Genomic DNA, 115,125 nt, shown 5'->3' with positions numbered 1-115,125 from the left:
TTCATTTTTCTTTATATAAATTGTAATATTTGTTTTGTTCTTTTCTAGGAGCTGGTGGTGGAGTCAAGTGGTGGTGGTGGTGGATTCCCCCTGGTGGTGGTCGTCCCGTTTAGTTTGTGGTGCACTTCCTTCTTTTGGTTTGCTGTGTTGAGTCTTTGTGTTTTTTTCCCTTAGTTTAAGGTTTCTACCCCCCTTTGGTTCTCCCCCTTCCCAGTCACGGTTGAGCCCCAGCTCCTAGTTCCCTTTTTCACCGTAAGTGTGTGTGTGTGTGTGTGTGTGATAAGAAGCTTCATTATTTTAGATTCTTGGCCTTTTAAAAAGAGACTGTTATAATAAAGTATGGTCATACATATTTTTTTCTTTCTGTAAATAAAATTTCTCAAAACCAACTGACTAGTCTCCGCCTCTCAGTAAAGTTCCGAACCTGTGTGCCCTAAGTTAATTCTCCAGGTGCAATTCCTGGGGTGGCGTTGTTGGCTTTGTTTAGATAGAGGAATCGACAAACTCCATTACCACTCCGTGTCACAAAAGCATAAACTGGAAGTGAAAATAACAGGGAGGCGAGACCTTTCATGGCCGTGCCCACATGTGCAGCTCAAACATAATTATACAACGTTGTAAATAGAGACAAAGAAACATGTTTTTTAAGAGTCCTTAGATCATATTCACCCCCCTCATTTGCCCAATAGGAATAAACTACTCTCTTCAACATCCACAAAGCGAAACAACGGCCACTCTGTTTTAGTAATGGTGAACAAAGCCGACCCAAAACAAAGGATTTTTCTTTAGTTGCTCCACTAAACAGAATAAAAGTCTTTTAAAACAATATAACTTTTGTGAAAGCAGAATTTATGGCAGGGCTGTTGTTCTGAATGATATTTGAGAAAACAGAAACTAAGTGAATTACTATGGAGGTATCTGTTTACAAGATGAATGTTGTCAATGTAATATTTTCATTTTCCATCCACCATCATGATTTTCCAGAAAAGAATTCCTTCTACTCTTTGTGTTGTCAGCTTGTAAGAGCCGTAACATATACTTTGGTGCACAATAAAAGATCTTCAAGTCTGTAAAAGGCAGTAAACTTGTTTTTGTGAGTTGTCATGCCATTGGAAATTAAATTATTTTCATCTTTGCTCAAAGACTGAGGGTGCATCCATTGATTGTGCTTCAACAAAAAGTAAAAATGGAGCAAACGGCTAAAAAAAAAAAAAAAAAAAAATTACATTCTTTAATGGCACCTGGAACACAGTAATCGGAGGTCATGTTCTGTTCATAATGTTGCAATAATTGTTAGTTCAGTGTCATTCATCAGTCGCAGCAGGACATCCACTTTCATGAAAGTTTGGTGTAAATCACTGCAGAGGAAAGTGCTGGGGCTAATCTTGAACTTTTTGTCACTGATTTAAGAAAAGATTCAACTTCAGACTTTGCTCGTTCATATTTCCACTAATTATATGCATTTGATTAGTTTTAGAAACATTTGCTACCGTTTAGTCATGCTGGCATTCTGCGTCTGTGTCTTTCCAGCCCTACAAACATTTAAGGTTATAAAGTTCATTTCTTCCAAAAGACTTCAATGAGTTAAACATCTGGGCAGTAAGGGGATACAGAGAACACGTCCATGGGCATTTTGATTTGGGTCCAAAGTCTTTCCAAAGCAACTTTTACCTTCTATCGGTTGTGATAAAGCGCCTTGCCGCCTTACGGATTTCAACTCGCACATCAAACACTCGAAGAATGCAACGTGGCTGTGATGTGGTTATTAGTGGGACGATAATGTGCATGTTCTGGAGTGTCAGGATATGCCCAGAGATACAAAACTCTGACTTGGTCATCCTGCAGCTGCTGCAAATCAAACACACTCATTGAAAACACGCCGATCTCAGTGATTCACACTTTGACCCGTCTTTGAAAATCACTGCGGCTTTTTTTTTCCCTCAATGCAAATTACACGATCAATAAAACTAGACATGCATCTGGCTTTGGTTAGAGATTCCTACATTTTATGACTGTAAAACAATTTGAACTCGCCCGTTTGATGCAGCTTCAACATAAAGTCTACAGCGGAGCATTAACCCTTGAACGGTATGTCACATGTGACAGGGGTGAGAGTTTGAGACGTTCACATCTTCAGTGTGACTTTTTTCTTTTCTTTTTAACCTGAATTATCTGCAATTTCATTTCCCAGCACTGGAAGCCCAGCAAAGACTTATGCAATGAACATGCTATGAATTTACCCACTTCTTCCGAGGCTTCTTGAAGTGCACAATTTTCCAGATTCAACCTCTTATCGACTCAATCTCGGTTTGGGGATTGAAGGAGAAAATGTGGAGGGATTGTGCAGGTATGTGATGATTACCGTCTGTGACCAGCTGCAGGGTAGGAAACCCCTGCGCTGATGTTACACCTGAGAGACATCAGCAAAGCTCAGATGATCCCCTCAATCTGCCCACCTTTAGTCACCGGCCATCTGCTATGTACATTTAGTAGAAAAAAGAAAAAAAAAAAAAAAACATCTGTTGGCCATCATGAGCCACACTACTTCCCACAGATAAAGAATAAAACAACACTTTGTTGTTAAAATTTATTAGAACAGAAAAATAAAACACTGTATAAAAGTCATCTCAATGAAAAAGTCCAGTTTGATAAATCTTGTAAAACCAAAAAACAGCTGTCACCAGATGTGACGACGTAAAGTGCAACAAAAATCCACGTTGAAGAACACGGTTCACGCTCCTCAGTCCGATCGCAGAAATCCTCAGTGAGTGAAAATGCTCCCGATGAATCGGCGCGACACGCGAAGCTCAACATATCCCAACTGACACTATGAAACGGTTACGATCACAACTTGATCCCGACATGAACGCTCTTTGGATTATTAAATATGTTGCCCCCTCGTGTAAAACAACCAATTCAAATCCCAAAGTGTAAAAGTGTACATCTGAAAATTGCTTCCATTAAAAAAAAACAAAACAAAAAAAAAAAAAAACAGAACAAATCTGATAATCAGCAAAAAAAAACAAAAAAAAAAAACAAAAACATGAGTTACTTCACTGCCCTCGCTTTAAAGAACTCAGTTACAGTTAAATCTGATGATCGACGCAGATGTGTGTTTTTACTTGGTCTTATTAGCACCACGTAACTAAAACTAGTGCAACCAAAATGTAGAAAGTGGAGAAGTGATAATATTATATCTCACCAATTTTTGCTTTATTTAGACCCCCATGAAAAACTCAGTGATGATCTTCTAGATGTAAGATAATTGATTAAGATTCGGAAAATGTGTCCCAATAGCTATTTCTTAAATTTAAAACCCACAAAGTTTGTCAGTAATGACCGATTGTGTAAAGTTGACATATCATGGAGTTGTGATTGATGAAGAAAAGTGACTCTTACTTAAAACATAAAAAAAAAAAAAACTCACCTATAAATGAATTAGCAGTAACATTTAGGCCGATTCGCTGTTATTTGGGAGCTTCTCCCGCTCCTCCTGGACGTTCTCACCACTGGTCAAACACCATAAAGGCTGATCAACGAATCCTCATGGGGGGCTAAATGATTCATGCATGCCAATGTGTCCAAATAGCGTGAAACTAACACTTCTCTCACATTTAATTTTAATCTAAATCATTTTTCTCAGAACTTGTTGGAGGATTTCGATAAATCAGCTGTTTGGCGTATTTGTGTGTGTGTGTGGTCAGTTTTGCTGAGCCGCAGCGGCGGCGGGCTCGGCGGCGGTTTCATCGTCTCTGTCCGTCACCTGCAAGACTTCCTGAAACATGGAGAAGACGCGGCCGAAGTGCGAGCCCTCCCAGAACACCTTGCCGCATCTGGTGCAGACGTAAAACAGCGGGATCCTGGGCAGCAGTCCGGGGGGCACGGTGTGGAGCTGGATGGGCGCCCCACCCGGGAAGGACAGCGTGTCGGGGTCCAGCTCCAAGAGGGAGGCCCAGCGGCACCGAAGGGCGTACCTGGGGAGGGCGGGGCTAACGGAGGGGCCGAGGTTCTCGTCCTCCTGCTGGTCGGACTCCCGCAGCGTGTCGTCCTGCTCCGGCAGAAACCCTACAAGGCAAACATCACTGCTTTAGCAGAAAGAAGCATTTTGTGGCGTGTGGATAAATCTTGAAACACAGCTTCGTATCATGAGGTGTGAACCACATAAAGACAAATCGACAACAAAAAAGATGTGAATGCACCTTTCTCTTTGAGCATCCTGGTCATGTGTTCTTGTGGAATAGAAACGTACTCGTCGCTGTTACATGCCTGCAGAGAGCAGAACACAGCAGATGAATCAGAAGAAGTGCAGTCGTTCATCAAAAGTGCTGGAAGAGAGAAATAATCTCACTGCTCTAACATTTTCAGATACATGACAGTCTAACTTGACACTGGGCTTTGCCACATCACTGCATGTCACTTAGCGCCGGCAGTGATCAGGCCTCACTGTACAAACTAGTTAAGACAGATAAAAGTGGGGCTGCTTCAGCCCGGCAGCTGGTGTGACCCATTCACACCGACAGCAGAGGCACATTTTTCCCAGGTTGCTGCTTTGGTGTGAAAAGGGCCCGAGTGTCACGGAGGGATGGGATTGGTGTGAGCGAGCGTTCAGACGGCGTCGACGCCTCGGTAATGTTCACATGTCCGTGCTGCCTTGTCCTCCTCCGTGGTGAAGGTCTCTCCGCTGAGGACATTAGTGAGCTCTTGTTTGCCGGCCCCTAACGTGAGCACACACACTTGTCTGTGAGCCGTCCTGACGGCGCGTCGGTGCTAAAAACCCCGTCAATACACCTGAGCTCCACCCAGCAAACGGCATTCCACTTTAAAGGTGCACAGTAAATCAAGTCCCAGATCCTTGGCTAGCGTGAGGTTCGTCTCCACTTTGGGGGGGGGGGACAAAAATCAAAAAATAAATTGGGAGGATTAATGCAGCTGACAGAAAAGTGAGCGTTCTCCTCTGTGTGTTCATGCAGAGCAGCGGCGTCCGTCTCTGTGGTGACGGAGGTCAAGACTGGGGAAAGTGGCGACAGAGACGGCGGAGGTGTGGGAATAGCAGAGGTGTAATCTCCTGCCTCGACTGTGGGAATGAAGCTCATCTCTCCTTCAGCACATTGACATGGTTGTCCTCAAACAAACACGCACAGAAAAAAAAAAACCACAGGGAGAAAATACTTTACAATTTGCACAGGGCTACACAACACTGTGCATAAACCACAAGCATACAATCGCACACAGGCTCGTACACATGGCTCACACATACGAGCGCGGCCGCCGCCAGGAAAACACAGCGAGCTATTTGCTCAGCTCAAAGTTTCCCAGAGTTGAGCAAGCCAGAACCTGCTCTGAACTTTCAGGGCTAAGCCACGGACAGGCGGGCACACACGCAACCTGCATGGAAATAACTCCACAATTAATCCAAACACTTAGGTACAAGAGCAATGATCCAGCAGAAATCCACCAGGCAGCAAGCGAAAGGAGGGTGACTGATGTAAATTAAACACACACGCGCAGATATTAGCAGATCTGCACACAGGCGATGTCTGTGAGCGGCCGGCGCTTGTTTTTCTACTTAAGTGCAGGATTTCAGGGGCATGTTTCTGTCACAGGGAAGGTAATAAACAAAGCTGCCTCCCGCGGAGCTTTAAAGCACCACTGACCCAATTCCAGGACAGAAATCAACCTGGTGCGCGTCCGAGTTCCTCAAGCGGCTCCAATTACGTGCACGCCGGTCACCTGCTTTGACATTTCTTGAGAATCGACGCCGACGTCACGTTTGCTGCACCGCTCTCCTCTCGGTGCAAAGCCACAAAACTTCCCCGAGTGAGACAAACGGTGCCTGTTTTACACATTTGTAGAAGTGAAAAATAAAAAGGGGAGCTTCAAGAAGGTGTTCAACCGTCCCGTCCCCCCCCCCCCCCCCCCAACGACAATTCAGAGCTTGCAGGAGGGCCTCAACACCCAATTCAAACCAGCCCAACGTCCCAAAGCATTTCACAGTGTTGGCATTTTTTCTTTTTTTTTTTTTAATCTAACTCTGCAAAGTTTCAGGCGGTTGCCGCATTGTCTCGCTCGCTCTGTCCTTTTGCTCTCTCGGAGTTTCCTTCAGGGAACCTCCTGCGTTCTCACACTCTGAACGCTCCTTGCCGTGACAACAAAAGCTATCTAAAGTGTGATACTGTGTTTCAAAGGATGGGAGATGGTGGAAAAAAAAAAAAAAAGAGGGGGGGATAGTGAGGAGGAGGTAGGAAAGTGAGGGGGGTGAGAAAAAAGGAGGTGGGGGAGAGCGGGGGATTTTTTTTTTTTTCCCCCCCTAACGTGCTCAAACACACTGCGCTGGCTCTGTGGGCAGCTCCCATGGGAAAATCCTAAACTGATCTCAGAAGGCGGTGCTTTTATGGCCGATGTAGGTCACATGGTCGGACCAGCCAATTGGGCACTGCTGATTTGATTCAAATCGTGGTAAGTCAGGTAAGGGGGCAGCGTGGGAAATGGAGAGAAGAAGAGTGCGAGGGAAGCATGAACGGATCTTTTGCTTACCGTTTGGAAAAAAAACAAAAACAAAACAAAAAAGGTTCCTTTTCCATCGCGATGTAAATTTCATGATCAAACATATTTTGATAAACTTCACGGTCCACTGTCTGAAGACATCTGTGTCTAAATCTAGAGCATCCCATCTAAGAAAAACAATAAACAAAAATACGTTTCTTTTTTTACTTGTGGAAAAACAATGTGAACCATTCTGACAGTGCATCTCTGTAAATCGATGCCCGCTCAGTGGAAGAGGGACGACACGACTAACTGGAGGAATGAGAAAACGAGGAGATCTGAAGAGCAGTGGCTTCCCATGCTGTTCTTCAGGCTATGTTCAGCGATTCAGATGCCCTCTTTCAGAAAGACACGTGACACAAAACTGCAGTAAAGTTCAGTGTTTTCATTCTGTCTTTCCCAGAATGATAGAAGGAAACAGAATACTTTCAGCTCACTAACCAAAAAGGCATCCTTTCGGTATCAATCCTTGAATTGCGCCCTCCGATTAAAAAATAAATTCTGGTGATCAACAGTTTAATTTCTACCCATTCTGTAGATAAAGATAATTTTCACAAACTGAAACCATCTTTTTAATAATTGGGCTAAATTACAATCAACCAAAGTTACCTACTGTTGATGTAAAAACAAACTAAGTCCCTGCAGCGTTCCCACAGCTCGGTTTAGCTCATTCACCTCTTAGCCAGACAGTGTTATGATTAAATCTTTGTCCTGATATATCTACACGATGATAGCTTGAGCCGGGACATTTAGAAAGAGTGAAAATATCTGCTCAACATGGTTGTAAAAGCAGACAAAGTCTGACGACACGGGTGGAAATTATGAGGGGATTGGTTTCCGGACTCCCTTGTATTTTTGGAAAAACTGATATTTTTCTCCCAATCATCCTTTTAGACATAAAACACTTTAGACATTTGATGCCGCGAGCCCAAATGAAGTGTGAAACCACACGACTTATCAAAATGTACTGAAAAAAGTGGGTTAACCAAGAGTAAAAAACATGTCACTGCAAAGTATTTAGGAGTCAAATCAGATCCTCTGCTGCATTGTCATCCTCTAATTACAGCAATTAACTCAAAAGTAGAGACACTTTCTCTTGCCACAAAAATCTTGTTTTTCTGACCACAATCTCACAAACTGACACATTCTGCAGGCACTGCCACACCGGCTGTGTCTTTGGCGATGTGCTGCTATCTTAATACGCTTCACATCGGCCTGGTGGACGCTGTCATCATAAATTCTTGACGTGCACAGAGTGTTTAAACACCTGGAGTAAAAGGTCACTTTTCAGCTCTTAGATGAGCGTGTGTGTGTGTGTGTGTGTGTGTGTGTGTGTGTGGTGTGTGTGTGTGTGTGTGTGTGTGTGTGTGTGTGTGTGGGGGGGGGGGGGGGGGGGGGGGGGCTGTGCTGACCTACTAAATGTACTTTCCCACAGTATCCTGAGGGTATCTGGCCAGCGTCTCAGGCCGACAGTCTGAGGTAATTACCAGCTCTGCTAACTAACCACTACCACCTGACGGCAACCTGAACTTGGACCACGGCAGAGCCTGTCTGAACTTGACATCACACACACCTTCCTCTGACTCACCGCGCACGCACGCACGCACACACACAAATGCGAAGTGGCACACACCGCAGAGGCATGCGAAAGATGTAAAAACTCACATGAAAGCCTTGCCCATCCCTGACTCATGATGCACCCAATCATTTTACCTGCATGGAGTGCAAATTACAAAAGTCCCATCGTGTTGTTCCTGATTTTCCCAGGAGCGCACTTCACCGACTACTGCATATCCTGGCAATTAGTACGATGTTCTCAGACACCTTTTTAACTAAACAGGAAGCAAATGGGAACTGAGGAGGGCAGCGTCTGTCATTTTCTCAGTGAAATGTTTTCCTTTTGTTGCGTGGTGCTACAGTAGCTTGCCAGTTCTGGTAATGTGAGAAAGGTCTGAGCATCCAGAAGACTCTTACTATAGAGTGCTGTTGCTGTAGAACATGGAGAGTGGGGTTTGGAATATTTTCCATTAAAAAAAAATTAAAAGACAGTGCACAAAGCAGCCTACATTCAAACAAAACTTGAAAATATTAAGCAGCATTGACGTTGCAATGAGTTTAAAATAAAGCTATACCATTGTAGATGGAGGCTTTTAAACTGTGCTGGACGCAGCCATGATTTCTTAAAAGTATGTTCACAGTTTCCAGCAGAAACTCATTTCGTGCTTTAAAATTAAAATATTTCCTGTCCTATAAAGACTATGTATGCATGAATATTAATTTAGTGGCTGTGATTAATTGAAAACTCACAAGAAAAGTCAAACCCTGTGCTCTCTGTCATTCACGGCCTTGGCGTGGTTTGGTTTAAGATGTAATCTCCCTCATTCTGTGTAATTCCTGCTCAATCAGCTTGCTTCTTTCTTGTCAACACCGTTTCACACTTTTGACCAGTTTCTCATCCACCTCCTCCTGCCCTCAACATTTCTGCCTTTTCTCCCCTCCCCTCCTCCTTCGGCCTGCCTTTATTTGTGCCCACTAAAAGGGGTAATGAAGAAGATAATAGTCTGGAGTCGAGCAGATAACAGTCTCGCCGTCACACAAATAGCCCTAATGCTTTCTCCTGGCTTGGCACAGCTCGTCCATTCTGTTTTTTACACACTCAACCTTCAACCTCGACCTCCATCGCTCCCTCCCTGTGCAGTTCAGCTGATGTCTTCTCTCCTCCAAGCGCCATCAACCCCCTTCCAGTCTCTACTTATATTTCCCTGCATTTTTTTTTCCTCCTCTGGTTGTCTATCACCTCTAACCCATTTCTTTCTCTCCTTCCCCAAGTGCTTCTTTTCCTTCTTTCTCTCTCTCTTCAGACGCCAGATAGCTGGGGCCGGCCTAAGCCAAACAGCTCAGGAAAACAAGGAGCTGAAAAGGTCGGTTAACAATGCTGCTCACTGGGCAATGAGTTTTGAAGAGGGATGAAAACACCATCTTAAAAACATAAAGCTGGATTAAACCCTTCAGCCGGTCTCTATTCAGATGTTCCTTCTTTAGAGGCCTTGAAATTAAAACGCTAAATATTTGAAGTCGCAGCTGAAAGTTGCTGCAAATGTTCAACAAACTTATTGCACACATTTTACAGGTCGCAGCTTCTCAATTACTAAATAATTGCAGGTTTCGCGTGTCGCAGCGTTTCCCCTTTAATTACCGAGATTGTGGTGGCAAACCATTGTCTACGTCGTCTCGCCGCAGTTCTTAATGAATTTAAAGTGTCTTTGTAATTCTAAAAATAACAGAAACTTCATTGTGTTTGTTAAACCCAGCCTGTGCATCAGAGCACCAGACTGACGCATTTAAATTTAAATCAAACAAGGCATTTACCATTTTCTTGGACACCCTCAGGGGCCCCAAGAGAGGTACACATTACACAGACTTACAAACTAGCAGCCATTAAATACAACTGGCTTAGAAGCATAACGGCAACACCAGAAAAGGCTAATTAACAATGAAAGACTGACCAGTTTTCCCATTAACTGTCCTGATTGAAGCAGCCTACAATACGTCCCAACACAATATTTCTACTAACAGAGAGTGCACGTGGATTGTACAGCATGCGACGGCCACATGTTCAAGCCCAAGTGACGTCCAGCCACCACACACACACTCACGAAATCCTGTGGGAATCGCAGTGCGTCCTTTGACACATTTTGGGTTTCTGCTTGTTTTCCTTTGATTGTTGCACAATTGCCCAGGTCCCACAAATGGAGGCTTTTGTGGTCCCATCATGTGGGCAATAAAGTCACTTGGTTCTCTCAAATGAAGAAGAAGGGAAAAAAAAAAAAAAAAAAAAGGCAACCACACAACAGTCGGCTGACATTTGGCTTTCTGGACCAGATTTGGAGCTTCAAATGTCCTCCTGCTCTCTTTAACATTTGTCTCAGATGGGACATTTGTGTTTTCTTTCCCCCCCCAAGATCAAAACTGTCAAATCCGCTTATTTGGCTCATGCCCTCATTGCACTCAGGCGACCTGACGTTACGACATCCGCAGCTTTCCTCGACATGCGCGAACAGTTCTCAAACTGTCACTACACCCACACACACTCAAACTGAAATTCCACCCACCGGATCCATCAAACCTGAGCTACATCTGCACACATACAATGCCTCGTCATGGGAGAGCCACCGGCAGATTCCTTTGGTCAACGTTTATCGCTGCTGGCGCATATTTCACCTTCCCACCCCCCACCCCCCAGCCTCCTCTCACTTTTCCTTTTTTTCTAATCTCTTCCTGATGCCGAGGCACGCAGGGAATGTTATTGTAATGCAGAGTGATTCATCTAGGACTGTAAATATTGACAGTGGTGGCTGCTGCTGGTCTGGTCCGCTCTCTCATCGCGAGCTGTGAGGGAACGGCGGGTCTCGGACTCTCTCACATGGCTCTTTGACAGAAGGAGGTGTGAATGTCAGAGTGAGGTCCCAGCAAAATGACTTCACATGCCGGCCCACTGATTTCAGAGGGGAACCTTGCGTAATCCGACGTGAGAGCCTGACAGCAAAGACATGACAGAAGCCCATAAGTCAAGATTAAATTCTCATTCTGCGTGTTTTTCTCATTTCTTCAAAGAGTTCTGCATGGGTGAAACTTGCAGACTGAATATACACAAACGTGTGCATGCACCGATTTGGAGTGGAGGCCGTGTGCCAGGATTTGTCACCCCACACCTTAATGATTCATCACTGAAAGACTACCAAGAAACACAGAGGGCATTAAAATACTGAGAAATCATCCTTGAAAACAACAACAAAACACAATCAACACCAATCACATAAAAGCCGTGACTGATGAAGAGCAGATTCCTACTAATTTGAAGCAGGTTTTGACTGATGCTGCCCAAATACAGCAAGACAACATGACGTGTTTTCTAGTTTGTACAGCAAATACAATCAAACATCTTTTTTCCCAAGTCACTCAGGTGTTTGTTTTTTTTTTTTTTTGGGGGGGGGGGGCACGAAAGTAAAATGAATTCAAGTTTTCCCCTTTTTTTCCAAATTAACTAACTTTTCAAAATTGGGCTGTTAGCCAATGTACCCGTCTGTGGTTTTCACAGCGCAGACAGTCTCACATTAAACATGTGCAAAATTCAGCAGAATTTTGTCTGGTTGGCCAATCAACCGCAGAAGACCCGGGGGCCATAAATCAACAGTATTGCGACACAAACCCTGTGAATCGCTGTTAATCTTCCCCGCAGAGCCTGACATGCATATCCACAAATTTGTAACTACATGTCGAAGCAGTGCAGACTGCAGAGGCTGCGATTCGTCTGCTCCACTACACCATTCCCCCATACCGGGCTTTTCCAGTGTGATCTCTATACACACGAGATAAAACTTGATTTGCTTGGAAACTGTTGGATGTTCGTTTCCATCACTGTCGAAGTGTGCCCCTGGGTGAAGTGGATTATACGGCGTCCTCCCAAACGGACATGCACACAAAGTCTCACGGAAACCCGACTGAAACCTGTAGTCCTTCTAGCGAACGTTGGTTATCTACAGTTACAATGCATTTATAAGTTTGGAGTCTTTTGTGAGTCCTACTTTAACATCTGCTGTTACCAGCATGTATTTACAGAAATCCATCACTCGTTAACATGGGAACCAGTTAATCCAAAACACCGTACCGGCATGGAGCGGATTATCGATCGGCGCAGACTACCTCGTGCAATCGGATCCGAAATCTAATCCGCTCCAAGTGAAGCGGAGCCACTCAGGTGTTTATATGACACATTTACAATCCAATTATACAGAGGGTTTTTGGGCCCATGTAAACGTGGTCATTGATGCCGAACTTCGAAAGGTCCACGATGGCGTCGGAGTAACTCACTGCCATTTGCCCCATATCGACGCCAAGGGACACCTCAGCCAAGCCAGCTAGCACATAATTACTGTTTCAAACTCTGCAGGGCTTGCAGGCCAAAGCAGACCGATTCACACATCAATCAGGGTCATCATATGGATATTATCAGGACACACACAGCTCGCAGTGGACAGGCTATGGGAGAGTGAGATAAAGGCAAATAAAAGAGGGAAAGGGCTTGAGGTTAAGTGGCAATAATGATACGGGATAAGACGCCAGTGCGTGTGTGGGTCTGTGAATTCAAACTCACTTCAAAGTGTCTCTGGGAGCCTTGTTCATGTCAACAGGACACACAGGAGAGGCACACAGCATTGGAAAGCAGAGAGGTGGAGAGGGGGAGGTTAAAAAAAGAGGGTGTGGGGGTAAAAAAGGAAGCGGTACACGATGGTGAACAAAGGCCAAAGGGAAAGAGTGGACTGATGTGGAGGAGGGTAAGGAAGGGTTAAGCAGAAGTGGGTCGGAGGTGAGAGGTTGGGGCATGTGGTTAGTAAAGGAGGGGTGAGGAGCGCTGGCGGTGAAGGGGTTCACCTCTGGTGTGAAGGCAGTGAGGTAAGACCAAAGAGAAAGGAGGATGGAGAGAGTTCCCGGGTTGTGCAGTCTTCTTGTAATTTCACCATTCCTTCCCTTTCCCCCACTCCCCTGTTCCCCCCCTTCCCTCCCTCCTCCACTGCACCCTCTCTGCGACCGGCCCCGGCAAATTCCCTAGGGCCAGGGGCAGTCCCCTTTCAGTCTCCAGTGACACAGTAATTAGAAGTGTGGGAACTGAATCCGTCCCTCTTTCTGAGCCCCGCGCTCCCCTCTCCCCCCCCTCCTGCGCTACCATGCTCGCTTGCTCTCTCTCCTTTCGCTGGCCCTTGTCACCCCCCCAAACCATCTCCCAGTTCCTAACCCCCTTCCCCTTTTACTTCCTTTACCACCTCTATTTTTGCACCCCACCTCAAATTCACGATTACAGGAGGAAGCATCCAAACATGTCACACCTAGCAGTGGGGTAGGTTTATAAATAGTTCACATCAAAGCCTGTGGAAGGTCTGCTTCATCCGTGTCCAGTGTGGCCATACGCTCTCATACACACAAATAATCTCCTTAATTAGAAATTTTGCGGATATATCAGATAATCCCATTCTGACAAGTTCATATGGGCTGAATCCACACTGGCCACCTGTGATGTTGATGAGAGCTACGCATCTCGCACTCTCACACACACACACTCAACCCCATACTCTTCATCCAGCCCCCCCACCGCCACCCTGACCCCAACCCCAAACCACCCCGCCTCACTCCCTCCTCCCCTGCTACAGCCACATAGTCCCCTATCTCTTCGAACAGAGCAACGCTGTCTCTCTCCCCCTCTGTCAAGCCCACCACCGCCGCCGCCGCCCCAACCCCCATTCGCTATCTCCGCGGCGATAACCATGGGAACAGCAGCACTGTGGGAACGGGCCACCAGTTGACCAAAATAGACAGCAGGAAAATGGAGGGAAAGAAAGAAAAGAAAGGACTCCCTGCGTCCAAGGAGGCCTTCCGAGAGAGAGAGAGTGTGTGTGTGTGTGTTCGTAGTGGGTCCATGGGATCACTCAGACAGACAGGTACTCAAGCACTCACCTCACCCCAACAAAGGGGGGTGCTGGGCAGCTCGACTTGTGACATTAATGAATTAACAGAGAGGCAGATTTGGTTTGAGGTGATGGGACACGCTGGTGGCGCTTCTTCTCACACACACACACACTCGCATACGCGGACAATGTTAACGGTGCGACAGTCAAAAGCAGAGTCCCACGCAACAATGGCTGAGCCCAAACCACAAATACACACACCCAAACAGATCAGTGACATTGCACCATCACACACCCAGGCACACCCACAGTCACACACACACGTGCAAAGGCCAGCACTCTGCCTTATGAATGAACGAGGCGTCTGGAATGGTTGGTATCCAAGAGCTTTAAATAAGCAACGAGTGAAAGTTACTGTATTCATATAAAGCAAAAGTATTGGAGTACTCAAATGAACTGAAGCACTTAAAGGGAAAGGCTAAGTTATTCAGGGATCTTACATCAAGTTCTAAAGTGTCACAACGTTCCTCAATGCAAGACGATGATGACAGAAAACCATGTTTTATTCTGATATAGTGATGAAATCAAGTGTTATGTTGCTGCACTTTCAGACAAAACCCTGCATCTCTACGTCAGACATACTGAGAATCAGTTGGATTTTTTTGTCCAAAGACAAAGCTTGATGTTCCCAAAAGTACACACACAAACAGAGAAAAGCAAACAAAGTCCTCGGCCTGCGTGGTTTCAGCTAAAAGGCTGGGATGCGTTTCCGATGAGAAACAGGGCTTTTCCTTGTCCTTCCAGGGGAGGTGAAGGAATTGGGGAAAGACGCAAGCAGTGCATCATCATTTTTTTTTTTTTTTTTTTTTAAACCGAGCACGGGTCAAATTTTCCATTCCATTTATAATCACCAAGGCTTCAAGACATCCTAAAGTCTAAGATATCTGACCCACGTGTCTAATTTTCATTCTCTCTTTGCAGATGACCCTGTCAGTTTGTTTTCCATCTGTAATTCCCACCTTTTTGATTGGCCCACACATCAACATGTAGCTCTTTCTCTTGATTATTATATTTATATCAATCCATCTATCTATGCACATCCATTTATCCATCAACCACCAGTTGCTTTTTCAGGCCTCTCCCAGGCCAAGCAGCCTGACCTCTCCAGTCCTCTACCTCCTTGCTCCCAGGGGGTTAGGGGGTGTGTGCCTCTGACCATTCCCATCCCGCTAGGACTTTCACTTTAATCTGACTCCGCGAGCAGCAGTGGAGAAAGAGAGAACAAAACGAGAGAAAATGTGTGCATGTGTGCACCCGCCAAGCCTGGAGCTCCCAAAGCAAACAAACTTCTAACCTCCCGATAACATCACATCACGCAAACGGCGGGCTTTCCAAAGAAGCCGCTGCAAGACACAGCTGAAGGTTTTCAGGCCGATCTGAGCTCGAATTCCAGGGGCGCACAAGTGCAGGTTACAAGCAGCGAACATGCTGCACTTATTCAAACAACGCTCAGAGACGGCATAGACCTCTACGAAGAACTGTGAAAACAAACAGTTGCAATGATGCCATTCCAGGTTTTTGCCCATGAGAGACAAAGTAAGAACAAAACAGCAATATATCACTGAAGCATGAATTTCCTACAAAACACAGTTAAGTTCACAAACCACAGACTGTTGGGTGGGGTGGCGGGGGGTTAGCTTTGATTAACTCTGTCTCCATGAGGTTTAAATTCAATTGTTGACACAACTACTTCTCGGAAACTGCAAGCACACACACACACACACACGAGCTTGATCTGACACAGCATCAATCTACACACAGATGGTCGACAGACGGTTAGCATTGTAAAGAGATACAGGACAGTGAACTCCGGTCTTGGAGGTTCTCTATGCCTATAAATTCACATGCCAGTGAAAGTGCGAGCCATTTCCCCCCCCCCCCCAAACAGAATTTAAAAGTAGAAGTCAAATGCAGACCAGGTGAACGTACGACCCAGCTTGTTCGAATAGAATACAGACATTCTTAGTAGCGCTGCTACACAGAAAAAAACAGAATAAATAAAGTTAATTTATTCTGTGGGATTAATATCAATGTAAATAGAAACCGACAAACCCACCCTTTCATAACTCTACGATTCTGAGATTGTTTTATTTGTCAAACCCATTAAGAGCAGACAGGAAGACCCATACAATCACAGAACTTCAATGCCCTCACGCCTGTGTTACTGTAAAGCACTGACAACAGACCACACACATTCACCATGCATGGAGATAGCAATCATAAGCTGAACAGTAGCTAAAATTACGCATCTGGTAACCTAGCATTAAGGAGACATCAAGGAGAAAAGGAGCATCATTTGCTTGAAAAACGTATTCAATGACAATGTGTCAATCCTTCTCCTGTCTTGCTAAATACCTGTCAACCACAAACTGTTTCCTACACTGATGGGGGGGAATCATATTCACGCAGTCGTGTGGAAGGATTAAATCACATACATCTCATTTAGCTAAGTTGAACTGTGTGGAGAAAACTTCCTATATGGAATTATTCCGACTTGGGTCAGTAGATCCCAGCTGAGAATAGAGAAAAGCAAGTAGGGAGGGGGGCACCGTGGACTGACTGCCTGTCTGTCACAGAGCCACTACTGTGTAAGAAAAACGGTTCTCAAACAGTTGCTGAACGGAACACAGCCTCTGTCTTCAGCCTGTGATGTTGTTGGCCTCTTCAGAAACTTGTGCAATTCACATCATTTTTCTTCAAACAGTCAAATTATCCTCATATCTTGAAGTCATGGCAAGCAGATCAAAGTCCCCCCCCCCAAAAAAAAAAAAGAGCTGAGGGAGCTCATTTGTCATATCACAGGCGAGCAAGTGTGGCCAGCTTGTAAGCCGGGCCTGCATGCGGAGGAGTCGCTCATGCCACTAAAGTGGACCCGTGTGCCTCGGAGTTGTGATAATAACAACCTTAAACCTCTCAGCTATTTCTCACTGGCAGGTATTAGCACGGCTGACAAGAGTTCTTTATCACTGCCGGTTGTGTGCGGCAGCGCGGGCTGAACGCGCTGGGATGGCTTGCTCTGTTGTGGTGCACGCAGAGTGTGGGAGAATGATCTATGATTCACTAAGCTGCAAAGACCAAAGATCACATTTCACTATCGCAAGGGAAACCATTAAACCATGACCACAGACACAAAGACGATCATACCAGCAGTATCTGGGAGAGCGAAGCATGACTGCTAGAGCTGGTTCTCATAACATTTTTCTTAAGTTACCTACTTGATTTCAATTTCACTGATCGAGACTGAATTTAGGATTAATCTAGATTACATAATTGCACACACACTTTGAAAGGTGAAATAAAAGCATTCCAACCACACTCGAAAGTTCTCAATGCTGCTGCGAACAAATATTTGACCTACTTCCACAAGTAGTTTAATGTACTTCAGATCTCATGAGGCCTGAAGCATGCTGTAGGTCTGACTCATTAACCTAAGAAATGCACATTTAATGTTACACAACACAGCATGTCTGAATGCAGTTTTAATGGCATAAGATCAGTTCCCTGCGTCGCGCTGTGGTCATTAGCTGACCCGGGGGTTTGTTATTACACTGCAAAGAATTTCGCCTCCCTTAGGAGACTATTTGGAAGCAGAGGGCAATCACTCACAGCGGCGCAGTCTGGCCGTGCGGCTACTGTGCTCTGCAAAACATGAGAAACTTCCTCTTTCTCTGTGTATGTTTGAGAGGAAGGCATCAGTAAGTGGTTCCCTCTCCCCGAGCGGCAGGGGAAAGTAGACCCTCTCGAGTGCCTCTTGGCTTCCCCACCTCCCCCATGAGCCAATAACGCAGTCAGACACAGACACACACACATGCACACACACACACACACAGTGTGGTTTCTCCTCTGGAGGGGAACATAAACAGGGCTGTCTGTCTGCAAGTGGAGAGCTAGTTCTCATGACATCACCACCCAGCAGGAATGCTCCGCTCTGCCACGTCAAAGCTCTCCACACCAACCGGCAAGCCCGCGCGCACACACATGCACGCACAAAAACATGCTAGGTGATTTATGCACGTCCACATTTTCACAGGGAAACGCAGCACATACACAATGTGCAATTCATTGGAATCTGGAACTGGTTTTTTTCCTTTTCTTTCATATCTTCTCTGACATTTTCTTAATTGGCAGTCGTGTTTGATTTGTCAGACTTCCTCTTCCTCCGCATCTCCTCCTCTTATCTTTATCTCTCTGTTTACTAGTTCTTCCTGAATGATTCCCCATCCTTTATATCAGCGTGGTCCACGGTGTCAGGACCACACACGGACCACACATGAGAAAAGACCAACATGTATAGCATGTCGAACGCGGCGAGGAGGAGAGCTGTATCACCTATGAGAATCTCGGTGTGTATTTGCGTGTGTGTTGGGGTGGAGGGGGGACATGGGAAATTACGCACTACTTCATTGTATTGGTGTTTGGAGGAAAAGCCCTATTGAAGCTCTCTCTCCTTCCTTCTCACCTCTCTTCCTCCCTCGCCAACTCTCTCCTCCCATTTCCATCCCTCCATCTCTTCCTGCCTCATATTTCTCTCTTCCTGGTTATCTCCACCTTTTTGCTATTTTCACCTCCTTACTTCACTTTCTTTCCTCTCTCCATCGCTGCCCGTCACCTTGTCCTGTTTTCTCACCATTTCTCTCTCCCGCTTTCTTTTTCATCCTCCGTGTTTCTCTCAGGCTTTTTTTGAGGGTGGGGGTGGAGGGGGGGGGGGGGGGGGGTGGGTGCAGAGGCAGGAAGCAGCTTGGCTCTTAGACAATGGAACACATCAAAATAAAAAAACAGCACCAGCCTCACCAACTTCACACTCACACATGCAGTCACACACACAAACAGAGCAAGACAAACAGGACATTCCAGCTGCCGGCTGCACCGGATTCCTCGCCTTGGCTAATCTGAAACGGAGAGTGAGACTGGGAGTGGAGCGGAGCGGGGAGGCAGGGTGAGAACTTTGGAAGAGCAGGGGAGATGGAAAATCAGCAGGCCAAACGGGGGGCTAAGCAGGACAAACTGACATTGCTGAGTATAGCAGGGAACGCATCAAAAACCTGCCAGGGTGCCGTGGCAATGACGCATGCTATTACGGCAATTTTTAATTGGGTGATTTGACACCAGCTCCTAGGTTGGATTTTGGGATCTACGACGTTGGGGCAGGGTGGGTGTGAACACGAAACTTCCCCAAAACAGACACACAGAACAGCACTTAAGCAACGGTCTCAGATGAAGTTCAGTACAGCGTGAGTGCAACGTGGACGCAACTACATCACAACGTCCGTTTGTTTCACTTATTAAGGCTTGTGTGAATATTGTACCTGTGAAACATAGTGAAAGACGATGTCAAAAGCTCCCGTAAATCTTCATTTACAAGGATCGAGCAAAGACTTCAAAAAGAGATTGGCACACACTGCAGGATATATCAGAGTTCGCAATGCCAGTATTAAAGCGGGATGGAGCAGTAAAAGGAAAAGGTGGTCCAAAAAGCTCCACCAAGTATTTAGGAGGAGATGGGTCAGAGCCACTTGAGCATGCCCTCCTCAGATCGTCATGGTAACGTCTAGTAACGTCTAGTTTGGCATCTGCATGAGAGAGTTCAAAGTGACCATGAGCAAAACCAACTACAACTATTCAATTTTTCTTTTGGTCACCATCAGAAGCACATCCTCGTCCATGGTAACAGGAGTGAAAACAGTTTAAAACGATATTAATTCCGTTTGTGTGACTCTACTTCTAAACATGCACATAGGTATTCATAAGAGTTCTGACACACATATCCAAAAATGGGCTATTTCTGATGCAATGTAATTGCAATGTAAGACATTGCAGGTACACATAGCTCGTAACAGATTTTTAATCCCTGGACTGACTACAGATATAACACGACATGTTGCAGAGTAATCCAGCCTTCCAGTAGTTACAAGGAAAACGAGAGGCCACGAGGAAACAAGATATTCTCACACAGTCATGCAAACAGACATTCACACAGATACACATCGTGTATGCACCCGCACACACAGGTGTCACTGCGCTGCTATGCTATCCTGGGGCCAACTTCACTGTGGGAAAAGGGAGCAGGCCTGATTTCTGAAATGCTTGCTGAGTGATGGCTCATCGTGTCTCTTATCTAGCCGAGCATATGTGTATCTGCTATTGTGTCTGCCCAAACAGCTGTGGGCTTTTCTTGGGATTTTCACACTATTTCCGGAAAAAAAAAAAAAAACTGGCTCTTTCACAAGAGTTGAACACTTGCCAGCAACTATAGAACACTTATTTGCTACCATCATTAAAGGTGCTGTAGGCAGGATTTTGCTAGTCAATGCTAATTTTTCTGTGTTTTCTTTGGATTAAATGTTAGAGTACCCATTGATAATCCTTTAGGAGTGTAGCATAACTGCACTACCGCGAGGGCGCAGCGTTTCCATCTGTCTCTGTTCTGAGCTGAAAAGGAATCTCGACAGCTCCAGGTATCTTTGACCAATCAGAAGAGCCCATGAGGCTCTAACCGTGATTGGTCGAGGGGCATTCGTCACACGTTCTTGTGGGAGGGGCTTAACTTGTGTAAGGACGTGATGTCAGAGAAAACAGGACAGGATTGGCTGTGCTGGGTTTCAAATCGCCATCTTGCTTAGGTAAACCTAAGCAAGATGGCGGAGATGCAGAATCCTACCTACAGCACCTTTAATTACGCAACTGCAAATATATTAGAGTATTGACAATGAAGTTTTGTAAGGTACATTTTTGTATTTAGCATGTAAAGACAGTCTAGCTAAAAATGGAAGCTTTACCTGCAGAGAAAAACCGAATGAGCAACATTTCTATGTACTGATGTAGAAAACCATTTCAGATAAATCTAGAAACTTCAATGACAAAACCTATATTTCCACACTAATGTTTCTAGCAATACTTTTTTTTTTTTTCGAAAAAAATATATATATTCATAATTAAGGTACTTTATAAAATCATGGAAAGATTGAATATTGTATCTGAAATGCGTCTGCAGAACCCTGCCTCTATGAATTTGGAGTGATGCTAGTTATTTATATTTTTACAGAACTAATTACTATGAGGAACTGCTTCCCTTTGCAGTAACAGCTTTTGAAATTCCAGTTAAGTAAGCTGCTATACTTTTGCTTTGAACACCGCTCTTCGGCATGTTCATATCTCTAGTAAAGACGTCACAACCATAATTAAAGCTTTGAGTCAGGAACTTCAAGCAATATAATCAGAAATTGTCACACTTGTTTGCACATTCATAGAGGATATATTAGAATGGCAACAATTCCAATACCTTTCCTGATAACACTTCACCCCACTGTTCATTTGTGTAGCGCATTCTCATACTGTGTGTGTGTGTGTGTGTGTGTGTGTGTGTGTGTGTGTGTGTAACAGGAGATGCGAAGCCCTCACCACACACAGTGGGAAATATTTGGGATGGTTTCCCTCGGAATGTCTTGGCGTGCCTATGGAACGCTGCCCCCCTCCTCCTGCTCCTGTCTACTGTCTCCTTCTCCTCCCGGTCTCTCCCTCTCGTCTCCCGGGAGAGAGAGAGAAGTTGGGGGGGGAGTGGGAAAATGACAGGACACGCAAACATGCCTGTCACCACACTGTATATGCACCAAGGTAGCTCACAAAGAAAGTCAAGGTTTTTTTATCATTATTCTGACAGCTTATATATGTATCCATATGTATATATGCCTGCTTGTATGAATCATTTGCTTGAACTCTGGCGCAAACGAGCAAGTGAGTTCATTATATATGGCTGCTCCAACTTGCTCTATTCCATTTCTTAAGAAATATGTAATAATACGGGATAATAAATGGTTTGCAAAATTGCGAGACTGTTTTCTCTTGGTTTCACAGTGAAATAGATACGACAAAGTGCATATTTGTGGCTCTGTCCAAATGTTGTATTTGAAAATGTAAACATGAATCAACACGTGAGACAACAATGAAAAAATTAATCGTGGAATATGATACATACATGTCCGGACATTGAATTCAGCAATTCATTCACACGTTTGCGAGCGCACACACACACACACACACACTGTGAAGGTTAACGTTAGACGTGTCTCAACCTCTCACATTCCTCCTGTCTCTCAGCCTGCGGCTCTCTTTGTAGATCAAAAGGACAGACAAGTCTTTCTATCGCCTTGCTCTCCTCCGCCTCCTCCCCTCCTCTTCCTTCACTCTCTCTTCCGCACCCCACAAACACCTCACTTGCACACAAGCTGAATTTTTCATGCCCTTACCCACTCCCTTTTTGTAAACTTCAGTTTTTGTCTCTCTCGCTGACTCACCTGTCCTTACTCAACTCATTCCATTGTGCAGATTTTCTCATCTTTATACTTGCATGTCATCACCCCTTTTCCCCACTTCTTTCTCATCTTCCCTCCTTCCTCTCTCTCCCCCCCCCTCCTCTCCATGTCTCTCACCCCTCCCTCTGACAGTGTGGCGGTTCCTGTTGCTCTTGTTTTCACTTCCCCAGCAGTCTGCTGCGTGGGAACCAGCATTTCTGCCGCTAAAGAGACTGTGTGCCCCCTCCGACGTGTTTCAAGGTGATGATGTGAACACTTCTACAGTGGTGACTTTCCTCCTTTTCCATAGATTAGTTCTGAGTGTGTATCCAAATCAGAGTGTGTGTGTATGTGTGTGTGCTGTCTGTGGGAAGGACTTGACAATCTCTCAGGAAATCTCTGCTATCTCAACATGTCTATAAAAGGCCAGTGTGGCACATCTGATAGATCTGCACAACCCAGCGGAAGAGTGTGTGTGTGTGTGTGTAGGCGCAGCAGGCATTAGTGATGTGCAACTGGAATAGACCAACTCCACCCTCCAAACAAACCCTATGCTGGAATCTGTGCAGATTAACTGAGGATTAAGAACTACTGTAGTTAAATAACAGAGCTGCTGACGCGTGCTTGACCCGTTAACACCTAGAAAGGTTCTTTGAGGTTACAAAAACTTAGTCAGAATGAAGATAAGGCAACGATGCACTTCATACCACGCAAGTATGAGATTTATAGCAACAAAACATGGGAAAAAAACCTTCCATGGCCAAATTGTGTATGAAATCAGGTCAAGTAGTAAGTACAATATGACTGTTTTTTTCTAAGTCTTTAAAAGAGATTTAAATTAAACTGAGCCGATAAATCCAAAAATCACAAGAATAGCTTATAATCTACAGTACATGTGCGCTCCAGAACAGCCAGCATTTGGCTCATCTGGCTTTGAGAGGTATGGCCACTGGCTGTGGTAGTCCAGTCCTGTGAGCAGGATTGAGCACACTTCTTACGTTTCCTAAACGGTCCATATAAAGGAATATCGAATGCTACCAGACAGCTGGGAGAGAGTTTTCCATCAATATAAGTCACTATAGAGTCCACAAGGACGTCTGTATGATCATCCAATCACCAGTGAGGTTTACAGGGTGTCATACAAAATAATGCATTTTGGGTTTGTTTTTTTAATTTGCTTATGTTACAAATGCATAACTAGCAGATATTGAATGTTGTCTTTCATAGAAGGGGCAGAAGCATTCATTCAATCCATATTTTAGACAGACAAATTTAAAAAATAAAAGTACACTACAACTAGATGAAAGACCCCATGATGTTTGAAACGGAATTCCTGATAATGCTTATGGGTACAGATTGTTGAATTATATTTTGATTGATTCCAAATAGTCAAAAAAAAAAAAGTTTGAGTTCATTTTTCTTTTGAAATGGCTTTATCACCGAGCTTCCAGTGAAATTCATCATTTCTCTGAACAACTTAGGAAGTTGCGGTCTGCTGCTGAGCTATCATGTCATCATAACCCCGTCAAAAACTGTTCCAACAACAAGAGTTAGAATGTGCTAATGCAGGAAGCAAGATGATTCAAACTGTATTTAAAGTGGTGCTGTAAAGACTAAGTTACTGAAAAAGAAAAAAGTGCTTTACGATACCACCGTCTGTGTGGTCCACCTGTCTGACCTCTAGACTGACGCACAAAAACAACACAGCGCAAACCTGCTTTCCAAAAAACTGGATGAAACGCATTTTTAAAAGGGGAAAACAGATTGTCTTTTGACCAATCTGTTGATTGAAAATTTTGTTAAATATTTTCACAATTTTACGTGACATTTCAAATTAAAGAAAGGTAATTCAGTGTTTATTATCCAGCGTTGCAAGATACACACAAGAGTTCTTGAAGTCTCCATGGCGGACACACCGTTCCTAATTTCTGTGTAAACCGCTGACAGACCTGCACAAACCCTGCGGCATATCCACAGTGTACAGGTTTGCGGTTGATCTCTTTGGAGGCTGTTTCAGTCTTTTTGTAAACTTGTCTTTTCTCGAGACACTCATCAGTGGTGTTTGTGAATGAGGAAGAAGCGGAGAGACAAAGGGAGTGAAACTAACCCATCCACTGCCATTCAGAGAGCTTTATAATCAGATAACAAAAGGGTTAACTTTGCCTGGGTGGGCTGTAGAGCAGCCTGCAGGGTGAAACTCGCACTCAGAAACAGCCACAGATTGGTCTTATGCCTCAGGATAACCGGTAACCATTTAAATGCCAACAGACTAATTTTAATATCATCAAAGAAACTTTCAGTATTATCAAAATGAACATGCTTTTCTGTCCTTTGTTTTAAACTTCACAAGAAAAATATTTTGATTAATTGTTAAAAAATTAATTGAAGCTATAAAATATGGACAATTACAGAGAATAACCAAAGTCATTCACTTTAGATAGACTGTGGTTCAGGGAGAGGTACCTTCTCCCATGTAGACGGAGGATATTTCCCACGCTGGAAGGACAAAAGCTTTCTCAGGTTGCTCCTGATCTTAAAGAAGGATCTGTACCACAGCAGTAACTAGTGGCATGAAACACTTAATTATTTTAAAGGTCACATTTGGCCCGAGTTCAGAGTGACTTCCCCCTGATGCTGCGGTCTGGGGCCGATAGCCGGGACCCCATTTGGCTACCGGTTGTTCAGAGAGAGGTTTTTTTTTTGGGAGGTTTTTCTAAGCGAGCATGTGTTTGTGTCATCATATCATCAAGACAGGAGGCAGCGACAAGGTGGTCCAGGATTGTAGCATTTTGTGTCGGAAAGAAAAGCAGCTGGTGGTGTATCCTGACACATTTGGGACCCCCTCCTACTTGGAGCAAGGGAGAACACCCAAGTTTAGAAACTATCCTGCAAAGAACCCCCTCACAGTCACCCCACACACACACACACACACACACACACACACACACACACACACAAACACAAACACCGTCAAGCACACAGTCTTCCTAAACAGCCACCCACTGAGATATGTACGGGTCAGGTACCGTAACTCACACCGTTATTGATAGAAACTGCTCAGCGAAGGCTGCACAAACAAGATAAACAGGGAATTGATTAACAAAGGTGCAAGGCTCTACAGCAGGATGCAGGCACCGTTATTTTAAGAAGTGACAAAATGTTGCTGAAATGGTTTCTGCAAAAAAAAAAAACAAAAAAAACACACGCATTCAAATATATAAAGTTTCATTTCCCCTGCAGGTTATACTTCTTCCTGTTTTGGTTTCCTGGTTGCCAAATCAAACTCTCATCCTCCAGCTCTCAATCATGCCAATATCCCGTCACTTCCTCAATTTTTAGCTCGCCCGTCACTGCAGCCTTCAGCTAAAACACTCAGGTTGAGGTTGTGGTGGCGGAATTGGATGTAGCCGAGACATTCTTCTCCCCAGCCACATCCTCCGGCTCCTGCTGGGGGACCCCAGGCATTCCCAGGCCAGATGGGATATGCAATCCCTTTCAGAGTCCCACGGGCCTGCCCAGGGCACCCCCAACCCCCCACACCCCCCTACATGGGCATGCTCAAAATACCTCCACAGGGAGGCAACCAGGAGGGGGACTAATTAGATACTCTGAGCATGAAAGTACAGTGCTTCAACTTCAAGCTCCTCATCCTTTGACTCAAGGTGAAACACGAGATACTGCGACGGAAATTCAATTTTGCCTCGTCTTCTCAGTTGCTACCAACAAAATTGGACTCTCCACATGGATTTTTTCCCCCCAATCTGCCTGTAAAACCCTCACCCTGTCTTCATCCTACAACCCTTAAAAGATACAGAAAGGAAGCGATTAAAACCATAACTTCATATCCACACACACACACGGATACCTGACAGCGGCTGAATATGTCATTTGGAGTGGGCCGGATGTTGAAGTGCTTGAGGATTCGCATGGCCTGGTCTCTGGCCTTCTCCGACGAGTCCAGGGACAAACAGCGACCCTCACCCACTTGGGAACGTAACTATACGGGAAGACAGAGACAAAAAAAGCTGGATATACTTGCAAATGGGCGAAGACAGTGCTGTGATTCCTGCATTTGTGAATGGAGTTCATGTTGCGCTTACGGTCTGGAACGGCTGTCCACATGTGAGGATGACCCGGCCTTCAGCTTGTGCCAACTGACATAAAAAAGAAAGAAAGAAAAAAAAAATCACATGAATGCATTCAGATCACGTAAAAATAACAAGTATGTTTTGAAGTATTTTGTGAACAAAAAAAACTATGCAAATGTGAGAGTGACATTGTGCCGACAGTGATAATAACAGTCATGAGTTGTTTTCACACAGATCCAGCTGTCCACCAACTCCAACCCCCCAGTGAGGGGGCCAGGTAGCCCGTGTGAGGAAGAGGGTCGGCCGAGCTTCCAAACTTTGTGACAGCTGCAGTTCTCTGACTAAGTAAGTGTTCATGCATTAGGCTCGTCATGGGAAAAACATCTGTCGGTGACTAACCTTTGCCGCGACTCTGTGGTCGTCGGTGCCCTCTATCATGACCACATCGACTCCTAAACAGCGTAGGTATCTCCCGAGTCCCTGCAGCATGCTGTCGCACACCACACGGAACTGCTGGGGGGGCAGAGGGGGGAAACCTTCCAAGGGCTTCTTGCCACACAGGAGGCCTTTCTCTGTGTCAGAAGGAGTGGAACTGACCCCTTGAGCCCCCTGACATTCCTAAATGGACAGAGACAATAATGTGATACTTAACCGATCCCCACAGGGGGATTTTCTTTTCACTTGCACCACAGTTCAGGGGGGTCAGAGCACAGGGTGACTTATACAACTGCACCCCTGGAGCTGATAGGAACTGCTGAAGTGTCTTAGTCAAACACGTATTGTCCCTCCCTGCAGGCTGGATGCTCAAACTCTGCTTCGTCAGTCAAGGCTTCTCTGTATTCGCTCACATGTCATGTGAGAGGTCACATGTTATCACGGGAAAATAAGAACAATAGCTCCAAAACAATCCCGGTTACAGTTCATAAATAAAAGCAAAGTAATGCCATTAACTTCTTTTTTTTAAATTGAAATCTTGTGCACCCGTTAGCTTCCAAAAAACTCTTTTTGAATCTTTTCTTCTGCGTAAAACAGAAAAGAGGAAAATCAATTTTTGCAATCTGTTACCTATTGTTTATTGACTTTTCTGGAAACCAATTACTATTATTTATTTGCCTCCACGTTTAACTGAACCAAACGGAAAGAAGTCAGCAATGTCAAAAGCAACCTTAGCGCAACAGAAAATGACCTCTGACCTCTTCGCCAGAAGCCTGGTTCGTGGGCTTGCCCTGCTTCTCTTTGCGCTTCTTGTCTGCGCTCGCCTCCGATTGGCTCGAGGAAATGCTGTGCAGGTCAGCTGGCAGCCCGAACTGCTCCGGCTTGCTGGAGAGAACAGAGTACACGTCCAGCAAACAGTAGGCATCTGCCACTGGGAGAAGGTTTAAGAAGCGAGAAAAAGGGGAGAAGAACAGGGGGTCAATTTATGAGCTTGCAGTTCGTCAGGGGATAACAAAATAATCTCTGATTACTCTATAGAGAGGAGGACAGCGGCCATCTGTCTCCGTGTCATTGTCTGTCTGTGCATGCATAATATCTTACCTGCATATCTAATTTGGGTGATGCGCAGCGGTCGCTTCTCCCAGTTGGACATCTGCTCTGTCTTGTCCAGAGGCCTTCCCAGGACCTGCTGCACCAGCAGACTGAGGCCTTTCTCCGCGCTGTCTTCTCCTACGAGAACCTCGCTGGGACCGTTTTGAGGTTTGACTTTGCTCCGCTGAATCTGTGCGAGATCAGTCAAGAAAAACTTTTTTTTGATGCAGGTTTTGTGCAAGACGGTACGACTCCAAAGATTCAGGAAGACTGATCAAAATGGTCAAAACGTGAAACGACAAGGAAACAGTCAATACAAGAACGAGAATGGAGAGAGGCATAATGGCAAAACTGACAAAAATTAATTTAATCTAAAGTGGATGAAATAGGATGAAGAAACCCAGGTAAAACAAGCTTTGATTAAAAGACAGATATAGAATATAATTAAGTTAGTAGAAACACTAATATTGGTAAAAATATATATAAGATAAAAATATAAAGAATTGTGGTGCAATGATAAATTTTAAATCATGTCATATTGTTGAAACTTGACAATAACCAGACAGTATGAGTTTGATCTAATGTCCTGCTTCAACCAGATACCTCTGATAATTTTGAGAGACAGATTATATGACTCATGTGGAAATCTACTTCAAGAAAAATAAAGAGCTTATCGTTTGCTGACCCTTGTTGCAACAGTCACACTAATTCACACCAAAGATGCTCGCGAAGATAAATACTGAAGATTTTTAGTTTATCAAATCAAAAACTTGCTTTAAATACTGAACAAAATTATGTGAAAGAGTAAACCTGATTAAATTAGAGAAACCTGACGGCCTCAGACCAACTGCTGGATTTAATTCAGAACCATTTGAACTGAGTTATGTGAAAACGGGGATATAGTTACTTTTTGGTGTACATTCAGAAGATCAAGCATCCCGGCTAACTTCAGCGGCTCCTCCAGTAACTTGTGCCAGGTGGCTGAGAGACACTTGAGATCCCCGACTGCCATACCGTAACCTGAAGAGGAAACAAAAGGGAAACATGTGAGAGAATAAAGGAGAGGGGAAAAAGAAAAAAAAAAACAAAAAAAACCTGCTCACACGAATCTGATTAAGCCATTTCAAAGTCTCACTCACCCAGTTTAAGAATTTTTTGCTCAGCAAACAAGCTCCTGATGAAGTTAATCGTTTCTGGGTGATGACTGAATCCACGAGCACAAAGGTCTAACAGGAACACTTGGTCAGAAACTGCGAGCTGTATCAAGGCCACTTGCTGGGTTGAGGCACAGCCAAACGTAGGTTGCCACTCCATATCCACACCGACTATAACGCCGTCCTAGGATAAAACACAGAGGACGACTCAGTCGGAACGGTAAGCATTTCAACTGACTTTTTTCCATTTATTAACCGTTACATAACAAGTGAAATTTTATCGAGTGTACTAGCAGCATTTAAAAGCAGAGTTATAAACACAAAACTCTGTCTTGTATTTAAATCAATGCAGTATATCAAGTAAAACGTACAAATAGATTCACTATTTCATAATCTTTTAAAATGATATCGCAGTAACATTCAAAGGCAGTTAAATTCGTCTGACAGCACAACTAATTGAAAACATTTTCTGTAAAGCTCACAATAGATTACAGGTTTCCATTTTGAAAATTGAGATAACATCATCAGCAAGGCAGTGTTCATGACCTTGTACCTTGAGTAGAGTGTTTCGACAGGTCTGGAGAGCTTCTAGTGTGTCCACCAAATGAACCTTGTCTTGGGGGATCAGCAATTGGTAGAACTTCTGTTGGTGTGCCTGAGAGGGAACCCACTCCTCGGGCTGGGCCGATTGGCTCAGAGGCATCTGTCTGAGCAGAGGACAGACGTGTGCTTTTTGATGAGCGATTTAGATTTGTGAGAAAACTATAATCGGTTATCTACAGGGCAAAGTAATACGTTTTATTGAGAGTGTTACGACCACCATGTCACTTTATGAGCAACTAATAGAAGCGGAGCAGAAAATGATCAGAGGGACACTCGTGCTGCATAAAAACAACTTAAAGCCACTCTAAAAATTAAATCAGAGGGAAAGTACAAAATCTTAAAAATACTCTAACAGCTGTTGCCAGTGGTGGGTACATCAGACCAACGTACATCTGCGAAAGGGGATGTGGGAAAAAATATACACCATCGACTTCATGTCGGGGATATAAAGAAAAAAAAAGGCTGTGGTTTCAGTTCTTCCTCTTTTATAAAAGTGTTGCATAATAGTACTTGTTTATTCTTATTATTTTGGCCGACTCACTGTAGATCAGATGGTAGACTCTGCTGCATTTCCCATACACCAAGGGGAAGTCGATCCTTGGGAATATTGTATCTCAGCGACCACTGACAGGCTTTCTGCAGGCCGCAGTACTGCTCCAACTTCGTCACCAAATGGACTTGCAGCTCCAGGTCGTCTCCTACGACATACTATGCATGCGCAGCACATAAGTACACTTTACAGTCAGACATGCTGCTGATTTTATTGACAACACAGAGTCTGTGGGTTCAAATAAAACCTACCTGCACATGGTCACACCAGTTCTCTTCAGTCATGCTTTTCTACAAGAGAAATAAACTGATGATCAATTATTGGATTCAAAATATGTTTATATTAAAATGGAACTATTTAAAGGTGAATCTCAAATCAACGGAACAATACTTGAAATATGGTAATTAACAGTTCGCTCAAAAACGTATGTCTGGCATGGAAACACACTGCTTGGACAGATTCATTAAACCTTTTGAACTGTAAGTGACATGCTAGCATCTGCTGGGGAAATAAGTAGCATATCGATTTCAATGTAAAGGGTTTCACTTGAAAATGCAAAAAGAGCTGCCAAAAAAATAAGACAATAGAAATTGTCCAAGTGGCATTTTGGTACATGGTTCACTATTCACTAACCTATTGGAGAAATGTGTCTTTTTATCCCCCACCAGATGTTTACACTGCTCTCACTTGGCTCATGTGTTTCCTGATACATTAAAATGCTTTTTTTTTTTAAAGTATTCATAAACCTTGAACTGTTGAAATCCCAACAAGTGGACATCAAACTGCTTCTTTTTTCTTTTTTGGGTGCATCAGTGTCATCTGTAAAGGCCATTTTCAATCAACTTAGTGTGTTAAACACACTGCATACGTATATCGCTCTACAAAATCTCAAGTACAGACAATCTTATTTCACAAGTCCCGTGCTAAGTGCGTAGGGCGGCGCCTATCTCCGAGTCGTAACCCCAGGCCACACAGCTACTGTGAGTAGTAGTGGAAGCTACAGTGGGGGAGTTAGACCTCTGGTAGCTCTGTGTGTTCGACTCCCTACCCCATTCTATATATGCCGAGCACCTGGCTAGAAGGCAGTAGGTACCATTTTTAAGGTCTTTGGTATGACCCGGCCAGGGCGCGAACCTGTGACCTCCCGGTTGTGAGGCGGATGCTCTACCACTAGGCCATCACTCCGGTTCTTATTTCACAGCAAAACAAAAAAAAAAAAAAAAGCTATGTTTTGGGATACATGTGTTTTCGTAGCTGTATGAGGCAGCCTTCCTGACATTTCAACATCAAACATGTATTAAAGTTCAACACATTGCTGATTCTCCATCAGCCCTTGGTGACACTGCAAGTCTCTGTCTGCCCTGTGATGGAGTAAAGCATCCAAAGCTTGCCTCGCCTTTGCCCACAGTGAGCTGGGATCGGCTTCAGCACCGAGCAACCTTGAGGTGGTGAAGGAAACGGATGGATGGCAGTGACACAGGATTAATAGAAAACGTACAGTGTCATTTACCTCAACAAACGTTTTATACATGAGGAACCGCAGCGAGTCCAGTCTCCTGTTGTGCAGAGCATTGGGACACAGTCCTGAATAAAAAAACAAAAAAAAAGATGAGGTTGTCATGACTTCTGCCTGAGAACCACAACTCCAATCTTTAAAAACAATTCCATCTGCCTACCTTTGTCAAGCTTGAATTTGTCCACAAGTCGTAGGACGTGTCTGGTGAGCAGTTTGGAGTTGAGCTGGTTTGTCGAGGGTTTGGAACGAGAGACATGAGGGAACTGTCTGTGGAAGCAGGAGTGCACACGATAATGGATACATTTCTAAAAAAACAACAAAAAAAGGCACACCGCATGTAGGGATTACACACAACAGACACGTGCGCACACACTTTCTTATCTCCTCCATGCTGCAGGTGGGGTGGCACCAAGAGTCCAGCAGCGCGACGAGTTGTTGCTCTAAATGGCTCTGGCCCGCAACAAAGGACTCCGCCAAGGCAAGCTTGTCCCCCAAGACTAGCGGGACGCAAATCTATAGAAGAATAAGACGAAAAAAAAGTTATTTGAATTACTTGGAAAATGCAAAAACTGTTTTTTTTTAGTGTATAAAATGGATTTACGTTTTTGTCTGTCCAACTGTATGTATCGTTATATACTGTATGTGTTATTTTATTGTATAAACCTGTGTGTGCTAATTTCATACTGTTTTATTTTCAGTGTCTTGATCAGTCTTTCTGAAAATTGTGCACACAGTATATAAATTCGTAAATTCAAGTGTTACTTAATTATATTTACAAGTATTTTGGTGCCATTATAGGGAATTTCCTTGTAATTATGTTCGTATTTGCAATGTATTCGTTAGTGTCTTCCTGTAACCTATGGAATTTTAGACTGCCATTGCTTTAGTTATTCAGTCTTATTTGTGATTATAATTTCATGTAGATGTTTCCTCTTAAATCTATAAAGTGTCTGACATGAAGATGATTCATCTCACCTCCTCCATGCTCAGTTCATTCTGTAAATTCAGCTTTATGCTGAGCCCCGTCGCCTGTAGAGACGATTCACGTCAAAGTCAAAACAATTCTTGTGCCGGCAGTAATCTCACTTTAGAAATGACTTAGACATTAAGTAAATACTTCCCAGTCAGGTACCCACCTCTTTGTAGTTGTGGAGAGCCAGTAAATTCAGTACGTGTTGTTTGAGTGTGGCTCGATCACAGGAATTCAGCTGGTAGATGTTTATAAGGTTGTCTGCAAAGCTGGGATGCGTGTCTGTTAAAAGACCCAGAGCGCGATGCTGGAGTGCCGTTGCTTTGTCTTCTGGTAAAGAGCTGAGGTTCACCTTGTTTGAGGGATACAAATGAGGGGGAAAAAAAAGAAAATGAATGACATCTTTTACAATTTTAAAAACGAGGAGAAATATCCTTGACAGCTACGATTGACCACAGGTTATGATTAGCTTTACATCAAATCAAGGCAGTTATTCAGAAGTCTTTCACAGTTACTAAAAGTGCATCCAGTTTATCCTGCCCAAGGTTACTTAATTCATTCATCTACCTGAGGATGTTCCTTCATCCATGTGTGAAACTCTAAGAGGATGTGACTGCTGACGGTTTGACTCCGGCCCTTCTGTTTTCCTGGACATCTCTCCAGGACTGTCAGTAGATCCTTCAGAGGCTCAGAAAGCTTTGAGAAGCTGTGCTGTGCGACAATATGTAACTGGCGCCCAAAAAAAAAAAAAGAAGAGGAATGAGAAGTGAAGCAGTAACATCGAAGAGAAAAAGGTGAACGTATACAACACAACAAATGAAAAGGAAAATTCATTTAATGAAGTAAACCAAGTGGAACATTCAGAATGTGTTGCTGAAATACATCTTAAAAAGTTAAGCTGTCCTACAGTGTTATGTAAAGTCACACAATGAACTAAATTGGATTTTGAAAAACATGAGAAAGGGTGTTGGATGCAATTTGCCACATACAGTAGGTGAACTGGTGATCATACTGAGGGATTAACTCACTACAGTTGCTGGATGTTATGACATTTTACGGCTTCATAACGCTGCATCTCAATACTCTGGCTGTTGGAGAGGATGGCAAACTACTGAAGGAACGGGCAGAGATGCATGGTGCATGAAAGCAGCTATGGACAATATATTGGCAAATTTATTTATTTAAACCAATACAGAATATGAAAAATAAAGCACAAATTTGGACAGAAATCTGTTTTTCAAAAAAGAATCATCCGTTTTCTCAACATGTTTGGTCAAATTATGCAACCAGTGATCGTTTCTCAGAAACCCCCAAAACACAGCCGATGACAAGAAATCAGCCAGAGTCACTTCCCTCTCTGGCCCTGGCAGAGGGAACACAGGCTCGCCGCTCATTTTTAGCCCCCGCTTAAGAATGCTGAAGACGGCATTATAAACTTCCTACAGGCGAAAATAATATCTGTGTGAGAATGGCCTCGCGCCGCATCTCAATTTGCAAAACAGATGTCATCCACTCAATATCCTCCTCGCACTGATCTCAAGTTCATTCAGAACAACTCAAATTCCTCCCTTCTGACAGACAGTCTGGTTTCCTCATTAACACACTCCAGTCGCACTCTGCCGGGCTTCGCTTAAAGTAACAGGGATCTTGCACCCTTCCCTCTGCTCTATTCTTTAGCTAAAAGACTTCATGAAGGCGCAAAAAAGCCTCCATCCTGCCACTTTGGTAAATGCACTCAATCGGGGATGTGCGGGTGAGAAATGACTCTTACCGTCTGCAGATCTTTGAAGCTCCAGAGCTGCAAGAGTTCCTCTGTCAGCACGGTGGGGTCGAGACCTGGGAGGATCAAACACATTCGATGAGGTTCCACACCAACCTTTGACATGACAAGGACTTGAAGAATTTTTATTTATGTTTGGCTCTTTGTGGCACTTGACAGTGATGTCTGAAGTGGTCTGTTGATGCTCTGATTGTGAAAACTGCGCAAGTTGTAGAAATCAGGTCCAAGTATGCTTCTTTAAAATTATGTTTCATTGTATTTTTTTTTCTTAAATACACATTAAGTTTAAAAACTTTGTTTAAAGTCTGTTACTTTCCAGAGGAAGAATTTGGGACTACAGTGGCAACATATTTATTTAATATAAACATCAGCAGGTGGCTGCTTATAATGATGAAAGTTTCTTTTCTTTTGTGTCCCACCTAAATCTTAGCTCAGCTCAGGATGTCATATCCTGTAAATAATATTTGCTAAAACAGGCATAACTGACTAGCCATAACGTCAAATATTATTTCTTTAACAGGCGTGACAGAGCAGCCATAACATCGGATTAACAGCTGAGGCTGGTTGGACAGCAGAGGAACCCAGCATTAGCTCTGCATTCCAGCCAAATCTGCAGCCAAAATACTCTTGAGAAGACTCCGGGCGCATTTTAGGAAACCCGCGGCGGGCAGCGGGCTCGGAAACAGGGGGAGATGCGAGTGTTCGTTTCACTTGATTTCTTTTTATTGTCCGTCTGTGCGTGGGTCCCACTTGGTTTTCCCCAAAAAGCTCCAGCTTCACCGGTTGCTCATGCTGTGTGGCCTCCAACGTACCTGCCCCCCCTCACCACCACCACCATCACCCCCCCTCCATGTCTTCCCCTTCCCACCACCCTCCCTCCCTCGTTCCTTCCTAAGGCTACTTTTCCTGTTCTGCTCTCCCTCCCAGCACCAGGCTCTCTTGATTTTGTCTCGGATTTCCCCAGGAAAAGGCTATGCGCTGGTCATGGTGTAAAAAAATACTGCCTTCCTGATGCATAGCCTGGGAAAACAGACCAAAAGGTCTCCCTCTCTCTCCCCCTCATTATATTTAAACATCACAATTTCAAAGCAATAACTTATCTGCTCAAATTTAATTCAGCTACATTACATTAAAACAAGTTTAATGCTTTATAGCTTCTAAGATTGAAAATAAGTACTTTTATTTCTGTAAACAAACACTGAAACGCTGCAGGGTAATGCAGCTGTCTTTTCAAATTAACCTCTTTAGAGTTTTCTTGGAAACCATAGTTTCCAACACATTGAGTTATGGGAAAAATATAAAGCTGGGTAAAGACAATGAAAAATATTCTGAAGTTTACGTTAAAAAAAATCCTTGAAATAAAACATTTGATTGGCTGCAGGGCGTCCTGAGCACTTTCCTGTGATTCCCGTTACAGACGCCACTCCAGCCCATTCATCCCACCAACGAAAACGCATATAGCTTGTGCGTGGGGACTCACACAAACACAAACAGCACAACCCACTTCAGGCTCCTTGTTTGTATGGGGAGAGTCGAGGAATGTTGAGCACATAGCTTCTTTACAGTGTTGGCTAGTGGGCGAATGACAGGGCTAGAGGCTCCCCATTCATTACAACATAATAACCCTATCACCGCATACAATCACACGGACACACACATTGAGCACATGCACTCGTTCACCTCTGGGAAGGTGATTTTTTTTCCCCATCTCTCACCCATCCCATATACAACACTTTTAGAAATCTGAAGGAAAAAAAAAAAAAAAAAAAAAAAAAAAAGCATTTTGTGTCACGCAAAACTTTTTCTTTTGCTCTCACAAATCAATATCAGTAAAATGAGAAATGTTTAAATCCACAGACAAGTCCGACTGCATGTTGCCAGGCAGCTGCCAAAATAAAGGAAACACAAAGATCAAGTGTCTAAATGGGGCATTTGGTGTCACTAGAGCCACCAGAACGGCTTCAGTGCGACTTGGCAGTGGCTGCTGCAAGTGGCTGGGCTCCACTGGAAGGATGCCACAACATTCTTCTACAAGCACTTCTCTTCTTTTGTATTTTGTTGTAGGTGCTAGAAGGCTTTTCACAGGATACTAGCACTTTGGGAATATGATGCTTATTAAAGAGGCGTTTGCATGTTAATTGCCTCTCTATAACTGACCGGCCACAACCTACTTTGCAGAATTGTGGAGTGGTACATACCTACACTGAAAAAGAATGGCAATTTTGATATGATTAAACACCTCTTGACCTAATCGGACAGTGTTCAGCAAACCAATGTTGCCAAGGAACTCAAAACAAGCCTTTAATTCAGGGATGAGTTCCCGAATTATGGATATTACAGAAGGAACACAACAGAAAGAGTCTTAATGCTGTAGAAGTAGTTTTAATGAGTATTGAAACAGTTTTAAAGAACCTGAACCTAACGTGGAACTGTTAAATAAAGACATAAAACAAGAGTATAACAATATTTACAAAGGCACATTGCCAATTGTATAATCTGCTACTGCTTGTTAAGTTAAAAAGCCTCAAGGAAAACATGAGCTTATAAATCACCAATCCAACGGGGTTGAAGCGATCAAAATTTGTTAGTGACAGTGAGTTCAAAGTAACCTTTATATAATACAATTAAAAAAATTGAACAGACTGATTGCATTTGGACATTGGTATTCTTAATTCGTCATCTTCAGAGGTTTGCACTATAGAGCTGCACTATAGCTTCCTAGAGGTAAAGGTGCAACCAAAGAAAAGCAAATCGTAATCGTTTTATCTCATATTCATTGTGGTAGGTGCAGAGCCAAATGTCTTGTCACACTTGGGTGTATACTGGAACGAGGGGTGTCAACATTTAATTTTATTTCCCCCACACGTGTAAACCGGACTTCTAACCCACGTGTAACCAATTACACGTGACGTCATAGATTTAGCTTTGTCTATTGCAGTTGCGCTACATGACCACCAGATGGCTCCCTCTCTACTGAAATACACTACCTCATTATCCCATTAAATCAAAGACAAAAGGGCCACCATTGCAGCTATTAAGCTGATGATGTGTTCACCAAGTGCATTTTAACATTTCTTTGATTTGCTGTGAATAAAATGCGTCATGCTAGCTTGTGAACCGCTAGCGGTAGCTCGCTAGCTAGCGTTAGCATCGATGCTAGCATCTCTCGCTTCCATGGCGGCTGATCCCTCGTAGATCCCGTACTGCTGTTGTAAACCAGCTTTGCCCGACACAGCCTACACCCAACAATATTCCCACAGTTTGTTAGAAAAGCTGCCACCCAGCGATGACGCGATGGCATCTCGTTGTTAGCTGCCATCGCCTTAACACCGGCGTGGCTGGGTTTTTAATCAGTGTATTGCGCCGCACGTGGGAACATTTAGTTAATGTTATCTGAAGCATTCAGGTAACAAAATCGCTCCAAAAAATATTACTTATAGGTGAAAAAATAACGACGAGGAGGAGGAAAATGACGTGTACACGGTTATTGATTATCCTAAACACTTTTATTATCCATGTAAGAAAATGCTTATTGTGTTAAGTTTTTTTTTTTTTTAATGATTTGAAGAGATACATGCAAGTAAAATACAAATACAAACCCATTGCCTGGTGAGGACTATGGCTCATTTCTAGTCACAGGAGGTGAGGGGGTATCACTCTGTGGAGGTAGAAAAACAGAACAGGGTGGTGTAAAAGTATGTACAGACTTCAGTTATCCAAACATATCCAATTGTTAAGATAAAAAATGTTTTAAGTATGCACTTGTTGCTAAAATAAGCTAGATTTGATTCTGTGGGCACAGATATACTGTTCCATATTCACCACGCGAATGCACTCACGTTTAACTAGTAACAATAGCACAAACTTGATTGGTCAGTGTTACAAAAATAAAATGAGAGAAAAATCAAACCTAAACAGAGACAGTTTCATACATCCAGTAGTTTAAAACGGCAACAAAGAAAAGCTGTGGGAACAGCAGCCTGAGAAAGGGCAGAGTGCCAGCTGGCTATGAGACCTGATTTCAGGCTGAGGATGTTTTTTTAGGCCTCAAGTCTGGTTGTTTCTCCCTGTCTGAATGTCTGCAGGCTCGGGAGGCGGGTTTTGGCATCCAGCAGTGATGCTGGGCCAGAAGGACGGTGGAGGACCCAGGCTCGGAAACAACACCCTGTTCTTTAACGGCGGACTCCATCTAGCGGCGGTAGAGCAAAACCTCACTTCCTCAAGCAGCCGAGTTCTCATTATCTCCCAAACATTTTCCTCTGTGGCCGGGTCAAACCACGAGCTCCCCGCTATGACACCCATCAATCCACACGTAAAACCTCACCGGGCTCAGCGTCTCCAAAAGAACGGCCATGAAAGTGTTGAAACCAGAGATTATTTTGTGTAAGAACTCGCTGTGAGATAGCACATAACAGGAGCTACCTTTGATATTAATCTTCACAGAGCCCTGCTTGTTGTGTCAAAAGGTAAAACCACGTATAAATAGTCATGCAACGTTAGACTAAAGATATAAAAGCACTCACCATTAAAAAAGCGGACTGTCGGGGGGTAAACTTCAATCATTGCTTCTGGCCGACTCCACTTCCACTTTAAATGTTCCGTCTCATTCTAATGACTCACGGAGGAAACACAAACGTGCTTCACCGCTGCGCAGCGCCCCCTGCTGTACCGGAGGGGAACGACACATTCCACAGTCACAACCTGCGGTCACAACATGTGGCAGTTGAGCCCAACCTTTTTCTTTAGGGTCCCATAATTTTTCCTTTGGAAACCAAGGGTCTTTCTGTGGGAACTATACATGTTCTTACTGTGTCCGTGTGTTTGAGGAATGTTGAATAAAATTAGAGGGTGATAACACCTAAAAAATGTGTAAGTACCAATAAAATTCAGACTGAGTACAAGTGATTTCACCGGCTTCGGTGGGGTTGCAACAGTGGATCTCGGTGAGAACATCCTTCCTCTAGCAGACCGTCACAAGGGGGACAGGCTCAGACATAGTCCTTAAAAAGACACTTTCCAAGCTGGCAGCATATTAAGAATAGTTGACTAGTGGTCTCCAGTGAACCTGTCAGATGAACCTCTGAGTGAGAACTTGATCTTCTCAGTTTCAGAAGAGATAGAATGTCATGTAGCCAGACTGTGATAGATCGCTGCTGGAGAATTTTAAAATTAAAATGATTATTTTTCAAGCAATAAGAGAGGCGAAAGCTATAACATTATTTTGAATGGTGTCAATGGAGTACAAAGGATGGCAGGGGTCAGTTGAAAATAGCGATGCATGGGGCCGGGATTAGATTTATGCCCAATGCGTCTGAATTTTTTTTTTACAAACAGTTGCCAGAATTCAAACAACTTAGGACCACATCAAAACATGTGGGTAAGATTGCATGAAGTGTGCAAGTGTCTTATATATTTCTCTCAAAAATAAATTTTTTAAACACATGTCCCCAAACTCAGGAGCCTGGGTGGAGGCAGCCAATTTAAAGAGCACGCAGCAGGTCATCCTTGCCACTGGGGTCCGAGGTAAAGAGAGAGACAGAAGTCATACCACTACATTTACAGTATTACAGGAAGACATTGAATTCCTAAGGGGCTCCATAAGCATCTGTCTTCCAAATCCATAAGCATTTAGGGGGGAACACAGCCCAACTTCATCTTAAGAGTGCCAGACCTTCAAATCAGTGCCACAATAATCTTAAAATTTTAACTTTTAAGTTTTTCTTTGTTGTGGAAGAGTATACGGGATGAAAATGTCTGTATTTTCACAAAAAAAAAAAAATCTTAATTTATAGCCGCTTGAAATCAAACCTTGTGGTGCAACATACAGTGAAATTTCCAAAAAACTTTGAATTCAGTTGTTGCATTATGCATGTTTAACAAACTCACCTGAACACAGCATAATTTTGCATCTAATGCTAGTTTGCTGGCAACAGGGACCTTGTTTCAAGGTCTGTCGTGGCAGCATGGTTTTACAATTTGCTAGAGTTTGGCACCTCATGGGGGCCGGTTTTGGACCACAGACCTTATGTTTAACACTCTTCCTCAACCCCAGCAGTGAGCACTGGGGCACCCCAGGGCTGTATGCTCAGTCCAGTGCTGTACACCTTGTACGCCCATGACTGCGCACCAATTCACAGCAGCAACATCTTCGTGACATTTGCGGATGTGGTGGGGCAACAATGATGAGACGGCCTACAGGGAGGAGGTCCTGAACTTCACTACCTGGTGCTCCCTCAATAATATAGCACTCAACTCCTCAAAAATTAAGGAGTTGGTGCTGGACTTTAGGAGGAAGAAGGAGGGAACCCACCCCCCCTACAGGTGTTCTGTAGAGAGCATCCTCACCCGCAGCATCTTGGTGTGGTTCATAAGGAAGCTCTCAGGCTGACACAGAGCATCATCATTGGAGTGCAGCTGTCCTTTCTGTCAGGCATCTACAACACCAGATGTTTGCGCAGGGCCACAAGTATCGCCTGTGACAGTTCACACCCCAGACACAGCCTGTTCTCACTGCTGCCCTCAGGGAGGAGGTACAGGTCCATCAAGGCCCACAGCACCAGATTCATCAGGTTTTACTCTGTTAAACTGTCCACTGTAAATTGTCCTATTGCTGCTACCGGGCTCCCTGCTGTACATCTGTACATTTCTTCTTTTAATATTCCTACGCCCCTTGTATTTTTTGTGCTCTTATGTAGGCTTTATATTTTATTATTGCTATTCTTTCTTTATTCTTTTCCTATTTTATCCTCTATTCGCACCAAAGAGTTGTGTTTTTAAATTTCGCTGTACATGCATGATGACAATAAACGCATTCTATTCTATTCTATTCTATTCTATTCTATTCTATTCTACTCTATTCCTGGCTGTAGGTACATGCAAAACAATGGAGAAGGTAAAACCGGAACACATTTTATAAGCTTGCAGAAGTTTTTTGCATGTCCATTTAGGTTCTTCGTACAACCTAAAAACTTTTTTCTTCATAAACATATCTTGAAATTAATTTTCAATAAGAATTAAAATTGTTCCGCGAGGTGTCACGTGGTCAAAGTTGGCTACCACGTGCTCAGCGCGTCAACACTTGGTAACACACTGCTGATGTTATTGTAGCCTGCACAGTGAGTTAGGGGAGTAGGAGTGTTCGATCGAATGTCCTCTCCTCTTCTGGAGACTTCTGGAGACTGGATTAAACACCAGACATCGCGGTGGCAGACAGCTGAGCACCGGGAATAACACTGTTTACCATTTTCTCGGAGCGGCTTGCTTTAGCTAGCTGGTCCCACGGCGCAGCTAGCCCTCTAGTTTAGCAGTTATGGAGTGGTTGGGTAACGGAGCTTCACTTCAGCCCGACGAGGAGTTCAGCAACGACCCAGCTTCGGCAGCAGCCCAGGGTTTCAGCGGGCTTCATCCTCGCCAGCAGGTAGTTCTCTCGTGCCAAGTGGCCTGGTCAATACCGGGAGGTTTTCCTCGGTAACATGCGGATAAACCTGGCGGTATTAAAAGCATGCTAACAAGCTAAGCTTGCTTGGGGCTCTGTGGAGTGACTCCACGCCAAGTTACATAGCGTGATGCTTCGTGACATGTTGTCAGATTTCATACTTTGCTTTGTCGCCGTGTTCCCATCCTTAATACCAGACAGTCATCTCATCTGTTGGGTCATTTCCAGTCTGCATGCCATGCCTAATGCTAACCTCATACGAACCCATGTCTCTGTATGCTAACCAGCTGACCCGTCGTGTCCTCGTCCTGTCAGAGGGAAATTGTCCATAAATAGGAAGGACAGTCGGATCAGAGGCCACAAAAGGCAGCAGCTCACGTCTACAGTCCCCCAGGTCTTTGATATTCCCAGACACTGACAGCTGGGTGTGATGACTGTTGTTGACCAGCCAGGGCATTTGCCTGTTTGGTCACCCCCGTTAGCACGAATGTAATAGAAAGAAGCGTTTATCTATGTTAAGCTCCCCGCTGGACTCTCCCTGCACCAAATGCGACGCGTGTGGTCATCAAAGATTAAAAGCAAGCGGCCTACTTTTAGTTTGCGATTCATGCTGAGCCAAAACTTTACAGGTGTCAACTTCTAAAGGAAACATATTTGCAAAGCTTGTGTGGACAAATGGATGATATATATCAAGTTAATTTCTCTCAAGGGGATGTGGTGGTATTGGCTTTTACGTATGTAATCAAAATATTGCATTGATACAAAATGTTACTCTGAAATACCTCATTCCAAGCACCGCTTAATAATGTCTTCTCCCTCCTATTTTACTTTACTCATCCCTTGTTAATCTGAATCCCACCTCATGGACAGAAGCACCATTCTTTTCTTGTTGAACACACAAGTGAAGAGTCATAATGTTTGCAGTATTTTCAACTTTGGTGAGTCAGTGGGGCAGTGCCATGTGAGAGTTCAGCTTCCTGACGCCCTGGTGGATGAGACTGTTTCCCAGTCTGGGAAGCTACAGTTCTAACGATTAAACTCTACTCTAAAAAAAAACAAAAAATTTGGTTTGTGGTTTATAAAGTAACACTCTACTCTAAAGATTGAAAGAAAAGTCTTGATATATTTCAGTTTGTGTCAACAATATGAAGAACTATGCGGACTCCTCAAGCAGTGTAGGAAATATTCTGAGGAAATATTGGCGACACCCTTTGTTGACAACATTTTATTCTTGTGACGCTTCTGTTTGAGTAGGTTAGATAAACATTTCAAAACGACAAGAAATCAGTGATTGACTTCGGAACATGATTTGACCTTTTCTCCATCGTAAGTTAAACCTTTATGGGCTCACTTCTGTTCCTTTGTGTCTCTTTACATCACACAAGACGCCATCGTTGCCGCTCTGTGACTGTGCCATGGCGTCACTCTGCCAGAGTCAGCAGCGCTGCGTCAAGGCCTCCATCGTGTCGAGCTGGAGGCTGGCCGAGGCGCAGGACCAGCTTTGCTCTTTAGGGGTCCACAGCTCGGAGTCGCTGGAGCAGGAGCGTGCTCGGACTCTGGCCTGCCCCTCAGAACTCACACACACAGAGGAAGAGTGGCGTCGGAAGGAGAGCATGCTGGGAGGTCAGGAACCAAGCCGCAGCTCCGTGCTCGGCGCTGTTGGAAGTTGGGACGTCTTCGATAAGGCAAGGCATACACTGAAGTGGAAAAGTGAAAATACTAAATGTCTTGACACATAGGTTGGAAAGCATCAAGTCTTTTATGTATTACTTTTTATTTAAAAAAGAATTAGGTTGTATTCCAAAATACTAAATACTGTGATATGATTTTAGAAATAAGTAATTGCTTAATTATATGTTCCTTTTACATTTATGAAGTATCTTGTGTGTTTTCTAGAGTATTATCAATATCCAGAATCAACCCGTAGAACAGGATCAAGACAAATGCAAGTCGTTTCTTCAGAAGCATGAACAAGAGCTTCGGCATTTTGGTAAGCATTATGAAATCACCGTTTTATGCCTCAATCACAAATAAAGAGTTAAAAGACAGCATGCTCCTGTTATTTATCAGAAGGTAAAACTGTGGTTCAACAAATGTTGCACTTATTGTTTCACAGCATGTTTCAGACTCTTGTGCACGAAAATATAAGCTTAAAGGTTTTTGGTGTTTTTTGGCGTGGTGCTGGGCGTGTTGAAGTTACAACTTAAATCTCTGACTTGTACCACAACAAGAATTTTAAATGCTCAGAGCAAAATATTGGTTAAATCAAAATATACTGCAATGTTTGGTTAAAATTGTCTGCAAGATTATAAAATATCTGGAGCATTGCTCTTGTGGAAACGATGCCGAGTTTGGTCAATTGTGTCCGAAAAGAAAGCATCCGAATAGCTACTGGTCGTGAGAAAACCTGACATTAGATACTGTACTGAAGTTTTAGACAGGTGCAGTACAATGCTCCATGTTCTGCAGATACTGATTTCCTCTATTTTTGCATTAATTGAAATATTAAGCTACTGACACACACATTTTTCAAAGCGTTTTACAGATTTTTTTTCCACCCACACCAACCTCAAACTTGTCCATGTTCATTAAATGAATGTCGGCATATCTCCTCTGTTCTTTTGCCCAGAAAGTTTCAGTTTCAGTGAGCACATTGTGTTCGTCCCTTTATGTATTACCATCAGTTTTCTGTCAGAACACCAGCAGCATGTGTCGATGTTGGTGTTTTTAATGTGTGAGAAGTGAGTCGATCGTGGTCTTATTAAACCGATGTTTCGTGTTTCCGATGTCAGGTATGTTGAGGAGATGGGACGACAGCCAGCGGTTCCTTGCGGAGATGCCTCAGCTGATTTGCGAGGAAACGGCCAATTATTTAATCCTGTGGTGCATGAGACTACAGGAAGAAGGGGTAAATATTGAGTGTTTTGGCTTCACCCTCCAGGGGATGAAATGGCAGATCTATTTGTATATGAGGAAAGAGCTCAGTTTGTTTTATTGAGTGTGCTTTAAGTTACAGGACTAAAACGTTTCTTTTTACTTTGCATTATCTGCACAATGTGTGGAGTGTTGGTGTAACTTGTTTCACATTTCGAAATGTGCCTGTGAGAAGTGTTCACTGTGTTGCCAAAGTTTTGACATATGGCCAAGAATATGTATGAAAACCTGCAGTAACTGTTTTGTGTTATGTTGTGTAGAAAGAAGCGCTGATGGAGCAGGTGGCACACCAAGCTGTAGTTATGCAGTTCATCCTGGAGATGGCCTCAAACTCTCAGCAGGATCCTCGAGGCTGCTTCAGACAGTTCTTCCACAAAGCCAAAGTAGGATGTCTATTTGCTCTTTTTACTGAAAACTGTGAAAGTCCTTTACCTTATTTAGCTTAATTGCCTTTGATCCTTGATAAAATAAATTACCATAACACAGACTGTTATATAAGGGTGTTTAAGTGTTTTAAAGTGAGCTTAAAAGACACTATTGTGCAATTTACATGATGAAATATGTTAAAGCAGCACACTTAGCATATTTCAAACAGAAAACTATAACATGTACTGTCCATGCTACTGAGCAACGCACCCTATTTACTTTCCTTTTGTGTTATATCTAACTAATTATATATTTTTTAATTCTTTTGTAGGAGGGACAAGACGTCTATTTAGAGGTCTTCCACACAGAACTTGAGGCCTTCAAACAGAGAGTCAAAGAACACACGGTGAAATGTAGAAGTGAAGCGCCCACTGTTGAACAGCAGAATACTGGCACAAACTGCAGAGACGCCCCCAAAGCCGTAACAGACTCTTTACCTTTAGTAAGTACTAAATGCTCCTCTCAGTGTGGCTGTGATTTAGAGCCTACTGCATATACCCCATCCAGCTGTCAGATGCTGCAATTGAGATGTTTTATTGTCGTCTTAATTCTCCGTACTTCCATCTCTCTTCTAAACCCGGAAGTGACCCCTGCTTGCCGTGCAGCGTGCGTCTGGCACAGGCCGCCCATACATCACAGGGCTAACACACATTTCCAGTCACATTAATTCATACAGGCAATCTTATTGTAACTGATCCAACTGGAAGGCATGTCTTTGGACTGTGATAAGCAATGCTCGCTGCGCACAGAACGGAAACAGACTCAAACTGACAAATTTGTGAAAACACCAAAAGTTCAATCTTTAATGAAATTTTTTTACTTGGAAAGAGAGTAATTGCGTGTCACGTGAGTTTTCCTCTTCATGTTAAAAGATTGCGTTTTCTTGGTATTTAAAATACATTCACCTTCATGCAAAACAACAAGAAACCCTGTCATTTCATTTGAGAGCCGACCATAAGCTGCTGGTTGGAATGTAAACAGTTTTGATGCCAGTCAGAATCGGAGCAGGGTTAGTTGGAAAGTGTGAACCAAGTGTGAACCCCCCCCCCCCCCCCCCCCCCCCCCCCCCAACTCTTAAAAACTCATTGTCTTACAGGAGCTTGTTTTGAAACCATTGATTTTAAATCTACTTCAACCACTGTGTTTCCACAGAAACGAGGTCTGAATGAATCTTCTGAGACATGTCCTGTTCTTCAGTTTCTTTGTCCATTGCAGATTTTATCAGCTGACATACCTTTTTATAAATGAGCCCTTTCTGTCAGCTCAGCTGAGCCCTGATCCTTTGAGATGAGTCATATGACCAAACGTAGCCCCAAGTTGTCTGTTGCATACAAATTAAGTCTTTGTTGTATTTACCATTGTACACTATTAACAGACATAAAACACATTAAATTTTCAGTGAAGAATTTCTCCGCTGACGAATGAAGTCTTGTTTATGAATACCACCGGACATCTGCAGCTTCATCATGTAAATGAGGGGAAATAGGACTTCCTCCCTCTGCTGGCCCCATGGGTGGGCTGGCTGCCAAACATCCACACTGAAAAGAAGAAGAAATATTTCAAACCAAATGGTCACATTGATAAAGGTCCAGATTTTGCTTTCATTTCTGATCAGGATGAGAAAATTGATTTAAACGGGGGAAAAAAAGCACTTACATGAAGCACTGTTGTATCATCTTGTCAGTCTGCTTATTATGCTTGTGCAGGACAATAATCGCCTGCTCTCCTCCACCAGGTGGCAGAGTATCCCATGAAGCGTTGCATAGAGACTGGACTTTGGACAAGCACAGGGTGTTGGACAAAGGAGGACACTTCAGAGACAGATGACATGCGAATGATGGAGACCTCTTAGGAAACGTACGACCAGCTGCTGCTTCTCTTCCATCGCCGCCATTTACCCAATTAAGGAACAAGCTGAGCTGGAAGCTCTCCTCTCACACTGAACCCGGCTGAAAAATGTTGCAGCAGAGAAAGAATTAAGAGAGATGCACTCGGTCTTCTGTGCTCCAGCGTTCAGCAAACTGGAGTAAATCATGTTTTTCGAATGACGGTTAGATCTCAGTGCTGCTTTTAGTCGGTTGCTGTGGTTGTCCTCTTGCAGGTAGGTTGCTGCTGGATCTTTTGGTGGCTATAAAGCTTGTTGTGCCATAATCACCTTTTTACCAGATGGGCTTCTTGCATTCTAATCATTGTTATGGTTCACTTGTCTCTGTAAAAGTAGAACTGATAAAGTGTGAGCGATGTTTTCCAGACAACACAAAAGATACTTAACCAAAAAAAAGCATTTGAGCAAAAACTGGTATAAACAGCTGGAGTTGGACTCAGGGTGGTGGAGGACGTGAAGGAGATCATGTTAGGTCTGCGAGGGAAGAGTGTGTTGTATAAATGGCCTTTTTACTTTCCTGCTTGAACAGACGCGACAGTTCACTCACTCATGAACAGTAATTGTTGCCGTAGAAGAATCTGGGGTTCACCATGCGAGATGTCGTGTGGGTACTGAGCTAAAGCTGCTAGCATGAACCGTGTACTGCAGTACATTTGACCTACATGCACAATTTTACTTGATCTGGCTCGAAGCTGGTGTGTTTTTTGACTGATCAGCCTCGTGTGAACAGTTTATTTGTGACACAGCAGTTGTCCTCAGTTCCAGGTGCTCGGGTTCTCTCCATGGAGCTGTTTATGGAAATCAAATCCATCATCAGAAGACCAATGCACCGAAGTAAAAGTGCTTCGTAGAAAGAAGGGAGAAAGGTGTTCTGATTGCTTTATGTCAAAATCAAAAGTTATGTTTTTAGAATAAATACAACCGGTTTAGATTGTTAAAATTAAAATGCCTAATTTGGCTAAAATGGTGTAGCATACTTTTGCACAATCAGTTTAAAAAGAAAATGCTTTGGAGTCATTTGTAATTTGTGCTGTAATGCAAATTATATTTTATGGAGTTTACAGACAATCTTGTGTGGATTTACAAAGTGTGCTGGACCCTGCTCATCCAAGACGCATTTCTTTTAAGTTCATTACTTGATCTTTATACCAAGTCCAGACAAGAAAAGAGGGTTTATAGTTTCTAATGCATCTTGTTGGTCTTAGTTTTCACTAACATGGTTAATGGGATATTGTCTGAGTGTTTAATGTGTCTAAAAAGTGTTCCTGTATTTGTTATGGTGTTGATAGGCAGGGTTTTAATTATACCTAAATACAAAGACCTTTTTTTATTTTTTTTTCCTTTTTGGTCACATTGTTCTAAGTTCCCACAGCTTTCACATGACCTGCATACAAAGGAGTTTCACATAGTTTACCAAGACTCTTAGGCTGGTTTTATGGCAGGAGGTGAAGGGGCTGAGCAAGCAGATGTAATAAATAGCATTTCTCACTTGAAAGATATCAAAAGTAAACGCGCCATGGTCAGGAAGCGAACAGCATTCGGATTGTCAGTTGTTTGAAGCTGCGCAGTTCATTATAGATTCATAGAGATCAGCTGAGGCAGTTTGAGCATTGGGGTGTTTTGGATTTTGTTTTGTAGCGAGTATTCCTTTGTGTTGTCTGGACAGACTTTAAAGCTTAAAGTTCAACCGTAACCAAGCATAGAACTCCCTTTTTCCATTCATCAGCACATTCTACTGCGGGCAGACAAATGGGTTTGTATTTCCAGCCAATGCCAAAACTGCAGAAAATTACAAAATACAATGTTCTCATACATTTTATGTGCATTTGACAAGAGCGCTTACTGGAAAAAAAAAAAAATCACAAATGTTTCAAGAACCTAGTTTTCCACCACCTTAAATGCCTATAAGAAAACAATGAGCAATGATACGGTGCATGCTTTAATGTATGTGAGACGACCTAAAATAAGATATTCAAATTTCCTACATAGTGTTTAGGTTGAGTCTAGTTTGAGAGCATGCATATGGAGTCCGATGGAAATGTTAGAGCGTGCTGTGTTTGTTGCTCATGGGTCTATTAAATCGTTCTTGTTTTTTGGTTTTCGTTTAAACACTAGGGTGACATCGGTTCACATCATGCCAAATATGTCATTTGGTTAGTTTATTTTTGTTTCTTTTTATTTTAGTCAGTGATGTTCTCGAATAGAATCAACTCCTTGTTTCTCGCACCTGAAGCCAAGTTAAAACCACCAGTTTCCTTCCATAAGTGCTCTGTTCAGGCTGTTCTGTGTTCCGTGTTGGTTCCACGTCCAGACTCTGACCCGAATTCAAGTTAAAGAAGAAAAAAAAAAAAAGACGGTATGGAGGAAAAGGGCTGAGCTCTGCAAGAAAAAATCCTTTTACTTTTATACTGTGTTTGCAGAATTGAGCTCTCTGCATCTGAATGTGTTCTGCACTTTATTTTTTCAAAATAGAAATAGCTTTGTTTAATGAGGTCAAAAAGTATATGATTTTTTTTTTACTTTATTCTTCCTCATCCTGTTTTTTTTGTGTTGTGTTCACAATTACACAGAATTGAATCTGACAGTAATTATTTCACAAAAAAGTGTGACATTTATTGTTTCGTTGATTGTTTTGTATTCTGAACTTCTTTTTTGTCACATGAGTTTTTACCAGATCTTTTTTCAGACTTGAAGTTAATTGATCTCTTTTGCTGTTGGTGGTCTTTCTGCTGCTTTATGTGAATTGCTGACCCTCTTTCTGACACCACCACCTCCGCTCACTGCTCTCGGCTCTGGGCCAACACTGCTCCTTACTGTTGACAAATGGTGTAAAAAAAAATCCAATGAGAGAGGAGATCAGTCACAATTTCACTGCAGTGTGAGGAATTAGAAGCACCATATCGTAAATTTCCTGACAGTGTTAACTATTTTCATCTCGCCATTGACTCATTTGGCTCATTTTCAACTACTGTGCAAAGCACAGACTGTATTAGCAGGGAACCTACATGGAATTTATTTTATTTCATTTTATTTTTAATTTTCGGTCCACAAACAAAAGTCAACTATGCAAAGCAAATGTTGGAATATCTTGACTGAACCTGCAGCCATCTTCCCGGTGTCCTGCCTCCCTGAAGCGTGCATGTTTTTGAAGTGTTGACACTCGGCAGAGCAGTTTGTGTAACCAAGCAACGAGCTTAAAGTAAATTACACTTCACATTCACAGCAGGCCACAGTGAGATTTGTTTCTCTCTTGCTCCTTGGCGAATGTCGCATACAAAACCAGAGCTGAATGCTTGTGTCTTCTCATCAGTGCTTTGTCGACCTGCAGCGACAGTGGGAACCTTTGACGTTAAAATATAACAACTTGGAAAAAAAGGCTTTGTCATTATATCCCCTGGAGGTAACTCCACCAGTAAAGCCTGTTTATCCCGAGTAGTACTACTGCATATGTAAAATCTCTCTCTACAAAGGACTTTTGTGGCTCCATCAAGAGTTTTAGAAGGTTGTGTGAAATGTATAAAGGATCACAAAACTGCAAGGAGTCATCCGACGAGCGACACTGAATTCTCCGATCAATGTGAAGGTCGGGCTGTTCTGCAGGGAATGTAGACACTGAACTCTGGCAATAAAGATTGTGCAGAATGAAACAGTGCTTGTGGTTCTGCTGCTTTGAACACTTTTTAAACTGTCGGAGGATAATTTGGTATCAGTTGTGAAATCAGTGGAGAAAGTGACTTCACCAGAGAAAGTTGTGATTTGCGAAATAAGAATAAAATGAACAGAAAACATTGGAACTCTATTTAAAGTACAATAATCCATATTGCAATAGGAGATTTTAAGAAAAGTTAAATTTAGGTAACCTTGAGAAGATAAAACATACAGGTGAATCTGAAAGTATAGAATATTACCAAAAATGAATTGTTTCAACACGTGAATAAAAAAATGTTTTTGTTTATTTTTGTGTGATTTTTATTCTCTTTGATCAAATAAATATGAAAATGATCTGATCTTAAACAATATGTTTTTAATATGCTGTATTTTTTAAAATCATGAGTTGGAAACTATAATTGAAACCTGAACAAAAAGGCAGGAAATGTGTGCATATGCATAATAAAAAAAATGTTTTACAGTTGTGATTACATTAACATCTATTTCAAAATATTAGTTAGATCATCCTGTATTACTTCTAATTTGAACTTTTACACCTCAGAGAATATTGGAACCTGTTCGTTTCTTTTCCATTTGAGTAAAATATCTTCTGAGTGAATGAGAAAAGAAAGATTTTGTTTTTGGTATTGAAGCTTTGCCTCCTCAGTTCCTGCCTGACATCTTGTTAGTCACATTCACTGCTGCACTCCAGAGCCTTGCAGAGACAGTTTTCTTTTTTTCTGATCAACTGAACTTCTGGAGTCGATCAATTTAATGTTGATTAAATTATCAATTTTAGCTTTGCTTCATTTCATATTGTTGTCTGTTCTCGAGCTTTCTTTGCTTCTGTTTGAAATTATTGTTTAATTATTCATTATTCAGTGTGATATGAGCGTGCTGACCATTACAACAACATCCAGTTTTCACAGTTTTCTGGTTTTGAAACAATGACTCAATCCTGATTCCGTCACTTTCATTTAAAAGAAAATATATTTATTGTGTTCAGACACAGTTGCTTACAAAAAAAAAAAAAGATGTGCTTTCAAAACACCACATTCAAGTGTTTAAGGAGTACACAGTGGAGAAACGTTGGCAGTACCAGTCTATATCAGAGGTGGACACTCCTGCACGTTTTCCAACGTCTTCTGCAGAAAGCCTGATAACGGGCCGCTCCTCTCGATGGGCCAAACCCTCCAGGACCAGGAGTGCCCACCCACGAAGTATACAGCACATAGCAAGGCAGGAGAGCAAAGTGCAAAAGGCAGCACATCAATCCTAGACGCCGTGATATCTTCTAACAAGGTGGCAGCCCTGTACAAATGGTTTTAATGCTTACATGGATTTCAATCAGAAGTTAAGATTGTCGGATCACATTAGATGGTGGACTTGGTCTCGGATCGGAGGGAATGTTTCAAAGTGACACGATGCAGCCACTTTTATAAGGCTGCATCTGTAAGACTTGAGGTGAATGGAGGGAAATACACAATACTGATTTCTTAGGACGATTCAAAATACTAGATATAAAAACTGGAAATCTAATCGATTATGTGATCATAAAAACATTAATTTGTGAAGTACAATCACTGAGCTACATGTTATATTGCCAAAAGCAGCAGAAGGCACTTGAGTGCGGACGTGAATTTACAGTCATTTAAAACACACATTTCCCTTTCAGGTAATTACATTAAATTAAAAAAAGAAATCATCCCCACTAAGTCAGTTATAAAAGCAACCCCCTACATCATTTTTAAAAGAAGCATTAAAGATATAACTAAAAATGGAGTCATGAGTCCTTTTTTTCCCCTAGAGTTATTGAAATTAGCGAATAAACCTCATGAGAGCATTCTAAAACACAACTGATTAGACAAGATTAACTATTTAAGGCTGAACTTACGAGGAAATGGAGTCACAGTATTCATCTCCATCTATTTCGCCATCAAAGGCACATTATGGAATGAAGATGCAATCTTTCTGAAACTAATGTCGGGAGTATTTTTGCACCCTGGGAGTTCAGAGCCACAGTGGGGGCTATACAGTCAGCATCTGAAATATGGAGTCTTGCACTTCCTATATGGCATCAACAATCTGAACTTAATGCTTTTTTTTTTTTTTTTTTTTTTTGGAACACTTGGAATGTATTATTTTAAGCATGGCTCTCTTTTTCCGGCGGAGTGGAGCAATAGGACGGTGCAGGCGGAGTGGTTGCTGCTGGGAAACCTCCAGCCTCCCTGAGCCTCGGCTGTTGGGGAGTCTTTTTAAGCTGCCTTCTGACGGAGTGAGGAGAATTTGGACTGGAGGAATGCCTCGACGTGAGGCCAAATCTTATTGGTTTCTGTCCCGGTGAAGGTCTCAAGTATACCTTTACTCCTGGGGGGAAAAAAAAAAAAAAAACACAGACACACCTACGTTGGACTTGTTCATCTAAATTTCACAATTACTGGTAAACCTTTAACCTTCCTATAATTGTATTCAGGCCACCAAATGTCAAAAACCATGCAATGTGTGATTCTCTGCAACAATGCAACACAAATGGTTAAAACAATCCAAACAATGCACTGTGTGTATCTAGATAAGTGTATAGTAATGGTGTACCTGTAGTACTCCAAGACGGGCTCTGTCTGGTTTTCATAAGACTTCAGTCTCCTTGTGACTGTCTCTGGTTTGTCGTCATCCCTCTGGACCAGGGCCTCCCCTGTTTCATCATCAATGCCCTGCAGCAATGAAACAAACAAAAAAAAAACAAAAAAATCAAACATATGGATGATAAATCTGCAACGGCACCTTTTCAATGCAAAATACATATAAAATACTTGTTGCTTCTACAGAACACTGCTATAAGCAATGTGTTGTAACAAAGCTGCTAATGTCAAAAAGAAATGCAAATATATCTACAAACTGCATGCGCACGGTTTTGCCGGATAACATCTGGCTGTGTAAGGTTGAGTTAAATACAATAGCGCTAAGAAAAATGGAGGGAATCATCAGTGATAAAGGTAAATGATTTACAGGGCGCTTAGGTGGGTTGAAGTCTATGTTGTAGACGCGGCCACTTGGAAGGTGGGTCCAGCGGGAGGTCAGCCTCTGTTTGATGGTCTCGAAAGGTACGTTGAGGTTGATGACTGTGTCCACGGTGTAGGCGTCATCCAGAGCCTCCGCCTGAGTGACGGTGCGAGGAAATCCTGGCAGAGAGATGAAGGCACGCAGTGAACAGTGTGTTTGAACAGTGCTGTGATCAGTGGAAGAGCAATCAGCCGAGGTCGTAGGAAGCATTCCTTTAAGTCGTTCATCATTTTTTTTGAGTGATGAACTCAGATTGCATTGACCGATCCCACAAGCGTTGAGCAACTTCTCCCAAACAATGCTGATAAAGCGCTCGATCGGCAACGATTGCCGGCTGGCACAGACGGGTGAGCTCGTACCGTCAAGCAGCCAGCTGCTCTGGTCTATTGTTCTCAGGTGACTCAGGATGAGACGAGACATGACGTCGTCGGGTACCAGCTGACCCTGGTCGATGCAAGACTTCATGAGGAGGCCGAGTTCTGACGCACACAGAGAGAGAGAGAGAGAGAGAGAGAGAGAGAGAGAGAGAGAGAGAGAGAGAGAGAGAGAGAGAGAGAGAGAGAGAGAGAGAGGTTTAGACACTTTGCAAAAGAAAGTCTGAATTTTGAATCATTGCACTTTTTCACTAAGAAAACCTGCTTCCTTCACAAATATTGAAAGAAAATCATGAGAGGTTATGCCCACTTTTTGAGGTGGAAATATATTTTTTTTAAAAAAACTAAAATGCTAATAGTGTGGATGTAGATTTTTCAATTTTCCTTCCCACGTAAAATCACTCACCCACACAAATCTCAAAATTTCTGCCTGCAGACCATTTTTTGAGGCTGTCGAGCCTGTGCTTCCAAAAGACCAGAATTATTACCAAAATCCTTCTTTATCGCTCTTTACTCATTTTGTAATATGAATGTGTAATATACCATGCTACTTAACAACATTTGTCTTAAACAAACCTCTTTTCAACATATTAAAGTAACTTAATGGAAAATTGACAGAGGCACTGCTGGAGTTGAAGCATTAGTTGGTAGTTTGGTTTTTTTTGAGAGAGAGAGTTATTTGGACAGAGTCAAGATAAAGAAAAGAATTTCCTGGCGGGCCTTGCGAGATGTGACTGTGCCAACATAGTACTTATCTGCAATTCAGCAAATAGTAAAACTTACACTGTAAATAAGTCACAAGCACTGGAAGCACTGGAAGCCTTCTGGGCCTGCAGAATAAACTCTGTGTAGTAATCTAACACATGCCGCATAACTTCCACTTCAGCAGGAAATAGTGGGAAAGTGACAACTGGAACAGATTAACTGTGAGGAAATGCACAAAGCAACTCATAAGATTTAAAGCTCAGAAATGCAACATGTAAGCTTTTCTCTGTGACAGTGAATGTAAATCATTCAAAACAAGTTGGACTTTCAGAATTAGACTAGTCTGTGCTCAGCCCAACAACAGAAAAAAGTAGCAGCGGGAGCTAAAGATGTGAGATAAGACGGAGCAGTAAATATGACGGAACATACAGTTCTTCTTCGCTTATCTATTCATTTTCCACCGTCACGTCATCAACATATCAGTCTGTCTTCTTATAGTCTTTGCTGTCTTCTTTTTGCCTTCGCTTTCAGAACGTTAATGCATTCATCTCTGGCTAAAGGTCACTGTGGTTCCTGTTTCCCACCTGTTGATTGTCTCTCAGGATCCTTAATCTCCTTATTATCCCAGACCACAACTACTCACACCAGATGGTCTCCCACCTCTGAGTGTGATTCTGTTGCATCTTTCTTCTCATTAAAAGAGAATTTCTATTTTTCACGGTTTACTGAATCAATGAAAAGCAGATCAAATAAAAAATCATTTAAAATAAAATTGAAGTTATAAGGACTAAGGACTCATATACGGCAGTTTTCAGTGTTGTTTTACCAGTTCATTTCACTAAATAACCCAGAAATGACTTCTGTTCCAACTGAAATACAATCAGGTGACTTAAAAAAGACAGGAAGACAAAATGAGGAACTCGTCTTTGGAGAAAAGGACATATAGAAGCAGATATTGTGCACACATGGCACATTCCTAATAGCTTTAAAAATACTTCTTTGGACTTTTCCAAGTCGGAGCTTTTCTCTCATGCAGCTGTAAAAACATTCTCCATTCTGCTGTCTTTGCTCACAAGGAGCAAAAGTTCACTGCTCCAATTACATTTATTGTCTTTCTTTATCTCTGCCCAAGGTGATACTGAGGAGCAAGGGGCCTCCTTCCAAGGTCCAGGTAATGTTCAATCAATGTTTGCAGTATAAACATAAATCAGCCACTTCTTCACTCACCCTGCAAACCACTGTGACCTTGGCAGGAAGGAAAATGTGAAGGTGTTTTTTGTTTTTTGTTTTTTTTTAGATTACTAAGACATGCATCAGCAAGAAGAGAAATCCAACTCCTGTCAGTGTGGTGACCTTGTTATAATAATGCAGTGCAGAGAGATGTCATGTCCTCTGCTGCTGCAGAATGGTCTCTTTATGTTTTATGAGTATACACTGCACTCAATCATTATTCATCATTCCAAATGATACATAGAGGAAAAAACACCAACACAGACTAAAAGGATCAGCATTGCATCACCGTGGCTTACGACTGAGATCTTGCCTTACCAGTTTTTGCGTTGATGTTGGCTCTTAAAATGTCCCCACTCGAGAGGTGACTGAGTCCAAAAGTTTTGGTGATGCGCCCGGACACGGTTCCTTTCCCGGATCCCGGGGGACCCATGATGACAGCACGCACGACTCTCTGCAGGACCATTTCCACGCGAGCACAGGTTCAGTTTTGGAGTTTCTCCCCTCTGTAGGTGCAGATGCAGCCCGTCTCATGAAAGCCAGTCTCCGGATGCTCCGGGTCGGCGATCGCGGCAGGTACCGACGGACCGACCGCTTCCACTTTGAGCGCGCAAATAAACAACGTGGAGGCGCGTCTTCGCGGAGCGAGCTTCGAGTCTGTCTGGACCAGAAGATTATTTTTTTACGTCAGTCTGGAGAAGGAGGAGGAGGAGGAGGAGGAAGAGAAGCATGAGGAGGAGGAGCAGAAACGAGATGTGAGTTACGTGCAGCAGGAGGTTGTTCCAGTCCGGTGCCAGCCCCGGCAGGGGGAAAATGAGGACGCCGGGGAGGAGCGCCTCTCTCCGGCGTGCTGTGGAAACTTCGATTCGCCTCTGTTTACGCTTTATTGAAGATGCATTTATTGTATAACGCGGTTATGTAATCGGTGTGCTGGCGGGGAAAAAGCTTGCTGGCAAGGTTTAGGTGATTAATCCCTTCCGAGCCGCAATCCCATGAGAGGGGCTCGAGCGAATAACAACCAATCTGCGCACTAAGCCGCAGCATGTTAAAGTGCTGCGGCCGCGGCGAAACGCATGTTTGCGCACATGTCGACCATTATGTCGACATGCACAAATAGTGCAAAACGCACCTTTTTTTCGCGGTGTAAAGTAAGAAAACACTGAGGCAACTTAAAATCATGAATGGTAGTGTTGGTTGAAATGCAGAAAATTATTATTACCTATTTAAATAAAGAAATATGCGCATTTCAGCGCCAAAATAAACCCAAGAATAACATTGATATTTACTGTAATTACTGCTGCTTTAATTCTTTCAAACAGAATCAATAACATCAGTATAAATGATGCAAGTGGTGGTACAGTGGTTAGCACAACAAATTCATAGCAAGACGTCTCTGGGTTTGAATCTTTTGTATTCTATTCTCCCTGTGCAAATATGCTACTTCCCAAAGTCCCAAAACTAGGCGAGTTCCCTTCCTCCACCCACAAACGCCTGACCTACTGACCCCAAGTCGTGGTGTAAAAGGCAAGGCAAAGAAAAGCAGAGCAAAAGTATTTTTCTCGCACCATTCAGACACAAGTCAATTCACAGTGCTTTTCAAGTAAATAAAAGTGATACATGAAAACAAGGTGATTAAGAAGCTTAATCTTAAATAATTAACGATGATAAGAATTACAAACAAAACAAAACAAAAGGGAACAGGATAAAACGGAGACGAAATAAAGTAAAGCCTTAAAGGTAATTAAATACGTGGAAACTAATGTTTAACTGAGCAAAAAAGAGTGTTTTAAAGACAAGACGATGCTCCTGTTGTCAAGTTAAAACATGACTAGTCAAAATTGAATTAATATAATGTTGTATTTTGATTATATTCATTAAAAGCAGAATTGACGTTGATTAAAAAAGGCAGTCCTGACTTGTACGGGCAGGCATGTTTACATTTTGGCCTGAGCTGTGGCTTTAAGACGAGCTCCATCCACGCCCTCTCTGTTTTAATGAATGGCCGTGGTGCCCTCTAGTACCTAAAAGGAGCGCTGCACCCTCCGAAGCGCCTTTTGGTCCCTCGCGGGTTCCCGTCCCCTCCCCTCCCACTACACGGCTTCCTGTGCAAACACACGTGGATTCCACTGACGCCAGCCACAAACAACAATAACATGGCAAGCCACGGCCTGACCTACGACGGCTGCAATTTCTTCAGACAGCGGCTGGTGCTGTCCACGTTGACCGGGAAGCGCGTGAAGATAAGAAACATCCGCTCCAAGGAGGACGAGCCGGGGCTCCGCGGTCAGTCGTGGCGTCGCAGTTAGCTCGGAGGCTAACGAGCGGCTAGCTGCTACGCAGTTGGGAGTGTGTTTAATCTGGGCGGCATCTGAGGGGAAACGACCGGACAGGAGTAATAAAACAAGATCAAAACAGCCTCGTCTCACTGTAAAAACTGTGCAGACGACTCACTTATTTGTAGCCTTGAAGTTTTAAGTCATTTCATAAGTTTATTTACTTGTTTTTAAACATTTTTGTGGATTGTTTCGTCTTCTTTTAGTCGACTGAAATACCTGCCATCAATACTGGATTGGATGAAATTGTAACTTAAATCGTGTTTGACAGATTTGTTTATAATAATTATGTGTCTCTCTGAATCTTTTTCCAGATTTTGAGGCCAGCTTCATCAGACTGTTAGACAAAGTGACCAATGGCTCCAGGATAGAGATAAACCAAACAGGTAAGTGTACCAATAAGCCTGGTTATGGATGTATCTAACTTCTGTGTTCTGGCATTTCTGGTTTATCTGGAACATTAGCACAGTGGCACAAGGCGTGGAAGATATTGGATTGTTTAAAGCGTTTTTTGTTTTGTTTATATGAGAAAATTTACATTACATATAATGCTGCCACTGGTTCTGTTTATACCAGGGCGATTTCCTTAGAGGTGAATAATTTAGCCAAGGTGGTCACACCCTAGAATGATATGCCTTTTATATGTCAGCTAAAAGAGACCAAACTTGCTGGACTCCTGTTTTGCTTTAGTCACGTATTCAAGTCATCATTTTTATAATCCTTCATTGAATTTACGAGTTTGTACAGATTTTGAGTTCAGTTTTTTGCAGCCGTGTATGATGTTTAATTGGAGCATTTGCATACTGCAAGTAATTGTAAATCAAGTTCAGTCATCTATTAAGAAATGCTCTAAGGCATCCTAAGTATGATTGACAGTGTGTCGAAAGCAATTCCAAACAATTACCTCATGTTTTCAGTCGAAGATAAAATTGAAGTTACAATGCGTCTCCTGGAACATGCTGTAGTTTTTTAAGCTCTTTAGCTATTTCTTTGTTGTGTTTCTTAGTTGTTTTATCAGGAGTTTCCATTGTGGGTATTTTTTTTTATACACCCACATTGACCCATTTATGTTTGATTTAGTGAATGATTTGGTTCAGTTTACATTCAAACAATAATATGCAATGGCATCAATAGTTTTGAGAATCCCTGTGGATCATTAAAAATGTACTATACATATATTTATAGAGCTTTTAGTGGATTATGTCCTGCATTATTAAAGTTTTTGTCTTCCCGGCTACGTCTTGCCGGTTGTATCATCTTTTCTTATGGCGCAGTCTCAGTCACCATCTTCACTCACTTGACTCTTCCAGGTACTGTGCTGTTCTACCAGCCCGGCCTGTTGTACGGAGGCTCCGTGGAACATGACTGTAATCCGCAGCGGTCCATTGGATATTACCTGGAGGCGCTGCTCATGCTGGCTCCGTTCATGAAGACGTCTCTGAAAGCAACTTTGAGAGGAGTCACCAATGACCCCACAGACCCAACGGTGAGCGCACACTCATACACAATCACCTTTTTTCCCCCGAATGGTTGTCCCTCGTTTTGTCCTCTTGGTGCATTTTTGTGCATTCAGTGAAACCACACTTGGTTACATTCAGTGCTACTGAGTCATGTTTTTGTTTTTCAAAAAATGGTAAACTACCCCCGGTGGTTAAATCCACACTGCCCACGTGGATGGTGTGTTTAGAGTTTGCATCTGTAAACTCTGAAGTTGTTTTTCTGCTTCAGTTAACTTATGCTGACTTGAGAATGTGTTTGGGAGTCTGTTCTGATCGGCTTGTTTCGCTCTTCTCTTTTTTTTCCTCATTCTTGGTCTCAGAGTTTATGTTTTACTTGTTTGCTAGGTAAGTTAATAACAGACTCTGCACCGTCTGGTTTTGGTATGACGCGTATTGTTTGACCCTCTTAAGACTATAATTGTATTTACCCCGCCATCGATTTATTTTGATTTTATGTCTGTAACTTTGTCAGAGGTGCCTCTGACCTTTCCAAGCTGACTTCAGCTTTAAAGGTCTCTGTTATTCGGTCTTACTGTGCGCTTTTTGACAATATGTTACAAATGTGTGGCACATTGATCGTACTGCAGAAGACCTGAGAGTGCAAAGATCTAATTTTCTTTTTTTGTTGTCAGCTTTATGGTGTTGAAATATACACATGCCAAAGCTTGTCACTGTATGAGTAAAAATGTTAATAGTAGGTAACGGTCATGAAACAAGCTGAAGGAAGCAGTAATCATTATAAATAGAGATGTTGGAGAGCAGTGTTCTCATGGAAACGGTCTCTTTTTGAAGCTTTTTGTCTACCGAAGGCTCACGCTTTGTTATTCTTTTTTTATGGTTGTTGGCATTTTTTAAACCCTGGAGACACTGTAAGATTCGAAGATTACACAGCTCTTTTCCTTGCAGGTAGACCTGCTGAAATCCACTGCCCTCCCTCTTTTGAAGAAGTTTGGGATTGATGGAGAGGGGCTGGATCTCAAGGTGAGCACACTGTATCTTTAGGAAAGCAGGATGGTTTCATTTATTTGCTGGGAAATACAATTACTGTGTTGGAAAAGTGAAACGAATCATGTTTTCCAATGCTGCTGCTCCCTCAGGTGGTGAAGAGAGGAATGGCACCTGGTGGGGGTGGAGAAGTGGCTTTCACATGTCCTGTCCGCAGGACGATCAACCCCATCCAACTGACTGATCCAGGCAAGATCAAGAGGATCAGGGGCGTGGCGTATCCTTCTCAGGCGTGCAGTTATTGGTAGTGAAATCACATAACGACTGGAAAGCCCCATTCCCGCCCATCTTGTCTTGTTCTTCTTGAAATGTGAGGTTTCCAGCTGACAGTCATTGTAATTATTGAATAGTAGATAACCTATGCATTGAGAATATTGCAGTGCCTCAAGAAAATTGTCATCGTTGAGAAAATACTCTTCAATAAAAGATGCTGTAATGTTTTTCAAGTGGGGTTCTAATTGTTCCTAATTTATTTGTTCGACCTTTCGTCAATCTCATCCTACAGTTTTCATTTTTGAAGCTCCTTGACGTTCTAAACGCAGATATTCTGCTCGAGTTTCCCCTCAGATGGCCAACAGGATCGTGGACTCAGCCAGAGGGATCCTCAACCAGTTACTCCCCGACATATACATCTATACAGACCACATGAAGGGAGCCAACTCTGGAAAGTGGGTGTCTCTGTTTCATGTCTCTCTTCTATTTACACATTAATGGATGGACAGTTGATAATATTTGTTGTTACCCTCAGGTCTCCAGGTTTCGGCCTGACTCTGGTAGCAGAGACGCTGAACGGCTGCTTCCTCAGTGCAGAGATGTCGTCCACCCCGCAGGGACAAGGGGAACCCATGCTGCCAGAGGACCTCGGCGCCAACTGTGCCAAGCTGCTTTTGCAGGAGATACATCGGGTAAAACCTCAAGACACACACACACTTCCCTTCTAGTCAAATCTCCTGGGTGAGATGCATCTTCTTCTGTATTACCTTCTTCTGCTTTAAACCTAAACTTTCCTTTTAATCTCACACAGAAAGGATTGACCACATATATATTTTGAGAGGAAGGAGACTAAATCAAATAAGTCTGGCTTTGCAAACCAGAAGTCCTAGCTCAAACAAAGGTTTTTGCCCGTTGTCCTCTGCGCTTGTTTATGCTTTAGTGGCTGCAATACTGCAGCCTGCTTAAGGGCCTTTTCATCAGCTAACCTATCTAAAAATCAGCTGGCAGTCAGAGCACCTGTCAACAAGCCTGTCTGGTCTTATTTGCAAAAGTCAAACAGGCAGAGTGTCTTTCAGCCTGTGTTTTTCCCAACACCAGTAAGTTACAATGAAAATTATGTATATCAAACTTAAACAGTGTGAAATCTTGTGTACTTCTCCAGTAGTATGTGTCAAACATCCACCGCTCGAAGCATGAGGGAGGGAGGAGGCCGTCTTCAGTGTGAGCTGGTGCTCTCTATTTACAGGTCTTCATGTGAGGTTTTTTTTTTTCCTCAGCCAAAAAATAAAGTAAGACAAAAGGGAATCTGGCTACAGAAAGTTTGCACAAAGCCCCATTCAGACTGAACGTGATAAGACCACTCACCTTGCATTACCCCTGACTTAAGCACAAGGTTCAGTGGAACTGTGCATTCCTTCAAAAGTTGGATATTTGCTCCAGAACTTGCTCCATGGTACAGGCGTTGTGTGCAACTGCCATCTGCAAGAAATTAGCAATTTTCAAAAGCATTCTTTGGATACTCACAGAGAACTGCCAATAAAAGCACATTAGTGAGATCTGAACTGATCTCAGTTTGTGTCCTATATCTCATTTTTTCAGGTTTTTTTGAGCAACCAACATTAATTCTAAAATGTTTGGTTGCCAGTCTTCCTGTGGATTTAAAGTGAGAGAATAGTCTTTGTGGCACTGTCTCCTCACACCCCTTAACAGTTGTAAGTGTTTGTACATACAGTAACGGAGTGTGGCAGACCACAGGAACATCGCAGAGTATATAATTAGGCATGTAACATAGTGTGAACACACTGAGTGTAAAAAGAAAAAAAAAAAAAGTTGAAGTTACTGAAAAGCTAAGCAAATGTACGATCATAAACATCTTGTGACCATCGCTCCAACACACCTGAATTTAATGAATGGCTCAGGCCTAATCTGCAGAAAGCCTGATAACGAGCCATTCATTGCTTTCAGGCGTGTGGCCCTCCAGGTCCAGGACTGCCTGACGCCGGTCTGTACACTGTTGTCATTTTCATAAAATGTAATGATTTTCAAAGCAGAAAACTAGTGCTGTCAATTTTAATCGCGATTAATCCATCGAGGTCTGCCAATTGGGTCAAAGAAAAGAACTAGAGGATAGTAGTGTTTTTTCCTGACATTGGGACTGATTTATGAGGATTAGATTCTTCATTGCAATTAATCTCAACTTTAAAAAAGTTAATTGTTGACAGTTCTCCATGAATTAATCACGATTAATTGCGATCAATGCGATTAAAATGCGATCAATGCGATTAAAACTGACAGCACTACAGAAAACAAAATATGAAACAAGTGTTTGCGTATTTAAAACACAGTTACATGTCCACAATGCTTTGTGTTCAGTGCTCAGATGCCTGCAGTCCACTGGAGTGGATGTTTATGTAATTTTATGGACAAGTCAGATTTTTGGAGAAGAAGTTGAACATGATTTTTCATTTCCTGAGAAAACTAAAAACACTGTTTAAAAAAAAATCTTCACCAAGATTTTCATAATTCATGCAGCAGAGGCCTTGAGTATGTGACAAAATTATCAAAAAATAACCACATTTTCTTAATCTGTGACATATTTACCAATCATAAGACTCTGGGAAGGATTTGGAATCTTATTTGGTTAGATTTTAATCTCTTAGTCATCTGCTGGAACCAATTCTGTCACTGAGAGTCAATACATAAACTGTGCTGCCTGTTGCTGGAAGAGGGAGGGGGGGAAAAAAGTTGAATTCTTGGGAAATACCTGACATACATCCCCGGGATGCGCTCGAGCTCATCTTGTTTACTCACATTCCCTGGTAATGAGTTTGTCTGCAGTTCAGCTCAGAATCTGTTAGTGGTCAGAGCTACAGTTTAGGAAGGAGTTATTGGGTATTTCCATTCAGATTCAGGTAGATTTATCAGATTACATAGTGTATTTTCGTTGATGCCGCCACATTGTGGACAGCTGCAGGTCAGTGAGGCCTTTGGATCATTTGGAAAATGATCTGCAGAGGGTTTTTTCGGGAGAGATGCTAACCTTTGACACATTAAAATAAAACCTCATCACTGAATGCTTTGAAGTTTTCTTTCGTTCTTGACTTGTCCCCAAGGTTGCATCTGAAATTTAGAGGTTGATAATAAAGGCCACATCTGAAGCATGAATTTATAGAAGACGGAACGACTCGTGCCGTCACGGTGAGGAATTAATGATCCAGCACAAAACGTGCTGAAAGGGAGAGTTCTTCCGTTTGAGCACATTTTCTGCTGGAGCCTCAAAGGAACTCATGAAAGATATAAGCTAAAAGAAATGAGGAAACACTGTCTGAAACGTCTGTGCCGTAATGAAGAGAAATTGAGTGATCAGTGGCGTGTGTTTCGATTGTCCGATGAATTAATCTTGTATAATCTTGCGCAAAGTTGCACATTAATTAATCTTTTCTTTTAACACAGTGGAACACATGACAAATGTATAGTATCAAAACATTCTAAGACTGAGATTCTAAGTCAGTGTTTTTTCTGTTTTTTCAACATGAGCGATGAAGCAGATGAACCAGGTTTGCTCAAACAAGCTTGGTAAATTAGGAATTCTCTAGTGAATATATTGGTGCCCACAGGGACGGGGAGGAAAAACCAAAAATCCCGATATTTTATGTGTCTGCGTCTTTTCCAGCTGTGTGCTGCGACCAGAGGGAACGTTAAAGCCACCGAGTCGGCCGTTTCAGTGCATGCGAAGCCACTTGGAACAGAATATGTATGCAATGCGATTGTGTGACTCGTGTTCGCCTCCACACGGCCCTGCCTCTCGGCCCCCCTCTCCCAGGAGCCATGTGAGTCCAGTTAGCTGGTCAGGGTAGTGCTGATTAACTCTGAAAGACCAATATTGTCGGACGCTTCCTCTTAACTCGCGAGCAGCGGAGCACAGAGCGAATGTTAATTTTTTTTTGCCACTTCGACGGTCGATGGTTTGAAATGGTTTTTGCTCCTGGTTCGAGTAGCTGAAGCTGCTGGAAGAGCGAGGAGAAGAAAACGAGCAGGAAAACTGAAGATCTGAATTATGTTGGATTTCATTTGGAACGCAGAGCAGAGGGACTGGAGGAATACTGGAGAAGATAAGTCAAGAGTGGCGTGGATGTGCAGCTCCTGTCAAGGAATGGCTTCATTCTGTAAATCTGTTGGATTGACATTAAAGAGCTCGGGTGCTGTGTATCTGCACGTCTGTTTGCTTTATGGTTAATCAGTACAGTCGTCAAGTAGTAAACCGAAGCCACGCCATGGTCATGCTGTATTTGGGGGCAACGTCAACAGGGGAACAGGGGACAGGATGCGAGTGCTCAAGTTTGTTTTTTTTGTTGTGTTGCTTGTTTGATGAAATGGTGTTTAAAGGTGTGTTTTGGTCAATAGATCAGCAGATCGGCGTAGTTTACCTTTCAGTGGCGTCAGACTGCAGTATTGTGCGGAACTGCGTTAAACCAGGATATCAACTGTTTTTACAGAGGAGAATTAAGTTTGCGCGTGCTTTGCAATGAATTTTTTTCCCAGTTTCTTCCCCCCCAATCCAGTCCTCATCATGAAATTTCAGATAGGTTTTTTTTTTTTTTCCTCCTTCAGTTTTTGTTAAATGATTGAAGGGACTTTTCCGTCAGGCCTCGTGCTCGTCAGCCTGCCTCAGGGGATCGTCTTTCAGAGACAGGATGTAAAACCAGCAGTTAGAAAGTGGGGTTAATGTGTCGTATTTCTTAGTTTATTCTTCAGTGAAGTGGAACAATTTGGTCTCTTCTTTTTTTCTTTTTTTTTTCTTCACATCGACGTCTTCATGAGGTAAGCTACTCCATTTACAAAACAAGTAAATGAAATTTATCTTAAGTATTTGAATCCGTTTTGGACTCGTGATGAGAACGGGTGAGTTTGAGGCCGACGGCGTTGGTTTACTGGCATAAAGTTAAACAGATACTTAAATAATCTAAATGTTGAAAATAGGATGTTTTTAAGCCATAAAACCACCTTGACACATTTCTATCATCCAAAGTTTTTGTCCCCCCCCACCCCATATCAATTTCCAAAATTTTTAGCAATTAAAATTTGAATCTAGATTCATTTATAGAATCAACGCAGTCTCCATCTTTTCCTCAACAAATACAATGCGTCCACAGTGTGAGTGATACGATTATGTAATTGAATCATAATTCTGCTGACAGGCTGCATGACTGAGCCACATGAGCGCTCGGCCGAACAGGACGGGCTTGTTGCATTGTGCAGCTCCTCTTCACGCGTCTCCTCTGACAGCTCCTTTTGTCGCCGCATGTCAGAAAGTCCCACCGAGTTGTTGTGGAGCGATTTGAGCTCACGAAATCCTCCTGGGTGGATCCAGCCGTGCATCAGATCCTTCGTATGTTGCTGGGGAGTCGCACTCGGTTCATGTGGCGTAATGGCTGTGGTATGCCGTTACTGGATGCAGAGTGTGGATCATCTGTCTTCTAAATGTCTGTTTTGTTGAGAAAACCGGGGAGCAGATAGTCTTGAGAAATTCAGGCGGAGCAGGGAAAAGGAGCATCTGGAAGATTTAGTCATAAATTGGACATTTACAACCCTGGACTGAATAACTGACGCCTGCTTTGTCCATTGAGATTTGAAAACAAGGTTTATCAGTAGTCAGAATGTAAAGGTACACGGCTGGAATCGCGATCGGATGTGCTCCTGCGGGCTTTGTTTGTCTTTAAGTTGGATCGGGATCAAAGGCTGTCGGTGTTTGACCTGAAGCGGTCAATACCTGGTCACCGGGTTGACATCCCCAAAATCGCCACCTCTGACGTATTTCAGTGTTGTTTTTGTTTCTCATGAGCACAACCTCCTCTGGTTTTAGGGCGGCTGCGTGGATTCGACCAATCAGAGCCTGGCACTCCTCCTGATGACCCTTGGCCAGCAGGATGTGTCGAAGGTTTTGCTCGGACCCCTTTCCCCTTACACGTAAGTCACCGCCGCACATGCATCACAAGCTAACGGACCAATGACCAAAGTAGACCTGAACAACAGAGAATTTTATGATTCTGTCAGTTTTTTTGCTGACGATGAGTCAAAGTTCTCGCTCTGCTGTTCTTGAAACTGCTCACTAATACACACACATGCACACACACACACACAGAGGTGTTGATTCACTCGGTCAGAGGTGAGCACTTCATGCATGATCAAACTGTCCCGGCTCCAAAACACCTAAATTGGCAAAAAAAAAAGTTTTCTACAGAACTTCAGTTTGACATTTTCACCAGATTCTGTCTTTTTTTTTTCTTTTTTTTTTACAGCATAACTTTTTGGAGAAACTCTAAATATTCAAACAGTTTTGGCTGTTTATTTACAAGTGTTTAGAGATGGCTGACACAGTGCAATGTTCTCCAGAAGCCTCCACCTCTGCACCCGTTCACAAGTGAAAAAATATAATTTCTGAAGTTATCAAGATTTTCAAGTCAAGTAACAAGCATAATATGATTGTGGTATGTGAGATATCAGTCAATATTGGAGGTTTCTTCCCAGTACTCTTCATGCATACTTTTTAATCTGGTTTATTTTGCTCTTTTACACCACTTATGTCATATTTTTAGTTAAGTAAACAGAAGTAAGACTCACATGTGAGTGAAAAACAAAAGGCAGGTTACATAAGAAGACCCCCTTCTAAAGTGAGATGGAGTTTTTGTCAGATTAAATGAAAACATGACTGTTACCTGGACAAAGCTAATGTTTTCAAAACAGCAGGAAGTTTATGCACTTGTGTATGTTCATACTCCTAAACATTAACAGTGAGAATAAAGGTGTACTGAGGTGAATGTGGACACTTTAAAGCAGGAACCTTCCAATAAACTCTGCAGCTACAATCATGACTTGCAAGGAAGCATTTTTAATGTCTGGTGGGGGCTCGAGGTTGTATTTGTCGTCACACGTGTCGGATCGTCATGTGGAGCATGTTTGTGTCGACGAACCAGGAGCGAACTATGAACTGTCCATTTTCAGTTATCATGGTACCGGTGCTGTGTCCCTCTCAAGTACAGTACTATGATAACTGAAGATTGGCAGTGCCATCTCAGTGCACTCTCCACCGTGCGCAGGTACTGTGACACACACCAGATAATCAACAGCCGCTCTTATTTTCCAGACAGTGCTGTGTGTCTGGGTTCTCAGGACAGTGATGAAAGCTAACAGACAAGCAAATGATTGTTTTCTAGGCAGTAATCACATACTAGTCCTTAAAAAAATAAAAAATAAAAAAAAATATGGCGACATCTGCTGGATAACACGAGTATTGCAAACCTTTGTTAGCTGTGAATTTTTCATGCAATAAAATGAAAAAATAACACATCTCTCCGACTGTCTTTGCAGGATCGAGTTCCTGAGACACATTCGAGACTTTTTCCAGATTATGTTTAAGCTTGAGGTCCAGAAGCCTCTAGAAGACGAGAGGAAAGGAGGAGACAAAGTTCTGGTGACCTGTGTCGGAGCTGGATACAGCAACATCAACAAGACTCTGAAATAAAGTTTTTATATGTATGTTGTGGGCTCTGTGGTGTTTTACACCGTTCGTACCATATGTGTGAATGCATACTAAAGTCGTAACAATACTGAAGGAAGTTTAAATAAAATACCTGTGCACCATGTGTAAATATAGAATAGTTTAAGAGTTTATCTTCATTTATAAGGTGATATGAGGACGGGCAAGACTTGAAATTTCATTGCAGTGTTATTAAAGGACAGATTGTGACATGTCAAACCCAAGCAAATTGAACTTGATACTGACTTATCTGGTTTTGTAGCTGGAGTCAGTACCAGTTAAGTCAAAGGGTGAACCAGAAACAAGTTGCAGAACCATCTCACAGGTCAGATACCAACACACTGAAACGTAGAATCGATGAACCACTAACCAGCCAGCAGAGCATGTATAGGCATCTGGAGATGTTGCAAACCAGTTCATGTCACTGCAGTTTATTCATGTTGCATTCACTGGATTCATATGAAGACAGTAAAGTTTTATTTTTTGAACCAATTCAGTACCTTCAGGGACAATGCTTGAAAATATGAAGGGAAGTTGCAGTCACAGAGGTGAGCGAATGTCAGAAATCAACTCACTTCCAGAAAGGTGTGTGTTACATTAGTTATCTCATATCCAAACTTAACCAAAGTGTCTCGGAAAAGAAAGTACATGTAGTAAAAAAAAAAAAAGTTACAAAATCCGTCACAGAGTGGAAAGAATTGATGCAATTAGACATTTCAACATTTTGAGTCCTGTTAAGACTGAAATAAGCTGCGATTACAAACTTCAAAATGTTTTAGGTGGTCGACCCCACCCACTATTACAGTTAATTAAACATTAATTATTCGTACATATGGCACTGTAGAAGTGTTTGTCTTTGGTCGTCAGAAGTTATTCTAGTCACGGGTTGAAGCTGCGTTTCACGGCACACGATCGGTGAGGAGTTAGTCATCTTGGCCACATAGAGTCTTCAGAGCTTCGCCATAGTTGCCCGACACTTCAGACTGAACGGCAGAGAGAGGCAGGAAATCAGGATGAACAGTCACACAGATAATAATATGATAAACAGACCCTGCTCAAAATTACATAAATGAAAATCAGTTATGCATTAAAAAAAGAATTATAGCCTCTACTTAAAAAAAAAATCTGGGAAAAACTGCTGATCTGATATTTTCTGAGTCTTGATTTTTGATTTTTGATTGCAATAAATCTAAAATACATAGGAGTCTGAGTTTCTGAGGTGAGCGTGCGCAGCGGCTTGAAAGGTGCGGTGTTGACTGTAAACCTTGGGTGTGTGTACAGACCTCTAACTGGGAGTAGAGTGTGTATCCAAACAGCTTCTTGTACTCGGCTCTGACGTCCAACAAGTCGATCTCTGAGCGACTGACGATGATCCTGGTCAGAGTGGACTCGGTGGTGCCTGCTCCCTGGACAAAGAGCAGGTTGACACAAATACCCACAAAAATCACACACATTCTGCTGGAATGGCCTTTTCTGCACTTGCACAATTTGCTTTGTTTGTTGTTTTTTTCTCTCCCCATCTATTGACACATTTCAACCACTGCAGCTCATTTCAGCAGCAATAAAACATGGCTTAACATTCCCTTCCACACCGCTGGTGATTTATACAGTGTGCTGTGGATAAAGAGGATGCAGTGCAAGCAAACAAGACGCCAACTGTTTAGAGCAACTCTGGGCTGCGACAGTCTGCCACAACAATGTGGAAAAAAATTGACAAATTAGTGTTAAGATGACATTTATTTCTGTGAACTGTATTGTTTTCATCTGTTGATTATTTTGAATTATATAGCTCAGTAATAACTACAATTTAAAGCTTGATAATAAAGATGCACGACGAACACAAAGGAGAGTTCAGCCCAGGCAGATATAAATTCATGACGGATGTTTCTGGTGAATCTGGTGAATTACCTTCATGCTCTTGAAAAGCCTCTCAGCCATATACGCAGGAACACTCTTCACACACTTCACTGCACACATAAAAAGGGCGAAATGGATCACGAATGTACAGGAGGTAATTTGTTCCATCAGATCATGAATTTGAAACAGCAATAAAAACAAACTGTGGCATGTTTATTTACTTCCTTACCAACAGCCACAAGTAGCTCCTCCAGGTCTCCAGACATCTCGCTCTCGATGCTCTCCTGTAGAGTCTTCTTGCTGATATTTTTATACTCAATCAGGGCTGTGAGACAGAATACAGATGCAGAGAAAATTACATTTTTAGCACTTAAATCACTGAAAGAAAAAAAGAGTGTTTTTTTTTTTTTTTACTTCTTTTGATTAAATTTACATGTCAGAGGTCAACCCACTTTGTCGAAGCTGGGGAACGCTCCGATGGCACAGGATGTCGATAAACTTGGCCTCGTCGGTCCCCCACTTCTTCTCTCCTGCCTCATACAGAGTCTGTGTGGAATGATGACAGGGGAGATTAATACACACAGCAAACAATTCACCACAGAACATTTTGAAGTTAACATGTGCTCCGACTGACAGAAAGCTGCATCTGACGTCAAGGACATGAGCAGTGAAACAAGCCCAGACTTGCATTGGTGCCAGTGTCTTAACTGAGGTGAGATCTACAGTTTTCACTTCATTAACCCTTCACTGGACAAGTGGTGTCCCATGTTCAGGGAATTCTGTGTTTCCCCTTCTTTGCCTTTCATGTTAACCATGTTTGACTTATAGTGGTCACAACGTACTTGATAAAATAAATGTGCTAAACATTGAGATTCTCCCAATCAATGCACCAAACTTTATAGATCGTAGTCAGTTTGGGTGCTTTTTGCCATAAGAATCCAAAAAATGGATCTCAATTATTCATGTTTTAACTGTATATATATATATATATATATATATATATATATATATATATATATATATATATATATATATATATATATATATGTATGTATATATAGATATAGATATATTTTTTTTTTAATAAAACATTTAAAATACAGATCTTTAAGTGCCATCTCTGAAAAGTCACAAAAGTAAAAATGTTTCTTCACTGACACAGACTAAATTAATTTATAAAGAGTTACAGTGTGACACCCAGAAGTGTGAAGAGGTGTTTCACTGCACTGGTTTTAAAGCCCTTACATACAACACAAAGAGTTTTTCAAATGTCAGAGTCTTGTGTACCTTAGCATCAGCTTTAGCTTTGGCATTGTCCACATGGGTGCTCTCATCTCTTTTCCCCTGTAACAATAAAAATGAAAACATATAATTTGATATAAAATGTAAAAAAAAAAAAGAGAGAGAGACATTTGTTGCTCAGGAGCAGAAGATCTGGGTTAAAAATTCTGGTTACAGTAGAAAATTTCACTGATATCTCTTAAACTGATTTGGTCAGATTTACATCTGCATGGTTTTCTGCTTTTCTTGCTTCCAGAAATATGGAACTTTTATTTGGACACTGAATCAAGGCTTGAATCTGCATTTTTCAGATCAGTTAGGAATGTTCACTCCTGTCAAACAATAAGACTTACAGTACTAAGTGCCTGGATTTCATTTGTTGGGAATGTACAGTATCTCACAGAGCATCGCTGTTTTCATTAAGACGCGATACCTCGGCCAAGATGAGGAGAGCTTTGCCATAATCTCCCGACACCTCCGACTGCAGATCCTTAATCAGCGCTCGTCCCGTCTCTGACACGAAACGGCAAAATGCACATCATTTCACAGCAACATGAACAACGAACATCCTTAACAGCTGCTGACGGGTTTAAACCGGAGCTTTATCAGCAGAGAGAGGATAAATACATAAAGCTGGAGTTACCCACCAGCCAGGTATGTTTCAGACAGGGCCTTAATCTGTCGGTTAGATCTGGAGGCGAAGATTTCTGTCAGCGTACTCTCAGTGGTTCCTGCTCCCTGAACATGAAAATATGAAATATATTCACACACACACACGTGAATAATAATGAAATGGTAATACTATGGAACACAACTACATTGAAGTCTGACTATGAAGTATTAAATATGCAAATACTATACATATAAATGTACAGAAAAAAACAGCAATCAGGCCACATTCTATGACTAATTCATGCAGGTAGCTGGGACATTGTGTGAAATGGATTGAGGCATTTATTTCAAGTCTTTCACAAACCTTGATGGCTTTAATGACTTCATGGCAGTCGTGGACCGCTGGATCCTTCACCAGGGCCACTAACAGGTCTTCAAAGTCTCCATGGGTGTCGCCCTCCAGGTCATCGATTAATTTCTGAATACAGGAAACACAAATCTTTACTTCTAAAACAACAATCTCCACGTTAGAGTCTCTGTTAATGGCGGCAACAATCAACATTTTACAATGTGAATGGTTTTTACCCTTCCTGTGGTTTTCTCATAAGCCCGAGCTATAAGCTGACGCTGAGCATTGCTGCTCTTCGTCAACACCTCGATCAGACTCTTTTCTGTTGTACCTACGGAAAATGACAACAAACAGTCACAACGTGCAATGATTCAGTTCCATTATACCCCAGCTGAAAGGTACATGATGTGCCTGATCAGTTAAACAGGACTGAATTGCTTGGCATATTTGATTAATATAGAATCCAAACTGCTGTGCTGATGATAGGAGCTCATTTTCTTACCAAGACCTTCCATCGCTTTCCTGAGAGTAGCCACATCCTCCTCCACCTTGAAGTTTGGCCTGTCCCTCACAGTTCCTCTGGTGTTGGACTGATCAACACATGAGCACACAAAAGTCACACATCTTGTCAAACAGCAACACAATCCCTTATTTACACAGTGTGTAGTATATTATTGGATGCCCCACACTCCCCCTTTTTATTTATATTACAGCCATAAAGCATCAAAAGCCCCAATAAAACCATGTCCTGTTTCATGAACACATCCTGCATCAAAGTAATATCCAGCTTACATTCACAGTCAGGGAAGAGGGAGAGTCTAAGAGCAGGTCCAAGTCATCCTGCAATAACAACAACAAATATTGTCAAATGATCTGCTGGTGTTTGAGGTATGATGAATGATGAGCCTTAAAATACAAAGAAATATATCACTTTGACAGATTTCACTCACCCACACAGACATGGCTTTGGTTGAAGAGAAGAGTGTTGAGCTAGAAAAAAGAATATAAATATTCACAGTTAAACTGTGTCTTAAACTCCTGCCTGTGTTTGTTCTTCTTTAGTTTTGGCTCTCTGTCCCGTTATTAAATAGTTTGGTATAAGTGAAAGAGTTTTGGACATCATCCCCACAGGAATCCTTCAACTGTCATCGTCTGGGAAACTTATTCAAATCCGACTCCTAGTAGTCAAATGGAAACATGTGATCTCCAGGAAAGCCGAAGCTTTTCACGCCTGTGTCGTCGACAGAAGTCTGACTTGTAGTTTTTAGCCAAATGAGAAGCATGGAACAGGAAATAGACGCTTACGCGCGCAAAGATCGCAATTAAACATTGGAACTGATGTTTCTTTAGTGTGAGAATCTTACCTCTGTGGAACGAAAGGGCTGATGCCAGGGCAGGAATTTCACAAGAGACAGTCGGGGTCGCCGCACCTTTGAGAAAAGCAGAGAGGGAAACGCCCATCGGAGCTGCGGGAAGTTGAATCATGAGTTCATCCACAAACTCCTCCTCATCGTCTCCATGGCGCACAGCGCAGCTCCGGTTCTGTTTTACCCCAGACAGACACTGTTACCCCGCTCCTCCTCTGCGGAACGGCCAGCAGCTTTAAACAAGATGAAGTAACTAAACATTTCAACAATGTGAAAATCACAAAGTGAGGGGTGGGAGCGTCCTCCAGTGTCATGTGTTCTCAAGTTTGCGTCAGTAAATGAACAACTGTATAAGCACCACGTCTATCTATCATCTGTCACTATAATCATATATCCTTCTTCATACAGTATAAAGCTAAATATAAAAACTTTCGGGCTCTATGTGGTATAATAATAATAATAATAATAATAATAATAATAATAATAATAATAATAATAATAATAACAATAATAATAATAATAATAATAATAATAATAATAATAATCACAAGAAGAAGAAACTCGCATAAAGTATAAGTTGCCTATTTGAATAAAAGGCAGAATGTGACAGGATCTGAGAGGTCAAAGTCATGTTTGCTCTGAGGGCAGGTGCAGATGTGACACATTAGAGGAAGGAAACTGAGAAACAGGAAATTTGTTTTTGTTCTGTCGATCTTATCGTCTAAATCAGGTGTCACCAACGTGTTACCCGCGGGGACCCAGGTGCCCTTTGGCCCAAAGGCTTTGGGGCTTGCCCAGTAGCCCTTGAGGGTATTTTCTAGCAAATGAAATAGTTTCTCTTTAATATGAAGATTTAAAGACAGTTGTTTCTGTCTTTGTGGCATAATATTGGCTTAAAAACATGAAATTTTGAAATGTTGTTATTAACATTTTACAATAAAATAGTTAAATATGAAGTCTTGAATATTTAATTTATGCTGGTAGCCCCCGAACAACTGAATACTGACAAAAATAGGCCTTGGCTCCCAAAAGGTTGGTGAGCCCTGGTCTAAATTCATCATTGTGTAATTAAGATCGCAGTGTTCTTCTTGGACATTTACAGCAACACCATATATTACACTGAAATAATACCAAATAACACAGCTCTTATAAATGATTTACAGTCTACATACCATATCATACTATCCATCATGTTTCCAGTTTGGCAGATCTGAAGACACGCGTTTAGGCCTCAGATAGTTGACAATAGTGACACCTAGTGGCATAATTCTGGTAGTACAGCCCTGACCCCAATTTACCAGACATGCTGATCACAGCTGTGTGGCCCAGAGTGTGACCTTATAGCATCACTAACAAACATCGCAAGATTTGTATTTTGACCTTTGAACACCAATAAAATAATAATTTAAACAGCTTTCTTTAAAGAAAAAGCTTTCTTTTCTGTGATGGATTACTTGTTTATTTCAAATAGTGACTTGAATCTAACAAATGAAGCTCAGTTTTGATGACATACCACCAACCACTCTAAATCATCATTACATATTCTAAAAACGTGACTTTTGGCTCCACTTGCTGACCCATTTGAATATGAAGTGAGAAGATTAATTATTATTATTATTACTTTTTGTGTGATGTTCGACTGGAAAAAATGTATGTTGCTCACAAAATCTGAGCACGAGACTCACATCATAAATAATTTCAGACCCTTACATTAAAGTGAAGGGGAAAAAAATCATTTGTAAAGTTGTGTCATGAGAGATATTTACACCCCCCACCCCTTTTTATGCTTTATTGTCTTAGATGAACATTTTTCACTGTAGGAAAAACACAACAAAAGAAGAAATAGGCAGGAAATATCTTGATTCAACAAGGTGTACTTGTTACTTAGGCCATCCATCCATCTGTTTATGTTCTGTTCTATATCCAGCTGATCATGGTAAGGGAAAACACAGAGAGTCAGGCCCCCGCTCACATACTTGTTTTTGGTCTGGACTGTACCCATGAGAAAACCCACACAGCATAAGAACATACAAAGTCCAATCAGGTTTATTTGAGAAAGCCACCCATGTCAAAAGAGGATGTTAAAAAGAAGGTGATAATTCTATCACCCAAATTAACTGTACATAATTATTATGTTGTGAGTCGAAGAATTTGTATGAAGCATGTTATGTTTTCATTGGTTACGGTACATTCTTTTCAACATAGGGATTAGATGAATTATGCTTGCTGTTGCTGTGTTTGCAAAAATGATATTTAATAACCACACAAATACAAAAATGGCAAAATATGAAAAAAACACACTGAAAGCGTCAGCTGATGCTACAACTCTGTGACGTATGGATCTGTTATTTATTTTTGACCCGAGTGTTGTCTGTAAGGAAGCCACCCTAAGTTAAAAAAATATTAGCAATAATAAAGAAACACAATTTCTCTTTTTTACGCGCCTGGAACTTGAAACATAACTTTAATCTAACGTTTCCGTAAAATTAATAACCACTGGAGGAGTTAATCGAGGTGTTGAGCAGAGGATTTATCCGGACTCAAATTTGGGCCGTGCCTTACGTGGCATGAAACGTTCCTGTCAGAAGAGATTGAGGGCGAATTCTGCCCTTGTATCAGCCGGTTCTCAACAAAGCCTGTCCCCGCTGACAGCTCGCTGCTGCACCGCACGGAACTGCACCGACACCCGGCGACGTGTCAGCGACCTTCTTACTTTATCAGTGTAAGCTCACACGTGAAGTGACTTTGGCCTTTGACTTGGCTTACTGTCTTTTTATAGCTGATAAGCCTGGTAGCTAACTAACTAGCCAGCCTCGGTAACGGACGGCGGAACAACTTGATAGCGGGTTAGCCACCGGGACCCTCCCAGCACCGGGAGCGTTAGCTACTCCACTCTCTCGGATGTCAACCTGGTAAATACTGACTTTATTATTATTATTATTGCTATTATTGAACAATTAAACATACGTCCGTGTTTATCCTCTTCCGGTTTTCTCGTGCCAGTCGGCGCTGAGTGTCAAGTTTTGTTTTGTTTTCGCAGAAAGCTAACAGTGCTGCTATTGTTTACATGGACGGCAGCGACCTGAGGCTGCTGTCTGCGGGCACGAGGTGGTCCTAACGGGGCTGCACGACCCACACCAACAACATAGGAATGGAACTAGGAGGTAGCTAACCACAATCCACCTGCGCTGAAATGAGGACGAGCTGGTCTCTGGAGGAGGACGGCTGTGCCTGTAGGACTGTTTGATTTTTGCGTGGGCGCTGGGCAAAGAACAGGGGTCTGTTTACCCTTATTGATCTGATGTAAGAACACACCAGGAGAGACGGGGCTTACGAGTTTATGGGAAGATGGACCCCCCCTCTGGAGTAGGGATGATGCTGAAGTCACTCGTGATGATCAGCGTTTTTGGCTGGGCGGCATGTCAGGAGAGTCAGACCATGACTAAAGAGGAGAAGACTGTCATCAGGTGACGACTGTCTGCACACGCATAAACACTGTTTACATTGAGCAGTATTGTGACAAATGTTCCCACATTTTCAATGCATATAATTCCTATTTCGTCATTTGTTTTGCAGGCACCAGATTGTTGAAATGTTTGATCATGCTTATGGCAGTTACATGGTGAGCAAGGGTTCATCCATCCATCTTTTTTATAGCTTTATTTGAGTTAGTTGTGCTCTAGAAGATCCCAGTTGAGCACTGGTGTACTTTGGATAGATCACAAGTTAATCACTGGGTTGATAAGATAAAGTAATCCTTTAATTATCCCACAATGGGGAGATGTTGAATTGTTGCAGCAGCAAGTAGACAGTAACGAAAAAAGTAGCAAAGGAAAATAATATGAACAATAAATAACAATGGAAAAACAATAACTGTAACCACTGACATTACATTCTTACATGATGATAATGTTGGTAGTGATGGGGAAATATACTACACACACACCTCTGTTTGCACCTGCAAGCAAATTTATTTTTACCACAAACCTCAAATGCGTGCTTTTGGAATACAGGAGAAAAACTCTTGCATGCTCATGGAAAATATGCAAACTACTTTGAAAGGCCCCTGAGCCCACATTCATTTCGGAGAGGTGTGATTCATTGTTGAACGCAGGAAGTAATCTGTTGACAGTAATAGGTTTGTTGTTGTGAGGTGGGACTGCTAACCACGGCGCCATTGTGTTGCTCTAATACTGGCTGTTATTGTGTTATTGTGAGCGTTGGAAAATGTTTACATGTTCTATTTTTGAAAGAAACTCAAAGAGCAGCAGTAGATGGCAGAAAAAAGAACTTGGTAGTAGATGTTTTTTGATTCATGATGGTTTTTGTCTAGACATTATGTTTGAAAGCAGATAAGATGGCCTTGTAAACCTCTGAGCTCTTTATAAGTGTTGCAGAGCCAGCATTTTATGCTGTTTCTTCAGGCCCTGCACTTAGACCAGCGGTTAGACAGGACAATGGCTCTACTGGTCAAAGAGATCGAAGTTTCACTAAGATGTATTACAGATGGCAAATAAACTGTATGTTTTGAAGTGTTAAGTAGAAATTTAATAGACCTGACATGAGCTAGATGATGCTTCCATTTAATATAACTTTTTACTGACAAAAATAATCAAATCATTGACGTCTGTGAAGGAGAACATTTATTGAAGTGAAAATGTTGAAAAGACTTGCTGGCAGGTGAAACATTGTTGCGCAGGATATTTTTTATTTTTTTTTGTACCTCAGGAGAGAGGTGTTATTGATTGTTGGAAGTGAGAAAGACGACAGCTTGCTGTTCCAAGTATTACAGGAATATATAACAAAGTACCTCCTTCATTTAGTGTCAAGAAATGTTTGAATTTAATGTCAAAACAACTGGAAATGTGGAGAGAGTGTAGAATGAAATGCTTAACAGTTCAGCAGGTCTTGAAGATGATTGCAGTTGTTTATGTTGCAGAAATATGCCTACCCGGCAGATGAGCTGATGCCTCTAAGCTGCAGAGGCAGAGTCCGTGGTCAGGAGCCCAACCGAGGGGACATAGACGACTCCCTGGGGAAGTAAGTGCATCAGTTATTTACACGAGCCTGAGATAAATCTTGTGAGAGCTTCGCACCAGTCCCTCAAGCTGTGTATTTGTGACTCCCGAAGACCCTAAGTGACAGTGGTGTGCATGCCTTTGGGACAAAGTGCGATGTTTGTGTGAGTCTCCCTGTAGAGCTGGACGAAGCACGATTCTCCCATGTGAATGTTTTTTTTTTCTTTCTTTTTTTTAACAAGACATTTCATTGGTCAGAAGACTTCAAAACAATGGCTTTATTTACAATGTACTCACACTGCCTTAGTTTCTAAATGTAGGAAGACAGAAATGGTGCTCGTGCTGTTTAAAGAATTGTATTGTGGTGTATTTTGATCAAATTCATTTGCAGTGTGCAGGTTTGCAATGCTGCTTCCTCCCTGAATATCTCTTGATGAAGTGATGCCTCAGTTTTAGAAAAAAAAAAAAAGTCAACTAAACATCACCCAAAATGTTCTACCATCTATTAATAACATGCAACACTGAAGCCGAATATAGAAGAAATTGCTTTGGATTCAACTAACTCTGTACAATGTGGAAATATATCCACCCACATTCATCTGTATTTTATTTTTTTTGGAAAACATTTCACATCTCTCGAGCTTAAACGCACTCTCAAATTGTTCCTTGTTTTGTTTTTGCCTTTCAAGCCTCATTTGAATGCAGCATGGATGTCCCAGTTTCTTGATACGTAAATTAGATGCTAATTCCAGTCAATGAAATCCTCAGGAAGGTGATAAATCATGGACCTACACAGTAGCGAATCCTGTTAAACCTCACACATGTTGCATAATGTAATTTCACTGCCAATTAAACAGATCTGATGTTTTGCAGTCTGCATCTCAATAAGAATTTAGATGCATCAGTGGAAAACTCAGACACCCATCTTCTATATGATTCCAACTCTTATTGTCATTTTTCCAATTTTTCTGCAGGTTTTCTCTCACTCTGATTGACACCCTCGATACCCTGGTGGTGAGTGTGACGTCTTGTTTGCAAGCTTAATTTGTTGTTTAGTTTTCTCTTACTTTTGCACTGTTTTCTTTAACTACATCAGTGTGTTCAGACTCTTTTTGACTCCCTTTTGTTGGTGTATAAATGTGACTGTAGGTGTTGAACAAACTCGATGAGTTTGAGGATGCCGTGCGGAAGGCTGTGCAGGATGTTCGGCTCGACAATGATGTTGTGGTGTCGGTATTTGAGACAAACATTCGAGTCTTGGGGTAAGAGGCTTGTCTGAGATTTTCCTGACTAAAATAAACACTTTTTTTTTTAACTGATCCAATTGTGAATCAGGAGGACATATGTCTTAGTGTCAGATATGCCCTTCTTATTTAAACCCACCATTACCACGTCCTCACAGTGGGCTCCTGGGTGGCCATGTGATGGCCGACCTCCTGCGGCAGCGTGGAGAGAGGATGCAGTGGTATCGTGACGAACTCCTACACATGGCCAAAGAGCTGGGCCATCGGCTGCTGCCTGCTTTTAACACCACAAGTGGCCTTCCATACCCAAAGGTATTTTTTTTTTTAAAAAAAACATTGCAGGTCTTATTTTATGTATTTTTTTGTATGCAGATGGGGCCAAAAAATTGCTGTCTAATCTTCTAATCTTTCTGAAATGGCCGTTAAGCCGGCCCCGGCGGGTTGATGAATTTCTCAAAGAGAAAAGAGACTCCTTCACGTGTCTGGTTTGGCTTAATAGCTTTAGAACTTTGACCTGAGTTTAGTAACAAGTTTCATTTCTCTGTTCTGTTTTTCTAGGTGAACCTGCGCTATGGCGTTCTTAACCCTCTCTCACGCACAGGCACAGAATCGGACACGTGCACAGCGTGCGCAGGAACAATGATCCTGGAGTTTGCTGCCCTCAGCAGACTGTCAGGAAATTCTGTGTTTGAGGTATTCTCCTCCTCTGTCCCTAAAAACAGGACTTTCTGTGCTTGTTTTATTTATATCCAATAACATTCAGCGCGGATGAAATAATGTAGGAGTGGCGTTGGGGATGTTTTCACAGGAGCATGCCAGGAAGGCTCTGGATGTCCTCTGGGAGAGGAGACAGAGAGGGAGTGATTTGGTGGGGACTGTTATCAACATCCACAATGGGGAGTGGGTCCGGAGGGGTGAGGCAATGCACACACAGAACAAGCACAGCGTAAAAACATAAAACTGTCGCAATACCCTGTGATAAATACTGGAGCCCTGTAGTTTCTTACTCAGATATGATACCTGACTCTTGTGTGTTTACAGATAGTGGAGTTGGTGCTGGTATCGACTCGTACTATGAATATCTGATGAAGGCCTACATTCTTCTTGGGGACAGTGTTTTTCTGGACAGGTTCAACATTGTAAGTCCCTCCTCGGTGAAACGTATCAACTGAATCATTGTGTTTGGCACCAGCTTTGATGTATTGCGTTCCTGTCATGTCCTTGGCCCATGTTGAGTCATTCTGTTCATATTGTAGTTGTTTGAGTTGGATAAGGTGTGATTTGTGGATATATACGTATATATCTATTTTTTTTATGTTTGTCTAAAACAGCACTACAGCGCGATTATGAAGTACATCAGTCAGCCGCCCCTGCTCCTCAACGTGCACATGCACAACCCCACTGTGAGCGTGCGGAGCTGGATGGATTCACTCCTGGCGTTTTTCCCTGGCTTACAGGTGCGTGATGCTGTCCTCTGTGCTCATTTCGATAAGGATTCTAATTAATTTCAGCCTGCTGTGTTTTTCATTAGTGGCTCGGAAGAAATAATGAAATCGCCCCACACCTATCTGACATTCTGTATATCTGCGTAGTGAGCACAAAGTTATTTGCAGCTTCTGAAATAAGCAGAAGTTGGCATCAATTTTAGAGTGCAAAGTATGAAATTGGGCCTCTATTTCAATAACACTCACAACAATCAAAGCAAGTCACAGAAGCTGCTGCACACATTTTGCACAGTGAAATATGGTAAATAGTACTTTTGGGTTGATACAGGTTCTGAGAGGAGACCTGAAACCAGCCATAGAAACACATGAGATGCTTTACCAAGTCACCAAACAGCACAAGTTTCTTCCAGAGGTAAGGGATTGTTTTTCTCTTGTTCAGTGCTATCAACCAAGAATAAAATCAATAATACAGCTGCACGTGTACATTTTTCTGTCACTGTATTTTCTGATTTTATAATGTGACATTCTCAATTGATCACTTTGACACCAAACGCGTGTTTTAGATCTATGAAGCACAAAGAGATTTGTTTACTGTCTGTATTACTTGCTTGTCTGTGTTTTAACTGACCTCCCTCCAGGCATTCACCACAGAGTTCAGAGTTCATTGGGGCCAACACCTCCTGAGACCAGAGTTCGCGGAGAGCACCTACTACCTCTATAAGGTGACAGACCTGACCGGACGGTGTCATTCACAGAAACTCTCTGAAGAAGTGCAGTCAAGGTTACGTTCTGATCCCTGCAGGCCACTGGCGACCCGTACTACCTCAGAGTGGGACAATCCATCGTGGAGAAGCTCAACGCCTACGCCAGGGTGCCTTGTGGGTTTGCTGCTGTGCAGGATGTTCGCACGGGGACGCACGAAGACCGGTACTGTTGGAGACAGACAAGTTTTGGTTACTGCGTCAGAAGTTGTGCTGTGTTAAATGGAGTTGTTTGTTTGTGGTTATGTAGGATGGACTCCTTCTTCCTGGCAGAGATGTTTAAATATCTGTACCTGCTGTTCTCGGAGAAGAGCCAGCTGCCCATTGATATAGACGACTACATCTTCACCACCGAGGCTCACCTCCTGCCCGTCTCTCTGTCCACCACTCAGCCAGCCTGTCAGGGGAATACTACAGTAAGATAATACTGGAATGACCTTTCAATCGGATCGTGTTTCATTTCATGATGCTTTTATTTAACCATGTCATGGTGCATGCATAAACTATTTTTTTACTGTGTGTTTTGTGCTTCAGGAGGTGTTTCCTGTTCCTCAAGAGGAAGATCTGTTCACACACTCTTGTCCCAGCACTGAGACACTTTTCCCAAACAACCCTTCCTTTGCCAAAACCATTCGGGACGGCTACAAGTATCTGACTGGCGTGGGACGAGCCTTCCACCCTCTGCCTATCAGGTGTGTCCGGTTACACGGCCCTTTTGATTTTGAAGTACGATTTCACACTTGAAGAGTTGAATTGAGCGATTTTGTACTTTTCAGGGAAATTGAGCTGCCGCTCCATGATAACGGCATGGAGCCGGTGGAGTTCCTGAAGAGCATGGGCATTTCCCTCACTCCGCTCAGAGAGGTCACGGGAGGAGTCGACGGAAGTCATCGGGTATTTTATTCACTTTCACTTTGCATCTGTACACTGCAGTACATCAGCGTTTCTCATATATAATTCTGGTTCACAATAGTGCTGCATCTCAAGGTTACTGGAAAGTAAATAAATGGGCCGGTCATCGTCTCCGTATGAATCCCTACAGGAGCATAAAGGCGTGTACCGAGTGAAGCTGGTTGCGGAGGTCAGCCAGGCACCGGAGGAGGAGGTGGTGGTGCCTCATGCCGTTCAGCTCATATCGCCCCCCTTCCTGGGCAGGACCGTCCTCACAGCCGGACCTGCCAAGTTCGGCATGGACCTGACCAAGCAGGAGCACGGGGTGAGACAGTCTGCATATAGTGCACTACCGTCAGTTTGTTTTTATTTTGAAGCTTGCTGTATTTTACCTCTTTGTTCTTCTAAACTACATTAAGTGAACTCCTGTGCTTCAGGTGAAGGGCAGCATCGTGAAAGCTTCCCCCTACACTGCATGCGGACCAATAGATAATGCAGTGGAGCTCAAAGGCCGTATCGCTCTGGCTCTGCGTGGCGACTGCATGTTTGCTGCAAAGGCCCGCTGGCTGCAGGGTGCCGGGGCCATCGGAGTCATCTTTATAGGTAAGGAATCGAGAACAGTGCGTTGCAGTACTTTAAGCTGAATAGTCTCATTAAATCTGTCTGCTCATCCACTCATTTTTTTCAGACCACCGCGAGGGAAGCAACAGCGATGAGACTCCCCTCTTCCAGATGGTCGGTGACGGAGACCCGACTGAGGACCTCACTCTGCCTCTGGTCTTCCTGTTCAGCCGCGAGGGCGCCGTGCTGACGGCTGCTCTGGAGGAACATCACAACGTGGACGTGCTGATGCTGCCGAAGGAGAGGCAGCTCGGCCAAGGTGGGGGTCAGAGCAAGAAACGATAAGAGATTAAAATAAATAGAACTTAGTAAATTCTAGCCCTGCACTGATTATTGTGACTTGAAAGTCACATCACTGGGAAAAGATTTCCAGTTGAATCAACATCTTTCTGTCACTTAAGGAAGCAAATAAAACTTTTATCTTTTACAGCATCACAGAGCGTTTACTCAGAAGACTGTTGTTCTAAGGGTCCATGTGGCAGATTGAACAGTGCATTTAGTTGTATTTCGGTCTGATTCATCCAGCGTCATGATGTGACTCACTCCTAATATTTCTGCTTCTGTAACTTCTAGAATAAATTACTCTGTCTGCTGTACAAACAGTAAGCTGTTATTTTTTTAGCAGGATAAATTTATCAAGTTATGCATTTATTTATTGACTTATTTTTACATAGTTGTTTGACCAATGAACACTAAAGAGAATCAGCAGATTTGTTTCTGTTTGTACCTTCTATTATATTTTATTGCTACAGGCAGGATGGGACGTATCGTTTTCAGAAGCATAACTCACAGACCTTTTATGATGTTTAGAAAATTCATAAAGTAGCAGAAAGCAGGAAAACCCATTTTTGCATCCACGTCACGTCGTCCTGGTTTCCCTCAGGGCGTCAGCCGGACTGCTCGCTGAATATCTTTCCCTTTGCTCATTTCCCAGATAAATCAGAAAAATCCATCAGCATGAACATAAAGCTGCGCCTGGCGGAGGAGGGGGAGCTGGAGGACGGCGCAGCTCGAGTCCCCACCCTGGAGTTTGTTTTGGAGAACGATGAGGTGCTTCTCAAAGAAGAAGTGGAGGAATTAGAACCCGTGGAGATCAAACATTTGCCGCCGGGTTATAGGCTCTGCACAGAAACGGCAGAAATCGACAGAACTGAAGCAGAAGATCCTTCCCAAACGGAGAATTCAAACACTGGATCAGACGAAGACCCTTGACCACCGCGGCCCAGCTCCCTAAACGCTGGTCCTGAGTCAGTGTCTGAGTGGCGCGTACCTCAGAGCCCCTCACTGCCCGGCAGCACACAGCCCACATGTTTACACCCGACGGACGGAGGCCGGACGAGGAGCGGCACGGCCCCGCTCACATCCCGTCTTGACTTTGAAAGGTGGTTCTTTATTTCTGTGTGGAGTCGTGTGCGGTGCGGGAAAGGAGGGCGTTTGTGATCCGGTGGTGTAAAACGAGGCCTTGGACCAAAAACTAGCGGTTCAGAAGGATGAGATGTTACTGCCTCAACCTAAACCCTGCCTGTAGTGATTCTGTCGTAGGCGCTTGTGAGGCGTTCGCGGTGATATAGATAAACTAAAACCTCACCAGAATAAACAGTCAAGGCAGCGAAGAAAAAAAAACAACAACTGCGTGCGGTTTGTTTATGCAATCACGATTCACTTCAAGTCGAACCCTAAACTTTCACCTTTCACCTGTTCTGTTTGGACATCAAGTGAATGGCCAGTAGGTGGCGGTAAGCTACCCAAACTACTCAGTTACATGCTGAATGAAGGACAGGAGCAGAGACTGAAAGTTTAGCTGGGATCTTGCTAATGAGCACTTCAGGGAATTTCAAGAGTGAATGCAGTTTGCTAGTTAAACCCATTTGAAGAATCGTTTGTATGTGTGTGTTTTGCATTTGTTTCTTTGCTATAGTGTGTGTGTGTGTGTGTGGTATGTAAACACCTAAGAGATAATCCAAATTGAAATGTTTTTCAAATGAAGCCTTCCTGTGTTTTATAAGCTGGTCACGCTAAAGTCGCTTTGTTCAACCACTTTTTTTTTTCTTAATGTAATCCTAATGAGGATTATTTTAAGGGAAAAAAATGAAGAACAGAAACTTGGGAATAAAACTGGAGTGGCCCTTTTAACTTTTCAACTTTGTTTGAAGATGTAACATAAAAACATCTTTCATGTAGTTTTCCCCTCTCGTTGCACTAATTCACTGTCTTACCACAATCATGTCGTGCAGAAACAACTGATTCAGCCTGTTTTTAGCATTTGTTTGTGTTTTGTGCACCAAATGATTTAGACTGCCAAAACTCCTTCATTGTTGCACTGTGTGAGTATGTGGTGTTTATGATGAATTCAGGCAAATGGAATCGGGTCAAATGGAATCGGTGATAAGAGTTGGAAGATGTTTTCCCTCTTCTCCAAGTGGCTTCATCAGTTCGTGTTGGCAATTTTACGAGCCACCTTTTGGAGTTCCCACACCGTTTTGAGGACTCTCATCTTGAAATTGTCAAAAGATATGTGGACTTAGTACAAGCTAAAGAAGCCACTTGGATAAGGAAGTGAAAAACCTTCCAGTAGACCTGTCCAAGTCCAGTTTACTGGATTCAGTTTGCTTCGAGATGCCTCATAATTAGGCGAATTTGAATATGCATGTAAGTAGGCAAGGTTATTTTTTTTCAGCACCTTTCTGAAACAAGGGACATCACAGTGCTTTAGAAGTGCTTGAAAATATAAATGAAAATTACATTTTTAAAAAAGTCATTAACAGCAAGACAAATAGAAAAATTACAGGAATCGTATCAGCAAAGATAATGTAGTCGTAGACAAATCCAATAGCGACGGAGGATTATAGCACTAAGTGAAATCACTACTCCACTGAGCAGCAGTAAACATGAGTGTTGATTGATGAAATGATTGATTTTCATTACAGTTTCTACAAGGTGATTGTCCAAGCAAATCAAATAGTAATATTTATCAGGTTTGCTGGGTCCAGCATTGTGTTTGCACCCTTCGAAATGGAATCATGAACTTGTTTGACTAAGCATTTATCTATTTTGTAAAAACTTAAATGTGATGTTTATGAGGCTCTCACTCTACACAGACCATCTCACTGGTATAAACATGTTTTCTTTTATTGTATTCAGAAATCCTCAACATTAAATTTAACTTTATCAGATTTTTTTCAGCACTTACTTAATACTCACTGGTATACTGTTTGATTTTTTTTTTCTTGTGGTACATTAAAATGCACATTTTGTTTGTTTTGCTTATGAGCAAATTTAGCATCTTAATCCAACTGGATGTTTTCTTTTTGTTTAGCCTTTGTGTCAGGCTTTGCCAACCCTTACACCTCAGGACTATGTTTGTTACTGTTCATGCAATTTAGAGGACCATGGACAAAAAAAGAAGCCCGATGATTTTTTTTTTTTTTTTCCTTGGCAATTATTTTTCATGGTGTTGAACAACCTGGACCTGTGATGCTGGCTGAAGTTCAAAAATTGCCAAAAGAGATGAATGCAACTGTGGTGTGATGGTTTTCTGGAACAAGCAATCTTGACAATAAAGTCCAATTCAAGATTTCCTCCACTTCCTCTACTTCATTTCTCTATTTGTGCATTTGTTTCTGAGAACTATTCACTATGTCCAATCAGTAGATTGACAGGCTCATCTTTTAAGGTCAACTGGTAGCCTATTTTATAATCTACACTAAGCAAGTAAAGGACTTGTGCTTGCAAATGATTACATAGTTATTAAGAAACAACGATTTTTAAATATTTTCTATAAAAGTATAGTAAATACAATGAAAAACCATGTAGATGTATTTACATGATTGCATGCATTATATTTTAAAGAAAACCAGACAAAATAGAACGAACCCATTTCTCTATTACAAGCCTGCATCGTTGCCCAATGGAAGAAAAGATGCGTATTGTAGTCAACCTGTCCTCTACGTCATCACGCACGCCCTGTGTCGCTTCCAGTGCTTCAGTAAACTGTTGCCTTCAGGGACCGTGGGAACTTCAGGGATTTAACGATAATTTAAAAAAGCTGTTTGCGTACTTAATTTTATTACAGTGATTACCGCACAGTTTTCAAAACAAATTCAGAACATTGTCCATGATTGTTCTTTTGGTTGCCATTTTTCTGTTGCAAATCTATTCTTGATGAAGCATGTAGAACAAATGCCATGCTGAAAATACTGAAATTTTGTGAAGGAAGCGAGATAGAACCAGACACAAACATCAACAGTAGAATTTACTATTATTTGTTTTAATGTAAAACCCTTTAAACTAAATTGATAAAAGAAAAACGGTGTTAACACCAATCCCTTGATGAGTATGTTAGGTTCACAGGTTCTAACTCATAAAAAAAAAAAAAAAAAAAAAAATCAAGGGGCTGTTATTATGACCTCCCCCCCCCCCCCATTAATTTAGTTTAAATAATTTTACATTTAAAAACATATGTCCAGTTTTTTTTAATACATATGATCTATTCTGTCTTTGATTTAATGAAAACGCCAGAGGCTGGAGCGCTAATAAATTAATATACAAATGAATCTATAAAAATATATATATCGGTATATAAATAAATAACTGACCAAGTTTGGAAAGGGTGAGACTGAATTCCAACTGGATATGATTGTGACTCACTATTGCCACTTTATGCTCAAAAATGGCATTTGTTGAATTTTACATGCTTCCTCTTCAAAGAAGAATAGAAACAAGTCACAGAAAACACAGTCAACGCAGAATTTCAAATGTGTTTGTTTATTGTGGTTTTAATTTATCCACCCTTTTTTTCCTTCTTCTTTTTTTAGCTTTGCCTTAGGATATTGAGGCACGTGTCTACTCACTGGCGCTCTCGGAATGTTTTGAAACGTGATGCCAGTCTTGATATTTCCGAGGCGGCCGTGAACGCAGCTGATCAGCCATCCTCCCGGCCCTCCTCCTCCTCCTCCTCCTCCTCCTCCTCCTCCCGGAGCTCCGCTATCTTTAGCCCCGCCGCGGATTAACAGTGCGCCGCCGCTCGCTGCTCATCCCTGTCCTCATCCCCCTCAACCTCAAGCTCCCTCGCGTTATTTATTTATTTATTTTTTTAACAAGCAGAAGCGCACGAGCGCCCCGGACATGGGGGAATGACAACGACACCCGCCGGTCCACCGTCCCCTGAGAAGACCCAAGGATGCCGCCGCCGCCGCTGCCCTCCAGCCCGCGGTCCGGACGCCTGCGCCGGGCCTCGGTACCGCCGCTGCTGGCGCTGCTGCCGCTGACCGCCGCGCTGCTGCTGAGTGTCGTCCCGGCCGGCAGCGGCTTCCCAGGTAAACAGCAGCAGCAGCACACAAAGCCGTCAAACCAGTCGACCCGGGAGCTCTTGTCCAGTGATCCCGGGTCTGTCTGCCACCTGGAGCTGCTTCTGATCCAGGAACAGACCTTTAAAGCCTCCGTGCAGCCTCTTAACGGGACACGTGTTTATTTATTCACTTTTTTAAATTGTAATTCCAGTGAGAGATTTTTAACCTTACTTGTATGGGACGTCCTGTGAGTTTAGGACCTTTAACAAGCGTGGGGAAAAAAATTGTAATCCAGAATTATTCATTTTTTCTGTTGAGATTACTCCTCTCGTGTTTTTGTTTTCGACAGCAAACATAATGCCTGAACTGAACTGACAACTAAAGTACGAATGTTGAATGAAGGCTCAAGTAATAATACTCTACTAAAAAAACTACCAAGAATTCTAGTTTAACACAAGCCCTTTCACAGAATTTGTCAGACGAATGATGAAATATATCATTACTCAGTGCATTTTAATGTCACAATAACATCATTTCCGGCAAAATAAAAATCTAGTTGAAAGCTTTAGATATTCATTCAGTTTGATGTCAAACTCGATAGTCTTCTGAAGTACAAATGTGTCAGATCTTGATATGAGTATTTGTCATGATTTACTGTCATCCCTGCTTAATTTGCGGAAGTATATCAGCTTTAAAGGACAGGAATGAATAAAAGTTACACATTACAAATGCATTTCCAGATATAAACTATATTGACTATAACTGACAGAAATAATCCAGGGTGGAAGTACTGGATTACTTACTGCATTCTGTTCAGTCATTAATGGATGGACTGGGTGTAAATTCACTCATATTTGACTCAAATGCAACTGGCACCTTATATTTTGCTTTTACTAATCATGAGTGGCTTCTTATTCTACTTACACCTACAATTTGCATTAAAGTCTAAACCTTTTCATCTGCATTTCTGTGTCCAGTAAAGAGAAAATTCCTGCTTTATGCCCATGTTTGTTCACAACTCACATTGCTATAATATTGTTTCTGTTTTGAACTTTATTGTTTGTCTAACTGCTTTAAAGGTAGTCATGTAATACTGTCACATTGAATCAGTTGCCTTCCATTGAAAATGTGAATTTATGTGTTTTAAAGTAGGTCAGATTTTAATTCTCTTTTATAAATATGCTTTGTGGTTTCGCTTCAGTATTTCCTTTGACACCAGCACTTTTAACTGTGATCTAGTTTGCTTTAAGCAATGTGACAGTAGCTGTGCTTGAGTACATTTTTTCAATAGACTTTAATTCAGGAAGAAAACCTTTGTGATTAAAAAAAAAATGGTAATTTATCCATTTGTCATTTGAACAATTGGTTCGACTGAAAACACTTGATTTTGCAGAGGTGTAGAATTTTAACTGCGATCTTTGTGGATGTGTGAGTCAGGTCTTTTTCGCAGTGATGGCTGCTGCTGATGTGTGCAGGAGAGATAATCTTCTCAGCTTTTAACAGAAAAAAAAAACCCTGTGGGAGAGCCACCAGCTGGACTCTCACATGTAATCTGTAGCTTTTATCTAAAGCACACCGCCCTCGCTGTGCTGCGCTCCACACTGACTGCATCGCTGGACATTTGGCTGAATTTTCTGGTGTTAATGATAAACGCATTACCCACAGTCAGTCATCCTCTGGGTCAGTTTGGAGCAGTTGTGGCTCAAGTGCATGTCAGCCAGCCTCGAGGTTGTTGCTATTATCTCATTCATGTACGGTTGGTTGTGTCTTTTGGGCAAGGCACTGGACCAAAGGTTGCTCCCCGTTGCAAGGTGAGCAGCGCCTCGCATTGCAGGTCGGTGTGATGAAGTGAAACAGTCTGGAGTGGTGAAACCAGCTGTGTCTGTTTTTGGAAAGCCGGTGAAGAAGTGTAATCGTGACGCTGCATGGTGCGTGGTTTCATTTCGCTCATACAGGATGGAAAGACTGACGCTGATGCGATTTGTTTTTCTCATATCTAAATAGAGAATTCTTAAAAAGTCACTCTTCTGTTCCAATCATATGTGACAGATTTCCTGAAAACAAACTTGTTCTTGTTCCTAACAAGTCTCTGAATCATTCAAGTCAAAACTTACACCAGCAAGAGCAAGACCTGGACTAGATTGAAATCCATTTCTGATCTAATGAATTATACGGGATTAGATTTCACATATAGCATTATACAGCTTTATTCGTAAGCTGTGCGGTGTGATGGGACTTGTTTTGTGTCCATTTCTAATGAACACAAAGTGAAGTCGATATGGTGAAGTATGAGCTACAATATGACACAACATAGACGACTGTTTATCTCCCAGAAGGCTTTGCATCTACATTGCTTGCTTAAATTGTTCCCTTGTTAATAAGAATCAATTTTTCATTAATTCAACTTAATACTGTGATGATTAAAGTTATTATTAGCGATTTACTCTCTCGCAATAACAAGGTGTGTGTGCTATAAGGGCGTATTTTCAGAGATGAACTTTGCAGCAGTTAAATGCAAAATTATATGTGTGTTTGGAAATTTTGCTTTGATTGAAAACTTCTCCACAAACCATTGCATTGTGGGACTGAATTGGATCAGAATGTAGGGTAAGTCAATCTGCACAGCAATATGAACACTTCGTTCAGTGTTGGTGGAAGTAGGACAAGCTGATCTCTCAATTATAAAAAAAAAAACAGCCAGATTGAAGAAAATTGGCAATTATTGGTCTCATATCACAACACAGCTTTGATATTTATAGTCAGGCTATTAAAAACTTCTACAAATACTTAAATAAAACACTGTACCTTAACTAATTAATTTCTGTATAATTAAATCTTTCATTAATGTTGCACTCCCTGTTAAAACTGATCAGGATTTTCTTATTTCAGATACTTAACAATATATTCTACTCTATTCTCGTCTCCTGTTTCACATGTTTCTTCTCAGAAATATGCTCGGTGCTCTCAGCAGTCAAGGGATCTGAGATGTTTTCTGCTCGGCACCTGCTACAGTGGAGTGCAGCTTGTTCATGCCACGGCGCGGCTGTGCGTGGCAGTATGTGGGCTATTGTTTGCGTATGTTGTGTTGGAATCACAAGACGTGTCAAGGTGACGCTCTCTTCTTCTCCTCACTCCAGTGTTAAGAGGCCTTTGCGTAATGCAGTTTTCACAGGGAAGCTTTGAGGAGAAAGATTTGCGAAATACATGGTTTGCCGTGGCGGTGGGAGACTGATCCAGGAGAGACTGACACATCCTCATCAGTAAATATGCCAGAAAGCTTTTACTGAACATCGAGTTCTTGGGATAGAAGTGATCCAAAATCCCCATTTAAATGATTGACTTCAAAAAACTGTCTCCTCTGCTGGCCACAACGCAGAAATAATTACATAAACGTGGAAAATGCGTTAAATAACTGGGCCCTGGTTTTGACACGTTGAACTTGGAGCACGCAACAAGTTTCACTCTGGAGTTCTCGCTGATTTAATTCTCAGTTTTCACCTGATCTTTGCTGCTCGGTGTTTTTACAGAAGCCTGACCGTTGTTGGGTCGTCTCGTTTGGATGCCGGTGTGATTGTTATTCAGGGGGGCCTCTGCCTCTGGCCTTTTCCTTCACCAGGATTAAGCTTTAACGATTCATATCTTCAGTGTCACACTTGATCTCCTCACACACTGCCACTTGGCTTTGTGTTTCCCAGCCTCTGTTTCCCATCCATCCAGCGGTGATGGCGGCAGTCATCTGTGTCACGGCGGCTATTAACAGCCGTGAAACGTCGGGCGTGTTCACTCGTGCCGCCACCAAGGGAGGGACATGGAAACCAGCAGATAACGACCAGGTTCACGTTATGACGCCTGTCTTTAATAGAATAGAGATTATTATAGCTGACAAATGAGCGCATACGCGAGAATGCTCGTCCTTACGTAATATGTGAGTTAATTTCCACGTAAAAGTGAAGCCCTTCGAATTTATTAGCATCAGGTTGGTCAGTCTGTGAACTGTGATTTGTCCAAACCTCTGAAAGGCCGTGATGGAAAATCACTGAATGTGTCGGAATGGAATGAGGAACACACACTCGCACAAACACACACACACTCGCACATAAAACCCTGACAAAGTACAGAGATAACATGTGTTAACAGTGAAGGGGGCAGCGAAATAGAATACTGCGATTTTTCATTGTAGCACGTGTGTATTCAGGTGGATGATGAAGGGAAAAAAAACAAGATGCATCAAAAATAGAATACTTTAATTGAACACCTGCCAGTTTTCATTCCTCCTCTGCTGCTCACACTGCGATTGGTGAGACAAAAGGAGCTGTAGATCATTTATCATTGTCAGACTCTGTGGAAACAAGTTCACTGTTGAGATGTTGAAATCATGAATTCGTCGATGAGTCTGAGGAATGTATCACATTTCGGATTTTCCAGTTTTTGCTCTTACGTTAAGATGCTTTTTTGGAATGCTTTGGTGGCATTACTGTTGAGAAAAAAAGTCATTCGAGGCATGGTGGGGGGGGTGTTGTTAGTTGGGGGGAAACCCCCTGGTTATTTGAGCTAATCGCTTTTTGTGGACTACTTAAGGAAAACGGTTAACAACAACCACTCATTTTGGTTTGGAATGGACCTGTTATGCAGCTCATGTGGTCTGTGAAGCGACGTTGCATTTCCCGTGCTTCTCATGTCTGAAAGGAAGAGTATCGCCACTCTTTGCATGGTCGGTAACCAGCAGTTAAGATCGATGAAATCATCAGGAAACACTCAGATATCATTGACTGGCATCTCAGACTGAACATCTTATAATAGACGGTGGTCAGCCACGGCTTTGCTGCTTCCACCCACTAACACCTCTTCTTTTTTCTCATCTCGTCGTCCTCTTTATTGGAGAGGACACTCTTGACCTCGGCAGGAAATGAGCACTTATTGGGAAAAACCCATACGCCAGTGAATCATGCCCCACTAACCTCGTCATGATCAACCGAGTTTTCTGTGTCAGGCAGTTTTTGCGTGTGCAGGTTTGCCACATCCTCGCCGAGATCTGGTGCACAGACATCATTGGGTACTGCTCACAATTGGAAATATGTTTCTTGGCATCACGGTCGGTTTTCTCAGAACAAACCTACAATAAATGCTTGTTTTCTGAAACCTAATTGTGAACCAGAACAGCAGGGCGATACTCCCAGAACCAGCTCTATGAGCGACTGCTCCAATAACCAGTCCAGCCAGAGGTCAGCTGATACGCTGACCAGAGAAAATAAAAACGAACAAAAGGCTGAAGCAGCTGCTTTTATTTGCCGTCTTCTGAACACGCCTCTGCGTAAATCCCTTTAACCTTTGTTCTGTTTGCGGCTCCGCTCCACTCCAGTAATATTCATCTCCTGTGTAATGGGTTCGACTCGTCTTTGTCTGACGTGACAGATGTTACTGCGGCACAAAAGACAAACGGTTGTCTGTGGGAGAGACGAGGCGTCACGGCGTCATACGAGTACAACGCCGAACCTTGTTCCACCTTCATTCCTTTGTGATTCGAGATGCTGTTAAGAAAGAAATTCTCAGACATTTTTGTGACTTTCTTCCGTCTCACTTTTTTTTTTTCCACCACCTGTAGATTTACTTCCTGCTCCTTACAGATGTGACTCTGTGAGTCTGAGAGAGAGAGAGAGAGAGAGAGCTTTAGTCCATGCGGGTCGAACAGGTGCTCAGCCATGCCCCATTTCACACACAAAGTCGTCGGAAACATTGCAGCAGATTGCTGCGGGAAAAAACAACGCCGGCGTTCTGAATCTGACAAGTCTTGACAGTTTCCTTGTATTCAGTAGTATCATTTTTGTTTGTTTTCTGAGAAGTGATGTAGCTGTGTCTATTCCTGTCAACTTATTCTAAATCCATATCACTAAATAAAACATGCAGTAGTTCTATTCAGTATTCACACTTCCTAAATTCTACAACCACAAGTGGCTGTAATGTATTTGCTGCTCACAGCTGAGGAACAACGAACTGAGATAATGTGTAATCTACTGAAAATTACAATTTAAAAGATAGTTGCTGAAAAAGAGAAATGACCGTTTATCTGAAAAAGTAACTTGAATGATCTCTCTCGTTTTGGGGTGGCTCAATCTTGGTGTTCACTTCACTGGTGTTTTTCAGAGTTAATCGTTTCCCGTGGCTTTCTCTACTATTGAATGTAAGATCAGGATATAAATCAATAATTTTTCTCTGCCGTAGTATTCCCCTGTGTCCACCGATGGAAGAGAAATATTGATCTCCACGAGTTTAACAGTCGGTAAGAAGACAAAGAGGTGATACAGTCATAATACAGCCACCAGAATCAATAAATCAATACAAAATGAAAAGGACAAACACTTAAAAATCAGAAAAGCACAAAAAAAAAATACAATGCAATGCAGCTGTCAGAAGAAAACTAATAAATCAGTCCCTTCAGGAGCCAAATGTCCAAAAAAACAGGTCTACACACGCACATTTTTCCTGTTTCAGAGACAGGAACTGTAGAGAATATTGAATATTTTGTCAGGAAATCCAGATGTGCAAATGAAATTGAGGCACATGCATGTAAACGGAACCATATGTGTGCATGTTGCACTGATTTTGGAGATTTCCCATGAGGATGGCTAATGTTCAACACTGGACTATGTTGGGGTGTGTTAACCCTCACACCCATTCCTGGGTGGTAACCCCTGATCTTTTCCCTCTGTCATATACAGTGAACGTATAATTAAATGCATTCTATGTATTCAACCATTGAGCTGAGTCAGCTGCTGCTTTGTGGTTAAATGCCTTTTTACAGAAACCACAGTGCTGAGATTTGAACCACTGCCCTCCCAGTCACAAACACCAGCAGGAATCTACAGACTCAATTCTGTATTTTCTGACTTTCACAAATAACAACAGCACAATTCAACCGGTTGTGTTTCAGTGTATTTTTTTTATTGAGTGACGTTATAAATACAATACCCGTCTGTGAGTTATGTAATGAAACTGATGACTGTAACAATCTTATGTTGTCTTGCCCAACGTATGTGATTAAGTCTCAGGCTGGTACAGTGGCATTCATTAGCAGGGCTGGTTCTAGGCGCAGCTTCCTAATCGTGGACCACAACAAACCGGTTTTTTAGCTTTCTTTGTTTTTTTTTTCTTTTTTCTTTTTGGATGTTTTTGGAATGATGCATAGTGGTCACACAAACATGATGGCACAAGCTCACTCGCACACCCGGTTCCATATTAAGTGAAGCGCACCGAAGCAGAGCTCTTTAGTGTTTCCACTTGATTTGGGGTGTTCGTCTTGCTTCCTGCCTTTTATCAGCAGGTCAGGAAGCGCACACAATGGGAATGTGTGACCCCCGCCAACCCTGCTCGACCCATTTCCTGCTTCCTGAAAAACACACATCTACATGAAGGAATAGCTACAGATAGGGTGGCATGTGTTATTCTCTCTTTGTAGAGCAACTTGAAGGAGCACAAGTGAGCAGTGACTTCAAACCGCACAGCTTCTCGCTGCGTGTGTGTCAGTCCATAAGTGTAGGTGTGAGCTGCCAGGCTTCTCGAGAGTTCCCTCTGTTTCATTCCTTCTTGGCAAAGCCGCTGCTGCAGCGCACACCTCCCGCTATAACAGCAGCAGCAGATGGTTAGCAAAGCCACGTTTCATTCCATCCAAGGACGACTTTCTGAATCCCCGAGTTACACAATGTTTTCTCACTCATCCCTTGTCTTTAGCCGTTACCAAACGGACTGACGCAACATCGGGAATGAGCTTATTTTCCACGTTTGCTTCCTGTTTCCATCTCCCCTCCGCGTTGTTTCGTCGGTGTCTTCTTCGTCTCCTTGATTGGACTCTCTAATTAGCGCCTGCACCGTGTGGGAGGCACGCTGATGCAAGGACACCTCTTGTGGCAACTTGACATTCGCGTGTTTGACTCCTTTGTTAAATATACTCACCGGTCACTTCATTACTCACCCTCGCTTTTCTTTTTTTCTTCAGCCTCATACTTTTATACTGAAGCAGCAGACGCAGTGGGTTTGTCTCTGGGTGTGTGTGTGTGTGTGTGTGTGTGTGCGTGTGGAGAATAATTATCTGCGTTCATGTGACTGCAATAGGTTTCACCACATTAACTTCCCAGATGATGAATAACAGATGCAAGTGGCGGTCAGAGGTGTTTGGATTCTAGCTGCATTGTAATAATCAGGACTGCAGAGATTTTTCAAAAATAGCACATGCTGCTTTCTCAGTTTTATAACAGCGATAAATTGCTTGTTCTTTCTTTTCTTTTCTTTTTTTTTTTTGTTAAATATGATTCATACGAATACTTTAGCACCGGATAACCAGCTTCAAATATATAATAACAGGAAATTTTTAGTCACATTCACACTGAATAAAATGCAAAGAAAAAAACTTCTGCTATAGAATAAAATTTTGCACCAGTGTTTTAATCCTCTCATGTTATAGTATAAATGACAGTGAATGTCTAGATTAACAGGACATGTGAATATGTCCATCCGTCCTCACTGAACGCCTCCACATTTACTGTGAGGAAGAGGAATAGCTATGAAAATGTTCGTCCTTGAAATACTCCTTGAAACATCCTGCTCTGGATCACATTGGTGTCTTGAGGTCTGCAGACACGTTGTTTGATTTGTTACGTCATCTGTTACATTTGCACCTGATATCTGGCTCAGAGGAGGCCCTGATCAAAGAGTTGTAACGAAGAATGAGCAGAGGGAGAATTTGATGAAAGGCATTGTGGGGAAGGTGAGAGGCGTTAAGAAATTCTGAAAACTGTGGATGTTTTTGCTGAATGTTGGGGAGGAAACCAGAAATTCTAAGTATGTTGAGGTTAGTTCACAGATTTCTGGGGTTGCTTTGAAGTTCAACCATATTTTTTTCATTTAATTCAAAAGTATCACATCATTTTCCTGCCTTGCACAGCCCCAGTGACATGAGGTGCATTTCCACAATTATTCCTCGACCTGTGTAGTGAGTTTAAACACCTACCAGGGATGATCTCAACTCACCTGATGACACGACACAAACTTAGTAACCAAACAAAGTAACATGAGCACAAACCAGCATTTCGTGTTGAATTTTTTTGGCTACAGCAAAGTCACAGCTTGAAGGAAATCGATAAGAAAAATCTAATGCTTGATGTCTATCATGACAGGAAGGCAGACTTGTCGCAGGTCAAATGACAGATCTCTGGAAAAAAAACCAAACAAACACAGACAACAATCATCTAATCTTGGGACTTGAACATGTTTCACACACATAAATGTGGGTTTATGTTTGAATAAGGCAGGCAATAAATGCCTCAATAATAAAGTTGTTCCTCCTCCGTGGGAACAGAAACAGACAGTTTTGCTCTAACTAGCAGCGCTCGTCAGGGAGTTTCCTATCTGCATGTTAGTTTTGTGATTCGTGGCACTTTGTTAAATATTTACTTTGCGTCTCACAGATGACAATTTATAAATCCTTCAGCATCAGCTGCTGATACTTCTGCAAAAAAGTGAAAAACTCCTGATTGTCTGCCCCTAGCTAACCATATGATGAGATTTGTAGGTATTGATATTGATATTCTGGTGTTTTCATTGTTCTTACAGTTGCTATTTTGTATTTTTTTCTATATATAATTTATCATTTTCAGTCGTTTTGAGAGAAGAAGGTTAGAACTATGTTAAGATCCAGGTTAAGAGAGATGCATTCTACTTAAGGGATGAATAATCGAGTTCAGGAGTCTGCTTTCAGCCACTCTATGAAATATAATGTAGCATAAAGATATTACAGCTTATGTAACTTTCTAATTATATAGCACTTGATGTTGCATTTATGACATTAAAAAAAAACTCCCATAAAAGCTGCTTAAGTATATTAACCTGTTAGGTTATTCCCTTCATACTGCAGAATGAATCCCTATTAAACAAAATCCAATTCAGTACCTGAATAGTTTTTTGGTTTTCTGCCATTTCGGGAACGCCGCCTGGAGTCATAACAGGGAGGTTAAAGAGCCGAACGCAGCTAAAGAGATACAAGTGGCAGGCGGGCCCTTCATTCCAGCTAATGATCGTTCAAAGGGATTTCTATGAACACTACGCATGTTTGACACAAACAACACAAAGCAAAGTTCTGACTTTACACGTGCGTCACCGGGCTGCCGAGTGCCTGGCATGTGGCCTGTTGTGTCACCCAGTGTGTCATCGTGTGTAGGTTGTACGATTCGCTTTGTTTGTTGTTTGTGCTACTAAACAGAGGCATTTTGGCTACGCGCAGTGACAGAGGTCCAGAACAGGACTGAGTAATATTTTTCTTACAACAGATGTATGGTAGATGTTTTTTTTTTTTTTGTTACAGTCTGCAAGTCACAGTCTGTTTTCTGCCCATTGTTACCAAACTGAAGCTAAATAAGTTGTTGAACAAATTGTTGAAATATGATCTGTTATGTTGAAGTAAAGATAAGATCTATACATTTTTCACAGTACCTAGACAGAAAGGATCAGCTGACCACATTTTTAGGTACACTTATATAATTTAGTATGATATGATAACGTTAAGACTTTATTTGTCCCACATTGGGAAATTCAGGAATCACATGGTTACAAAATATTAAAGAAAAACTTGAACTTTACGAATATTTAAAAGGAAAATGTACTACCCAGTGTTAAAAACATAATAAACAAACATGTGGTCAATTTTAAAAGCTCTGGTATTATTTCTGCTGGTCCAAAGTTATTAATGCTCAGATTTGTTCGGCATCAGTTGAACCTTTTGTTCATCTCTGACTATGTTGTCCAGGTAGGATCTGTTTTTGAGCCCATTATGTCCATTGTAGAAGTTGTTTGACTTCAGCTTCATAGTCCATTAACAGCCACGTATTGTCTACCTTTGAAAGGACTATTTATGATTGACTTGCTGTATTAGATCAGTGAATGTAACTCAGAGCCGACAGTCTTCTGCCCCTGTTTTCTCTGCCTTTACCTCAGCAGCCTTCCCTAAAAATCACATCTTCTGCTTACCTCCATCTGTATTCATCTGTTATTTTGCAATTCAAAGGAGCCTTTTTTTAACCTTTTTTTTTTTAAGTATTTAGAATACATTATATTATTATTATTCACAGCACATAGGTCTTTTTCATTTTGTCACCATGAATCCAGCCCTGACCTTTGATCCTTCAGAAACCCTGTCTCATCCCGCCTCACATTGCGTCCTGTCTGTTCCTGTCAGGATCATCACCTCCCCCCACCCTCGCCCCCCCCCCCCCCCCCCCGCGGTGCTCTTCACCTTTAGCCGGCCCACCAAGCGGCACTGCCGGCTTCATTATCCGCTCCGACGCCCCACCTGCCCCCTGCCGCCAGACGCACCTGCTGTGGCAGCGTGACCCACTACCCTCGCCGTGTGCGTTACCCAAGCTGTGCCTGTCTGTGTGTCTGTGTGTTTGCGTAGGTGCGTTATTCAGCTCTGTCCTAAATCAGGTCAGGTGATTATCTAACCTGATTGTGGAAGAGCCGCAGTCGATCTCTCTTTACTTTGGTTCAGCATGATTTGGGCAAGGTGGGGCTGACAGCGGGCAAAATGTAAAAGATGACTCAAAATGTGCTTTTCATAACGCCTGTATTTAAAAAAAATCAGTCCCTTTTCTAAACTCTGACGTGAGCCGCCTGAGCGTCGGCTTCGCTTCTCAATAGAGGCACATCTATTAACTGTGGCGTCCCACTTATTCAAGGTGAAATGCATCTTATTCCTCTCTTATCGTTGTCCTTCGCTCAGCATAAAGAGTGACATTTAACTGCCTCATTTAAAAGATTCCTTACTGCACCACGTCAGCGTGATTTGAAATTGATGAATCTCTCCCTCTCTCCCTCTTTCTCTCACAGCTCACAATAGATGCCATGAAGACTGTGCCAAACAGAGTCGCCAAAACTGTCCGCCTGGCTCTTCGTACTGTGGTTCCTGCTTCCGCCTCTTCGAGGAGAACGAGCAAGGACGCTGCGTGCTGAAGAGCCGCCACAAACACGGTACGAATGAAAACAGAAGGCCGCAGTACACACACAAACAACTGCACTCACAGGCTTTGCATTTCTTTCTTTTTATAAATTCAGCTTGCTTCCCAAGGACCAGGCATTAATCTTGATTTGTCAGATGAGACGTATGGCGCCGGGCTCAGATAGAAGCTGATTTCCCGACACAGAAGCACACAGTACCACAATCTGTGTAGAAACCAGTGTAGTAATAGTATAGTAATCACATTTAACTTTAAACCAATGCTTGTAACATTAAAACTCTGGCTCAGTTCATTACTTTAAGACTTAATTAAAATAGATGAAGACAGACTAGCAGAGGCCTCCTTCCCAGGAATCTCCGTCACGCAGTCTAGTCCCTTTAACGCAGCCAGTTGAAGCTGATTCCACCTGGCTGGGGGCGAAAATGAGGAGTTGTTGTTCTTTCTCTGAGGCAGCATCACAAGTAGAAGAAACGTCCAAACTGTGTTTTTGCTGAAATTCAAATGGCACAGCAGGACCAAAGACGTGGACTTCATGGCTGTCTTTGAGCCTTTTTGGCCTGGTTTTCTCATTAATTTCAGCTTTGTTGGGCCCATTTCCATTAAATGAACAAGTGACAAGTGTGATTTTTAAGACTCTTTTCCTGCTTCTGTCCAACAGTCGATCAGAGTCCCTCTGCATAGTTTGCAGCATCCAGTTTTTAGACCAGGTCTATTGAAAGAAAGTTTCTTCTCTATGTATTTTGCTTTTAAAATAAAGACACAATAATATTCCGGTTAGTTGCTGCTGTCAAGCTCTTGTTCCGTCCTTGTCGCATCCTTGAAAGTTGTTGCTACTTTTCTCTCTGTGTTTAAACAAAGCAGTTGCTGCATACTTTTGGTTACACAATCTGCAGAGAGTTCACACAAAGTTAGTTCATTTGATTTGAATTTTCTCTGCAAAATCCAGAAGCCATCCAGTTATAGTCTTGTTTTTCTTTGTGTGAGGCTATCTTTGATCATGCCCTACCTTTAACATTCTTTTTCTTTTTTTTTTTTTTTTTTTTTTACCTGGTTTCAGTACACATGCATTTACGGCACAGAGAATCATGGGAGTGAGTTTCAGCCTTGTCGACGCCGTGAACCCTCCACTAGCAAACAGACTGATTGTTCCGCTGTGCACAAGGTTTTTACTCTCCTGCTTGTGTCTATATGTATATATCTAGTTAAAGACAGAAAGCTTCACTGTAAAATCACTCAGCGGGGATTTGACATCTTTACTTGACTTCAGGGGGCTTTATCGCGGTTATCTCGGCAGAATATTTGTCCAGGGCGATTTTTCATGGTTCAGTTGCGATTTGCCCTGTAGTTTATGCATTCTTTCTTGGAATGAATTTGCCTGCTGAGGGGGTTAAAGTTGATCTCCCCTTTATTAGTTATTAATGCTTCTTCACCAGCAGGCCAGACAAAAAACATAAATGCCATTTAAAATCCAAATTCGGCAAGGTGTGTGTTCATGTGGCTCATACAGTGAAACGCCAAGAATTATCTTCATACTCACGTCACTTGTGCCACCTTTGTAGGATTTTTTTTTTCTTTGTCATGTTGAGAAAACGTCGACTCTCATTTAACCCTCCTCCTCTGAGCTTTGTCATAAATGGCCCCTTGTGGCTGAAAATGACTCCGACCACCGTGATCATAATGTAGAGGCAGGGTGAAGGATGAATGAATAAACTATGCTCGCATATAGTCGTTCTATAAAGCGTAATCGCTCGGATACAGTGAGCACTTCAGCACCTTAAAGTGGATCTATAGGGGCTCTTTTTAATACCCCGCTGACATGAAGCCGTAATAGTAGCTGTTCTTTAAACACCGCTGCGGTAATGAGTTCTGGAGTGGCTGCACGGCCTTCACCGGTGATTCAAACGCAGCGGGAGGATGAAAACGTGTCTCTCCTGGGATCTTTATCTCCTAATGTCCCCATTGTTCTGTTTGTAATATTTAAAAGACAGGATGGGTCATCTTCGTGCTGCTCGATGCTGCCAAAGGTGGAAAATGTGTCTTCAGTGAAACTCAGTATTATCTCTTTAACTCACTGCAACCTGAGGCAGTACTTGGGTTTATTGCTTTTATTATTCTCTGCCACTTCCATGCAGTTCTTCCTTTAGCTCTGGGTGCGATATTGTTCTTCCTCGGATTCCTCTGCCGGTCATTAAGATGTGATCGATAATGATTGTAGATTGTGTGACACAGTAACATGATATAAAGTACGTTCCTCATGTCATATTCAGCTTCACAGGGAGGATTGTTCATGTGCCTCTGCTCTAAGTCTCACTGTGTTTCAAGAAGCATTATTTTGCTCTTTTTTTTTAAATTCAAAACATACCAAACAATACATGGTCCTTGTTTCCCCACAGGTGTGAATGTCAGTGCAGGCTAATGCCTTTCTTTTTAATGCCTCTGACTCTGACGGACCGCTGACCTTTCCGGGGATGAGCTCCAGTGTGGCCCTGAGCATTATAGCGAGTGGATAAATAGAGGGGCTTTTCCTCTGTTGGGTTGAAATGGTGTCTTGATGCAAACACATCACTGCTTGACCAGAGTGGAATAAAATTTCGCGAGTTCCCGGACTGTGTTTGGTAACCTAAAAAAACAAGATTAAAAAGACAGAAAAGCTGCTTCTCACGCAGCATGTTTTCATGCTGTCAAACTCTTTTTTTCTTACTTTTCTTCTGATATTAATAACTTGATTTCACATTCATTTTGGGTTTTTTTTTTTTTTTTGGTCTCTTGGTTCTTTTCTCCCACAGTCTTATGGTCTTTGCTCTCTCCTCCATATCTCTCCCAACCCCCCTTTTTTTTTAAATCCTCCGATGCCCCTGCTGAGTTTGAAACACACACACACACACACACACACACACACACACCGCCCCCGCGCTGGCGGCCTTAATCATTGGGATGACATGCATCTCCCCCCCTCTTTCTGTCGCCCTTCATCTCCATCACTGAATCTAATATCAGTCAATGAAAGAGCGAAGCTGTGAAAATAAATCTTATTTCTCTGATTTCCGTGACATTGCGCCGCTGGCCGTGTTTCAACAGCGTCCCGCAGAATTGGGAGAGAAAATGAAACCTCTCTCCTCGGCTCGAACGCGAACGCGTCTGTGTGCGTCTGCGTCTGTTGCTCTGCACATGTGGAACTCCGCAGGATTAATAATTTAGATGGCGTTGCGGCAGGCGAGGATCCAGTGCGAACTTGGCTCAAATTATTGGCGGCAGCAAAGTAAACGTGAGAGGGAAGATGCTCGTCGGGAATGTTTGGTAGAGGAAGGTCACATCCTGCAGAAGAAGGGAGGATTTGTTGCAGGATGATACAGTCTGTTCGGGGTTTTTTTTTTCATGTTGCAGAGTGATGTTTCTGCATGCGCACGTGTATGTGGTGTTATAAATCCGGTCCGCCGTAGGTCCCTAAGCTCCCCGGAGTGGTTATATAAACACTGGAAACATACCGGAGCATGGGAATCCACATGAGGGATGGATTCAGTCTCATTTTCACACATTATAGACTCAAACCTGCGTGAGCTGATGAATGTATGAAAATGTCAGTCATTTGTTCAGTCAATACCCAGCATGCAATTTGTCAGGGACGGCACGTGTCTCTTCATGCATTCAAATAAATCAACTGTAGTCCAACTGTTGTGGTAGTTTGGAACTGGAACCCTCTGAAGCAACTTGTTGCCAAAATAACTAAAGTAGCTGCATCTTTCTGCTGCGTATTTTTAGTCAGTTGTTTGTTCAGCCTTTATGCTCCGCTGTCGGACGATCACAGTCGATGCACTGAGGCAAACAGCCTGAACATGTATTATTATATGTGTGCACATGCATGAAGGAAATGTGCAATTCAGCTCAGTGGCCTGGATTCATTTTATCTCTGCCCTAAAGATGACAATGATGCTTTCTAGTTGATGAAGGACTTCATCCTCATTTTGTGATATTCATGGATCAAGCCTCTACCTCCACTGCCTGCCTACAGCAGTTCACAGCAAATGCAGACACTGCCAGCACAGTGCATAGTCCGGTCTTGTTGCTCAGCGAACCAAATATCAGTCTGGATTTACTATGGAGTTTATAAACCTTTAACGTAATATGAATCGTAGTTATATATATTTATGAATACAGTTCTGGCCTCACTCACTGGTAGCATTTTATTCTAGAAATTGTTTGACAACAGCAATAATATTCCATTTAACTGCTTCCTTTTACCAGAGTCACTCAACAGGTTATTGCAGTTTCCTCTTTGGACGACTTTCCTACTGCAAGCAGCGTGACTATAGTTTTTCTTTTCTTTAAAACATGTTTTTCGACTTGCTTTTCACACTACCAAAATGTTTTGGTCTGATATTATGAGGTGACTTGATAATCTTCTTCTAAGATAGTCAAATAGTTTTTTTTTCTCTCCTTAAATATGATAAAAATTTATACAATATAAAACCAAGTATTTATATCACACACACCCTGAACAAAAAAGGCACTGTTCTTTAGTTAAAAGAATCCAATGCAAAACAGTACAACAAAAATTAAAATGATTAAATTTCACCACTGAATACATGGAAACCAAATTTATTCACACCGAAATGTAAGCACGAGCTCATATTTACTGCATTTATTTACCCTGCACCTTCTTTCATGGTTTGATTTCCAGGTTTACTGGTTTTCTGCGTCTTGTGTCTAAGATGTTCCAGTGTCGGGCGTGTGCAGCGCAGCGTGGATGAGTCCACACAGTAAAGGGGAAGAACGGCGACTCGTGCTCGTCCTGTAATTAGAGCCTGCATGTATTTGACATGGAGGTGTGCACTGCCGTCAGTAAACACCCAGTATTTCCTTAAAGGCATGTTCTCAGATTAGAAGCAGCACAAACAAGACGACTCCTTACGCAGTCACGTTATTTATGCACTAAAAGCCAGGCACATCTAAAGATGTGGGTTTTTTTTTTCTTTAATATACATATATCTGTGTTTTACTGCTTTTGTAGTTTTCCCTGCTGCTCTTTCTCATGCATATAAGTCTGTTTGTCTTCTCTCCGAAGGCACACATGCGTACATATGCATCACACATGGAAACAACAGAACGGGGACAGCTGTTGAAGCAACGTGCAAACCTGATCAAATATCCTGCGGCAGTTTACTTTGGTTACATGATGCATGGAAAACTTCACCTTCTTCACCGTCGTGGTGAAGAAGGAGCTGAGCCGAAAGGCGAAGCTCTCGATTTACCGGTCAATCTACGTTCCCACCCTCACCTATGGTCATGAGCTTTGGGTCATGACCGAAAGGACAAGATCCCGGATACAAGCGGCCGAAATGAGCTTCCTCCGTAGGGTGGCTGGGCGCTCCCTTAGAGATAGGGTGAGGAGCTCAGTCACCAGGGAGGAGCTCGGAGTAGAGCCGCTACTCCTCCACATCGAGAGGAACCAGCTGAGGTGGCTCGGACATCTGTTTAGGATGCCTCCTGGACGCCTCCCTAGGGAGGTGTTCCGGGCATGTCCCACTGGGAGGAGACCCCGGGGAAGACCCAGGACACGCTGGAGAGACTATGTCTCTCGGCTGGCCTGGGAACGCCTCGGGATCCTCCCAGAGGAGCTGGAGGAAGTGTCTGGGGACAGGGAAGTCTGGGCATCCCTGCTGAGACTGCTGCCCCCGCGACCCGGCCCCGGATAAGCGGTAGAAAATGGATGGATGGATGGATGCATGGAAAACACACAAACGGAGGATCAAACTCCCCCTGCGCTGTGAAAACTAATCAAACTGCCCCTGTTCAAGACTATTTTCTAGAATGCACAGCTGAGCTGTTAAAAAATATCCAAGTGATCTTTGGAGAGAAGAGATTTTTGTCACAATCATTACCTGATGTGAACAGCTGAATTTTTAAATTCAAGATTTACAAAAAAAAAGATCAAATAAAGGCCAAAAAAGATGCTTAAGTTGATTCAAAGTGAATTTTTTCTTTACAGAGGCTTTCTTTTATTCATTATGTCCTCAGTGGGCATGTAGAGGCATGTAGAATGAGCAACAGTGACAAAAACAAGTAACAAGCTGCACAAATATAGCAAAGAAGAAATGATGAAGGGGGGAAAAAAATAAAAATAAATGAGGCTGAAATCATCTTGATATCAGAACCGTAAGCATTAACAGTCATTGTGCATGATACTGATGCACTGACAAGTTAGAACATCAGAGTGAGAATTTACTATGAGAGGCAAATTAGAAACGAAGCAGGTGAATTTGAGAAGACGAAGATGAATGTGTGCAAAATGTGACCGTGACCCACACTGTTCAGTTCACCTACTAATTCCAGCTGTGCCAGAGTGGAAGAGGCTAACGCTGAGAACTACTGGAGACCATTCAGTTCTGTTTTATTACAGCTTCTCAGACCTTTATTGCTTCTTCTTTTTTTTTTTTTTTTTCCCCCCCTGTCAGTGTGCATGTTCGCTCTCTAACCCAGCAGATGAACAGACAGGTGGGGATGTTTATTGGGCTTGAATATTGCAGCTCGGATTTCATGTACTGGCTCAAAGCCGCGCTCTCAGCTGTGACTTTCTTTACAGCAGCTGGGCGGGTGACTCACCCCTTCAGTTATAAGGTAACTAACCTGAGAAATAAATTGGCCGGATGGCATTTGTGCGGCTCTCCCTCGCTTCTCTGACAAATGCCTTGTAAAATGGATACAAGTTTCTGGGTTTTGTGGTGACCTTTCTAGTTCTTTCAGTCAAAGCTGAGTGTCTTGAAGACATTTTCCTCCAAATAGTGGAAGGAAGAAAAAAAAATTGCCGCATCCTGCAGTTCAGATTTGGAAGTGTCCACTAGATGGCAGCAAATAGTCATTTTCTGGGAATCAAGCAATCAGCTCTTGAGGCAGTGACTGTAGATTGGTAGATTCACACTTTGTTTGTTTATATGTTTATATCAAGTCTTCAATCGATAGCTGAGTATTCAAATTACTTAAAAATGATCAATCCTTGTCATTTCAGATGGCTGCACAGAATAAATGTCTAAATGACTAAATGCTTTTTCACTTATTCACACTCATCATTCAGTCATTCAGGCAAGCATTATCAGTTATCTGCAAATTCATGTTTCTGTACTCAGAGAAAATCCACACATGCAAAGGGAGAACATGCAAACTCAACATAGAAAGAGCCCCTGAAGCCCAGGCCACAGCCAGGAGGTTCCTGTTTTCTGAGAGTGTTAACACCACTGTGCTTCCAGCATCTCTCATTTAAAGGAGGCCTTCAAATGTCTGCACAATTACCAAACATAGTTTAGAGATTTGTTTTTATTGATCAAATATGTCCTCAATGTTAGCAGAAATATACTTCAGCCCTGTTTAGATAAAGATATAGTCCACAAACTTAGGATTTATTCTATGTTTTGCATGCTTTTACGTTTGTTTTAATCTTTTATTCTAAATTTAGCTGTAAATTTTCAGATGCACAAAACCTCAACGTGTTTTTGAAGGAAGTTTTACTTTATTGAAAATGTCTTAGTGCCGCTCTGTTGTTTTTGGACTAAAACAGGCCACTTGGTTTTGAAAAAACAAAAAGTGACTCAGGTCAGGTGAAGTGATCTGGATTAGATTTTATTTTCAGCTTGAAGGGAGGGGAGGAAGTGTGTGTTTGTGTGTGTACGCGTGTGCTCTGGGGGAGGAAGAGCCGCTGAATGGTTTTTAAGTGGGAAAAGAAAACAGCACAGATGTGTGTTACCCTCAGTCCCCGTTGAGATGTTTAGTGTTTGTTTGTTTGTACCCAGCTGCCCCCTGGGTGCGCTCAGGAGGTTATAGGTCATTATCAAGCCAGTGACAAGACTCCGTTATACGAGGAGAGGTGAGTGTGCTTAGCGAGCCAATGTCGCCACTTTTTTTTTTGTTTTTTGTTTTTTTCGCGGCGACGTACATTTTGAGTGAATTGCTCTTTTCAACGATTTGCAGTAAAGGTGCACTTTTGATTGTACCAATAAATCTCCCGCGTCTTCTGTCTGACCGGCACGCAGGCACAGTTGGCGCTCTCAGCCACCTGCAAAGTACAGATGGCGCGTCCCGCCTCCGCAGACACCTGCTATGGAGTGCACTAAATGGCCATTAGTTGGAGGGGGGCAACAGGAAAAAAAAACAAAGCAGTCAGTGAAAGTGCTGGCATGTCATATCATACAGATTAGCTGGGCCAGATGGCCGTCCTTCTGGAGCGTCGAGGGACACTGTAATCATTAATGTAATGTAGGTACACCAACGCTTTTCTTTAGGTTCACTGCTCTTTTTCTGAAAATTATGAATCTAATCTACAAAAACGGATCATCCTGATGTTTGATATATAGCAGAGAGACTTTACAGAGGGAAATAACGGTGTGATGACCTCCATTAGGTCTATTGTGATCCTAGTGTCTGAAGCCCAGTGAGGATGAGGTCCGGCTGATTGCTCCTGCCCCCCCGCCCCTGCAGAGCTTCCTCTCGCCGGCCACACACACACTGCCAGCCCCGGTTGCCCCGGAGACCTCGGCCTCCTGCGGCAATGTGGCTCTCTTGTCTGGACTGAAGTGTTGTTAACACCAGTTTAGCATTGTCTCCTTTCTTTATCAGTCCTCCAAACAAACAACGTGCGCGGGCACACTCCCCGAGGAAGGAGCCCGAAAACACATGTGGCTTCGTGTACGCCTGCCAAAAGCATATGCACACACTCTCTGTCTCTCCTCCTATCTGGCTCTTTTCACACAACATAACATATATGCTTGTCATACTTCTGTTTGTCTTGTTAAAGTTGGTTTAATGTTATTTTATTGTGTCTGTCCCGTAGGAAAAGTCGTATCTTACACCGACCTGGAAGGAGAAATCGATTTCCTTCACTCCTACATTGAAAACCAACAGAAGTCGATAACGAACGCCCCCAAAAAGGAGTTCAAACATCCTCCTGGTAAGAAATAAAGTGTACTGTGGTTGAGAATAAGCATGTCAACTCTTTGAAATATGACGGTTCTCTGCTCGACGTTCACGGTTCTCTTTGGCTCTTTACCAACACGGCGTCCTCAAGTTCTGCCAAACAGCATTAAACAATGCTCTGATCATGCAGAAATTATGTTGAGGCATTAAATAAAACTGGACAACAGTAGCTACATGTATGTATGAAGCAATTCATAATGCTCCAAATGCACCAACTGAAGGAATTATCCAATATAAAAATCAATGTAAAATCACTGCCAAACACACAAAGATACCCCGCAGATCCTGACAATATAAAGGGACATCGTTTTCAAATGCGCTTGATTTCGAAGGGTCAAAAAAAGTTCAGCCCTGAATTTGATAACAGGCTGAACTTCCTCTTTTCACAAAAACATCAACCGACCGCAGATGAGATCAGCACAGTGATCAAATCACACAGCAGCATCATGCAGAGCTCTCTGCAAAGGGTTTCAGTCATGTGACACCAGCAGGAAGGCATTTGATCTTAATCTAGAAGAAGCAAAAAAAAAAAAAAATACTCCCAGTTTATTAAGAACTAACTTGATTGTGAAGAGAAACTAGGGCTGCTGGGAATACAGAACTGAATGTAGTGAAGAGTGTTTGGGTTTACTGGAAGAGACAGAAGCCTCTGAGGCTGACAGAGGAGATTAATTCTCTGAATACTTTTGAAACCGCCTCCAACACTGTTTCAAAGTCTGTTCTTAAAGTCTGTTCTTATTCTTCTTGCATTGACTTTTAATCCCGTCGACATATGTGTTCTCTGTTCCGCTCAGCCGCCATCAATCTCCAAGCTAGTGTTGGAAACAGGAGGACGGACGACTCCAGACATTCCCAGAGGACCCAGGACAGAGTCTCCAATGGATCCGCCACCGCAGCCCCTCGACCTGCTGCCTCCGGGCCCCCGAACGCCCCCACCCCCCAACCCAGGGCCACCGGCCGGACGGGCCCCATTGCCGCGCCAGCACCCAGCAGCAACGACAGCATCATTGTCAGTGAGTACGCTTTGAGTGTGTGTCCCTGTTTGAAGAGTTTCTCGATGAGGGTGTTACCACCTCTCTTATCAGGTACTTTGATGTCTAACGACCGCAGATTGTATCACTTCTCTTCTTAAATCTCCTAATCAGTCTGAGACCTACAGGAGCTCACCCTGAGCAAATCAGACCAAATTTGATTAAACGTTGACGGCGGTGCTGAGTGTCTGACGGTACTCTGTTTTGTCTTTTCTGTCCATCTGCAGTTGTGATCTCGTTGTGTGTGGTGGTCGGCTCCGTGGCCGTCATTATGGCTACGGTCTGTATCGTCAAGTAAGTATAGAAAGAATAGAAAGAGAAGATCAATGTGAGACGGAAAAAAAAAAAAAAAAAAATCAAGCCACTTTTTTTTCATTCCATTAAATTCATTTAATCCCCGAAAAATAAAAAAATAGTTTTATCCTATTTCCAATGGGCTATTTATGTATGGTTATTTTCACTTCTTTAAAACTTCCCCTAATATCTCTGACACAAGCAAAAAATAGATCTGAGCTACTTTCATCAGTTTGTCACATATTCCTTCACCCCTGTTCAGTACGTCACTGAATGCATTTCGCTATCATCAGAAACCGTCCCGTCACTCTCAGCTTTTCTATGCTCTCATTGTCTTGTGATACCAGGAAACTGGGCTGATGGTAAATAAACAGCCTCCGAATGAGCTGGTCCTGATTTGGTATTACTGATGCAAATCTCATGACTTCAAAAAGAAATTTACATTGACCCCCGTCGCTTTTCTCAGTTCACTTAAGTTATTGTTTAATTCTTCTGCTTTCAGTTTGAGCTCATAGGAGCCAATAGTCACTGTAACTAAAACAAATCAAAGTGACATCTAAAAAAGCCAAAGTTATCATATTATTCCCCTGTCACAGTTATCTGCCCACATTTTCTCTGCTAACCTCAGTATTGAAATGTATTTGTGTTACCAAATATCCATATTCCATAGTTCATTTTCCCTCCATCTGAGCAGTATTGATCTGTGATCTGCTGGAAGATAATCATGTGTTGTTAATCAATCAATCATCTGTTGGCTTTTTGCCTTGTTACGATTGTATCTGATTTTTGCAACACATTCAAATGAAGTTAATTGGATTAATGGTTGGCTTTGTGAAAGGAGTGAAGGGGGGGGGCATGTGGGTTCAGCGCATTAGCTGCACTGCATGGTGGGAAAAGTGAAAGTTGCAGCAGCTTAGCAGACAGGGTGGAAAAATGAGAATTTTGTGCAGTTTGTTTAATATATGCTTAGAATTTTAAACTAAATGTTCCTTTTTTGACGTGGATTTTAAGCAGAAATCAGTTCTTGGTTTATTTTCTCTCTAACAGTTGAGGTAGGATCTGGGAGCTTGTGTGACTGTGATGTAGCCTCGGGCGTTTGCAATGCGGCGCAGACTGATTCTGGTGCTGTCCTCCACAGGATGCAGAGAAATTCCCGTCTTGCTGAGAAGGTGGATTACCCCGCTTTTAGAGGGACAGACGCTCCTGCTCCCACAGCCAACGGCGCTTCGGTGAGCGCCGGTTTCTCTCTGCTGACGTTGCAGCGCCTGTCTTCTTCCCTGTAGCAGAGCACAAGATGCCGCTCCGTGCCCCGGGCACCCCGGCTTCTGCTTTCAAATGAAGTCCTCTACTCTTCTGCTCTTTCCTCAGATGGGAGATAAGACTCTGGCACAGAGTGCTCAAATGTATCACTATCAGCATCAGAAACAGCAGATGATCTCAATGGGGAAGTGAGTATTTACTCAGCTCTCTCAGCGCCTTCCTCCTCCCAGTGTGTCCGTCCTCGGACCTCACCCCCCACGTCTGTTCTTCCTCTTCAGTCACAAGCCTGAACAGAAAGTCCCCGACACCGACGTCACATCAGATGAAGAAGAAGTGGGAGGGGACTTCACGGTGTACGAATGCCCCGGACTCGCACCGGTGGGACACGCACTCGCACATGGGAGCACTGAATCATTTCTGATGTTTGTTTTGTGACTGATGATCCGTTTTCCCTTCGCAGACTGGAGAGATGGAGGTGAAGAACCCACTGTTTGATGACTCAACCTTACAATATCAGGGGAATCAAAAGTGAATGCTGAACACTTCACACACACACGCAAGCCATTTATCTGGAGAAAAAAAAAATCTCATTGCATGCTAAGAAATGAGGGATTTTGTCAGAGGATGAGCTGATGAAAATGACGATTCTCTCATCTGCCCTTTACCTACATCTGCCCCAGTATGACTTTTAATACTTGTGATGTATAACAGGTTACTTGTTAATTTATTTCTGTCTTTTAATGTACGATTTTTAGTCCTGCTAGCTTGCTAGATTTTGTCCTTTATAGCTGTTGTCCCGTTCAGACTCCGCGTTTCACTTCTCTTTCTTACTTTTCCTACATTTCTGCAGCTGTTTCCAAAGAATGTGATACAATCTGCCACACAGGTACATTTACGTAAGGTCAAGCAAATAAAAGGTTCCCTTCCTTGTTTTGTCATGCAAGACGAGTTTCAAAATCACATTCCTCAGATCCCCAGAAACTATTTTAAGTATTCACCTCCAGTTACCTCTGTTCCCGAACACACCACAAGGTTAAGCATTGAAAATGTTATCGCTGCTGTTGCTGATTTCATTTTTTTTTTCTCCCCTCGAATCACATATAAGCTAAACAAGAAGATTAAAGATTATTGAATGTAGATATCTTTATTATTGATGGGAATGAAGCGTTTGGTGGTGTCTGTTGCATGGTTTGACTGTCCCGTGTTTGAATCATGGCAATGCTTGGATGAATTATCCTGCCTCCTGTGTGTATGCATCTTATTGCTGCAGTAGCAGTGTACAGCAAAAAAAAAAAAAAAAGTAACCTCTGAGCACTCGGAGCGAGATCTTTAGAGAGGAGTTCTACTGGCGGATGTGCAGGTGGTGAATCCCACTATCATGTAATGTCTCTCTCTTTCTCTCTCTCTCTTCTCGGCCCTCTTCTCCATCCCAAGTTAATGTTGTGCTGCAACATGTACATACAAAGAGTGACTGCGTTCACTTTTTATAGATATTTGTACATGCAGACTGAGGATTGGAATTAAAAAGATTTTTACCAGATGAAAAAAAAAAGTTTTGGTGGTTTTTCTTTTGTTGTTATTATTGTTTATTTCCATCGGAAAACAAATTGCTCAGTGCAAAAATGTTGGGAAGAATAGAATTCAGAGTGGGGAGTTTCTAATCATTCATAAATGGAGGAATATGTCTTTTAATGGTGAGATGAAGGAGTTTTTCACATTTCAAAATCTGGAACAATATATCTGTGAGCCACAGTAAGAGCAGAAGTGTCAAACATTTGCCCCTCCAAATGGTTAAATGTGGCCTGGAGGAAGTTGTTCTTTTGATTGTTTTATTTTTATTTTTTTCCCTGTTGCACCCATAACAAAACACAGAGAGCCAGAACTGAACAGAGGACGATAGCATTTCTAGTGAGCAAGAGATCAGTGATGCACAGGTGTCAAAAAGCTATCTTATGTCTAGTCAGGTAGCCTTAGCATCAAAGCCGAATGCGAGCAGATAGTTTCATATTTCTCAGATTTGGGA

At 42.4% G+C, this 115,125-nt stretch overlaps 7 protein-coding genes across 12 annotated transcripts; 4 read left to right on the top strand and 3 right to left on the bottom strand.

Moving 5' to 3' along the window:
- Positions 1-2,590: 2,590 nt before the first annotated feature.
- Positions 2,591-39,121, bottom strand: exd3 (exonuclease 3'-5' domain containing 3). Its single transcript, XM_030084256.1, has 21 exons — positions 39,063-39,121; positions 38,139-38,197; positions 34,531-34,595; positions 33,327-33,488; positions 32,926-33,111; positions 32,765-32,818; positions 32,163-32,302; positions 31,950-32,056; positions 31,784-31,857; positions 30,525-30,563; positions 30,265-30,431; positions 29,674-29,827; positions 29,106-29,304; positions 28,874-28,986; positions 27,976-28,156; positions 27,633-27,805; positions 26,839-27,057; positions 26,452-26,505; positions 26,217-26,348; positions 4,200-4,266; positions 2,591-4,065 (listed from the first exon to the last, which is right to left on the bottom strand). Exons 2-21 carry the CDS (start codon positions 38,164-38,166, stop codon positions 3,701-3,703), a joined length of 2,679 nt encoding a protein of 892 aa, XP_029940116.1. The 5' UTR covers positions 38,167-38,197; positions 39,063-39,121; the 3' UTR covers positions 2,591-3,700.
- A 2,520-nt stretch (positions 39,122-41,641) lies between these two features.
- cdc37l1 (cell division cycle 37-like 1) lies at positions 41,642-49,612 on the top strand. 2 transcript variants are annotated; one of them, XM_030084262.1, is made up of 7 exons: positions 41,642-41,956; positions 43,360-43,659; positions 43,871-43,964; positions 44,767-44,882; positions 45,169-45,291; positions 45,606-45,776; positions 47,070-49,612. In XM_030084262.1, exons 1-7 carry the CDS (start codon positions 41,849-41,851, stop codon positions 47,184-47,186), a joined length of 1,029 nt encoding a protein of 342 aa, XP_029940122.1. In that variant the 5' UTR covers positions 41,642-41,848; the 3' UTR covers positions 47,187-49,612. The 2 variants fall into 2 exon arrangements, with proteins under 2 accessions (XP_029940122.1, XP_029940123.1); XM_030084263.1 differs by having other exon boundaries at positions 41,887-41,956; positions 42,262-43,659.
- Positions 49,613-52,930: 3,318 nt separating this feature from the next.
- ak3 (adenylate kinase 3) lies at positions 52,931-56,919 on the bottom strand. Its single transcript, XM_030084266.1, has 5 exons — positions 56,555-56,919; positions 54,287-54,406; positions 53,874-54,046; positions 53,460-53,578; positions 52,931-53,234 (listed from the first exon to the last, which is right to left on the bottom strand). Exons 1-5 carry the CDS (start codon positions 56,700-56,702, stop codon positions 53,123-53,125), a joined length of 672 nt encoding a protein of 223 aa, XP_029940126.1. The 5' UTR covers positions 56,703-56,919; the 3' UTR covers positions 52,931-53,122.
- A 28-nt stretch (positions 56,920-56,947) lies between these two features.
- On the top strand, positions 56,948-68,822 carry rcl1 (RNA terminal phosphate cyclase-like 1). 5 transcript variants are annotated; one of them, XM_030084259.1, is made up of 9 exons: positions 56,948-56,991; positions 58,884-58,955; positions 59,880-60,055; positions 60,975-61,049; positions 61,166-61,290; positions 61,616-61,741; positions 61,822-61,978; positions 67,150-67,253; positions 68,655-68,822. In XM_030084259.1, exons 3-9 carry the CDS (start codon positions 59,981-59,983, stop codon positions 68,806-68,808), a joined length of 816 nt encoding a protein of 271 aa, XP_029940119.1. In that variant the 5' UTR covers positions 56,948-56,991; positions 58,884-58,955; positions 59,880-59,980; the 3' UTR covers positions 68,809-68,822. The 5 variants fall into 5 exon arrangements, with proteins under 5 accessions (XP_029940119.1, XP_029940117.1, XP_029940120.1 ...); XM_030084257.1 differs by lacking the exon at positions 56,948-56,991 and adding an exon at positions 58,284-58,519; XM_030084260.1 differs by lacking the exon at positions 56,948-56,991 and adding an exon at positions 58,388-58,523.
- A 420-nt stretch (positions 68,823-69,242) lies between these two features.
- Positions 69,243-74,407, bottom strand: anxa3b (annexin A3b). The gene is made up of 14 exons (XM_030084264.1): positions 74,287-74,407; positions 73,873-73,912; positions 73,715-73,762; positions 73,425-73,512; positions 73,159-73,253; positions 72,938-73,051; positions 72,609-72,699; positions 72,395-72,474; positions 71,968-72,024; positions 71,133-71,226; positions 70,910-71,005; positions 70,732-70,790; positions 70,107-70,229; positions 69,243-69,806 (listed from the first exon to the last, which is right to left on the bottom strand). Exons 2-14 carry the CDS (start codon positions 73,882-73,884, stop codon positions 69,747-69,749), a joined length of 1,017 nt encoding a protein of 338 aa, XP_029940124.1. The 5' UTR covers positions 73,885-73,912; positions 74,287-74,407; the 3' UTR covers positions 69,243-69,746.
- Positions 74,408-76,923: 2,516 nt separating this feature from the next.
- On the top strand, positions 76,924-87,671 carry LOC115382766 (ER degradation-enhancing alpha-mannosidase-like protein 3). The gene is made up of 21 exons (XM_030084641.1): positions 76,924-77,201; positions 77,330-77,756; positions 77,866-77,911; positions 79,229-79,329; positions 80,282-80,321; positions 80,457-80,569; positions 80,710-80,863; positions 81,110-81,244; positions 81,360-81,465; positions 81,593-81,690; positions 81,883-82,008; positions 82,325-82,408; positions 82,635-82,718; positions 82,799-82,923; positions 83,008-83,173; positions 83,292-83,449; positions 83,534-83,651; positions 83,800-83,973; positions 84,086-84,251; positions 84,337-84,528; positions 85,204-87,671. Exons 2-21 carry the CDS (start codon positions 77,638-77,640, stop codon positions 85,479-85,481), a joined length of 2,583 nt encoding a protein of 860 aa, XP_029940501.1. The 5' UTR covers positions 76,924-77,201; positions 77,330-77,637; the 3' UTR covers positions 85,482-87,671.
- A 1,582-nt stretch (positions 87,672-89,253) lies between these two features.
- On the top strand, positions 89,254-114,445 carry npdc1a (neural proliferation, differentiation and control, 1a). Its single transcript, XM_030084642.1, has 9 exons — positions 89,254-89,584; positions 101,429-101,569; positions 110,375-110,491; positions 111,312-111,530; positions 111,776-111,842; positions 112,981-113,071; positions 113,211-113,290; positions 113,381-113,480; positions 113,563-114,445. The coding sequence occupies exons 1-9, from the start codon at positions 89,449-89,451 to the stop codon at positions 113,632-113,634; spliced, it is 1,023 nt and encodes a 340-aa protein (XP_029940502.1). The 5' UTR covers positions 89,254-89,448; the 3' UTR covers positions 113,635-114,445.
- Positions 114,446-115,125: the final 680 nt, after the last annotated feature.

The sequence above is a fragment of the Salarias fasciatus genome (genome assembly GCF_902148845.1).
Source record: "Salarias fasciatus chromosome 7 unlocalized genomic scaffold, fSalaFa1.1 super_scaffold_4, whole genome shotgun sequence".
Lineage (NCBI taxonomy): Eukaryota > Metazoa > Chordata > Actinopteri > Blenniiformes > Blenniidae > Salarias > Salarias fasciatus.
Note: the sequence above shows the minus strand (reverse complement) of the source record. Positions and strands in the feature narration are given on the sequence as shown.

What these genes read in the sequence shown, in the direction of transcription:
- cdc37l1 (XM_030084262.1), top strand. Translation starts at nt 41,849, where the DNA reads ATGGAGTGGTTGGGTAACGGAGCTTCACTTCAGCCCGACGAGGAGTTC. An exon ending in TGAGACTACAGGAAGAAGGG is followed by an intron (nt 44,883 to 45,168) that starts GTAAATATTGAG and finishes TATGTTGTGTAG; the next exon opens with AAAGAAGCGCTGATGGAGCA. An exon ending in TAACAGACTCTTTACCTTTA is followed by an intron (nt 45,777 to 47,069) that starts GTAAGTACTAAA and finishes CTCCTCCACCAG; the next exon opens with GTGGCAGAGTATCCCATGAA.
- ak3 (XM_030084266.1), bottom strand. Translation starts at nt 56,702, where the DNA reads ATGGTCCTGCAGAGAGTCGTGCGTGCTGTCATCATGGGTCCCCCGGGA. An exon ending in CAACATCAACGCAAAAACTG is followed by an intron (nt 54,407 to 56,554) that starts GTAAGGCAAGAT and finishes TGTGTGCGTCAG; the next exon opens with AACTCGGCCTCCTCATGAAG. An exon ending in TCAACCCACCTAAGCGCCCT is followed by an intron (nt 53,579 to 53,873) that starts GTAAATCATTTA and finishes TCATTGCTGCAG; the next exon opens with GGCATTGATGATGAAACAGG.
- anxa3b (XM_030084264.1), bottom strand. An exon ending in AAGTCATTAAAGCCATCAAG is followed by an intron (nt 72,700 to 72,937) that starts GTTTGTGAAAGA and finishes TTTCATGTTCAG; the next exon opens with GGAGCAGGAACCACTGAGAG. An exon ending in GTCTGAAACATACCTGGCTG is followed by an intron (nt 72,475 to 72,608) that starts GTGGGTAACTCC and finishes GTTTCGTGTCAG; the next exon opens with AGACGGGACGAGCGCTGATT.
- exd3 (XM_030084256.1), bottom strand. Translation starts at nt 38,166, where the DNA reads ATGAGCCATAGTCCTCACCAGGCAATGG. An exon ending in GGATGAAGGAACATCCTCAG is followed by an intron (nt 33,112 to 33,326) that starts GTAGATGAATGA and finishes CCCTCAAACAAG; the next exon opens with GTGAACCTCAGCTCTTTACC. An exon ending in ATGAACTGAGCATGGAGGAG is followed by an intron (nt 32,303 to 32,764) that starts GTGAGATGAATC and finishes ATTCTTCTATAG; the next exon opens with ATTTGCGTCCCGCTAGTCTT.
- npdc1a (XM_030084642.1), top strand. Translation starts at nt 89,449, where the DNA reads ATGCCGCCGCCGCCGCTGCCCTCCAGCCCGCGGTCCGGACGCCTGCGC. An exon ending in GGAGTTCAAACATCCTCCTG is followed by an intron (nt 110,492 to 111,311) that starts GTAAGAAATAAA and finishes TGTTCCGCTCAG; the next exon opens with CCGCCATCAATCTCCAAGCT. An exon ending in CCACAGCCAACGGCGCTTCG is followed by an intron (nt 113,072 to 113,210) that starts GTGAGCGCCGGT and finishes CTCTTTCCTCAG; the next exon opens with ATGGGAGATAAGACTCTGGC.
- LOC115382766 (XM_030084641.1), top strand. Translation starts at nt 77,638, where the DNA reads ATGGACCCCCCCTCTGGAGTAGGGATGATGCTGAAGTCACTCGTGATG. An exon ending in TGACCAAGCAGGAGCACGGG is followed by an intron (nt 83,974 to 84,085) that starts GTGAGACAGTCT and finishes CCTGTGCTTCAG; the next exon opens with GTGAAGGGCAGCATCGTGAA. An exon ending in GGAGAGGCAGCTCGGCCAAG is followed by an intron (nt 84,529 to 85,203) that starts GTGGGGGTCAGA and finishes CTCATTTCCCAG; the next exon opens with ATAAATCAGAAAAATCCATC.
- rcl1 (XM_030084257.1), top strand. Translation starts at nt 58,390, where the DNA reads ATGGCAAGCCACGGCCTGACCTACGACGGCTGCAATTTCTTCAGACAG. An exon ending in GGACGAGCCGGGGCTCCGCG is followed by an intron (nt 58,520 to 58,883) that starts GTCAGTCGTGGC and finishes ATCTTTTTCCAG; the next exon opens with ATTTTGAGGCCAGCTTCATC. An exon ending in GATAGAGATAAACCAAACAG is followed by an intron (nt 58,956 to 59,879) that starts GTAAGTGTACCA and finishes TGACTCTTCCAG; the next exon opens with GTACTGTGCTGTTCTACCAG.